The 144179-nt window shown below is 41.8% G+C and overlaps 1 long non-coding RNA gene and 1 pseudogene across 2 annotated transcripts; both read left to right on the forward strand.

Annotated features, from left to right (window-relative positions):
* The first annotated feature begins 28121 nt into the window (after nucleotides 1–28121).
* Nucleotides 28122–109127, forward strand: LOC136794617 (uncharacterized). 2 transcript variants are annotated; one of them, XR_010841647.1, is made up of 4 exons: nucleotides 28122–28198; nucleotides 87575–87722; nucleotides 95072–95219; nucleotides 108408–109127. It is a non-coding gene; the product is annotated as an uncharacterized lncRNA (long non-coding RNA). The 2 variants fall into 2 exon arrangements; XR_010841648.1 differs by having other exon boundaries at nucleotides 108415–109127.
* A 26577-nt stretch (nucleotides 109128–135704) lies between these two features.
* Nucleotides 135705–138433, forward strand: LOC131760870 (mediator of RNA polymerase II transcription subunit 25-like; annotated as a pseudogene).
* Nucleotides 138434–144179: the final 5746 nt, after the last annotated feature.

Here is a 144179-nt window from a genome sequence, read left to right on the forward strand (position 1 = left end):
CCTTTGAACTGGCCACCTGTTCCCCTGAAGGGATTGGAGGACTTTCTAGGGGGTTCACAGGCGTAAATAGTGCTAAGGGAATCTATTTCCAGATCCGCAATTGCCATATGTAGTCTTTTGTAAAATCTATCTGCTTGCCAACTTGTGCTGATTCTGCTTTCCCACCTTCGCTATAAATTGAATGAGCTAAATCTGCATCAACGAGGTTTTGACAAAAATGCATTTAAATCACACAGAAAATAAGATAATCTCATTTCTAACATTGTCTTGATAAAGATGTATTGAAATTAAAATTATACATATTCCAACCCTTTCTAAGTTACATAAGGTGCCTCTATGTGAAAAATAAGCAGGTATAATTAATAGTTATTTGATAAGACTTGGTAAAGCCTCTTTTGGTATTCTTCCCAGAAATAGAGTGAGTAAATTACTTTAACCATGAAGAGATAAATCCCTATGCAAGCTAGGTGCTTCTTTGCTTTCAACAAAATTAAAGGAATAGTCAATCAATTAATTAGCTGATAGATTAAAATATTTATTTTATTTTTTATTGAAGTATAATTGATTTACAATGTTGTGTGAGTTTCAGGTGTACAGCAAAGTGATTCAGTTATATATATATATTCTTTTTCAGATTCTTTTTCATATAAGTTATTAAAAAATATTGAGTATAGTTCCCTGGGCTATACAGTAGGTCCTTGTTGCTTATCTATTTTATACATGGTAATGTATATATTTTAATCCCAAACTCCTAATTTATCCCTCCACAATATTTTTATAATAGGTCAATATGTGCTTTCTGGCTTCAAATTTGGAAAGATTTCAAATATTGAGTGATATTGCTAAAGCAATATAAAACAACACAAAATTTTCTATTCCTTATGTATTATTACTTATATATTTATTACTTAATATTTATATGTATACTTTTATACTTATTTAGGTAAGTTTTATATATGTGTCTGTATATAATTTTTAAAAAGAAGGGATAAACATGGCGGGGAGGGGAAGCTGGGACAAAGTGAGAGACTGGCATGGACACATATACACTACTAAATGTAAAATAGACAGCTAGTGGGAAGCAGCCGCATAGCACAGGGAGATCAGCTCGGTGCTTTGTGACCACCTAGAGGGGTGGGATAGGGAGGGTCGGAGGGAGATGCAAGAGGGAGGGGATATGGGGATATATGTATACATATAGCTGATTCACTTTGTTGTACGGCAAAAACTAACACAACATTAAAAAACAATTATACTCCAGTAAAGATGTTAAATAAATAAATAAATAAACAGTAGAAAGAAAAAGAAGGGATAAAATTGTTCTATTATTCATTCTAGTAATCAGTACAATTCACTCATGAATGCATGATTAAGAGATGCATTCCAGGGCTGGGCTTCCTTGGTGGCGCAGTGGTTGGGAATCCTCCTGCCCTGCCTGCCAATGCAGGAGACAGCGGGTTCAAGTTCAAGCCCTGGTCCGCGAAGATCCCACATGCAGTGGAGCAACTGTGCCTGCCAGTGAAGCCCGAGCGCCTAGAGCCCGTGCTCCACAACAAGAGAAGTGTGCTCTGCAACAAGAGAAGCCACCGCAATGAGAAGCTCGTGCACCGCAACAAAGAGTAGCTCCGATCTCTGCAGCTAGAGAAAGCCCACGCGCAGCAGCGAAAAACCCAACGCAGCCAAAAATAAATAAATAAATAAATTATTTTTTTTTAAAAAGAGAAAAGAATCAAAATAAAATAAAATTTAAATTTAAAAAGATGCATTCCAAAGTTCATTCTTTACTTCAATGATTACTTATTAAAATTTATAAGGTAGCCATGTTTTAAGTAATTGTGTACTAATAGTACTTGTAATCATAATTCAATCCAGAAAACTTTGTAATACTTAAATGCTTGTCATTACATAAAATAAATATTTAATTTATAATTCTTACACTTATCTTTTATTGCAGAGAAGAACAATAGAATTATAACACAAGATTTATAAGCATAAGATATATTTTATTAGGGATAAAATAATGTGAGACAGAGTAATGGAAATAAGAGTTCAAGGAGAAAAATGAAATATAAAATCGGTGAAGGGTAAAGAGGAGCTTGTTCATGCATTTTTATATAAATGATGATGGACAACATGTGGGTATTGTATTTAGAGTCCATTTGATATATTTTAAAAGTAACTTAATTTTGTTTTTAAATGTTTATACTTAGAATACTCTGGAAATTACATCTTTTGCAACTAGCAACTACTTAAACTTAAATTGATAATGTTTAGATATCAATTTAAAATCAAAAGAAGGATTACATAGATTTCCGAAATTCTTCTAGGGACTGTGTGAGCAGAAAATGTTTGAAGAACTCTCACTTGGGTAAAAGATTTTAATAGATATTTCCCCAAAGAAGATACATGAGTAGTTGATGAGCACATGAAAAGACGTTTGACATCATAGTTCATTAGCAAGATGCAAATCAAATCCAGAGCGAGACATATGATCCAGCAATCCCACTCCTGAGCATATATCCAGACAAAACTATAAGGCAAAAAGATACATACACCTCTATGTTCGTAGCAGCACTATTCACAATAACAAGACGTGGAAACAACCTAAATGTCCATCAACAGATGAACGGATAAAGAAGACGTGGTACATACATACAATGGAATACTACTCAGCCATAAAAAATAACAAAATAATGCCATTTGCAGCAACATGGATGGACCTAGAGATTATCATACTAAGTGAAGTAAATCAGAAAGAGAAAGACAAATACCGTATGATATCACTTATATGTGGAATCTAAAATATGACACACAAGAACCCATCTATGAAACAGAAACAGACTCACAGATCTAGAGAACAGATTTGAGGTTGCCAAGGGGGAGCTGGTGTGGGGAAGGATGGACTGAGAGTTTGGGGTTAGTAGATGTAAACTATTACATATGAAATAGATAAACAACAAGATCTTAACTGTATAGCACAGGGAACTATATTCATTATCCTAAGATAAACCATAATGGAAAAGAATATTAAAAAAAGTATATATATGTATAACTGAGTCACTTTGCTGTACAGCAGAAATTAACACATTGTAAATCAACTATACTTCAATAAAAAAATAATTTAAAAAAACCACAGTGAGATATCAACTCATATCCATTAGAATGAACAGAATAAAGAAGACAGACAATAAGAAGTGTTGGCAAGGATGTGGAGAAATTGGAGCCTCAAACATTGCTGGTGGTAAAGTTAAATAGTGTAGCTACCTTGGAAAAGTTTGGCAGTTTCTCAAAATATTAAAAACAGTTGCCATATGATCCAGCGATTCTACTCTTAGGAATCTACCCAGAAGAAATGAAAACCTATGTCCACACAAAGATTTGCACATAATATTCATAGCAGCATTATTCATAATGGCCAAAACAACCCAAATGTCCATCAGCTGGATAAATAAAATATGATTTAGTGATGGAATATTATTTGGCATTAAAAAGGAAGTACCAATACATGCTGCAGTATGAATGAACCTTGAAAACATTATGAAACATGTGAAAGAAGCCAGTCACAAAAAAACACAGTCTATGATCCGTTTATATGATTTTTGTATGAGAGGATGAGATTTGACCTTTGTAAGCAGCCTTGTACCACTACCACCAAATGGTTACGTGTGGAAGACTTTATTCTGAGGCACTAATACCTCACTTCCATAGTTCTCCCTACACAATTTGGTCAATTTCTTCAGAAAACTCTGTCCCTTTCCCATAGTACTGTACTTATGTGGTGCTATGGGACTGGGGGAGCAGAAGTGGTCCAAGTGACTGAATGCAGTCCTGCTTGGGACTGGTAATGGGGAGTAGGGAGAAGAGATTGGGTGATCTCCATTCCATAAGACCACCCATCAATATCTGTGCCCCTCTCCACCCTACTCCTCTGTTAGTCTGCAGTTTCTGCACTGCAGCCTCTCCAGGGCTGTTCCTGAGCAGGTCAGCACCCTCCTTATTGCAGGGCCCTCCATGCAAACTGAGGGCTTTGCCTTCTTCACTTCGCTTCAAAGATCATCACTTCGCTTCACAGATCAAAACCTTTTTATCTGCAACTGACTTTCAGAAATGGGTTGAACTCTTTTTGTCCCCTGTCCCGTAAGCTGTTGTGAGATTATATCTTTTTTAATTTCTCAATTATCATTTAATGGTGTCTCAGCAGAGAGGATGAATACATTCAGTTCAACATCTTGAATTAGTTTTATTATTCTATTATTGCATCTCATATATTAAAAAATTTTTTACAAAGCTTTTTGTTTTTGTTTTGGGGGATTTTGGGGGGTTTTGTTTGTTTATTTGTTTGTTTTTATTTTCGGGGGGGTTTTTTGGCCATGTTGTGTGGCTTGTGGGATCTTAGTTCCCCAGCCAGGGATTGAACCCAGGCCCTCAGCAGTGAGAGCACAGAGTCCTAACCCCTGGACTGCCAGGGAATTCCCTACAAAGTGTTTAAATCAACTCTACCCACATTTTCACTGGCCCAATCCAATGACTAGTGTCAAATAAGCTGATAATCAAAATAGGTAAGAAAGGATAAAGAAGATGTGGCACGTATATACAATGGAATATTACTCAGCCATGAAAAGAAATGAAATTAAGTTATTTGTAGTGAGGTGGATGGACCTAGAGTCTGTCTTACAGAGTGAAGTAAGTCAGAAAGAGAAAAACAAATACCGTATGCTAACATATATATATGGAATATTTTAAAAATGGTTATGAAGAACCTAGGGGCAGGATGGGAATAAAGACGCAGACCTACTAGAGAATGGACTTGAGGACACGGGGAGGGGGAAGGGTAAGCTGGGACGAAGTGAGAGAGTGGCATGGACATATATACACTGTCAAATGTAAAATCTATAGCTAGTGGGAAGCAGCCGCATAGCACAGGGAGATCAGCTCGGTGTTTTGTGTTCACCTAGAGGGGTGGGATAGGGAGGGTGGGAGGGAGACGCAAGAAGGAGGACATATGGGGATGTATGTATATGTATAGCTGATTCACTTTGTTATACAGCAGAAACTAACACACCATTGTAAAGCAATTATACTCCAATAAAGATGTTAAAAAAATAATTGGTAAGAAAGAAAAAAAAATAGTAAGCACCAAAGGAACTAAATATATATATATTTCATGGGTCATATTTCAATCTGTTTCCTTTCAGGATTAAACGACGGTAATGAACCTTTTAAAATATGAATGACAGTTTTTTATTGAAAAACTTCTAGGTAGGCATGACCAGCCCCAGAAGGATCTTTTTTTATTACATTTCATAGAAAAATGTAAAGAACATTATAATAAACACCATATATCTCTTGCTCATCTTTAAAATCTGAACATTTTATCAGATTTACTTAAAATCTTAAAACAAAAATTATGGGTACCAAGACTCCTACATAGCTTTCTTTCCTCTATCTCTTTCCCATCTTTCTTTCCCAGAGAGAAGCAGCAGACTGAGTTTAGTATTACTCATTCCCTTGCATGCTTTTGAAATTCGTATCTATAAATAATATGGATATATCTATAATAACATAGACATATCAGCCACTAATAAACACAATCATATGTCCTTTTCCTTTATTCTGTAAATGTGATCAATTAGATTAATAGGTTTCTAATGTTAATTCATCTTTACATTCTTGTGATTAGATAGATAAACATAGATATACATATTCATGTACACATATATACATGCATTCTTAGGTTCCATTTGTCTATATGTATTTTAAATTTTTGCATATATATTCATAAAGTGAGGTTAACCTCTACTTTCTTCCATATTATTTGCCTGATCTTGGCTAACCTAATTAACTGACTTTAGTAGTTTCCTCATGTTTTATTTTTTGGAAAGATTTACATAACTTTGGGCTTTCTGTTTCTTGGATGTTTAATAAAATTTGCTTATAAAATCATCCATGTATGGTGTTTTATTTTGTATAAATTTTAACTACTGAAAAAAATCAACATCTTAATGGTTACAGAATCATCAAGGTTCTCTATTTCTTCTTGAGTAAATATTAGGACTTAATATTTTTACAGTAAATTGTACATTCTAAGTTTTCAGTTATGTTAACATAAAGCTATTGGTATTGGTGATATTCCTTTATGATTTTCATGTCTTGGGGTTTTTTGAAGTTATAAAATTCTATAAACCCACTTTCTTGTTTGTTTTCTTTCTTGTAAAGAGAAAGAAACAAATCTATACTTTTCTCTTTTCCTCGCTTTCTAAACATACACCCTTAGCATGCTCTGTTCCCTCTGCCTGAAATGTTTCTCTCCCAACTCCTTTCACAGATGCTTATTTCTGTTCTTAGGGTCTTATTTTTTCTTATTTTATTATTTTTAATGAGGTATATAGTTGACACATAAAATCATATTAGTATCAGGTGTACAACATAATGCTTCAATATCTGTGTATATTACAAAATGATCACCTCAATATGATGTCTTTGTTTTATCCATAGTTATGTCTCCTTTTTCATTTCTCATATTATTTGTTTGCATCTTTTCTTTTTTTGTTGAAGTATAGTTGATTTACAATATTGTGTTAGTTTCAAGTGTACAGCAAAGTGATTTGGTTATAAATATATATGCATATATCTATATTCTTTTTTTGATTCTTTTCCACTATAGTTTATTATGACATAGTTCCCTGTGCTATACAGTAAATTCTTGTTGTTTATCTATTTTATGTATAGTAGCGTGTATCTGTTAATCCCATACTCCTGATTTATCCTTCCCCCTTGATAGCCATAAGTTTGTTTTCTATGTCTGTGAGTCTATTTCTGTTTTGTAAATAAGTTTGTCTGTACTTCTTTAGATTCCACACATAAGTGATATCATATAATATTTGTCTTTCTCTGTCTGACTTACTTCACCTAGTATGATAATCTCCAGATCCATCTATGTTGCTGCAAATGGCATTATTTCGTTCTTCTTTATGGCTGAGTCCATTATATGTACACCACATCTTCTTTATCCATTCAACTGTTGGTGGACATTAGGTGGCTTCCATGTCTTGACTATTATAAATAGTGCTGCTATGAATATCGGGGTGCATGTATCTTTCTGAATTAAAATTTTCAGCTTTTCTGGATATATGCCCAGGAGTGAAATTGCTGGGTCATATGGTAGCTCTATTTTTAGTTTTTTAAGGAAACTCCAGGCTGTTTTCCGCAGTGGCTGCACCAATTTACATTCCCACCAACAGCGTAAGAGGGTTCCTTTTCTCTACACCATCTCCAGCATTTATTATTTGTAGACTTTTTTGCATATTCTTTTTTTAAAATTTAATTACAGTAAAAAAATACATAACAAAATTTATGATAACAACTTTTAGTGTACAGTTAAGTATTTCACATTGTTTTACAACAGATCTCTAAAACTTTTTTCATCTTGCAAAACTGAAACTCTATAGCCATTAAACAACAGCTCCCCATTTCCCCCTCCCCCTATGCCTTGGAAGCCACCATTCTACTTTCTGCTTCTATGACTTTGACAACTTTAGAGACCTTATATAAGTGGAATCATACAGTATTTTCTTTTCCTGACTGGCTATTTCATTTAGCATAGTGTCCTCTAGGTTCATCCATGTTATAGCATATGATGGGATTTTCTTCTTTTTTAAGGCTAAATAATATTCCATTGTATGTATTATATTATGTAATATTCCTACTCAGACAGCTGCAAGTGGGTATGTGTGCCCAATAACATCATTTCCTCAATGAAAATTCCCATGTGAGTAGCTGCAGTGTGGAGAAGGGACCCTGGATTTCAAGTCCAAAGACTTGCATTCACATCTCAGTTTCACAACTTACTAACTGGAGGGTCTCGAAGAAATAACTCTTCTGAGTTTTAATTTTTTTTTTTCTGTACACAGAGTCAAGTATGCCTATCGATATGTTGGAAGGGTTTAATAAGATAATGTATGTAAACTATCTATTATGTTACTTGGGTAATAATTGGTGGACAATAAATATTTGGTAGCTTCTCTGTTGATTTATTGTCAACGTCTTGACCTTGAGTCCTGAAAGACTCATTAACTATACATGATTTTATGTTTTGATTCCTTTGTAGGTAAAGGTATATTGTTGTTTTTTTGTGTGTACTATCATTTTATGTTGTTGTTTTGATTATAAGATTTCAGCTAGTTTCCAAGCTGTAAACTTGTCTATCATCTTCTACACAAAGATGACTCATTGATGCTCTTTTCTAAACTGGACTGCTAAATTTCCCCAGCTTTCCTTCAGCTTGCTAAGTTTTTCTGGAGCTATATACATGTAATTGCACAAGCATTTTCCTGATGGACTAAACATTCAGGTCAATAAAGGAGCAAGAGACAGATCCATTTTACATTTCACTTATTTTTGTTGTTGTTCAACTTGGTTGCTGAAAGAAAGCAAGAAAAAAAAAATCAAAAGGCAGTCTTATTAAATGAACTGAGAATAATTTAATTCAAATAACTTAAGTGCCAATTAGCTCATTGCAAACCCCATGCTCCTAAGTCAGATGATCTTAGCTTCTGGGCAAACCTGCAAGGCTCAGTTTTGAAATCAGAGGCTTAGATTCTGTTAAACCCACAGTAGGTCATCCAAGAAACTCATGCACACAACTCTAAATGAAGATACAAGTGCAGCCTTAGGAAGCACTAGACAGAAAAGTCTTGGGTTGAATCTGTTGGATAACTTTTTATACAGTTGTCTATGCTATTTATTAAGAACTAGACAGATTAGTTGGATCTTTTTAAGACGTTTTCTGTACCTTAAAAAGCACGCTTAACATTTTTCCTGAAGGGCAAAACAACCTTTCAACATTATCAAAGCAGCAAGACCAACATCTAGTGGTGAAATAAGTATACTGCAGTATGAATTTAGACCTTTAAATGTTAGCAGTACTTCCAACTCTTCCAGAAAGAGGTTATGCTTTCAAAAACCAGGATACCTAGAGAGTCACCCCCAAAAGACTGTTAAAAAATGTTTAAGAAGACAATATAAGTGATTCAAACTTTATTTAACACATCATGAAGCAGACATTCTCCGATCAGAGAATGCAAAATGGGATGGAGACAGGAAACTTTTATAGGATAAAGAATAAAGAACTGGGCTTCCCCGGTGGCTCAGTGGTTGAGAATCTGCCTGCCAATGCAGGGGACACGGGTTCGAGCCCTGGTCTGGGAGGATCCCACATGCCGCGGAGCAACTAGGCCCGTGAGCCACAACTACTGAGCCTGCGCGTCTGGAGCCCGTGCTCCACAACAAGAGAGGCCGCGATAGTGAGAGGCCCCCGCACCGCCATGAAGAGTGGCCCCTGCTTGCCACAACTAGAGAAAGCCCTCGCACAGAAACGAAGACCCAACACAGCAAGAATTTAAAAAAAAAAAAAAAAAAAAAAAAAAAGAATAAAGAACAAGGAAGAGAAAAATAGAAAGCATAGAAAACATGTTGGCTAAGTTGATTAGGCTAAGAAGGAACAGGAGGTAAGTATAGAGCCCATAGTTGGCTTGGTGTTTGGAGATTGGCTGACTGGATATACTGCATTTCTGGTCAAGTGGAGGAGTATTTACAGGGATGCAAAAGATACCTAAGTTTTGGTTTGCTGATGTAGCACTCTGAGCAGGAGTGACTCCATCTTGGGTCTAGAAATCTATTTCAACAAGACTAAATCGTTAGTGATAGAATTCCAGGTAACTGACTGTTAAACAGGGGAGATCTTTGGGGTGGTCTTTTAGTGCTACTTTGTATTATAAAGGCAAATGATTATCCACCTTACTTTTAAGAGCTCTCCAAGCTGAAAGTTGCTGTACCAAATTTTAGAGGAATTGTATATCCAGTGTCGATGATGTAGTTTGAATATCATTTATAATTATTACTGACGTTCCTAGCATACAGTAGAATCATTACTACTTTAAATAAATTTCTAAAGTAAAAGTTAGCTTCTTATCAAGTAGTTAATTACTTTATACATTATTTTTACAACTAGGCTGCCTTAGCAAATAAATGTTTCTCCTGAATCCGTAAAGCTCATTAGGAGCACTTATGCAGTGTACTCTTTATAATTTGCATCTCAGGATCAGTATTATTCTGATGCATGAAATTTTCCCATGGGGGCCATGGAAGATAAAGCCTAAGACAATCACTCTGAGACCATCAGAAGAGCCCTAGTCATGCCAACACGTTCTCAGTGATCCCTGCCTACCTACTCACTCCTCTTTCACCCTGGATCTTTTAGAATGCTTCTCCTTGCTGAGCTACTTGAGGGCCCATTCTCTGTTGGCCATAAATACAGACAAAAGCCATCAGAGCCAAACTAGCCATGATCCCAAGCCAGCTTAAATAGCTGTGGGATGTTACAACAACTCTTCTTGGCTTCAAAACACAAATGCAAACCTCATCTTCCAGCTAGCCAGCTCTGACTGGTTTCCTGTGAAGAAAGCATCCCTTTTGTTTCTTCTAAATATTTATTTATTTGGTTGTACCGGGTCTTAGTTGTGGCAGGCAGGTTCCTTACCTGCAGCTCATGGGCTCCTTAGTTGTGGCTTATGGGCTCCTTAGTTGTGGCACGCAAACTCTTAGTTGTGACATGCACGTGGGGTCTAGTTCCCTGACCAGGGAGCAAACCTGGGCCCCCTGCATTGGGAGTGCGGAGCCTTAACCACTGTGCCACCAGGAAAGTCCCAAGAAAGCATCCCTTCATCCAGATGTCTATCTTTGCCCATCCTTCCCATGAACAGATTGAGAGGGCCACTAAGTAGATTCAGTGGGGTTCTAGGCACTGGTCCTGATGTTGCTTCTGACCTGAGCAGGGTGTGAAGGCTGGCTCACCTCCATTACCCCATCTTTTTTTTTTCATTACCCCATCTTTTTTTTTTTTAACATCTTTATTGGAGTATAATTGCTTTACAATGGTGTGTTAGTTTCTGCTTTTACAACAAAGTGAATCAGCTATACATAGACATATGTTCCCATATCTCTTCCCTCTTGCGTCTCCCTCCCTCCCACCCTCCCTATCTTGAATTGCCCTTCTCAACCTCACAGGAGTGAAACTGTGACAGTGCTTCATAAACGTTGCTGGGTAATGCTTAAGGGTTGCTGTTTAACAAATCCTCTTCAGCTTCATTACGTGTGCTTTGTTTAACCTCCACATCAAGAAAGAAACGGGTAGGGGGTATTGTAAACAAATGGCTCTTTTCATCAGGTTAATGTTATTTACTGGCTTGGTGTCTCTTGCTTCGATGACTCACTCAGACTGAGCTTTGTGCTCTGACTTCAGCCATCGTATGACTTTTCATCCCTTCTTTAATAAGTTTCTGTATCTGGATTTTGATGCTAAAATTAGCACCAGGGTTCAGGACAATTCAACAGAAGAACCGATGCCTCCATAACTGAGTACGAAATACTTAAGAGAGAAGAGGCACCCAGGGTCCTTGATTCTTGAAGCAACACACTTATCCCAAGTTCCCTCCGCCTCAGCCTCCCCCCAGCCTCAGTCCACGCGCCCACCGTTGCCGAAGGTCCCCCTGGAGGGCAGATCTGATATTGTCATCAGCCCCTGATCAGCCTCGTCGTTGGCTCTTCATTGCCTGCTCTCACCCCTTCCATGAGCTGCCCCAAACCTCCCTTTGCCGTCACTTATACTGTGCCCTTTCACGGCAGTGCTTTTTCCCCAGCCTTCAAGGCTGAATTCAAATGTCTGCTCCTTTCTCTCCTCTGAACTGCAGTAACTCAGCTCCCACAGACTTCTATTTTGTCTTCGAATATTTCCTTATTCACCTCATTTTCCTCTTATATAGCTATTTGCTTGGGAGGCTGTACAGTTTATCTTTCTCACTTCTGAACTCCCCAAGTCTGGTGCTTACTAGGAGTTAAACAAATGTTGACCCAATGAGCAAAACATCTTTTAAAAAGTGCAGAGGTCCAGTGACTAATTTTGGGAGCCTCTTACTCAGCGTATGTACACTTTGAATCCCTGGATGCAGTATGAAAGCAAACAAAACAGAGGGCTTCATCCTCTTTCTTGCAGAAAGTTGGATGTCTTATTCTCCCATATCCTTGACAAATGATTCCCACTTTCCGCTCCCTCTCCGAGTGAAATGTAGCAATAAGAGCTGAGCTGGAGATATATTGGAGAAACTGTCAATGACTGGAATAAATTAAATTGTTGGGACGTGAAAGATACCGCTGTGCACCAAGACAGCACGCTTGTACCACTGAACTAAGCAGTATACAAATGAGAGTGGGAAGAAGGTGGAGAGCGACATAGACTGTCCTTTTCTTTTTTTTTTTTTTTAACATCTTTATGGAGTATAATTGCTTTACGATGGTGTGTTAGCTTCTGCTTTATAACAAAGTGAATCAGCTATACATATGCATATATCCCCATATCTCCTCCCTCTTGCCTCTCCCTTCCTCCCACCCTCCCTATCCCACCCCTCTAGGTGGTCACAAAGCACAGAGCTGATCTCCCCGTGCTATGCGGACGGGACCAGCACCCACTCACATGCTCGTCTGGCTCTCTGAGATTGGCTGCTTGGGGGTTACAATGCATTCTGTGGGATTCGGCATCTGTATGGTAATGAGGGACTTCAATTTCATTCTCATAATAATGGCCACCATGGACTGCGCTCTCACAATGCACTGGGACTGGGCTGTGCTCTGAAAAAGCACTGCGGCTACCAGCATTTAAGGACTAGGAAACGGTTGATTGGGACATAAAAAAATAAACTGTCCCAGGTCACAGCCGGTGAGTAGGAGAGGCAGATTTTGCGATCAGGTCTGGCTACTTCCAAAGCCCATGTGTGCTCCACAGCCTTCCCTGAAGGAGCACCAGACAAAGAGTCAGGGCGCCTGCAATTCAGCCCAAACTCTGTCGCTCATTTGCTGTTGAACCTAGAAAGCTCATTTCATTTGCTCCTCTGCTATAAAATATGGTTTTCTGCTATGCCTATCTCATGTGATGCCCAAAGGAGATCATGGTAAGTAAAAGGTAATACATAAAGGAATAAATGAACCATATGAGGTCAATCATCCCTTTACTTATTAAATGCCTATTAGCTACGGTACCAGGCATTTGAAACGAAGAATTTAAGGTCAAGGTCCCTGTCCTGGAAGAGTTTCCAGTCTAAAAAAGGAGAAACACAATCTGACAACGAACAGTACAGTAACTGCTATGCCGGAGCTGGCACACAGGCAACTGGATCATAAATAAGAGGCAGCTTCTTTAGGCTGAGGGTGGGAAAGGAAGTGGCACAGAGGACATACCAGCCAACAACAGTCGAAGAAGCCAACGTTGGCCAAGTGTTTAGCTGTGTGCTCCTAATTATGGTAAAGGTTCTCATGCATTATTTTATCTCAGCAGCTGCCCTATGTTGAAGGTTCTCCTCTTGTACCCATTTACCAGATGGGAACATGGATGCTTCTTGAGGTTAGGGTGCTTGTTCAAAGTCACAGAGGCAGGAACACTGAGTGAGGTCTGTCTGATATGGAAGTCAGCGTGCTCAGCTGCCTCACTAGTGCAGCTCCGCCTTCCTCCGGAAACCAGGAACAACCTGAGCCGCGACAGACTCATATCCAATGGCCAGACCAATAACCAAAGGTATTTTGAATAGAAGGAACGGCATGTAGATGACAGCAGGGAGAGTTTGAGGCTCAGTTTGCTGGAGCTTAGGATGCATTTGGGGGAAGCAGCCAGGGTGGGGGAGTGGAGATTAAGCAGATGCCTGGTTGTGAAAGACCTCATATATTCCTCTTTAAAGCTATCAACCTTGGCCTTTCTGATGGCCCATTGAGAGTGTCCCAGTTTCTCAGAAAGAAATGAGATTAATTAGATGACTCTAGTACTGTTGATAGATAAGTCAAAAGACTTTGCTCAAAAAAAAAAAAAAAAAAAAGACACTGTGTTCCCAGAACAGAAGAGAATTAGCAAGACTCCTGGTGTCTCTCTCTCCTAGAGTGCCTAACAACATAAAAGCAGTCACTAGAACTAATTAAGGTGTGAAGAAAGATCCACTGGAGCCAAACATACCATTTGCAAAAATTGCATGTAGAGTCATAAAATAAAATATTGGATCCCTGAAGCATTCGTTTTGCGAGCAGAACTTTTGACACATTTCTCTGTTAATGCACTTTTCCACTCCTTGGCCAGCCCGGGAGACGCCAGTGGCCCAACCCTCAGTCTAGGGCTTTATGAGAGCTGGGGTGCAGCATGCTGATGGGTAGGGAGCCTGGGCTTGGAGGCAGCCAGGCTGGTTCACAGTCAGCCTTTCCCACTTGCCCTTGCTGTGACCCAGACCAACTCACTTAACTGCTGTAAGCCTTTGTTTCCAGGTCCGTAGTTGGAGCTAACACTCCTGCTTCCCCCCGAGGGTGGTCGGGGGAGCTAGCAGTGCACAGATGCCCAGAGCAGTACCTAGCACGCTGTTAGGCCTCCATTAATGGCAAACATTATGATAATGAACCATGAGGCCTCAGTTACAATGCAGATTCCCAAACCCCACCGAACACATCATGAGCATCAAGTCATGCCCCATAGAGAAGGAGTCCAAACACTGGTCCCATCCCCAAACCTGCATCACAGGGCACTTCTCCTTGAAGAAGGGCAGGGACTGCACTACGGTCATTCCCCCACGCCTAGCTGTAATCAGACTCATATATGCTGAGTTCAGTAGCTGAAAAGTGTGCTGTCAATCTGCACTGCAGCTACTTTCCATTGCACCAATCATTCTATTTTTCCTAGTCATGGACATAATTGTTCCAATGTATCTCAAGTTCAGCTCTTACTGCTCTCATTTTAAGCCAACAGTGGTTGTATTTGGGGGAGGGTAGGGGCAGGAATCAGTCCTCAAGGCCATGGGAGAATGCCAACAAAGTAAAATTATGAAGCATTCTGGTTTTTTTTTAATATACATGCAGCTAAGGATTTAAATTGAACATATATCTTACAAGTGACTCCAGAAATGAGTCACTGGATATGACATATTCTGTTCAACATTCCCTCAGCATCCATCAGCATCTACCATATGCCTGGGTCTCTGAAAAACAGATATTAATAAGATACTGACATAGCCAGTTTGGGCTGCTATAATGGAATATCAAAGACTGAGTGGCTTAAACAACATACATTTATTTCACCATGCATTTTGCACTTCAGGAGGCTGAGAAGTCTCAGATCAAGGTGCCAACATATTTGGTGTCTAGCAAGAGACCACTTCCTGGTCTTCTTGCTGTGTCCTTACATGACAGAGAGAGAGAGAAATGGCTTATCTCTCTCACATCTCTTCTTATTAGGGCACTAATCCCATTCAAGGGGACTCCACCCTCATGACCTAATTACCTCTCAAAGGTCCACCTCCAAATATCATCACAATAGGAATTAGAGTTTCAACGTAAGAATTAGGAGAGGACACAAGCAGTCAGTCTAAAGCAGATATCCACACCATCCACCAGCAACTTCATCTATAGAGGACTTATGGCATGTAAATAAATTAAGTCAAATAGAAAACAGTGAATACTGTAGGAGAGATAGAACCATATTAAAGGAGTTCACAGGATTGAGAAAGAGATTGTTTCTTGTTGGGGACTCTGAAAAGGTATCCCAAAAGAACAAACATTTGTGTTAGGCTTTGAAGGAAGGAAGGAGGACTGTCTGGGAAAAGGGAACACTGCGTGGAAGCACAGAACCGGAAAACCCAGGAGCAACAGTTTGGTTGAGGCACAGGGAAGGTTTGGAGCAGCTCATGGAAGCTTCCTCAAGAGCCAAGGACTACTTTTGAGTAGGTGTCCAAGCTGTGCTCCAGGAAGAGATTTTCGGCACCAAAGGATGGGTTGAACTGGAATTGGTTGGAGAGGAAACTGAGGCAGAGAGACCATTGGGAGAGTGTGCTGCCTCAAGAATTGAAAGACCACAGATTACCCAAGCTTTCAAAAGTGTTTTGTACTCATTTGTGGAATCAGGTTCCTGTCTTCTATCATTGGTTCTTGTGATGCATCATCTAGAACTCTTGTGTTAATAAGAACACCATCATCCAAATAATAAATCAGTGGGAGGAGAAATGGAGAGCCAATCTGAGAACTCTCCAAAGTCACAGTCCTCTACCCTTGAGTGATTAAAAAAGAGATATGGGGCTTCCCTGGTGGCGCAGTGGTTGAGAGTCCGCCTGCCGATGCAGGAGACACGGGTTCGTGCCCCGGTCCGGGAGGATCCCACGTGCCGCGGAGCAGCTGGGCCCGTGAGCCATGGCCGCTGAGCCTGTGCGTCCGGAGCCTGTGCTCCGCAGCGGGAGAGGCCACAACAGTGAGAGGCCCGCATACCGCAAAAAAAAAAAAAAAAAAAAAAAAAAAAAAGAGATATGAACCAGTTAAATGGCATACAACAAAATGAAAGGAGCCATTTGTTTAAAATGTCCCCTATTTCATTCTTGAAGAAAGGGCTTGATATAACAGTATGTCTCAAAGACTGAAATGACATTACTAAACAGCAACCTTCAATATTGCTCAGCATTGCCCTTTTAAGGGACTTGAAACACATCATATATTGGCTACAGAGGTGATGGCAGACTATAAAATAACATGGAGCAACTACTGTGCTGAGAATGATGTGGGAACTTCTTGGAAACTAATTTAACTTGATTTTTTTATGTCTCTTAAGTCGTTCTCTTTTAAATTTGGTAAAGCGAACATTTAAAATTTACCATTTTAATCATTTTTAAATGTACAGTAGCATTAAGTATATTCACATGGAGGTACCACCATCACCACTATGATGGTTCCATCTCCAGAACTTTTTCATCTTCCGAAACTGAAACACCATACCCATGAAACAATAATTCTCCACTTACCACCCACCCCACCCCCAGTCCCTGCTAACACTATTCTACTTTCTGTCTCTATGAACTTGCCTATTCTAAATACTCATAGAAGTGGAGTTATACAGTATTTGTCCTCTTGTGACTGACTTATTTCACACAGCATAATGCCCTCAAGGTTCATCCTTGTTGTAGCACATACCAGAATTTCCTTCCTTTTTAAGATTGAATAACCCTTTTTATGTACATACCACTTTTGTTTATCCATTCATCTGTTGATGGGCTTTTGGGTTATTTCTACCTTTTGGCTATTGTGAATAATGATGCAATGAAAATTGGTGTACAAATACCTGTGTGAGTCCCTGCTTTCAGTTCTTTGGGGTATATACCCAGAAGTAGAAGTTCTGGATCATCTGGTGATTCTGTATTTAATTTTTTGAGGAACCACCATATTATTTTCCACAGCAGCTGCACCATTTTACATCCCCACCAACAGGTCACAAGGGTTCTAAATTTTTCACATCCTCATCAACACTTGTTATTTCATGGTTTGTTTGTTGTTGTTGTTGTTTAGGGTTTTTTTAATAATAACCATCCTGATTGGTATGAAGTGAAAACTTGATTTTAAAGTGGGGTGCAAGTGCCAGTTCTTCATGAGGAAGTGATCCGATCTGAGAAGTAGATTCAACCTTATAAATGCTTTCTAAAATCCACTTCCCTTGCCATTTGGCCCTTCAAGACATGTTTGCTGATATACAAATGCCTTGGAGCAGTTTCCTACAAGGTATGTTGTGTGGGGTGAGAAAGATCCTGCCTTCTTTTGTCTCAGGATGTGGCACTTAGGATAGTCAGTGTTGGGGGATGAGTGGGCTGGGAGAGCACCACACAGGAAACAGGGGTGCCACTCACTTGCTGCATAACCCTGGGGAAGTCACTGCTACTCTCTGCACCTACAGAGACCACATTTGAATATGAGGGAGATGGCCTTCATGTATAATAATCTCCTCTGGGGCTAAGGATCTTTAATCCAACTTGAGTTGGTTTTTGTGTGTGGTGTAAGATAGGGATGCAGTTTTATTCTTTTGCATGTGGCTCTCCAGTTTTCCCAGCACAATGTATTGAAGAGACTATCCTTTCCCCATTGTATATTCTTGGCTCTTTTGTCATAAATTAATTGACCATATATGCATGAATTTATTTCTGGGCTCTCTGAATCATTGTCTGTTTTTGTGCCACTACCATACTGTTTGGATTACTATAGCTTTGCAATACAGTTTGAAATCAGAACATGCGATGCCTTCAGCTGTTTTCTTCAGTTTGTTGTTTGCCTTTCAATTTTACTTAAGAGGGTTTTTTACTATAGCAGTTTAAAATATTTTCTCTATTCAAACACTTAATTCTCTTCCTTCTAATCTTCGTCTTTTTAAAATTAATTTATTTTATTTTTGGCTGCATTGGGTCTTCGTTGCTGTGCGTGGGTTTTTTCCTCTAGTTGCGGCAAGCAGGGGCTGCTCTTCTTCACGGTGTGCAGGCTTCTCATTGTGGTGGCTTCTCTTGTTGTGGAGCATGGGCTCTAGGCACATGGGCTTCAGTAGTTGTGGCTTGCGGGCTCTAGAGCACAGGCTCAGTAGTTGTGACACACAGGCTTAGTTGTTCTGCAGCATGTGGGATCTTCCTGGACCAGGGCTCAAACCTGTGTCCCCTGCGTTGGCAGGTGTATTCCTAACCACTGCGCCACCAGGGAAGTCCTCAACATCATTTATTAAATAAACCATTTTATCCTGAACTGACGCAAACTACCATTGTTTTTTATCTTATGCTGAAACACTGTATACACTAGAGTCCATATATGTACTTTTATTCTCTTTCATCTCTCTGCTATGGTATCTGGTATGGTAAGTCCCCATCATTATTTTCCTTTTCCGAAAGATTTTTAGTCATTCTCAAGTGTTTATTCTTCTAGATGAACTTTAGATGCATTTTGTCAAGTTAAAAATGTTTTGATTGGTATATGATAGGAGTGGACTACATTTACAGTTTATTCCTGGTAGAATAAACACATTTCAATACTAATAACACCATCAAGGAGTGCTATACACAGTGTGTCACAGTGAAAGGGCAAGACAGACATGCGTACTTGACCCCTCTGAGCTTCCGTTCCCTCAGCCTTCCAGATCCTGGCATTAGGCTGAGCATCTGTGCTAGTTTGGGAGGTGGTACATTTTCACCTATTAAGTGAATGAATATTTTTAGTGAAAAGGTGGGAAAGATTGTACTAGAGGTGGCTGGCTAGATACCATTTTTAGGAAAAAGTGCCAGAAAGAAAGCTTTTAAGGCTAAAAGGAGAGAGATCATTATTAGGGGGTTGCTGCTAACACAGTTATGATTCAAACTGAGAGCAGATGCTGAAGTCCTGAGCATCAGAGATCAAGGCTACGTGGGAGTCCAGTTCTAGACATGCTTTCTAACACAAAGAGGATTTCCTACGAGCTTAAGGATGGAGCTTTGGGAGGGTAAAGTAAAATGTGTTGGGAATGCAGAGCCTTACTGGAATTCCGTTAGTTAAAGTGACAAGAAAGAACGGGGCTATCTTTTCAACTGGGGACAAAGAAGTGCTCCTTGAGCATCAGCACCCAGAGAAGCGGGTAGAGTGAGGAGAGGTACGAAGAAACTCCAGGCATCCTCCAGACCAGGTGCTTAGCGCCTAGCTCCTGGTGCAAAGGGCTTCTGACATTCAAGTGCTCAAGGGCTCGTGTTCACACCATGAATGCCCGAGAACCATCTAAGATTCTCAGGCATTGGGCTAAGGGATGGATGACATTTTAATCTAAACCAAGTTACTATTCTGTGGCTGCAAACCATGTTAGTGGACGGTGGAGGGCTACTTCTAGGGCTTCTGCTTTTGAATTGATGGGCAATATGGAAGCTGAACTTGGTATTTTTCAGCATCGGGATTTACTATCTAGAGAGGAAATACTAAAGATACTTCTGAGAAAAACTGGAAGCCCCTGCTATCTGTTTAGATTTTGCATCTTCTGGCTGGATTTATGTCATGTGGGTTCTTGCTCACGGTGGAACGACTCTTACAATGTGTGTCTGGGATCAGGATATTAGGTGCCCTCTAATTACCTAAGTATCAGTTTCCCTGCTGTGAACCACAGAGGCCAGAATAGAAGTAATAAAGCTCCCAGGATTGCATTTTCAGTCAATTATTTTTAATGATATGCTAGGAGCCAGGTCATCAAATTGAAATCCCTCTGTGTATGGTTGAAATGTCTCCTAATGCATTCTGTGAGATCAGGGCAAAGCCTTCAAAAAGACACACATTCTGTTTCAACCAACTCTTTTTTTCTGGTTGCAGAAATGATAGATGCCTACTTTAGAAGCTCAAAAAATGTATACAGAAGAAAATATTTTATGATTTTCATAAATCTTCACACAGAAATAATCACAGTTAATTTTGGTAGGTTTTCTTTAAATATATGTATATTATAGTCAGCTAGAGCTATTTACATAGCCTATTTACATAGTGAGCAAGTCTATACTAACTATCTATGTGTGGTACATTCACTTACCTTCATACTGAAAGTATTAAAAAGGAGTTTATTTAGTACTTGAACTCTAAAAAAAAGAGTTCAAGAGAAGATAGCATTGAATTGAATCGCATAGGCTCTCCCATGGATGCTTGAATAATACAGTACTAAACTCATCTTAACCCTACTGCCACCGGAAAGTAATAAGTCCAGATACATCACTGGCAGGCCAAGAAAGTGGCCCCAGAAAGAGTGATAGATCACCACTGTCTCAGTACAGCTGGAAATATCTTCCGAGCCTAAAAATAATGGGCTGCATTAGCTAATGCAGAACAGTTATTTGGCTAAATTAAACTTCAGCTATCAAGAGACATTCCAAAATGGGATTTTTTTAAAGTAATAATAGTAGTACCTTATTCATTATTTATAAAGTAATTATAGTTGAGCCCCTACAGTTTCCATCCGTCCAAATGATACCAAAACTGAGGGTGAGGGGAGAAGAAGGAGATAGATACTATATGCCTTTTTTTTCATCAAAGATAGTAGTTTTCGAGGCTGAGAGTGGTTCTCAGTAAAGCATATAACCTGACATTTTTATAATGTTTATATAGGTTTCTTTTATAGAGATGGTGTTTCATCATATGTCTGACATTCTATGATCCCACAAGCTTTTCTTGAAATTCACAAAGTATACTTAGAGCAAATGAGGCTGAAGGCAGAAAAATCCCAACACATGTAATCACAGGATGCTATTAGTTATGACTCCAGTGACAGCAGACAGCCAATTGTGTGTGCTGTAGCTGAAAGTACCATTTACTTTCTCTCAGCAGAGACTCAGGACAAAGGAAATACACAACCTCCTCCAGACAAGCCCTCTAAATGAAGACTTCATCAGGTCTCTTGTCTAGAAAGCTCAAGAGTAAAAATCTGGAAAAACAAATGCCCCACTAAGGCACAAAACCAACAACAGCAAGAAAAAAAACAAAAACAAACAGGCAGCCAGCTCTCTGACCCAGAAATAAGGCCCAGGTCAGAAGATGGTGTAGGTGTCACACACATACACATGCCTAATAAAAACTAAGTGAATGGTCATGAAGATCCTTCCAGACTCTTTCAAAGTTACAAAGGATGGTGAGGGGTGAATGAGGAGGTGGGTGGGGGTGGCTTCAGGGTCAAACATGCCTAGTGTAGAAAAGCCAAAACAATTTTACACTAGTAAAATCCGTAGAAAATCGCCGAAGAAATTTGCTGTTTAATATCTTAGCATATTCTGTTCCAGACTTTTCAACACATGCATACATGTTCATGGGACATTTTACCTAAATTGGGATCATGTTTATGTAATATTACATCCTGTTTTTAATTGAATAGTATATATTTTAAAAGCATACTTCCAAGTCATTAAATATTCCACGACTCATTTGAAAAACTTTTTTTAAACATCTTTATTGGAGTATAATTGCTTTACAATGGTGTGTTAGTTTCTGCTTTATAACAAAGTGAATCAGTTGTACATATACATATGTTCCCATATCTCTTCCCTCTTGCGTCTCCCTCCCACCCTCCCTATCCCCACCCCAGGTGGTCACAAAGCACCGAGCTGATCTCCCTGTGCTCTTAATATTCTTTCACATGTATGAATTATAATGTGTTTATCTCATCTTGTTGGACATGTGAAAAGATTTCCGGTTTCTTGTTAGTATTAATAATACGGCAATAAATATTCCTATACATAAATTTTTGTCCCTTACTGTAATATTTCCTTAAAATATGTCCCTGGGACTTCCCTGGTGGTTCCAGTGGTTAAGACTCTGCGCTTCCAATGGAGGGGGTGTGGGTTCCATCCCTGATCCGGGAACTAAGATCCCACATGCCATGCAGTGTGGCCAAAAAAAGAAAATATGTCCCTATACCTTATTTTGTTCCGTGTATATGAACAACTTTTAAGACCACACTCCCTCCATCATTGTGACAACACCCAGTTCTCCAGATCTTCATTAATATTGAACATAATCATTATTTAAATCTTTGTTATTTGATAGGCCAAATACATATTGTCACTACTTTGACTTGTAGTTGTCTGATTAACAGGAAGCTAAACAGTGGTTTTTTGTTTTGTTTTAATTTTTTGGCCATTGTGCTTTTTTTCTGGAAATAGTGCATTTGTGTCCTCGCCCTTCTCTTTTGGATTGCTAGACGTCTCATCAAGTTCTAAAGCTCCTCTTATATTTGTGGCAAATAATCAACTTATAAATGGACAAGTATTTTCCCTTTGCAATTCATTTTATGGCTTTTACATTCAGGATGTCCTGCCTCACTCTGAGATAAGATACATCTCTGTGATTACCTATTAAAAGAAGTATACGTGCGCGCGTGCACACACGCACACACACACACACACACACACACACACACTGCCTGAACTCAACGAATCCAATCCTTTTGTATTAACTCCTGCTTGCTTTGGAAATTGTTTTCAGATGAGCAAAGACTCAGTTTCCCCACCCTCAAGAAGCCGAGATAAACGTGTACCTTTCCCTCCCCTTTGAGGCTTAGGCAAGACCTCAGCATGCGCACTCGAGCGCGCACCTAGATCTCCATCCGCGGGTAACTGCGTGCATCCAGGGGCGTTTGCATTCTATTAAGGCATCTGGAGCCAACTTAATGCGGTACCACACTCTGCCATGTATTCCCTCCTGTGTCTGGATATGATGCAATGAGAGATCGTTTTTATTCTTTTGAGAACTAAAAGATTGGGGAAAACTGAATTATTCGAAACTGGGAACTGGTGTTCCAAGAGGACCTTAAAATAATCAATGACTAGATTTCCATCTAAAGAAAACAATGCCTAAATTCTCGGTCTTAACCAAATACTACTGGGTGATTTAGACCAGGACCTCCGCTCTTATTAAGCTTGGTTTCCTCATTTTAAAAGTCCAGACAATAATAAATAAATAGTATTTATTTATTTTTGGCTGCCTTGGGTCTTACATTACGGTGTGATGGTTAAGCAAAGTAATGTTCCTAGCCTAGGGCCTCAGTAAACAGGCACTTAATAATGTGTGCTGCATTTGAAATTAAGGGAGGGTGAATAAAAGTATTGGCAGCTAACAAGACTTTAAATTCCAGCCTGGCAAGATTAAGGCCCTCTGTTCTTTCCCTAACCTTAAGGTCCTTCCCTAGAGTGTAATTTACTGCAGTTAGAGGCACAAGCACTGGGGACACTGTAATGATATTTTCCAAATGACTTGAAACTTTTTTTTAAAAAAACTTTTTTTTTTTTTTTTTTTTTTGCTGCTGTGCAGCTTGTGGAATCTTAATTTTCTAACCAGGGATCGAGCCCGGGCCTCCTCAGTGAAAGTGCAGAGTAAGATTGGACTGCCAGGGAAAATTCTTTAAAAAAAAAAAAAAAAAAATTTATTTATTTATTTATTTTTGGCTGTGTTGGGTCTTTGTTGCTACCCATGGGCTTTCTCTAGTTGAGGCAAGCGGGGGCTACTCTTCATTGCGGTGCGCAGGCTTCTCATTGCAGTGGCTTCTCCTGTTGCGGAGCACGGCTCTTGGCGCACAGGCTTCAGTAGTTGTGGCACGTGGGCTCAGTAGTTGTGGCCCACGGGCTTAGTTGCTCTGTGGCATGTGGGATCTTCCCGGACCAGGGCTCGAAACCGTGTCCCCTGCATTGGCAGGCAGATTCTTAACCACTGCACCACCAGGGAAATCCCCTACCAGGGAAAATTCTTCAAGAAATAAAAACCAGGCAAAATAAGTATATAAACAGGAAGCCTATTCTCCTAAAGCCTAGGTTTGTGTTCACTTGTCACAAGAAAAATAATCATGGTTAATATGTACTGAGGGCTGACCATGCCCTATACACTGTGCAAAGCATGCAGGATATTTTCTCATCCTCCCACCATCGGCACCATTATGAGTAACTTATTACAAATAAGAAGACAGAGTCTTGCCCAAATTCATACAATGAGTACAGGATAGAATGGGGACTCTGCAGCCCTGACACCAGCACCCAGGCTCCTAACAGCTACACAGATATAGCCATGCATTCATAATAACTTGTCCTCAGATGAGACCACACCTCCATCACTTGCCCAGCCTGGATTATTTCGAAGGTGTTCTGGAAGGAATTTCTGCTTCCCAAATACCTTCTCTATTTCCTCTTATGATTCAGAATATTTTGTATTTTGAAATCCAAGCCTTTTTATTTCAAACTCAGATATGTCTTAAAATGTCACTGCCCCTGGTGGAGTTTCTATCTTGACGTATGTTCCCATGAAGGTGTAAGTGACTGTTATCAGATTCTTTCCAGAGAAAAGTTTTGGCTGGCGAGGGGAAGAGTGTGAGGGAATAAAGGGCAGAAGAAGGACAGACTGGAAGAGCCAGGGAACTCCAAAAATTAAAAAAAAAATCTTGACAATTCCACAAACTTGCTTTGAACTGCCCTGAATCGGATATACCATTTTTTAGGATGTATTAGAACCAAATTGACAATTTGCTGTATGAATTAACAGGGAAGAGAAAATCTATTTCTACCTTATTTGGCTTTTTTTTTTCCTCTTAATTTAATAGGACATCAAACACTTTAATTTTTTTTTTTTTTTTTTGTGGTATGCGGGCCTCTCACTGCTGTGGCCTCTCCCGTTGTGGAGCACAGGCTCCGGACGCACAGGCTCAGTGGCCATGGCTCACGGGCCCAGCCACTCCGCGGCATGTGGGATCTTCCTGGACCGGGGCACGAACCCGTGTCCCCTGCATCGGCAGGCGGACTCTCAACCACTGCGCCACCAGGGAAGCCCTAAAAATTTTTTAATTAAAAAAAATTTTTATTATAGTTAAATTACAATGTTAGTTTCAGGTGTACAGCATAGTGAGTCAATATTTTTATGGATTATACTTCCAAACTCTTGAATTAGATTTCTTAATTAAAATCTTTCACTTCTTAAAAGTGGCATTTCTACTAAAATAAAAATATATAGAAAAACGATTTGATTTGAATATTCCCTCTTCTTTGTGGTACTCCTGACGTGCATAATCTTCATTTCTTAATGTTCTTTCTGGAGACAGTCCTAATTAAGTATATTGAGTCTCTGGTTCTATGTTTGAAAACACAAAATCATCAAAGGGTTTTTATGTTTAATATTTCTAGCCCGAACCAAATCTGAACAAACTTAATGGCCATATTATACATTCAACTTGGTTTATTTGCTTCCCTTCTCCTCCCATAATACAACCTATGCATTACAAAGCATGGAATTATGGTAAAATTTAAGACATCATTCAGGGGCAAATGTGTTCTTTTAGCCAGAGGGGTGACATTACAAAGACCCAAGGGGACTGCAGAAGCCGTGACTATGGGATAAACATCTTTGATCTATTGGTGTACTGTCTTTATGCTTAGTATTTAAAAAGAAAGAAAATGTAAGTGGTCAGGGTGCCATTATTTCTTAAATCATGAGAGACTCTCCTAGTCTCTCTTTGATTCCATAAAGTCGCGTGGCTGACAGAGCATTATTGCCCAGAAAACTCTAATTCGTCAAAACAATGTAAAAGTACACAAAGGACTGGGGAAAAGTCAGCATGGAGATTTAGAGCTTGAAGCCCAACTGCCATTTTCCTCGTTGGCCTTACCGCAGCTGCTCTGCGTAGCTCCCACTTTGCAAACCTAGACACAACTGCCTTTATTCCGGCAGCACCTTTTAGCTCAGCTCACCCCCTTAAAGCTGACAAGTGACCGCCAGCAGCCGGCTCATTTCTGAAGAAAGCTTTTAGATGGATTAAAATGCCAGACACTCAGACAGTTTAAATTGAGAGCTAGGGCTGTTTACCTAAGTGTGTAGCTCCCTGCCGCATAATGACGGCCCCCTCCACCACTTCACTCCTCAGCAGCCAGAAGAGAGACAAAGTGGGTGAAGGATCATAAGCAGTTCATCTCAGCGTGTCTAAAGCAATTGTCCGAGCAGTTCACAGACTGGAACGGGGACTGCTATGTGTCTGCTTTCCAGACAGACTGCACGTTAGACAGGACGGTCTTCCTGACTCTTGACCTACCAGCTGCCCCCAGTTGCCCTGAGATGTCAGCTGGATACCCAAGAGGCTCCACTGCCGCGATTTGTTCACCACCCCTCCCGCTCCCACCCCCATGCAACTCTTTCCTTCCTTCAAGACATTTCCTGATGACGAACTTACTGACTTGTAATATAGTAAAAGAATTCACATTCCTTAACTGTTAAAAGTATTAAAAGATAGGGTTAAAAAATATTAGAGCATCAATCTTCCCAAAGATACGTGTGCATGTGTGTGAGAGAGAGACAGAGAGACAGCAAGAGAGACAGAGAGAGAGAGATAAAAGAGCATCCTGGGCCATAACTGGGAAAGAAAAAACTGAGTAGTAGAAAAGACACAGCACAGAGAACAGAGAGTCTTAGGTTCTAGAGCTAGAACTAAATAAATTTAGCAAGCCCCTTAACTTTCCTGGCTCTTGTTTCCTATTCAGAAAAGGAGATAACTGGACCAGCTCTCCAAAGTCTTCGGGCATATTTCAGGCTAAAGGGAGGCATATTAGAAGCCCGGAGTCCTTTCTGCAGTACTTTGTCTTTACTGTGTAGCATTGACAAAGGACTTACATGTCTGCCTGTGACCCAGGTGCTTGGTCTCTCTTGAACTGTATACGTTCTGATGGGTCAAATTTGCAACCTGACTGCACTCACATGGCACATCTTTTGATCAGACCCGCACCAGGAGAAAGCAGACACCAATGTATCTCAGAGTTGTGCCAGAGAGAGTCCACAAAGAGATCTGAGGTTGGTCCGGCCATTAACAGGTTATAGCCCAAGTTCATCTTTTCCGCCAGAGACATTATCTCATTGGCAGGTCTCGCCAGAGGCCCAAGTTCTGTCTCATTAAGATTCTCCCGAGCACTGAGAATCTGCTTTGTCACTGACACCCATTTAGTTTACAGTTCTGCTATGTCCTTAGGCAAACTTTCCATAGAGACACAGGAAAGAAGAGTCTTTGATTAACCAATTCAAGGCAGAAAGGAATGAAAACAATCATAGCTCCACAGAATACCCAAGGTAGTGACAGAAAAAAAAAAAAACAACAACCCACATTTCTATATTTAAAAAGGACTTGTGGGTATGGATTGCAAAGGGAATGCCCAATGCATGTAAAAATGAGTGAATAAATCACCCTTTCCCTGCTAGGCATAGGGCGAAGGAAACAATACAAAGCATTAGAAGGCAACTCGGAGGAGTGGTGGAGGGGTGTCATGAGGCCTGAGACCGCACCCTAAAAGAAACGGAGAACAAGTCACAGGAATGGGGGAGGGGGACACACATGGATCTGGATAGGAAAGGAGTTAACGGGTTTTTTCTATAGATTATTGGCTTCACCAAGAATTTGGGATAAATATTTAAATAGGTTGGGATACAAAGTGTCATAATTTAGAAGGAAAGACGTGGCCCTTACTTACATATGATATTTTCTATTAACTGGGCTAATTAAACTTTCAGCCTGACAACCAATGAAAATCAAAAAGAGAGACTTAACTACTTGTCTCCAGGGCCTTTCTTTTGGGAAAGCTTTTCAGGTTCCCTGTTCCCTGAAGCCGTGCAATTGTACAAAGAACGCTCTGTGCCACGCTGGCCGCCGCCCTTCTTTAGAAGAACTCGTGGCCGCAGCAATGTCGGCGGCCCACTCCTGGGGCTGCGCTTTGCCCGCTGCGATAGCGCCTCTGCTGGTGAGACGGAGCAGCGCGCCGAAGCGGGGACAGCAGATGCCCAAGGCGAGGACCGGCCTCCTAGGGAGTCGCCTTCCGTTTGTGCAGTGAGTTGGGGTCCCCATCATTGCGCTGTTCCGTGCAAAATATGTGTGAGAAATCTTTGTTTCACCCTACCTCCCCCTTCCAGCCGGGTGGGAGGCCTGCGTGGGTACCCAAGCCTTCTCCCCTGCGCGGGCCCCCGGCAAGCTGCCGTTGCAGCATCATTTCGGGCACAAGTTCAATACTGCTGCAACTTTTCTGGAAAAAAAGAGCTGAGAGCAGGCAGGTGGGAGGGAGAACGAGCCAGAGGGCGCCGCAGAGGGGTGAAGGGCAATCCCTCGAACAAGAGGGGCATTCGTACTGTATTTTAACTCCCCTTTAGTGACCGGGGGTGCAGACTGCAGCAGGGCGGGGCCAGCCAGTTTGCATCGGACCCAGGGGCGCAGCGTGGATGAGCCGGGAGGCTGCATCCGGAGCCCGCGGCGTGCAGGGCCAGAGGGAGAAGAGACGTTCCTTGGTCAGGAGACATCGAAGTTAGGGGTGGCACCCCAAAATGCCAAGCGCAGGGGAGCTCGTCTTCAGGGCGGTGCCTGCCCCCCTCCCACGTTCCCGGCCACGGGAGGACGCTGAGTCATTCCTCCTACTCCGCAGCGCGAGCGCGCCCCCTCTTCTTCCCGTTAGGAGAGGGAAAGGCGTCCCAGCTAACGTCCAGGGCCCCGCCTCTGCATCGTAGGCCAGCTGGGGGGCTGTGCAGGAACCCCTGAGAATGCGCCCCACCTGATGTGTGTTCGTGCACTGGGGCGTTTCTCGGGAGAAAATACCGAACTTTCATTGCCTTCTAAAGGCGTTCTTGACTCCAAAAGGGCCTCAGATTTGGCTGCTTGGAGCAATCCATTTGTTTCACAGTTTGGCAAACGGTGCGCAGAAGGGGAAAAGGGCTTCCCCAAGCCCCGGGTCTCCCGTGCGCTTTTACACTGATACTAAAGCTTTTGCATTTTGACATCGAGAAACTCCCTGGACTCTGTCCCTCTCCCCATCTAATTACTTCCCTCCATGGTTTGCCAGAAGCATCTTCCCTGACCATTTTAAAAGTTATTTCTGCAATTTCCCTATAGAGAATTCCTCCGCCGTTCCCAGACCCTCTGTTTCCCCTTCAGAGTGCCCCACCCTTTCGCTACACGGGTTACTGCCGCAGGCGCCGGAAATAACCTGGAAAACGTGTGCTGTTTTGTGCAACACACACACACACACACACACACACACACACACACACACACACACACACACACACACACACACACACCCCTCTTCTGGAACCTCTTAGTGGTTTGGCTTTTAAGGAACTTTGTGGAATGGCAGCTTCCCGAGGCGGAACAGCGAGATGTGGACTGTGGGTGGCATGAAAAAGCCGCTCCTAAAAGAACTTGTATTGCATATATTACAGGCCCTTGTTAATACGGACGCCGCAGCCCAAGCGCCAGGCCTGAGGACCAGGGTGACCCTACACTTTTTGAGCAGGGTGTGGGTAGACTCTCTTTTTGGGTATCCACGGGCGACGCGTACTGTCCTCACTGTATCCTAAACTGCCCAGCCCTTCCAGATTAGCCGGATCCTTTTAAACCAAGGGGCAGTGCCCACAGCAGAGGGCGCGAGCTGCTGGAGCGGTGGCGGGCGCTAGGGGGCAAGGGGGTGGGGCATGCAGCCCCAGCATTTCCAGGCTGGCGATCCCATTTCTCCACTATTCCACTTCTATCCTGTTGGTCTGGTCTTCCAGGCTCTGGAGCCTTTGCTTCACTTTTTGCTGGTCGATTGAACAGGGCTCGATATTAATCGCTCATCCTCGAAGCTCTTTGGAATAAGATCCATACTCTTGCGGTTTAAAGCTCTTCTCTGTGTTCCAGGAGTCAGTTTTTCTGCTTTTCTTATCAGACTTACACAATTGACTTTACATTTTCCCCATGGGCTTTTTGCACAGCCCCCAAGGCAGGCTGTATTATTTACTTTGTATTATTTACTTTGGCATTGTGGAGGGCACGGCTACTCTTTAGCTGTGGGTGCTTGGTTGCCTTATCTTTGTTCTTGAGCGATTAGGCGGCCTTATTCCATAAAACATGAAGGTCTTTTATCTGAGAGCAGAGTCACTCCCGCATATCAGCCGGGGGTAGATAAAATAAAATAGACGGTCATAGCTGTATCTTCAGGACGTTTGCTTATTACTGTAATCATACAAGTAATGAACATTTGACCACCGTCTCTGTGCTCACAAGTTTTTAACCCTCACAGCCCTGGCAAAAGAGGAATGATTTTCTTCAGGGTCTTTGTTTGTTTGTTTGCTGCACCTCAGCTTGACGGAGAGTTCCCGGACCCGAGACCCCCTGCTGTGGAAGTGCAGAGTCCTAACCACTGGACCCCCAGTGAATTCCCCATTTTCCTCAATTTTATAGAGGGTACCAAGGTCTGGATTTGAACCCAAACCTATTTCAGAGCCTTTGCCATTGTCTAGGAAGAGAGTTTGGGGCATGGAGGCTAAGAGGTCAAGACTATTAGGAATTATTTCTAATTCCAGGAATTCTGGGATTATGGAATCAAATTGTTTAGGACAGAGGCAGTTGGAAATGAGTACAGCATAGGGGTTGGAAGTACAGACTGAAGTTTTATAATCTGGGTTAGACTGTGAGTCTGCTAATTACCGTCTGCTAGAAACTGCTTATCTCCTTAGACTTTATTATTGTAATGTGAAGATGAGGCAAAACAGTAATACACACCTCACAGTTTCGCTGAGGGAATTTAATTAGATGTGTTTCCAATACTTAGGACAGGGGCAAACAGAAGGTGCTTAATTGATGTTAGTGCTTAGAAATATTAAGATCAAAGAAGGGTGAGTGAACCAGAAACTAACGCAACATTGTAAATCAACTACACTTCACAACAATAAATTTTTAAAAATAAATACAAAGAAGGGTGGGTGAAAATTTGGCTTCCTAAACTAACACTTCTACTCTTTCCATTCTTAGCTTCTCCTCTTCGATGCAGACAGGCTAATTTCAGTCTAAGGAAAATCATACTGTGTACTGTTTCCCCTTCCCTCAACCTTTGTATGCAAGTAAAATCAGTTTAAACCAAGGACAGATTTAAAAGAGTAAGTCACAAACGGTTACCCCTGTAAACTGTGCACCTATAAGAAGGCAGAGGCCAGGTCTCCTCTTTGGTGTGGTTCTCTGTTCTCTGGAAAAGAATTCCAAAGTCATACAGACATCCCTGGCTTCGGGGCTTCACTAGGGACTGATGTGAACTGGCTCAAATTATTTAATCTCTCAAAGCTTACCGTTTTCTGTTTCTTCAACATGGGGATAATAATACCATCTCTTCAAGGTTGCAGTAAGAATTCAATGACATGATACATGTGAAAGTGCTTAGCAGAGTGCCTGACCCATCACTGTTTCTCCATAAATGAGAAATCTCCTTTGTCATGATGAGAACTGACTGGGTTATCTATTGATTATTTGGTATGTGAGCCTGTGGCCAATTCCTCTTCTTCCGTACATGGAAATGTGCATTCAGATTAATGTTAATATAATTTTCTGTTGTAAAGGATCATTCTAAAAGCCCATAACCATGAAGGGTGAGTGATCATTGTCCTGAATCATCCTAGGGAACAAAAGGTAGTGGGTGGAGCTAGTTACCAGAGTTTACAAGGGCTCTATCCCTCACTGCATGCAGGGGGTGTTGGTTGGTTTATTTTGCAAACGGGCTGTGAACTGCAGATGTCCCTGAGAGAGAAAATAGAAAAGTATTAGCAGATCCCTAAGAGAACCTGGCTTCTTTTCGAAGAAGAGAAATGCATTAAGCTGAGAGTTGGAAGAGCAATGAGAAATGGAGCCACAGACTCTGAAAGTTATCATCTGCCAAGAGGGTGATAAGATTTTCAAAAGAACTAGAGGGATTTATACTCTGGCCATGATGGAGTAACTGGTACCAGGCTAGTCCTCCAGCCGTAAACAACTATGAAACTGGGTGAAAATATTTGAGGCAGCCGTTCATAGGCAATGGACCACAGGCAGCCCAAGACTGTTTATCCCTGACAGACAAAAACTTAAAGGTAAATCCCCAAATCATCCAGCTCTCTACTGGGGGACAAGTGTCTAACTACAGCACTGAAGTCCAAGCGGTTCTTAGACATAGAGATGAAGAGACAGAGAACAGAATGTAGCAGAGCTGAAACAACTGGAATCTGCATGATAGGACATCAGCAAAGAGGGAGCTCTGCAGAGAGGGCTTCCCAACAGTCTGTATGGGGTAGGGGTCAGGGAGGAGGGGGTCCCTCATGAGACCACGACTGAGAACTGGGCTGTGTAAATGAACAGGAAGAGACCATCAAGGGCTCATCAGATAGCAGCTACTACGGGGTTGAAAATGAACAGTTACTAGTAATGCTGGTGGAAAAGCAGTTCCCAAAGACTTTGGACGTTTGAACCCAAAGTCTCAGTAACACTTTGTTAACACCCCTGGAATCCGGCTAAGACACCAGAAAGAACTTTGCATAGGAGTAAAGACTATACTGTAAAGCAGGATTCAGTAAACTTTTTCTGTAAAAGGCAATAGAGTAAGTCCCCTACATACAAACGAGTTCCATTCCAAGCGTTTCATAAGTCCAATTTGTTCGTTAAGTCTAACAAAATTAACCTAGGTACCCAACAAACACAACTGGCTATATAGTATTGTACTGTAATAGGTTTATAATACTTTTCACACAAATAATACATGAAAAACAAACACAAAAAATAAAGAAAACACTTTTAATCTTACAGTAGAGTACCTTGGAAAGTACAGTAGTACAGTACAACAGTTGGCATACAGGGTCTGGCACCGAGTGAACGGGCAGGAAATAAAGATACTGTATTACTGTACTCTATACAGTACTGTGCAGTAAAGTATACAAAACCACAACCAGTTGTAGAGGTGGTTGTCCCATATACGTGTGACATGTATGCCAGACACGTGAACTAAATTACATGACTGGACATGTGAACGTACATTCGCATCTTTTGAAAGTTCGCAACTTGAAGGTTCGTATGTAGGGGACTTACTGTATGGTAAATATTTTTGCCTGTGCAGGCCACACAGTTTCTATTGCAGTTACTCAATTCTGCCATGGTAGCACAAAACCAGTCCTAGACAATATGAAAATGAATAGCATGACTGTGTTCCAATAAAACTTTATTTTCAAAAACAGGTAGGTAGGATTGGCCCAAGGATCCACACATGCACTATAGTAAGACCTATTCCAGATCTGCATTAACAAAGCCTAAAACTAAACCCTGACAAAATCTCAGGGGAGACAGAATTTGAAGATTGCAGCCTATCAGGGTAGAGGAGCTTGGGAAATACCTTGTGCTTTCCACAGATTCTATAACAAAGTACCAGACTAAGCTTATTCAAGTTAAAGGTGATCAGCCAGTAACTGAGCTGCCTTCTAAAATAAGAATTAACACTCTTCAGAGGAAGATAACAGAACTCTGAATGTTTACAACATACTATTCAAAATATCCAGTATTCAATCAAAAATTACTAGACAAACTAAAAAGTGGGAAAATGTGATCCAGAACCAAAAAAAATAGCAGTCAGTACCAACCAGTCTGAAGTGGCTTAGATGTTGGATTGAGTAGACAAAGGTTTTCAATCAGCTATGATAAATAGGTTTAAAGAACTGAATGAAAATACATGCGAAGAAGGAAAGAAGAAACGTGGTCTAACAAATGAAAAGATAGGAAATCCCAGCAGAGAAATAAAAACTTTTAAAAAAGAAGGAAATCAAATTTTAGAACTAAAAAAATACAGCTGAAATGAAAAATTCACTGATGGGTTTAATCGCTTATTGGAGATGGCAAGAAAAGAGAATCAGTAAACTTGAAAATGGATTAACTGAAAGTGTTCAATATGAAGAAATAACAGAAAAAAGATTGAAGAAAACTGAACAGAAACTCAAAGGACCTGTGGGACAATATCAAACAGTCTAACATGCATATAATTGGAACTTCAGGAAGAGAAGAGATTAATGTTGAGCAGAAAAAGATATTTTGAGGAAATAATGGCAAAACTTCTCAAAAGTGATGGAAAATATTACAGATCCAAGAGGCTTGGCAAATTCCAAAAGGAATAAATATTTTTAAAAACCACACACAAGCATATCAAGTAAAATTGCTGAAAATCAAAGATGAAGAGGTCTTGAAGCAGGCAGAGAAAAAGACACATTACTTACACACAAAGATAAGGATGACCACTGATTTCTTGTCAGAAACAGAGGCCAGAAGACAATGAAAAGACAACTTTTCAATGTTGAAAACAAAGTCAAGTTATTCATAATTCTATATCCAATAAAAAGTTCCTTTAAGAGAGGGGGTAAAATAAAGACATGTCTGACAAATGAAAGTTAAGAGAATTTGTTGCCAGCAGACTTGCATTATAAGAATTATAAAGAACCAACGGGGGACTTCCCTGGTGGTGCAGTGGTTAAGAATCCGCCTGCCAATGCAGGGGACATGGGTTCGAGCCCTGGTCCAGGAAGATCCCACATGCCGCGAAGCAAGTAAGCCCATGCGCCACAACTACTGAGCCTGCGCTCTAGAGCTCGTGCGCCACAACTACTGAGCCCACGTGCCACAACTACTGAAGCCCACGTGCCTAGAGCCCATGCTCCTCAACAAGAGAAGCCACCGCAATGAGAAGCCCGCACAGCCACAACAAAGAGTAGCCCCCCACTCGCCAAAACTAGCAAAAGCCCGTGCACGGCAACGAAGACCCAACGCGGCCAAAAATAAATAAATAAATAAATTTATTTTAAAAATAAAAATGTGTTTTAAAACTAACACAACATTGTAAAGCAATTATACTCCAATTTAAAAAAAGGGGGCCAAGAGTGAATGATATGACACAGAAGAGGTCTAGGAAGGAATGAAGACTCTGAAAATGGTAAATAAATAGATGGATATAAAAGGGAGCTAACTATTTACAATAGCCAAGACATGGAAGCAACCTCAAAGTCCATCGACAGATAAATGGATAAAGATATGGTATATATATATATATATATATATATATATACACACACACACATACACACACACAATGGACCATTACTCAGCCATAAAAAAGAATGAAATAATACCATTTGAAGCAACATGCATGGACCTAGAGATTATCATACTAAGTGAAGTAAGTCAGACAAAGAAAGACAGATATCATATGATATCACTTATATGTGGAATCTAAAAAATTTATACAAATGAAATTTACTTACAAAACAGAAATAGACTCACAGACACAGAAAACAAACTTATGGTTACCAAAAGGGAAAGGGGGGGAGGGATAAATTAGGGATTTGAGATTAGCAGATACACACTACTACATATAAAATAGATAAACAACAAGGTCCTGTATAGCACAGGGAACTATATTAAATATCTTGTAATAAGCTATAGTGGAAAAGAATCTGAAAAGAATTTATACATGCATATGTATAACTGAATCACTTTGCTGTACACCTGAAATGTAAATCAACTATTCTTCAATTAAGAATATTAATTACAAATAAACATAAAAGCTAGGAATATAACCTAGCATTTTAAAATGAGTATAAAACTCCTACAAATCACTTAAGTGCAAAAGGGACCATTTTAATGTAATTTGGAAAAGAATGAACAAAAATTAAAGTATTTTTTGGACTGTGAAAAAAAAAAAATAATAGAAACGGAGCTAAAGTTCTTTGCATTCTCACAGAAGCCTCCTTAGAGGTAGTTGCTATCCTTAGTGCCTGGCTGGTCACAGTACTGCAGTGGGAGGGCACTAGCTTTTATAGAGTGCCTCCTATGTACTAGGCAGCAGGCTAGATGCTTTCTATCTAAAATCCGATTTAATTTACACATCAACACTCTGGTAGAAATTACTACTCTTAACAGATGTGGTCCACAGTTGAGATTCAGAAACAGGTCCTAGCAGGTTACTGCGTGAGTCCTCTGGTTCCAATCCAAGTCTGCTTCAGATCTACATAAGACTAAGCAACTTCAGCATGACCTCATAGCTTCTGAAATCATCCAGCTATCATCTAGCAAAGAATTTAGGATTACTTATCCACTGAGTACTTACTATGTGGTAGACATTGTGGCATACATGATTTCGTCTCAATCCTTACTACAAATCTATGAAGTTGGCATAATTATTCCCATTTTACAGATGAGGAGACTGAGGTTTTGAGAAGTCAAGTAACTTCCTCATACTGCTGGTGGTATTAAAATCCATGTCGGTCTGATACCAAAGTGCATAACAACTAAATTACAAAATCATCCTAGGAAAAAATAAATGAAAAGTGTTCATATTTCTGAAAGTCATTTATATTATTTTTGCTATTTATCCCAACATACATTGTCTTTTAATATTAGCAATAGAATTATACTGCTATTGGTGGAAGAGGAGGCAAGTCACAGAGGATATCACCTCACTGTAGATCCACGCTTGGGAAGGCGACCCTGTAAATGTTTGGCAGCAGCCCTAACTTGGCAAGAAATTTAAATGAAATCCACACGGGCCTGTGTGAAGAAGGGAGAAGACCTATCACGCTGAAATTGCCCCAGTTAGAAGAGTCAACGGGGGCTTAACCTGGAAGAGTTTCCAGAACTTCTGGTCATTTTTAACACCAGCTGTTTGAATCATGAGACGAGCCCTCAGGATGGCAGTGAAGTTAGCAATGCGAACTTTCCAAGGACACATCACTTACTGATTGTTTATTTGGAAAGAGTCAGCTTCCATCTGCTGAATGTCCCCCAGCACACTTCATGCTCCCCTGGGTTTGGCAGTCTCTGTCCAGAGGAGGGGAAAACGTGTCATTTGCTGCTTTCTAATGTTAAGGGAAAATGTTGCATCTATCAGAAATTGATCATAGCAGGGAAAAATTGTGTATTGGGTAAGAGGCATAACAGAGTCCTTCTTTCCTACCCAATGCTCTCTGGAGATACAAAATTGAAGAACACAACCTACCTGCTTTCAAGGAGCATATGATCCTTCAGGAAGACAAGACCCTTGTGAATGAAAAGAAAACACACCTTCTAAGAGAGCACAAACAAGCTGTGCAGGTGGTGAGAGCTAGAGGTGTTTAGGTGGGGAAACCCTGGAAGACTTCATGGAGGAGGTGAGATTGAGCATAAGTAGAGAATGAGTACAGGGGAGGGCAGTCAAATCTGAGAAACAGAGAGAGGGGTTGGCTTCATAGGTGGACTTCGAGAGATTTGTGAACCATCTGAACTTACATACAAACTTCCCTGCATCTGTGCATTTTTCTAGAAATAGGAACCATATGTTGCATATGATTTTCAACAGTCTTTAGCAACCTCAACAGTCAGAACCCGTACTATAGGGGCTAGAGAATTATCAACAGCTATATCATTGGTCTCACAGTGAGGCACCAGCTGCCTTGAGTTTTTTTTTTTTTTTAATTACCTATAAGTAATTCAGATGCAGATAATTTCAGCACTATAGGGAGGGTGCCAAGGGAAGCAGTGGGGGAGACATTGAGGACAGAAAGCTCTTTTGGCACTTCTAGCACTTGGGGTGGTGGCTGCCTTTTTGTGAACCAGCTGTGCTCATTCATTCTGGAATCAGGACATCTGGGGTCTCCAATAGGGAACCACGTCTCTCGATTTGGGAACTGTCAGCTATGGTAGTTTCCTGGTGTGTTTACATGAATAATACTTGACCTACGTGTGGAAATGTAAAGGTTTTCATCTTGCTTCCTCCTTCTGCTGGGGGCGCCCCCTGGAGGACTGCAGTGGTCCGTAGCTCCTGGACCTTCCAAGAAGCTTATTTAATATTCTTGCCCTTCCTCCACCTGCCCATAGCAAAACCATCTTCTATTCCAATTCCAAATTTCTCCTGTTTCGAGGAGTATTATGGGATATTGCATCTCCTTTTCAGCTTTCAAGAATACTATTTATCATCTAAAACCTGAAAGCTTTTTTTCTTTAAATTTAGATCAAAGCAGAGAGAAACTGATTTGCAAATATCTTTACCAAACAACATGTTATTTTAAGCTGGGAACTGATTGATTAGAATTGACTTTTGTAGTCAAAATGAGGCTGGAGGATTTTCTGGTTACACTTAGGCATGAGTCATGACGCCCAATTACAATGACTCATCACTTCAGAGAAAAAGAGTAATTTCGATTCTATGAGAGTTTTGCTTCACTAGGAGTTTTATAGGAAAGTTCTTTTCTGTTCTAGTTTAGACGCCAACAACAGGCAACCTGGGCTTTGCACAGGTATCACGTTTTCTTAAGTAAAAACATAGCAAGCGAGTCTATTTTGATTTTCAGTGTAGGGTTTTTTTCCCCTCTCCTTTACCTCTTTTTGAGAGAAGGAATCTTCGGACAGGAAGGAAGCCTTGAGCTACTCATAAATTCTCTCTACCACTGCAATAATATATTTCATTCTAAAACAGTGTGGAGAACAATAAGAGCCTCTTGGTTGAGGGGCAGAGCAGAGACATCTTGAATGGTTTAGGAGTTTAATCTTGCACCCTGATAACAATCCCAAGAATATTGTGATCCTGGGGCTTTTTTTATTGCCACCTACTGTTTAATGCCAGGACAAAAGGAATAATTTGGTGATGAGCAAAGGGTAGCACAGTCTGCTGTTCCTGCTGCTTTTAAGCTTCTTTCTGTTTTTCTTTTGTTTTTAAATGAAAAAAAGAGAGAGAGAGAGAGAGAGAGAGAACTCAAAATGTATCTAGTGCAAAATGGAAGCTATTTACTGCCTCGGGCCATATAGCAGACCCTGTGATATTTAAGGCAGCTTGGATGAAAGGAGCTCCCTGCTTCTTATGTAGTTAACAAAATGATAAAAGGATCCTGCCTGGGATACTTGATTCATTCTCCCTTGGGAAAGGAACATACTTTATTCTTAATTGCTGAGTTATGGGTGTGCTATAATTAGTTTGTTACTAGGGGATAAATGACATCAAGGGAATAAGGAATGATCAACCTGCCTAGAAGGGAAAATGTCTTGGTCTAACTCGAGCCAGGTTGTGAAGTAACACAACTTTTGCTTTCTTCATCCAACTTTCTCCTCGGCCTAGTGAAATCTCATCGGCTCCACTCTTGCCAAAAGCTTGCACCTATCTCTAAACTTTGCTACCTGTGTCTGGGTCACTTTCTATCCGTGGGGAGAGAGACTAAGTCTCTTCCCTTTTGGATGGAATCTGAACTCTGAGAAGGGTAGAAAATTCCCAAAATATACCAAGAGCAGGTTGGCTTCATTTTCAAGCCACTAAACTCTCAAAAGAAAGAAAAAATGGTGGAGGAGTTACGTGGCCCTCTTAGGTTTGTGGCTGGACCAATGGAGGAGTTTGTTTGGGTAGCTGGAAAAAACGTTTAGAGACCCTGGCGTCAGCTGACCCAACTGGTTGACCAAGTCTCTGGAGAAAGGCAACCCTCCAGGTACCGATGTTCACATCCAGCAGGTCTCAGGGTTCCTGTGTTTGGAAAGGAGCTGTGGAGACCATTCCTGTGCTTTCCAGGCATTTATGTATTCTCAGGCAGCTAAGAACCACTCCACCTTTATGAAGGCTTCCGGAAAGAGAGGTTCTGCGGAAATCTTATCTCCCCAACTAAAGTGTAGGTGCCTCCAGGGAGGAAACCACATATTGGATATTTTTAAAATACCAACAGTGTGTAGTAAAGTTCTGTGCACAGAGATTTTTGTTGTTGCTGTTTTTAAATGTGTGTGTGTGTGTGTGTGTGTCACACTGCGAGGCATGTGGGATCTTAGTTCCCCGAACCAGGGATGGAACCTGCACCTCCCTGCAATGGAAGCATGGAGTCCTAACCACTGGACCACCAGGGAAGTCCCCAGAGGAAATGCTTAACGCACGCTTAATGACTAATTGAACATATTCTTTTGACTTTCCTTCTGGTACCCATCGTCCCTTCACCCGCAAGCTTGCAAGGCAATCGGGAAATGGAGGATGGTCCAGGCTTCCCACGTCCCTCTCATTTTGCAGCCATAGTAAAGCTGTGGCTTCAGGAATATGTATCTGTAACCCTCCAGCCTCCTCGTCTTTGTTTTTTTTTTTTTTTTTTTTGAACGCTTTATTTATTTATTTTTAGCTGCGTTGGATCTTCGTTGCCACACACGGGCTCTCTCTAGTTGCGGCGAGCGGGGGCTGCTCTTTGTTGCGGCGCGCGGGCTTCTCAGTGCGGTGGCTTCTCTTGTTGCGGAGCACGGGCTCTAGGTGCGCGGGCTTCAGTAGTTGCGCTAGAGTAATGAGATCTGCATTTTCTGTCCATCTCGGGGAGCTCTAGCAAACACGGGTGAAGAACGGAACAGGGATTCGTCCTAACACAAAGGCCGCTATGTGCTTCTTCCTGGAGAGAGAGCTGTACCATTGATAGACTCTTCTCTAAATAGGCCAAAAAAGAGAACATCAGTGTGGCCCAGTAGAGTCCAAGGGCAAGTAGCATGAAAAACCAAACAAATGAAACTTCCTGTGTGACCTGAAGTCAGTCACCTCATCTCCCAGGGCCTCAATTTCTGTATCTGCCAGAAGATGGTCTCTAAGAGCCATTCCACACCTCTAATCTTATAAATCCCCATTCGTGGAATTTTGATTCATAAAACTATAATGAAATATTCTAGAAGCATATGTCCTATAGAGGATGGGAAAGCCCTGAAGCTATGAATCCTGAAAATGAATTAGTATGAATAACCATAGTCAGCCGTTGTATTGGTCCATTAGGGCTGTCATGACAAAAGACCACAAACTAAGTGGCTTAAACAACTAAAACTTTTTTTCTTTTTTTAAAATTTTTATTGGAGTCTAGTTGATTTGCAATGTTGTGTTAGTTTCAGGTGTACAGCAAAGTGAATCAGTTATACATATATATATGTATCCACTCTTTTTTAGATTCTTTTCCCATATAGGCCATTACAGAGAATTGAGAAGAGTTCTCTGTGCTATACAGTAGGGCCTTAATCTATTTTTTATAGAGTAGTGTGTATATGTCAATCCCACTCTCCCAACAGAAACTTTTTATCTGACAGGTCTGGAGGCTAAAAGTCTGAAATGGAGGTGTCAGGAGGGCTGGTTCGTTCTGAGGAGTGTGAGGGAGAATCTGTTCCCTGCCTCTCCCCTCGCTTCTGGTGCTTTGCTGATGATCTTTGGTATTCTTTGACCTGTAGAAAAAGTGTCACCTAATCTCTACCTCCATCTTTACATGGCATTCTCCCTGTGTGTGTGTCTGTGTACAAATTTGTCCAAATTTCCCCTTTTTATAAGGACACCAGTCATGTTAAATTAAGGGAAGAGTGTTCAGTGTACCAGACACTCGCTATTGGATTAGGAAAGGGGAACGGCCAGAGTAAGGCAGGACCCATCCAAGGAGAGGCATGCGGTGCTTAACAGGCTGCCCAGATGGGAACAGAGGGGCAGAATTGACGGTAGAAGTCATTTCCCTCGAGTGGGGTCCAAGGTTAGGACTCGCCAGAGGCTGAGTCTCAAAAATGGGCGCTGCTTAAATACCCTGTGCTTTAGGTTAGGTCCAGATTTGTTCCAGAAACTGAGGGTGGGAGAAAAAATCATACGTGGTGAGCGAGCAGGGAGAGAGAAGGCGTGTGAAGCCCCTGCAGCAGGCAGATAGAGAATTTAGGAGGTCAAATCCCCCTTTGCATTTCACTTGGTTGTGGCCAGAAACAAAGAGGAGACTGTCTTGTTCCTCCACCCCACCCGGCCAACTACTCCCCTCCTTCCTACCCTCTCTACCCACACCCCATTCTCATACTTGCCCAGAAGAGACCAAGTCATTATGAACAGGGAGAAGCAAGTCACAAAACAGTGAGTACTGGAGGATGGATGGCTACGCCCACCTCCCTTACCTGAGATGAAGGAGGTTCCCTGACAGATGGCGCCTGTACGTGTGTGTGTTTGCTGTGTTTCTGCTGCAGCAGGTAGATCCTAGGTTGTCTTATCCATGATCTATCAGAGTCATTACCCAGCTATTGGAAGACTAACCAAACTACGGACCCTAAAGCAATGCCCCAGCGTGTTAAACCCCAGGAACAACCACTGGGATGGTACCACCAAGAGCTTGACCAAAAGGCAATGCTGGACCCCAGATGGTGACCCCACGGTCACTAGCTCAGAGGCCCACTTTGCTGTTCTCACACCCAGAACCATGAACTGGAGACTTGAGGGGGAAAAGTGGATAAATACTTCTTCGGTAAGGAAAAGAGAAACACAGAACAGGCAAAGGTCAACGTCTTGGTTCTCTTTTTCAAGCTGTTATAGAAGATCTTTTCTAATTAAAAGGCTCTTCACGGGCAACTCGAAAATGAAAAGGCACTTCATGCTGTAAATGCAGGGGACCCACTCACCTGATAACCCGTGACTGATTTTTGCATTTAATATCCCTCATAAGCACTCAGCTATTGTGTAACAGACTCCAATGGGTTATTCCATATCCCTTGTCTTTTTATTCAGAACCATCTAGCGAGGGAGAAAAACAGAATGCAAAATTCTTCCATTGCTCCTTTGGGCAATGACTGTGCATTTAAATCAGTGCTTTATGATGGAGACAAGGGTCCTTTAATTATTCCTGATCTCTCGTTGAAAGAATCTTAAAAACAAATATGTATTTACCAGAATTTGGGTGAAAATTCCAGATGAAAAACCTAATCATGTTTCTGAGGAAAGCAGAATTATGCATTAATAATCAGCCCAGGGCTTCCCTGCTGGCGCAGTGGTTGAGAGTCCGCCTGCCGACGCAGAGGACACGGGTTCGTGCCCAGGTCCGGGAAGATCCCACATGCCGCGGAGCGGCTGGGCCCGTGAGCCACGGCCGCTGAGCCTGCACGTCCGGAGCCTGTGCTCCGCAACGGGAGAGGCCACAGCAGTGAGAGGCCCGCGTACCGCAAAAATAATAATCAGCCCATATTCTGAGACAGCAATTACATTAAAGGCAGGCCTTCTTGATATAACTAATAGTCTCTTGTTTCTAAACGAGGGAGGACTGTAATAGTGCTTAGGGCTGAAAAAACGCCTCAGAGCTCCATCATCCATTTTGGTTTGCAAATTGATTAAAAGAGAATTTAGAGAAGAGTCCAAATATCTTTTTTTTCTTGGACTATACAGGAAGTACAGCGTGGCTGTTCATGTCCTATTTTTCTTTTCATTGATCATAAAGATTCACTATTGCTTCATAGAGAACTCTTAAAACTTTAGTTTCTAAGCAAAAAAAAAAAAAAAAAAAAAAATTTCCCGAAGTCTTGGTTATTATCTCTGATTTTTCTCTTCCTACTCCCACCCCCTCACTACAAGTTACTTGTTTTCAGTGGTTGGGGGGTGGGTGGCAACGGTGGGTTACATTGGGGACTGGGTAAAGAATAGCCAGTGAGTAAACGCTGTCCACTGGTGTTTTGCAAAGAACGCATTAGGCTGGCTTCTAGTCTCGGCTATAGGACTCTGCACTCTTGCCCTCAGCCTTCCCATGTTTATGTGAGGGAGTTAGTAGAAAATGGCTTTCAATCCATAAGTCTGTGATTCCGTAAGCGTTGAACTTTCTCTCCCATGGAAGCTGCTAGTAGGGTCCCCCGCTCCAGCACACACATGTTCCCTGACTTTCCATGAATAGGAGAAAGAGGGTGTGGTTGATTTGGGGATTAGAAGCACAGGAGGAGTTGGAGTCTCTGTGCTATCAGAGTCTGGAGGCTGCTTTGTCTCTTCTGGGCCTCTTTGATGCTTGACCCCCGACAAGTGTGACTCAGGCGTTTCTGCATCCACAGTTCTCGTTTCAGTATCTCTGCCGCAGTCCTGGAAGCCATCAAGTCCCGGTTCGTACCCGGTTGCAGGGTACATGGGCCATCAAGCAAACATCAGCTCCGCAGGAATGGACCACCTCCTTCATAATCCCAATGGACTCACTGTTAGGATAATTTACTCTCCTAGGGACCAAAATAAACCTGTCATTTCCTAGTCGCTGAGTGTTAGAGCTGGTTGAAAATCTTGGAAAACAAACCGATTTACTCATTTTGTTGTTGAGAAAACAGAGACTCAGAGACAGGGTGTGACTTACTTGTCCCCCATCCTACTCCTAGCTGGGAGCAGAGCCTGGGCAGGAGTCGAGGTGCCTGACTTTGAACTTCCTAATTGCTCCTTCCTTTGTACTGTGATGCCTGCACAATGAAAGCACCCTCTGCTCGGGAGCACAGCCAGAGTATAGGACAGAAGGGTGCAAGAGAAAGAAATTGCAGAAACTGTGACAGGGCGACAGTCTGCACAGCAGCGTACCTTTTCGGTGCATTGCTGTCAGAATGCAGTAGATACCAGTGCTGTGGAAGGTACCCTGGCGTCACAGCCAAGCTAAGCTCTGTCCTTTTACCTGCTTTGTCACTTTGGCCAATTTCCTTTGTGAGTCTCCATTTCCACACTGCTAGAATCTCCTCACAGCACAGGATTAGTGAAACGATTAAATAAAATAATTTGTATAAATAATATCTGACACATGGATGGTTGATAATTGGTTCTCTTCCTCCTTTCTTTGTGACTTCCTTTTCTCTATTTTTGTTTTCTATTTTGAAAGGAAAGAGTGATATGGTGCTAGTTATATGTTTTCTCTATTGTGGAAAAGTAGCAAAAATTGCATGGAGGGCTTCCCTGGTGGCGCAGTGGTTGAGAGTCCGCCTGCCGATGCAAGGGACACGGGTTCGTGCCCCGGTCCGGGAAGATCCCACATGCAGCAAAGCGGCTGGGCCCGTGAGCCATGGCCGCTGAGCCTGCGTGTCCGGAGCCTGTGCTCCGTAACGGGAGAGGCCACAACAGTGAGAGGCCCGCGTAACACACACACACACACACACACACACACACACACACACACACACACACAAAATTGCATGGAGAAGTAGCAAAAATATATGCTATATCTGATTTCAGTTTCCCCCAAACCAGTCCTAACATTTAGGATAGACGCTCTATGTGAAAATACAGCACTGCTCTCTATCAATAGGATGCTTGTATGAAAATTATTGTTTGCCATGATCATGAAGTACTTATCAGACACCACGTAAAGTACTGTGTGATGTCCGTTACGTGGAATTACCATCAACATTATCAGTGTAATTATTGGAGGAGGATATAAACAGAAAACCACACAGATAAAGATTAGAAACTTTTGCCCGAAATATCCCAAACAGTTATGGCCCCTGGCCTCTGTTACTGAGAAATCACAGCATAGGGCTTAGGAACCCTTTCAGGGCATTTACATAGTGCAGAGATCAGGCATTTTAAAGTGCATTGTATGAATATGAATGTCCTTCCCGTTACTGATATTTCATTGACTGGAACTATAACGACACCTATGATATAGTAACACACCTACATTTATTTTTCATAGAATAAAATGGTTCATTATCCAAAAAGAAGGATGCTCAGTATTCATTGAAGTTCAGGTCCCTGCTATGTGAAAGTGGACAAGAGTGTTTTATTAAGATGATCTGGGACTTCCCTGGTGGCGCAGTGGTTAAGAATCCGCCTGCCAATGTAGGGGACACGGGTTCAATCCCTGGTCCGGGAAGATCCCACATGCCATGGAACAACTAAGCCCGTGCGCCACAACTACTGAGCCTGCGCTCTAGAGCCCTCGAGCCGCAACTACTCAAGCCCGCATGCTCTAGGGCCCACGTGCCACAACTACTGAGCCCGAGAGCTGCAACTCCTGAAGCCCACGTGCCTAGAGCCCGTGTTCCGCAACAAGAAAAGCCACCACAATGAGAAGCCCGCACACCGCAACAAAGAGTAGCCCCTACTAGCCGTAACTAGAGAAAGCCTGCACGCAACGAGGACCCAACGCAGCCAAAAAATAAAAAATAAAAAATTGACTCGAGGGTCATTAGTGAGAAGGACATTCTGGGTGCGGACAATGATATTACACAACATGCAAATAACACCAAGCGTGGAAAGTTGGTGGGGCTGCCAGACCGCCAGACCACCAGAAAAATCAGGTGATGTGAGTTGAGGAAGAGTGGGAGATAACATTGGAAACGTTGGCAGATGGCCTTAAACATCAGATAAGCTTCGACATGAAGTAATGATATACACAGATCTCTTGACTGTGCCTTTCCAGTGAAGTGACATGATGAAACGTGTCCAGGTAAGATAAGAGAAAAAGCGGTAGGAATGTGACAGGGCAGCACGAGGAAGTTACAGCCATCTGGGCAAGTGCAAGGACATGAGATGTGGTGAAGACAAAAATAGAAATATGCCACAGGAAGTTTTAGATCACTCAATGTGAGTACCTGGCAACACGGTGATACAACTGACAGAGTGAAGACAAAGAGACCGGATCTGCTTGGCAGAGGAGGGCAATGATTATAGTCCGATGAGATTGGGGTGCCAGTGAATATAATCCAAGTGTCATGACCCATAGGCTCTTGGAGATAAAGAACTGGAGTTTGGGTAAGAAAACTGACTTGGAGGTACAAGCATTTCACATAGAACTTTCTGCAGCTAGGTGTTCTGTACGTTACCTTTGGATGCAATAGAATATAGATACACACGTGAAACACAATTTATGTGTTTAGGATCGATGGAATAGCAATGTCAACTAAAGTGTGGAGAATGGAATGAGCTGAGCAAAGAATCGCTTCTGGAGACTGAGGGACACTCAGAAGAGTAGTGGGAGAGCCAGAAGAGTGAAATGTAGTGAGAGCCAAAGGAAGATGGAGATTCACAGAGACAGGGAGTGGCCAGAGATGCGGGAGGGTATGTGGGAAGGAGGACCATCAATACTGTCAACTTCAGCAGAGACTCCAAGATAATGAAGAGCTAAGAACAGACCATTTGATTTATAAAGCACCACTGAGCATCCAAAAGAGTTGCTTTAACTGAGTAACAGAAATGAAACCCAGGGGCTGAGAATTAAAGGTTAAGAATGAGACCGGGAGAGAGATGCACGTCCTGTCGCAGAAGACTTGACCATCAAGTAGGTCGAGAACGCGAGTGCAGAGGCCTGTCATATTTGGGGTTTTGTGGGGAGTAGAACACACCCCGACTATAACCCCCGAGAGGAGATACCCCTGAGGATGTGTAATAGTCTAGGTTGGTGGTACCAAGAGCCTGAACCAAAAAGGATTTGGTCTCTGGAGGACAAGTGAAGACAATAACCCAGACTATGAAAACTGAACAAATACTGCTTAGCTGCTGACAGAGCAGTTTGAGGACTCCAAGAAATAAGAATCATTGTCTCTATAAAACAAGCTCAATAGAAGCACAAGCAGTCGGAACAATTAGCAAATCATAATATGGGTCCATGCTTATCCGGTGCAATCGATTGTGTTCTGTGCTGCCACTACCTTGATTAAAACACCCAGGGATGCCCCCTGAGTGGTTTAAAAGCTGACAGTTGAAATCAACCCATGCAGTTTCACCAAAATTACTAAATTAAGGTTAACAAAATTGGCTTCATCTCATGTGCCAACTATGGTAAGTTGGTTGTGGCTGTTAAGTGTGCAGTGTTAAGAAAGATTCTGAGGCTTGTCAGGAAAGGGTACATTTTGATTAGCAACTTTGGACCTGGCCCTTACAAGGGGATCTCGTAGCACTGATGTTTCCCATCTTCTACCTTCCTACGAAATGATTATCTCTTACGATGGAAGATGCCTGAAAACAATGACACTAGAAAATTTGCTCTTTATCCATTCTACACAGTAAGTTTAGTTGAGGCAAAAGTCTGTGTTACAAATGCAAAACAGTCTCATGATAGAAAACAGCAAATGAATAAGAAAGAGTCTGGAAATGAAACTGGAAAAGCATAGGGAGTACGATGAGGGTGGAGTAGAGAGAGATACGAGAGAGAAGGATAAACAGATAAAGGAAAGGGGCAGAAATAGAAAGGGAGACAGAGGAAGATGGGTCTCTATCCTCTTTGCATTTTTTTTCTTCCTCAAGTTTTCTCTTATTTTCTCCTCTCCTGCTTTGAATCTGGATTTGGCAACCTGGGGTCCACAAGGCATGTTCCAGACCGTCTTGCAGCTATCTGTAGAACTCCCTATGTCTCAGAGGACATCAAAGTCACGTGACAACTGCATTAAAAAAAAATTCCTCCTGGCAGTCCAGTGGTTAGGACTCCAAGCTTAGCTTCCACTCACTGCAGGCGGCGCAGGTTCCATCCCTAGTTGGGGAACTAAGATCCCACGTGCCGTGCAGTATGGCCAAAAAAGAAAAAGAAGAATTCCTCCCGTCACTGACTGAATTGAATCTTAACTGTCTAAGACATGTACCTTTCACAGATAACAGATAAGCCAGCAATTTAACCATATGTGTGGTCCCTTACGCTGACCTGGGCTTTTTATTCAAAACCGGTCCAGAATCTGCATTTAAATTCCAGTCTTGGTCCTTGAAAATGTCTACGCTCACACATCCAACTATGTGTGAGGCATAGAGGCACTATGAAATATTTATTTAACCTTCAAGCCTAGGACTTTGCAGCAAATGGACTTGTTTTGACTGTACTAAAAGCTTACAGCAGTCATCTGTGGCCTTTTGAGTTTAATTCAGTGTCACAAAAACAATGCAGGCCAGGAACGGAAAAAAATTCAAAACCACTGCTTGTCTTGATATCTGAATGTAAATTATTTACACTCTCTCATCCTGGAGACAGTGAGAAGAATGGAAAGACTCGGCAATTTTCTTTGTAAAGCTGGGAGGAGAATAAAAAGAATTAGCACGGACCAGGTGAGACAAAAAGGTATATATTCTTTACTGTAGTACTTAATTTAAAACCACAAATTGGCCTAACCTCCTGGTATTTCCTTTTAAAAAGACCAGACCACAGTCCAGGAATAGGCTTCCTAAATAGCTTACAGCTTAACTCTTCTATGATAGAAACAAAATGATGTGCTGGGTGGCCTCGAGACAAGGTGCTCCCGGTATACGGCTCCTTCCCAAAGGGGACCTCCTGCATTTGCCTTGTGTGCAATTCCGCACCATCTCTAGGATCCAGTCCCCTCATTTATATGTCATTCGCCAAATGAGTTGTCAGGCCAAATGAAAGTAAAAGAAGCCAGTGGGACTAAAAATATACAGCAGGTTTCAGGAGACATGAAATATTTATTATGGATAACTTGGGTCTGGCTTATTTGTATATGAGAACCTTATTCTGGGGCTGTAAGAAAAAAGTATTCTAAGATCCTGAAGCTGGATTCACGTAGGGTCTTCTAAGGGATGACCGGGGTGCTCTGAAGAATATCCCCAGCTAAAGGCAGGGTGAGACAAAGGGTCCGCCTCAGCCTAATAGGAGTCCAGGGGTATGTATCCCTTCCAAGAATGAGAGAACAAGTGATATTAGCTCCCAGAGAGAGAGGCTCTTCTCATGCAATTTAGAGCATCCTTTTTGAGGAGTCTGACCTTTATGCCACATAAAGGCAATTATGGACACAAAGCCTCCTTCTGGCCGGGGTAGGAGCTCTGATAATGAAGGGAAGAGCCTTGAGGGCAACGGTGAACGTGACAAGTGAGGACATTCATTCTTTTGTCTGATGACATTTATTCATGAGTTCTTTCACTGACTCATTTAACAAACCTCCTTCACAGGCAAACTCCTATCACAGAGGAGGATGTAAGAAGCTTAGGGAGACATGGCCGCTGCCCTCTGGGAGCCTCTGGCCTAATGAGACAGACAGACACTTAGGGGATTCTTAGAATCAGTCTCGATTTTAATGTGATTTATTGTTTTCTTTCGAGTTCCCACAATACCTTCATTAGCAAAAACTTGGATACAGAATAGCACAATCCAAGGTTAAAAGTCACTTCCATCTAAAGACGGCACCTCACCGGGTGCAAATCCCTTTATTCCTATATATGTCTGCACACGTATCACATGCTACCTGCTGGCTTAAGTCTTTTCTATTAATTGAAGTATAGTTGATTTACATTGTTGTGTTAATTTCTGCTGTACAGCAAAGTGATTCAGTTATACATATATATACATTCTTTTTCATATTCTTTTCCATCATGGTTTATCACAGGATATTGAATATAGTTCCCTGTGCTATACGGTAGGACCTGTTGTTTATCCATCCTACATATACTAGTTTGCACCTGCTGATCCCAAATCCCAACCTATCCCTCCCCACCCCTTGGCAACCACAAGTCTGTTCTCTATGTCTGTGAGTCTGTTTCTGTCTCATCTATAAGTTCTTTTGTGTCGTATTCTAGATTCCACACATAAGTGACATCATATGGTACTTATCTTTCTCTGAGTTACTTCACTTAGTGGGATAATCTCTATGTCCACCCATGTTTCAGTCTTAAAGCTAGAGACTGGGTGATGTCTACTTTCATTCTAGGTGGGGTCCTGCACAAAGATCCGGGAGACCAGACACTGGGGACAGTCTGCTGTGTAATTTAGTCAATCAGTCACTTAACCAGTCTGGCCTCACTTCCCTCCTCTCTACACTTCAAGTGCGTGGACTCTCTCTCTGAGGTCCCTGCCAGGTTTAGATCACTAGAGTCGACTGGTCTGTTTAAATGTCACATTGTCCAGGTAAAATGGACTTATAATTCAATATCCGTATGTGATATACTTAAAACACACAGGCATTGTATATAAAAAGATAACTGAGACTCTGCTGTATTTAAATTTCTCTTAGACTTAAGAATCCTCTGTAAATGGCATCCCAGGGAAAGTGCCATTTAATACAGAGATGAACCACTTTTACCAACAGAGGATTTAACCTCTAAGGCAGGGCTCCTCTGAATTGTGTTCTGAACAAAAGCCACAGTCTCTCCCAGCTGTTCCTTTACAACCTCCGCCCTGCAGCAGTGTTTTGCCACATCTATTAGCATTCAGTAGCAGATCTCCTGCAGATTGGGTCCCACACGCAGCAGAGGCCATGCTGAAATTTCAATTTGTTAAGAGGAATTGACTTTGGCTTGAAGAAGGTGATGGATCACGGGAGCTATTAGCTAATAGCCTGTATCACCCAAAGTCTTGTTCTTGGCAGATAATAAGTAGTGAAAACAAGGGTGAATGTTCATGGCCACATTTCTGTTTGCCTTTTGCTTCAAACCTTATGAGTATGAGGATGGATAGAAGGATACAAGTTCATAAGAGCTGGGAGGGCAGTCTGGTCCTCCATCTGGCCTTTTGCTTTGGGTCCCTACCAGCTTAAGCTTTATGAAGAATAAACTCCTTTCTATTTTCAGTACCTAACAGAATTGATAAAAGAGCCTTTGATGTTAATAAGCCTGGGTCTAAACAGCATGAAGTCAAGTGAATCTAGGTAATTTGATTAGTATTGATGAATCAGCCTGAAAAATGCAGTACACAAGTCTCCTGAATTCTTGGGAAACTGAAGATTCACATATGGCTGCCTATGGTTTATTTTTCTGTTCCAGTGATGCTGCAGAAAAGCCTTTTAAAATATTCACCACTTACAAATGTACTCAGCTGAATCTGGAAATCCTAGCAAAGGACTCTAATCTCCAGCAAATATGCCATTCTTGACAATTAATTCCACCAAAGAATTCTTTTTCTTAGATCTAATGGGGTTTACCATCTTTTACAGACATCATTTTTAAGGAGGATGGCCCTCTTTGAAAATAGGCAGCTATAGGTCTAATTTGTTATTCTGGTATCAATTTGATCATCTCACTAACAATTTTTTTAAAAATACCCAGATGCTTCTTAGAGCCTTCTGAATATGTATGATTTAAAGATGAATTATGCTAATCTAGGCCAACTGGTCTCCTTCCCACATATGATTAACCATTATGTGGGCCTAACAGGAGATTGGTTATTAGATTATTTCTTAATAAAGGAAAAAGGAAAGGAGACAGAGCCTGATGGATTCGTAGGGCTCTCTAGAGAAGACACGCTGTGGCCTGAAAGCATTTAGAGGCCATAAAGATAGGGAGCCTTCTGGAAAACTCCATCAAGCCTTTTTGTTCTGACTGTGGTAAATGACAGTCCTAAGGGGATGAAACAATGCCTGTCTTGCTCTAACCAACTAAATTTTAAACACAAGTCACCATCTGTGCCCAAAGCCTCTGATCCAGATGAGTTTCATTTCTGTGGAGCTAATATTTTTCCTCCATATTTCTGACCATCTCCAGTGAAGGTAATTAAACCTCCGAAGTAATAGGGTGCCATCCTCAGGCCATCAATATCTCCAGGCAGAATTAAGCTAATTGCCTTGAAAAAATCAATTAACTCCATTATTCTGAAGTATGACATCCCCCAGCTTACTTAGAGCATTCTCCTCCTGGAAACTTTGTCTGCAGGCAGAATTGCACGCCCTCTCGGGTTGAGTCACTTGGCTTCATCAGTGGCCCTGAGGACATTCTGTGAGGAAAACAGGGACTTCCATGACGCCTAATGACTTGCAGGAGTGAACTCACATTCATCTTGCTGCTTGTTGGTAGTACCTTGAATGCCTGCTTCTAGATGGCAGATGAAACGCTCAAACTCATGAAAAGCGTGCTCATGATAGCATATGCACAGGAGGCAGTGGCAGAAATTCCTAGCATTTTTCAGACAGTGAGGTAACTCTGCATTGCCTAGAAGCCTTGAGTACAAAGGGCTTAGGGGGGATGTCCTAGCAATATAGTCCTTTACTGGAGTAGAGAATCTTATTAAGCCTCAGAGAGGGAGGTAGGGTAGGACATGGAGCTGGGGCAGAGATGAGGAGCCAGCAGCTTAGAATCCCAGTTGGCTGGGCTTTAGGTCGACCAGTGAAACAAGTACTAGTAGCAGAATCAAGGACTAGAACCAGTTTTTTTCTAGTAGACTTCATTTTTTAGAGCCGTTGTGGGTTCACAGCAAAACTGAGAAGGTACAGAGATTTCCCATAACATACATGTATAGCATCACTTACCAGAGTGGTACCTTTGTTACAACTGATGAACCTACATTGATACATCATGATCACCCATAGTCCATAATTTACATTAGGGTTCATTCTTTGTGTTTACATTCCACAGATTTGGACAAATGTATTGACCATGGATTTCAGCACCATACAGAATATTTCCACGGCCTCCCGAAATCCTCTGTGGTCTTCCTCTTTTCCCCAACCCCTGGCAACCACTGGTCTTTTTACTGTTTGTATAGTTTTGTCTTTTCAAGAATGTTGTCTTTTCAAATAGATTTGAAATCACACAGTATGTAGCATTTTCAGATGGGCTTATTTCACTTGGTTATATGCATTAATTTTCTGCCATGTCCTTTCATAACTTTTCTTTTAGCACTGAATACTATTCCATTATCTGGATGTATCACTATTCTTCATCCATTCACCTATTGAAGGACATCTTCGTTGCTTCCAAGTTTTGGCAATCATGAATAAAGCTGCTATAAACATCTGTGTGCAGTTTTTCCAGTGTGGAGACAGGTTTTCAACTCCTGTGAGAATTCCCATTTTTTTCTGCTCACAATGGAGTTCTCTTTTCATAATGCCTTGGATTTATCTCCTCTTTTATCACTTCTCTGTGGAATCCCATGACTTATAATTTCTGGGTCTATGACATCTTTGAATCAATAGATGTCAAGGGTTAAAAGAAAAGTTTTGATCATTGCCTCTGGCTCCTTTATTTTTCAGAAATGACAAACAGCCCAGAGAGGTTAAGTCGTTTGCCCCAGGGAACATCATGGAAACTGGCCTCTGACTCCAGGGCTGATGCTGTTCCCCCAACCTTTGTAAAAGGGGTTGCAGAGCCTTCTTTCATCTTAGAGGTTTTTTTAATTAACTAAAGTTATCTGTATGGGATGGTGTAAATGTGATCTTGTACAAAGCTAAGAGGAAGGACCAAGTCTAGAAGATCTCACCTGCTAGAGGCAATGTCTGTTGTTACCTTCTTCTTGAATGCATAGTGTCTCAGTTTATCCTTCTGGAGGTAGACAGAACAAACACTTTGTTCCTATTTTATGAATGAGAAAGTGACATAGCAGGTCCAGCGCCAGAGTCTTCTGCCCCCTGGTGCAATGAATGGGGCAACCCTTGCTCCTTCTTAAAGGGTAGAAGGGAGAACCTTGCCACCCATGCATGTATAAGAAGTGTCCTCTCTGTATGTTTGCTGGGAGGGAACAGTTTCCATGGAGGAATCACAGCTCTGCAAACCCCCTACCTTCCGCCACCTGCCGGCTAACTGGATAAACATATTGAGTGTGTTGACATCTAAGTACCTAACCCACGATATTGAAATTGTTTATAGCTTCTCTTAATCAGACTATAAGATCATTAAGGACAAAGCCACAAAACAGCCTATCAGTAAATATGCACTGAATGGCATTTATGTATAATCTAGAAAACCTTTTATGAAGAGTGCTGACGACGAAAGAATTGAAATAAGAATGGGATTCTTTTATAACTTGGCATCCACAGCTTTGGCTCTTTAGCATGTGGGTTATGACACCTATCTCATCTGGAATGTCTAACCTACTTTAATAAGTGGTTTGAAAAGTGGCTTTTCATCACAGGAAGCAGTTTTATAGATCAGATGATAAACAGGGGCGAAGTCACTTTTAAAAGCACCAGTCATTTCCTTGAAGAAGAGATTTAGTGCGGATACTTAGGGAAAAGAATATTATTATGCTGAGTGTCTCAGCTGTCAGGTTGTGGAAAGAAAAAAAAGTATTGGAGACGGTGTTACTGAAATGCTACTCCTAGACACCTCCAATAATAGCATCTTAATTAGGATGAAAGGGAAATGATGGAGGTTGACAGAGTACCATGTATGAGAGGGCAATATAGCAAGAGAACCGATAAGTGAGGAAGAAAAGAAAAAGATGATAGAGTTATAATGATTTCTTGAATGAGTCAGCCGTTTGCCTGAACATTTTCATTGATGCTGCTGCAGTATAATCCTGCATCTCCAATATCCCTGATCTTCAGTACAGCTGACCTCAGTACAGATGCACTGTTAGGCAGCTTGTGTGTGTGTGTGTGTGTGTGTGTGTGTGTGTGTGTGTGTGTGTGTGTGTATGCACATGTGTTCAGAGGTATCAGGAGAATCCTAAGAGCAAATCAATGAGCTTTACGTCTTAAAAGTTCAGTCCTCAGAAATGACTCATTTCTTCCAAAGAATCTTCTCTTCATGATGGATAGGTAGTCAATTCCTGTCAGCTAATGCATACATCCCCCTCATGGTCTGGGAAGATAAAGAGGTTCTCTCCAAGGGAGGACATAACAATAGCTCTTTCATGATTATATGCAGAGAGAAGACAGAAATAGGATCTCGGCTCTGTGAAAGACGGTAAAGGGAAAACACAATCACAAAGCACTGAATTCTTTGGAAGACTTCGTTAGTCCACGCTCTGCTGTTAGCTGCCTGTGTGACCTTGGACACTATGGGATCTTTAAGAGCCCTCGTAGATACATTAGCTTAGAGCTATAATGCATTTCCTCGCATACATTTCACTCTGCAATTCTGTAATAGAAATTCTTCTATACAGTCAGCTATACCATTCATTCATCATGTGCTATTTGATCCAGCTAATACTATCGAACACTGTTATACGCCGAACACCATATTGGAATCCCCCTGAAGGCAGTTTCATTTTCATATTTTCTACCGTCTAATCCACTGTCATTGGGGGCTCAGTAATTATTTGTTGGATTGAGTTGAATGGTATCCTTCGGTCAAAGTCAAAGCCTAGACATGCTGTTTTAGTGCTATAATACTTCATTGTGTTAGAAATGGTAAAAAAGTCTTGAAGCCAGAGAGGCCAGAATTCAAACTGCAACTCAGCCACTGCTTGGAAACCTTGGGCGAGTTACTTAACTTCAAGGGGCCTCGGTTTTTTCCGTTGTAAAATGGGAATGACAATTCCAATTTCAGAGGGTAGTTGTTAGGATTAAATATAAATGCCCATGTAAAACAGTCCTCAGAGGTTTCATCTAGGTTTCTGGGGTTCTACTTTATAATTACTGCATTTACCTTGCAATTTTCCTCTGAACTAACGCTGTTCTGGTGCTCTGAGGGTTAGCCCGGGTCTTAGAAGCTCATTCAATGGGAAAAATATACCTCAGAAGTTTCATCATAAGGTAACATGAAAATGCATCATGGTGCAATGGAAGCGGACCAAGCAGGGTCAGGTGGCCGGGTGGAATTCCGGGTACGCCATCACTAGCAAGTTACTATTGGCAAGTAGCTTACACTATTAGCGAGTTCCTTAAGCCTCTCTGAAACTCTGTTTTGTTGTCTGTAACTACTGGGATAAAAACCAACTTCCAACATTCATTATGCACTTTTAATCAACAAGTATTTGTTAAGAGTCACTGAGTGGCAGGCATTCAGAATGCAGACAAGACTGAGGTGTTTCCTGTCCCTTTTGAGTTCATCACCTAGGAATATTGTAATTCACATGAGAGGGAAATTCCATGGAAACCCAGGAAAGCCATATGAAGTTAAGTAAGGTTAGGAAATGCAGCAAACCCGGGCTGGAGGAGGAACAGGAGCTGCAGAGCTGGGGCTTTGAATCTTTCCCCCTTGCTGGGCCAGAGGGCACAGTGCCTTTCAGGCAGAGAGGGGCCTGGGGACCGGACACTGCACATGAGGAGTCCAGACATGGCGGAACACCCTAGAACACCAAGCTGTTTTAGCTGGGGAGTGAGGGATGGGTACAGTGTTGATGTTTTAAAATATAACGGTCATATTAGTTGATCATACTAAGGGATATTGTGTAGGCCTCCTTGGTAATTTCCAACTGCCTTAATGAAAATCAAATCTCAATTCCTCAGTATCGCAAATGCACAAGAACTCTATGTGGAGTGCAGGTAGGACCTAGACCTCAGAGTCCCCAGCCCTGTCACCTGAGATTTACTTGCCCCTTGGGGCTTTCTGGCTAACTGCCGATCTTGGAAGATTGGCGCGAGCCTCATGCATTCCGTACAAATCTGACGTACTTACGGGAGACTCAATAAGCATTTATCTGTTCAACCAATAAAATTTCAGGTATAAAGCAGACGAAGAGAATCCAAAAACCTCTGGTAATCCCGGTTTTTAGTGACTTAAGGGCACACTGTAAATTCATACCTCAGCTTTCAGATCAACTGACCATATCCATCACTTTCACTTGACACAAAATCCTTTATCTCTGAAGAGATGGGACAACATTTCAATTGCCCGGCCAGCATCAATCTTTCTAGTTTGAGTGCGTTGAGCCTGAAATAAGAATTAGTGTGAGCACATTTAAATTCAGAAGAAACACGATTTAAATTATATTTTGTATCATAGAAGTAAGTACAAACCCATAGGTCCACAATTGGAGGCTTTACATGGTAAATAAGTATTTACGTTTAAATTTTTTTCTAAGCAAAAACTAGTCAATATACAGTTTTCTTCACCACCGCTTCTTATAGCATCTCATTTCCACCCATGAAATCTTTTTATTAGAAACATTTTTCTAGAGTGCACTCTAAATGTCTTAAAAATGTTTAAACTTCCATTCTTATGATACTAGCATTCAAACATTAGATTTATTTCTTATTTGCCTTTTTTTTTCTTTGAACATCCAATTCCAATGGGTTACCCCCAAAGAGTCTAATTCTTTCTCAAATGTTTATCTTCAGGTCATCTTTTCATGGTGCTCCAAAGTGAAAAATCTTCTTCCCATGCAGCTTCCAAGTCTTTGTATTTGATTAAAAATACCTCTTAAGCCCACTTTCTTTCCTAGATTCTACAGTGGAAATGCTTGCCTCTCCCAGATCAATATGGGTATTGAGTTCCTGATACCCTCTTCTGATCCTTAAAATGAATTACATACTTTTCTCTGAGTCCCTCCCTCACCTGCGAAAGAACTTCTAATAGAAAAGTCAACTCCCGTATAACATGGAAAATACTGGGTCAGGAATTAGAAGACCCAACATCCAATCTCCCATCTGCTATTTGTAAACTGTAAGAACTTTCACAAGTTACATAAGCTCTTGGAGCCTGAATTTCTTCATCTGTGAAAGACGGATAAAGACTCATCCTCGCAGGTTGTTAAATTTTAAAAGATCACTGTGTAAATGCACCTAATATAGTTCTGGGGACGTAGCAGGTGGTCAGAAAGTAGACCGACGTTGAACATACCATATTTTTGGACTCACATATCTCCTGTCTAGGCTGCTGCAATAATTTCTTAACTGACTGGGTTTCTTTTCCTCTTGAATCCATCCTGCATTACAGTGCCAGATTAATTGTCTAAAAGCATCGCTTTTATTATGTCACCCTCTTGGCTTAAGGATATACATCAATAAAGAATAAATATCCTCATTCTGACATTCAGAGTCCTCCGTGACCTGTGACACCATGACAATACAGAATCTCACCTCCAACCCGGCCAGTATTTGCAACACCCCTGCCTCTCCCTACCCTGCTCAGCCTTTACCCTCATCTGTGGGTTCCAATCCTTTCCTCCCTGAGCTTTCCTCACTCCCTCATCTAGTTCATAAGCCTTTGCAACTAGGTCTATCCAAACTTTGTCTCTTTAATCTCTTATCGTCCAAGAGTCCCTACATACATAACTCACCCATATTTTCTGTAGTATATATTTTGTACACACATATTTCTGTAATATATATTCAACGTATGAGTAAAAACACAATATGGCGTGTATAGCACTTTCTTTGTCCCATATGAGGAAATTTCATCACCCCTAACAAGGTTATGAGCTACCTGAAGGCAAGAGCCGTGCTACCTTCTAGCTCAGGTCTGGGTAGAAAGTTGGCTGTCAGTGAATACACACCTCTAAAATGTACACAACTTACTGTGCTTTTGTGAATTAAATTTCTTCTTTTTTTAGTCAACATTCACAACACTGGTTTTGTACCCCTGCAACATACACCCCCTGTCCTCTGAGCATTCACAGCCTGAGAGAGGCAGATAATTATATTACATAGAGGTATATTGGTACAAAACGCATAGCAGTACAGACAACAACCATTTCTACTAGTGGCCCCACTATTGAGAGCCTACTATGTGCCACACACTGTAGCATCTGTCACAGAAACTTGAGCAGACATTGTTTCGCTTCATCCTCTCCAAAATCTCCGAACTGGAGAGCTGGGTGTGGACCTCCTTTTCTCCATGCTCAAAGCAGTCAAGGGGATTCTCTGAAGTCATGGAGCCAGTAGGAGCCTGGACTGGAATGTGGTTCTGGGCCTGTCTGAGCCTAATAGGGTTTCACTAGCAGGCACATCGTTCTCTTCATCACCAGGCCCACTTTTCTTCCCCTTCAGCCGGTGTAGGAGCTGTCACTCTACCTGCTGAATGCATGTCACCTTTCTGGGTGGTTCTTTCTCTTTTTCTCCTAAAACTCTTCCCATCCTAACAGCAGGGGCCTGGGACCTCCTCTCCTGACCCCATCACAGGCCAGGTTCCTGCCCTGGCTGCTCACTCTTGGCCGAACAGCGCCGCCTCTGTCCTCTGCGGATGGTCCCCACGCAAGAACGTGCAGTGATAAAGTGATTTTCTGGGTTCCCGCAGCTGCCTCCTTCCCTCCCCAAAACCATTCTCCCTACACAGAGAGTATTTGAAACTTCCACTGCTCATCCTGCGTGCCACGGGGCTGAGCCTACATTTGGAACTTCCCAGGGCTGCTGCTGGAACCACGCCCACTCCTGGGAAGAAGATTCTGGGCTAGTGACTGCTTCCAGCTTCCTTAGGCCCCTCTTCTGGCCTGGGGTCAGGAAGGAAGAGGACTGCGATGCATCGATTTCTTTTGGGGGTCCCTGGCCTAGTGCTAGAAACTCTAAGATGTGTTGCTTCATTTAACCCTCAAAATAATTCTGCGAGGGGAATATTATCATCCCTGGTTTTGCATGGAAGGGAATTGGGGTGCAGAGAAATTAGCTGTCTGGCTAAAATCTCGCAGCAGGGCAGGGGTTCAGAAGCCCAGGGCACTTGCCCAGTCTCAGAGCTTCTCTGCACTGGAGCGCACGGTGGTTTTATGTGGAGCCCGACCCCCAACAGGATGCAGTGGGTGAAGAGAAAATTGAACTCAGCATCCTTCAGCTCTCCCTTTAGTAAGGCCCTCCTCTTGCCTCTCTTCTATCAGATCACATATATCGAGGGACCCACACGTGCCAGGCACCATGCAAAGCACTTCACAGGTATTACTTCGTTTGGCTCTCCAAGCAGTTCTATGAGCATGCGCGTTATTATTAACCCCATTTTACCGATGAGGCAACTGAGGCATGCGGGGGCTTGGTGTTTGCCAGGGAATAAAGGCAGAGCCATACACTCATTCCAGATAACTGCATTTAAAAAACAAAATCAACTTTCCTCTCCCAATGCTTCCACGATGAGGGTTCCCTGAGGGGATCTGACCCTGTCTTCCCACCTCTTGACACCTCACGGGAATTAACTCAGTCAAACCAGGGATGATTTTTGGCCTTCCTATTTTTTCTCCTAAATTCAAGTTTTCTCCTTTCTCCTCCGCCTTGAAGTCCTCCTTACTAAGTCTAGGAGGTAAGAAGTTAGATTAATGCTCATTACGTTGGATGGGAGCATTTGAGTATTTATCTTTGTTCACAGAGAAAAATGAAGGAAAAGGCTATGCTCGTATTTGGAATGTCCTGTCCAGAAAAATGCTTGGCATATAGTAAGTGCTCAAAAACATTGTATGAATGAATGAATGAATGGGATAAAACTGGCATAGAAAAAAATTGGCACTCTCCTAACAAACAAGATTTGTATGGTAACATCTGAGGATAGCATTGAGGATGAATTTGCATACTTTTTTTTCTCTGTCTGGAATATTTTCCCTCCAACCTGCCTAGAGAAAAGCCTCCCATCCTTCAGGGACCACCTCAAATGCTAGTTTTTTTTGTTTTAATCTCTTTCCACTAGATATAATTTCTCTCCTCCTTGACATCTCTCTCATAGTTAGTACTTCACTCTTTCCTGGCATAGACTCTCTTTCACCTCAAAGTCTAGTTATTTGTGTGGAAACAGAATTGCATAGCAGCTAAGTAGACTCTGACTCCAGTCTGGCACCGGGCTGCCTGAGTTGGAATCCCAGTTTGGCACTCACTAACTGAGCGACCTTGAGCAAGTTACTTAACCTCTCTGTGTTTCATTTATCTCATCTGCAAGATGGAAATACTACTAGTACCTATTTTACAAGGTTATGGTGTGGATTTGACGAGTTAATATGTAATGAATTAATATCATCCTTAAAGCAGGTTCTGCCATACTGTCAGTGCTACATAAGTGTTAGCTCTCTCTTATCATGGCCTCGTGGGCTGGAAAGGCAGGAGTGGTATCTTCCTCAATTTAATGTAGAGCTGTTTCGTTCTTTTCAATGGTTATACATAGCACGTTTTATAAATTACCATCATTTATTTACCTAATCCCCTACTGAGGGATGGAAACGTGTTTCCAGTCTTTTTTCTTTTAAAATCGAAAGGCCTTTGCAAGAATAGCAGCTAAATGCCTGGGAGTTGGCAATGAACAGATTTATCGGGTGTTCCTAAGGCAGCAGGTGCACTGCAAGTACAAGAGCCCAAACGGCTTCCTGGGTGGATGGAGTGCACTCCCCGGGCCCCTCCTCCATCAGGGGATACGTTATCAAAGAATGCAGGGATCTTATCCTCTGGGACCTGCTGGTCACCGGCACTGCGTATCCAGCCCAAAGTTCCTGGAAAGGTTACAATGAGCTTGATATACACAGGGGGAAATGCAGGAAGCCTTTCCCCTTGTAAATGAAACTGGGTTTTGATTAGAGCAATCAGGGCATATCTAAGAAATCTAAGAAGAAATGTAACCTAAAACCGTGACCTTCCTGTCCCACATAGACTGTGGCCCTGGAGGCTGCGCCCCACTGGAACCCCTGTCTGATGGTGCTGGATTCTTCCAGACGCAGCGAACAATAGAGCCTGGCTGGTGGGAAATGGGGGCTGTGCCTTTAACAGGGCATGCAGCCCTCTTGCTGCAGTCTCCACTGCAGTGAGCTACGGATGTTTGGTGGGGGAGGGGAATGTGTGTGTTGGGCGGATGCTGTCCCAATGCCAAGGCTGAGCCCCAGCCCAGAGGTGGCAGCCCTTACAGCCAACAACAGCAGGGCCACCCGTGAGCTGCTCAGCCTTGGCTACGACGCCCTGAGCTCCTAATGTCTACAGATTACGATATGCATAAGGAACGGCATAAACTCTGGCTTCCTTAGACAAGGCTCCAGACTTTAAACAATTAATTACAGGCAAAGTCTTAATTGGGGAACAAGTAATTTCTACAGCTTAGATCAGAGCTGCTTTCAGATATCCACAGCATTGTGCTTTGACAGAATTTTCAGGCTTAAGCCCTGAATGCAAATGGGTTGCCTTATTGATTTTTTTCACACTTTAGGAAGATTTTCTTCTCCTCCATTGCTGTTTTGTGCGGGTTTGTTTAACCTTTTTATAGCAAAATTTTGCTTGTTTAAAGAATGTGAAGATTATGTCAAGATTATAAGAACAACGAGGATTTACTGTGGAGCACAGGGAACTGTATTCAATATCTTGTAATAACCTATAATGGAAGAGAATAAAAAAATAATATAGATATATACATGTATATGTATAACCAACTCACTTTTCTGTACATCTGAAACTAACACAATTTTATAAGTCAGCTATACTTCAATTAAAAGAAGGAACTTTATGTAAAAAGATTTTTTTAAAAGATTGTAGGGCTTCCCTGGTGGCGCAGTGGTTGAGAGTCCGCCTGCCGATGCAGGGGACGTGGTGGGTTCATGCCCCGGTCCGGGAAGATCCCACATGCCGCGGAGCGGCTGGGCCCGTGAGCCATGGCCGCTGAGCCTGCGCGTCCGGAGCCTGTGCTCCGCAACGGGAAAGGCCACAGCAGCGAGAGGCCCGCGTACCGCAAATAAATAAATTAATTAATTAAATAAAATAGCACGTCTCTACGAGAGCCCCACGTAGGTTGCTGTATATGACTTTACTGCATATTACACCCTGAGAGATACCCTCAGAAAAGGAAACAAAGATATTAATATGTCCCTGTTCCAGTTGGCTCCTAAGTTAGCTTGTGTAACAATCATCACAGAAGAGCTGAAAGTTCCAGCCCATTGCAGGAGGCTCTCACATACATTCCTCTCCCACTTACTCCTTTATGGTGGAAGTAAAACTTAGGTAGAAAGGGAAAAGATGAGGGTCCCACAAACTTTTACTTTATTGGAGCATTTGTCTTCAGGGGATTCAGTCTATAAGTGGCTGGAGTATCCTTAAAATAAGAGGCAGAAGAATGAGAGGGCTTAGTATGTTTGCACGTATGTATGATACTCAAAGAAACGCTGTCAATGCCTCCTTTTCAACCTAGATTTACTATGTGGAGGATCCTGCCCCCTTATGGTCAAAATCACACCACGGCAAAGCCCAAAGCAGGGGGCTTGCTATTCTTAAATAACCTGATAGACGTCTCTCTTGGACCGAAACTATTCAAAGGATATTGATGGCCTCCTCCACCGAGTTCACATACCAAAGTGGTATTAAGAATACAGTATGTTTCAGCATGTTTTTCCAAGTCTGTTGAGGAAAGATTATTGATTCCCTCTGTAAATTGTAATTAAAGAAATAGCTCAGCTCATCAGGAAATACTAGATTCGGGTTTTGTCTTTGTCATTAATCAGATGTTGAGAAGTTTAATCACTCAGTTTATGATCTTAATGGAGAGACTGAACAAATCAAGACAATGTCTGTTCTACTTCTAAACTGGGTTGAAAAGAAACTATAGGTGGGGGACTTCCCTGGTGGTCCAGTGGGTAAGAATCCTTGCTCCCCATGCAGAGGGCCTGGGTTCAATCCCCGGTCAGGGAACTAGATCCCTCATGCATGCCAAAACTAAGAGTAAGCACGCCACAACTAAAAAAAGATCCCACGTGCCGCAACTAAGACCAGCGCAGCCTAAATAAATAAATAAGAAGAAAAGATAGGTGGATTCATGTCAGCTGCTGTGTATTAGGTTACTACCAATTACATCTTGAGAGAAATGTACCAAAAAGGAGGCAAAGATATTGAGATCCTGCTGGGTACAATGTTACACAGACACACAAGTTGAACAGCTTGCCAAAGGCATGATCTATTTTAACTTGGAGACAATTTAGACTGCCATACATCTGATTATCTACAAGTTCACAGGAGCAATAATGGTCATTATAACACATATCGTAAAACTTTATTCACACTAAATATAATTAAATTGTGACAGTAAAAGTAACAGACACCAAAAGTCAAATCTCTCCAGTTTATTGTCTTTGGAACTAAGGTGTTTGCGTGTTTGTTTGTTTGTTTGTTTTATAGTGTCTCCTGAATCAGGAATGTGGTCTGGTGCAATAATTTTCTTTTCCATCTCTCCCAAATTATCATGGATTTATGACGTGGCTTTAGACTGGAAGGTACGAAAAGGACTAACATCTGAGTGCCTTCCAGATACTGGATGCTGGCGGGTGTCTTCAGATACATCTTTCCCTTTCACATCCCAAAACCCTGATAAGAGAGGGACTGTGGTCCTCATTTTTACATAGAGAAAATGAAGATTCAGAGCAGTTAAGTGATGTAACAAGTTAACCAGCGAACGAGTGAAAGTGCTCGGATCTGAACTAAAGATTAGGAGGCAAGTGGGCAAAGGCATAAGTATGAGATTTTAGCTTTTGTACAATGGTCAGACTCAACATGTAGGACTCATTCAACAAGAGAAGTTTAAAAGCAGCTGGCAAGGCTTTCCTGGTGCCGCAGTGGTTGAGAGTCTGCCTGCTAATGCAGGGGACACGGGTTCGAGCCCTGGTCCAGGAGGATCCCACATGTCACGGAGCAACTGGGGCCGTGAGCCGCAACTACTGAGCCTGTGCGTCCGGAGCCTGTGCTTCGCAACAAGAGAGGCCGCGACAGTGAGAGGCCCGCGCACCGCGATGAAGAGTGGCCCCCGCTTGCCACAACTGGAGAAAGCCCTCGCGCAGAAACGAAGACCCAACACAGCAAAAATAAATAAATAAATAAACTCCTACCCCCAACATATTAAAAAAAAAAGCAGCTCGCACATTAAAGCTCAAAAAAAGGCAACGCACCTCTCCAAGGTACATGAATATGAATCCCCCACACAGACCAGATGTACTTACTTAAGCTGGGGGAAGAAAGTGGTTACCACGGTTTGGCTAATATCTCCCTCTGAACGTGGGTGGAGTTGACCCCAGCTCTGACTTTGGGATGTTGAACCCTTTAGATGTGAGTTAGAAGGGGACTTGGGCTTCACCAGCCCTCAAGACACAGTGATACTCCGGACTGTCACAGCCTGTGGGAACAATGTTTTTGAATATTGTGAGACATCTCAGGGGTTAAATGTGCTTGACGGTTAGTAGCCAGAGCAGCCCACGTACTGCCTCTCCCCTCAGCCTTCAGATATCCTCGTCCCAAACACCACTTGCTTTATCCTGGCCAAAACAGACACCTCTGCCCATGGATAGGAGCACAATCGCTGAGCTAAAGATGCCAAACTACCCGGGAAGGGAGACACAAATGCAGAACACCCAGCATTCACCGCAGCCTCTCTCTGGGAAGATAGGAGGGGCTTCTTCCTACAGTCCCTAGAATTTCATTTTAAAATGCAGCTCAGGTAAATGACAATTGAAATCGATTTGTCACTGGACAAGACGGCACTATTGTAGGGCACAAACCAGGTTGTCTGAAGGTTGTGATGGAAAAGAAAATGCATTCTCCTGCTGACAGGAGGAAGTCTGCTACCAATTCTGCAGTGATTAGAGACAGCTAGAGCTTTCTTTTTTTCTTTCTTTTTTTTTTTTTTTTCCTGAGCATGGAGGAGGACACAGGGGCAGAAGTGGGAGGCCGGCCTTCAAACTCAGGAATCCTTGGCTGCTGCCAGAATCACTTTCCCATTCTTTCCTTTCCTGTTTCCTCCCTGCAGGGAGAGTAGAGAGTGGTCTCCAGTCTCAGCTGCTACCTCTGAGCAACTGTTTCATCTCACTCAGCCTGGGAGGGTACAGCTCAAGCTGCTGCTGCTGCAATGGCAGTACATCCTTCACAGCAGCTTTGCACTCAAAGCCGAAAGGGGCTAAGATTGAATCAATTGCATTCAGGTTCGGGAGGAGGAAGAGGGGAGCAGTGTTGCCCACTAAATGTTGTTATTTCTGGAAGGAAGCTCTGCTATGTTTCGGTCTCAGCCTAGTAGACCCAGGGAAGCTGACTTCAATATCTTTAGGTTCTAGATTCGAAAGGAGGGGGTGGTGAGCATTCCCCAAAAGACCAACCCACCTGACCCCATATTAGAATGAACACTTAAGTCATGACCCAATACTAACCTTTGTTTTTTTTCTCTCTCTTTTCCTTGGGCAGGGGTGGGGGACAGTCTGGTGAAGCCTATGAACCCCATCTCATAATAATGCTCTCAATTCCATAAAATACTAGGAAGCCAATTATATTGAAAGTCAGTTCTAAGATTCTTTGGTTTAGAATATAACTGTGGTCTAATTAGTTCCGAAATAAATTCTGTCTCCCCAGTAAGATTATAAGTCAGTTTAGGTCAACGACCACTATTTTTAGTTTTCCTAAAACACTCCTTTCTGAGTCCCTCCACAAGTCTCCCCCAAGTGTGTGGTATAGCACTTATCACAGTTTTGGGGTTTATTAAAGCTGTGTTTCTCTTTCATGAGTTACAAACTCATAGGTAAAAAAATGTAAATTAAAATACATAATTTTCTCATTACTCATGATTCATCCTCCACTGATGGGGAAAACACAACTCCACCCCCTTCATTAAATCAGCAAGTATGAATAAATACATCAACATGCTTTTATCACTGAGAAATCTGCACTAAGTAATGAGGCTACTCCCGGTTACATGTTAAGATTTTCAGCCAGTCCTTTCTGAGCTCATAGGCTTTGCCCTGAGCCCTTCTGTCAAATGATCCAAGGTTACTCTGTGCTCAAACTTGGAAGAGGTCACTGGTTGAAAGTGTGGGAAGCTCATTCGTGGGTCCACTGCTCACCCCTCACCCTGGCAGATGGCTCAATAATGGGTTCACTGATAATCTCATAGATATTAACTGATCTTTTAGTCATTCAGCGATTTCTGATTTGTGCAGGCCAATTGTGAGAGAAGAATCCTCTACTGAGAGGTTCACCTGGTGGAAAACTGCAGCAATTATTTGTTAGATCAGGAAGCATTCAGATTATATCAATATATTGAGCTTGGAAAAAAAGCTAGGGCATGTAGAGTAGCTCCTAGATGCCAGGCTATCTTCTAGGCACTTTGGGTTGTCCTATGGAATTTTCGTCTCAAGCCTGTGAATAGTTACCATTATCTCCCTTTTCTAGAGAAAAAGTGAGACTCAAAGATCAGATTGATAGAATACAGATTGGTGTTTCTGTAGGAGAGAAAAAAATAATTGTCTCTCTACTCTTCTAAGTTCCTTGGCGGAGACCCTTATAATAAAAGAGAGATTAACAAGAGAAAAACAAACAGAAGTTTATTAATATGTATACATCAGGTATACATGAGAGATACCCAGGGTAAATGAGTAACTCAAAGAGGTGGCTTAGAACTCTGGCTTAAATACCATCTTCAACTAAAGACAAAAGAAAAAGAGTGTGTGTGGTGTGTGTGTGTGGTGTGTGTGTGTGTGTGTGTGTGTGTGTGTGTGTGTTTTGGGAGGGCAGAGGGGCCGGCTATGGGAGCTTAGCAGAAAAAGATGGTAAACAAGGGTAAGGTTTGTTATGCTGATTTAAGTCTGCCATCTCCATTGTAAGATTGTCTTGTGATCTAGCCATCCTTCTCTTCCTGGTACAGAGAGGGAAATTCCCTTGCAAATGGAGATTCTGTTTATAAATGTAAATTTCCCTTACAAAAGAGTAACTTCTATTCTGTTTTCAGAGCTTCTCTTATGTCTGATGTTTCTCAGAATAATCAGCTCAAAATCATCCTTATGCCAAATAGACATATTTTGGGGTGTTATATTCTGTTACTCTTCATTCCAAACCCAAGTCTGCCTAATTTCATAGCCCACACAGTTCCTTTGTGTCCTGTACACAACCGTGAGACAGATGTGCCAGAGCAAGGGTGGGGGGCTTAAGTGAGAAAGTTGCTGATAGCAGTGTACCCAGTACAGAGTTCCCTTGTATATAAATAAGTGCTCAATTAATATGTGTCCATTAATTTTGTTTGGTTTATTTTACTTCTGTATTTAAGAGTGTAAAACTGAAAGGATAGTTTGAGTCCCATTGACAGGATTGAGAAAGACATTTGGAATGTCCACCTGAGCCTCAGATTTTATTCTGAATTTATAAGAAACCATTACCAGTGTTAAAAAAGAGACAACAGGTCCAAAATGGAGTCACTTGACTAAACCCACATCACCAAACCAAAACTTAATCCCTAATCTAGTTGCACTTTCAATTTCCCCTGGAAATACAGTCTTAACCAGTCAGTGGAATTTTCTCATCAGCACCAATGAGGTCATCTGTCACATTCCCCAAAGTAAGGTGAGGTAATCCACTCTCTGCCTATGAAACCTTCCATTTTGTATAGCTACTGGGAGCTCCCTGCCACTTGCTAGATGCTGCATGACTCATGAATAATTTAATAAGGCCAACTAGACCTTTAAAATTTACTCGATTGAATTTTTGTCATTTAACAACAGTCATTTATATGGAGTGACATTATTTAAAGGTTAATGTGACAACAGAATACACTTTCTTCTCAAGTGCTCATGGAACATTCTTCAGGATAGATCGTATCTTGGGTCACAAATCAAGCCTTGGTAATTTTAAGAATATTGAAATCATATCAAGTATCTTTTCCAACCATAACGCTATGAGACTAGATATCAATTACAGGAAAAAATCTGAAAAAATACAAATAGATGGAGGCTAAGCAATACATTACTAACTAACCAAGAGATCACTAAGAAATCAAAGAGGAAATCAAAACGTACCTAGAAACAAATGACAATGAAAACACGATGACACAAAACCTATGGATGCAGCAAAAGCAGTTCTAAGAGGGAAGTTTATAGCAATACAATCCTACCTCAAGAAATAAGAAACATCTCAAATAAACAACCTAACCTTACACCTAAAGCAATTAGAGAAAGAAGAACAAAAAAACACCCAAAGTTAGCAGAAGGAAAGAAATCATAAAGATCAGATCAGAAATAAATGAAAAAGAAATGAAGGAAACAATAGCAAAGATCAATAAAACTAAAAGCTGGTTCTTTGAGAAGATAAACAAAATTGATAAACCATTAGCCAGACTCATCAAGAAAAAAAGGGAGAAGACTCAAATCAATAGAATTAGAAATGAAAAAGGAGAAGTAACAACTGACACTGTAGAAATACAAGGGATCATGAGAGATTACTACAAGCAACTATATGTCAATAAAATGGACAACTTGGAAGAAATGGACAAATTCTTAGAAAAGCAGAACCTTCCGAGACTGAACCAGGAAGAAATAGAAAATATAAACAGACAAATCACAAGCACTGAAATTGAAACTGTGATTTAAAATCTTCCAACAAACAAAAGCCAAGGACCAGATGGCTTCACAGATGAATTCTATCAAACATTTAGAGAAGAGCTAACACCTATCCTCCTCAAACTCTTCCAAAATATAGCAGAGGGAGGAACACTCCCAAACTCATTCTACGATGCCACCAACACCCTGATACCAAAACCAGACAAAGATGTCACAAAGAAAGAAAACTACAGGCCAATATCACTGATGAACATAGATGCAAAAATCCTCAACAAAATACTAGCAAACAGAATCCAACGGCACATTAAAAGGATCATACACCATGATCAAGTGGAGTTTATCCCAGGAATGCAAGGATTCTTCAATATACCCAAATCACTCAATGCGATAAACTGTATTAACAAATTGAAGGAGAAAAACCATATGATCATCTTAATAGACGCAGAAAAAGCTTTCGACAAAATTCAACACCCATTTATGATAAAAACCCTCCAGAAAGTAGGCATAGACGGAACTTACCTCAACATAATAAAGGCCATATATGACAAACCCATAGCCAACATCATTCTCAATGGTGAAAAACTGAAACAATTTCCTTTAAGATCAGGAACAAGACAGGTTGCCCACTCTCACCACTATTATTCAATATAGTTTTTGAAGTTTTAGTCACAGCAATCAGAGAAGAAAAAGAAATAAAAGGAATCCAAATAGGAAAAGAAGAAGTTAAGCTGTCACTGTTTGCAGATGACATGATACTATACATAGAGTCCTAAAGATGCTACCAGAAAACTACTAGAGCTAATCAATGAATTTGGTAAAGTAGAAGGATACAAATTAATGCACAGAAATCTCCTGCATTCCTATATACTAATGATGATAAATTTGAAAGAGAAATTAAGGAAACACTCCCATTTACCATTGCAACAAAAAGAATAAAATACCTAGGAATAAACCTCCCTAAGGAGACAAAAGACCTGTATGCAGAAAACTATAAGACACTGATGAAAGAAATTAAAGATCATACAAATAGGTGGAGAAATATACCATGTTCTTGGATTGGAAGAATCAACATTGTGAAAATGACTCTACTACCCAAAGCAATCTACAGATTCAATGCAATCCCTATCAAACTACCAATGGGCATTTTTCACAGAACTGGAACCAAAAATTTCACAATTTGTATGGAAACACAAAAGACCCTGAATAGCCAAAGCAATCTAGAGAAAGAAAAATGGAGCTGGAGGAATCAGGCTCCTGGACTTTAGACTATACTACAAAGTTACAATAATCAAGACCGTATGGTATGGGTACAAAAACAGAAATATAGATCAATGGAACAGGATAGAAAGCCCAGAGATAAGCCCACATACATATGGTCACCTTATTTTTGATCAAGGAGGCAAGAATATACAATGGAAAAAAGACAGCCTCTGCAATAAGTGGTGATGGGAAAACTAGACAGCTACATGTAAAAGAATGAAATTAGAACACTCCCTAACCCCATACACAAAAATACACTCAAAATGGATTAAAGACCTAAATGAAGGCCAGACACTATCAAACTCTTAGAAGAAAACATAGGCAGAACACTCCCTGAAATAAATCACAGCAAGAGCCTTTTTGACCCACCTCCTAGAGAAATGGAAATGAAAACAAAAATAAATAAAGATTAATTAAATAAAGATTTAATTTTATTTATTTTTGGCTGCATTGGGTCTTCACTGCTGTGCACAGGCTTTCTCTAGTTGCGGCGAACGGGAGTTACTCTTCGTTGTGGTGTGCGGGTTTCTCATTGCGGTGGCTTCTCTTGTTGTGGAGCACGGGCTCTAGGCACACTTGCTTCAGTAGTTGTGGCGCACGGGCTTACTTGCTCCGCGGCATGTGGGATCTTCCCGGACCAGGGCTCAAACCCGTGTCCCCTGCACTGGCAGGCGGATTCTTATCCACTGCGCCACCAGGGAAGTGGGGAAGAAGGCAGGGGAGTTGGTAACCTGTTGAATTTATGATGACAAAGAAATATTTGGGAGGAAACCTTTTGCTGTAGGGAGAAAGTAGAAACACATCTTGCTGAAAGGATAATTTCATAGTCCTCCGTGTAGAGATGTTCATGGGGAGTCTTGAAAACAAGATGCCTTCTAGGTAGGAATAATCCAAGAGAGTGTGGGAACCCAAGAACCAAGAGAGTTTGGGATGAAAGAAATGATCAGTAAGCAGATGCATTTGAGAGATCAAGGTCATTACTGGCATCAAGAAAACACCACCAAAACACTCTGTTGTTGAGTCAAAGCTGAGTTCACTTGTGAGCAAGAACACTGCTTAATTTCAGTGGGGGTGGAAGCATGTTAGAATCTCTAAGATATTTGGCATTTGATTTAAGGTGGGTCTTTCCATGCTGGGTCTTGTTAGGACTAGGTAAGAATCATGCTACAATAGTTTAGGATTGGTGGACACTGAAAGGTGAGGGTTTTTTTTTTTTGCGGTACGCGGGCCTCTCACTGTTGGGGCCTCTCCCGTTGCGGAGCGCAGGCTCCGGACGCGCAGGCTCAGCGGCCACGGCTCACGGGCCCAGCCGCTCCGCGGCATGTGGGATCTTCCAGGACCAGGGCACGAACCCGTGTCTCCTGCATCGGCAGGCGGATTCTCAACCACTGCGCCACCAGGGAAGCCCCAAGGTGAGGGTTTTGAAGAGACCTGTAGAATTAATGCTGATTTGATATGCTATCTATTGAAAAATCCAACAGTCTGCTGTTTGTTTAAATGGTTTTTTCACGAAATTCCTACAGTAAAGTTATTTGCAACTTTCATCTTACGGGGCGAGAGTTTCCAGAATAGAGGTTCCATTAAGGAAGACAGGAGACAAGGAGAGTTGTGGTAGTGAAGACAGATGAATAACATAGTTACGTTCACGTAAACGAGTTGTGTGGTATAGATGATTTCAAGTCTCAGAAGTAAGACTTTCCAGCAAATCTAGTTAGTAGGAAGTTGTTAGTGATCTTTGAAGCTGTAGGGGTTTGAATTGCTCCAGAATTCACAGAAATTCCTTGTCTTCCTTGACAGCTCCCCATTCCCCTAGGTCCACCCCAGTGTTGTCCAGTCTGGTCCTATAGCCACTAGTGTGCTCTATACTCTAAGCTAAATCCCAGGCAGAATGGTGCTACCAGACTGTTTTCAGCTATTCCATCATCGAGGTCCTAATTTGCAAACTGTTTGAACACATTCACAATGCTAACTTCAAAACATCCCATTTGTGAATCAAAAGAACAAAATTTTTTGCAGTCTGCTGCAGTTCTTCCCAAACCAAACATTCAGCGCAAAAAAAAAAAATGTAGAAGAGAGGATTTGAAACGACCCTAGCGCACAGCGAATAAGGAAGAGGCACCCTTTGCCTGCCATGTTGAGAATACTTACACGCTGTAAAGAATAGAGGGAAGGAGGGAGCCGAGCAGCCCCCTCTCCCTCCCACACTTGGCCTTCGGTGCTCTCGCCAACTGTCTGCTTTTGGCTACCGTGGCAGGAAGGAACCTTTGCCGAGGCAAGTGCCTGAAAATAGAACCGGAGGCAAAGAACTGATGCCCTGAAACCAGGAATCTCAGGAATCTTTATTCATCTCCATCATTATCATGTATCTGCATTTCCACCGGGATAAAACGGAATGAACCTACCATGAAGTTAAGCAAATATATCACACCATCGGTGATAACTGCAGGAATTTTTTTTCTCAGAGGAATTTGTTTCTTAGAGAATTTTTGTCTGCAGGACAAAAGCCCTGCGCTGTTAAAGCTTGTTGCAGGTCATAAAGCCCTAACTGTTTCGTGTTCTGCTGACCTTCCCTGGTGGGAGTCAGGGCAATAGTTCAGATACGTGAGTCTCCATGAAAACTCTCAACTTCCTGATCTTACTCTTAGGGGTGTCTGGAACGGCTGTGTTAACAGGTATTTTCCTCTGCATCAGTTCCTGCCTCAAATAGCTGTGATTGAAACAGAAATGCACCGTGAGTCAGCTAAAAAGAATGCAGAGAAGCCAGGGCCTCTGCAGTGTTTTGGATGCATATAACTCACGATCTTAGAGTGACATCTAGAGTTGACAAGGTGAAGCTCAGCTATTCCCTGATAGCGCCGACATCGTGTTAATACTCATAATGACTACAGTTGGGTCACTTTGCACGTGTGATACACGAATTATAATCTACAACATCAGTGTGCAATAAATGTCACCTTTCCCCCCGCTAAATCCAAAATAATTTGATGTGATCCACCATCCCTTCAGATTGTCAGAAAAATTCTATTTCAGTCATTATATGAGTTCTCTCTGTACAGCTCTCAAACCTATAGTTTGAGAAGGTCTCAAGAGATCTTAAATAATACAGGACATTAAGAAAAGTGCCCCCCCTCATTTTTCCAGCCCAAATAGTCCATCTCTGATTTTCTCATTGTCCAGGATACAGATAGACAAGGGTTTGAACCCCACCTCTGTCAGCTGGGCAAGGTACTTAATCTCCCTAAATCTCAATTTCCTTTTCCACTGTGGAAGGAAACTCAAAATGGAATCAGTATTGCTAAGAGAGCTCTCTGAAATGGAGCCAAGAGGCCATCAAGGAAGGTGACTTATGCACTTAGCCTGGGTGGAATCTGACTTTTGGACCACTTATTGTCCTAATGAAGGTATCCAGAACATCTGCCAGAAACTCAGACCCTTACCCTAAAATAACCCGTGAGAGCCTATCTACTTATTGGACCCCTACCCTAAAACAACTCGTGATTCCTTAAGGACAAATATTTCCTCACTCACCTCAGAGTCAACCACAGTTCTCGCAAGAAACTTTTAACAGCCTCGTGGCTTTTTGTCTTTAAAAGCCCCTGACTCTTTCTCTCCCCCGGAACACTCTTTCCTTGCCCCCCAAATTGCAATTCTTAAGACCTCAAATAAGGTATTTTCTTATTTGTCACTTTCTGCATCATTCTTCGGTTGACACCATAAAAGTCACTCGATCTGGGATTTCCCTGGTGGTGCAGTGCTTAAGAATCCACCTGCCAATGCAGGGGACACGGGTTCGAGCCCTGGGCCGGGAAGATCCCACATGCCGCGGAGCAACTAAGCCAGTGCGCCACAACTACTGAGCCCACGTGCCACAACTACTGAAAGCCGCGCACCTAGAGTCCGTGCTCCACAACAAGAGAAGCCACCGCAGTGAGAAGCCCGCACACCACAACGAAGAGTAGCCCCTGCTCGCCGCAACTAGAGAAAGCCCACGTGCAGCAACGAAGACCCAACGCAGCCAAAAATAAATAAATAAATGTATTTTTTTTAAAAAAAATCACTCGATCTACTTCGTGTGAGGATTAAATGAGGTAAATGGGAGAGAAGTCTATGCCTGACATAGAGTGGATGTTCAGAGGCCTTTTCTTTCCACAATTCCTTTCACAAAACCTCTGACTCCAGTCACGCTACGCTTATGTGTTCTTACTTGGTCCCCAGCATTCTACTGCTTGATCAAACTCCAGACAGGCCCCATCCTTGAGCGTTGTCCTCAGAAGCCCAGTTTTAGCCAGAATCCTCCTAACTCCGTTCAGCCAGAATCCCCCCCCACCCTCACTGTCCAATCACCTCAATATCTGATCAGCTTCCTCACCCTCTACCATCTGGCCTGCCTTCAGTAAGAATTCTGTTAGGTCAGTTTAGCAAAGAATTACTCTACCCCTCAGCAATTTTCCATCCACCGGCCCCTTCCCTTACTCCCACCTACAGTTCCTGTCTCTAAACCCCCACTTTTCCTTGTTATATTTGGAGTTGAGCCCAATCTCTCTCCCCGACTGCAAAACCCCGTTGCGAATAGTCCCTGCACCAATGGCGACAGTCCTAAATAAAGTCTGCCTTACTGTTTTCACAAGAATTAAAATAATTTTTTCTTTAACAGCAGCCAAGAGAGAAAAGTCACGGTGCACATTCTTGACATACAAAAGAGTCAACTTCAACCTCAAAAAAAATCGCAATTCTGTATCTAAAATTCTGCTGCATCATTTCTTTCCTGGAATCCTGGAACTCCACACATCTGTAGCGATCTTGTGAAAAATGAGAATCCAGGGAAAACTGCCTTCAATCTGCGGGATGCCTGGTGACTAGAGATGACTGGGAGATATAAATGACTACGAAGCAGGAATCTGTGATTATTTTTGCCTCCAGGTGATGCAGTCAATATTAAATGAGCTTCCCTCATCTAGAAAATGTGGGTCCTGCACTGGAGCAGACATCTCAGTAAATCACAAAGACACCACCAGCAGGCACAGGCAAGTTGTTTATTAAAAGGGCTCATCTATCTCCATCAAAGCCGGTTGCCTTCTCTTTTCTGACGATCCAATCCGAACAAGTTCTGACACCACAAGTCCTTTTACAAACGCGGGAGACAATGAAAATGGTGAATGGGTTGTAACAAAACCGGAGCTGTGGCAGGTAAAGAGTAGGGGAAACACTTTCCATCTCACATCACAATCTTCTCTCACACCTAACTCTTCCTGACTCTTTCCTCTATAAGGAAATTAATTCTTTGACAGAGAACTATAGAAATTTTAGCCAGGGAGATTATTAGAAATCTGTCATACGCTGGGCTGACACGGCCCACAGCCATCATATCAGGACCAATTAATTATATACTGTATTATATTGTTTGCTAATTGTTACATGCGATCTTTTCATTAGGCTTAAAGGATCATGTTTTCTGTATCTCATAACATCCATAATACCTACACAACACTAGGTACACAATAGGTGTCCAGTACTTGTTGACTGATTAAGTCCCATGTTGGAAACATTGTGCATGGAAGGGGAGCCATATATAGCACATCTGTGTAAAAAAAAAAAACAAAAGCCCCAGGAAGGCAGGGCAGGAACACCAGTCTGTAGTCTGATCGTGGGGCCTTTGTCTTCCACAGCTTCTAGCATAAAGCTGGGTATATAATAGCTTTTTGATAGATGCTGGCTTAATTGAACTTCTGCCACAGGTGATATGAAAATGGGAATGACAATTCAGGTTTTTCACACTTCTTAACTGTTCTTTATTTCTTCTGAAAATTGGTCTGAGAAAAGTATTCATTTGCTGCCCCAAAAAACCCCAGAAAGCAGTATGTCAAATTATCCACCTTGAAATCTGAAGAAAGGAGCTGTAAAAGAAATTTAAGTGAATGTAAGTGAATTCTTTCAATAAATTTAACAACAGCCTCAGGAGAAAGAAAAGTCACAGCTAATATGCATACTGTTTACGGGGACGTTTTGGCAATAAGACAGAAGCATGCATAATCAGAAAAGAAAAGCATCCCATACAGCTCCTTAACCAGCAGACTAGAACTGTTCCAAGTGTGTTCAGCACCCAGGGTTGTCACACTCCGCATGTTCCTTTTTCCTCCTGATCCATTTACTCAGTGGTTAGTTAGGATATAAATTTAGTTGCTATAACAAAGACTCCCACAATAAAAAATGGCCTGAACCAGATTAAAGTTTCTCTTTCATGTAAAACACTAGGCAGGGCAGATACAGTGTCTCTATAATCATAAGAGTCCCAGGCTGTTTCTATTATATTTTTCTGCCATCCTCAACTTGAGGTGTTCATCTCCTATCCCAATATAGCTGCTCTGACTCCTGCCATCACAACTGTACTCCAGCCAGTGGAAACAGGGGAGGAGGAAGTTGAAAATATGCCCCTTTCTTTTGAGGGCATGACGTAGCAATTTCTCATATCAGTTCCTCCAGAATGCAGTCAACATTCTCACCTAGCACACAGAGGGCTTGAAAGGCAGACTGTATTCTGGGCAGCTCTGTTCACAGTTAAAATTCACAAGTTCTATTTTCAAAGGGAGAGGGTGAGAATGGATACTGGGGGAAAATCAGCAGTCTTTGCCATATTACGTCAATTGTTTAGTAATCTCTCGGCTTTTTCTGGGTGACACAGAACAGTGATTCTCAAACTTGTTTGAGGAAGTAAAGCACCTGGGAATCATGACCCAAATGTGAACAAGAGATGCTCAATATCAATGTTTCAAAAGATGTCTCCCATGCAACATTAGTTCCACAGGACAGAGTGGAGAAAAAGTGGAGGTCAAATAATTTTGAGAAATGTTGTAACTCCATTCTTTCCTGGAGATATGTGGATGCATTCTCATTTCACAGACTCTGAGAAAACAGTTTAACTTTGTTTAATGCAGTATTCTCCAGACTTATTTGACTGTGAGACAAAAATCCCACAGAATTAGTGTGCTGCAAAATAGACATTGAAGGATAGATTTAATTTTGTCCTCTAAACTGGGAGCAACTTTATTAGCAGGAAACATGACTGTTAATTATAACAATTAAAAATCACAACTATAGGGCTTCCCTGGTGGTGCAGTAGTTGGGAGTCCGCCTGCCGACGCAGGGGACGCGAGTTCGTGACCCGGTCTGGGAGGATCCCACATGCCACGGAGCGGCTGGGCCCGTGAGCCATGGCCACTGAGCCTGCGCGTCCGGAGCCCGTGCCCCACAGGGCGAGAGGCCACAGCAGTGAGAGGCCCGTGTACCGCAAAACAAACAAACAAACAAACAAAAAAATCACAACTGTAAACTCCTATTCCCAAAACAAAACAAGCCCTCGGACAAAGAATAATAAGGTGTTTCTGAGTCTTTTGCTTTGTGTGTGTTACTTTTTTACTCATTTTATCCCACAAAGGTAGCAGGTACAAAAGTTTTAGTAAAAATATAAGAGAAAAACTTGCAAAAACTCTATTGATTGGTTAAATTCTTCCAAAGATTGGGAAACTTCCCCAGTAATAAGTGAATGAAACATCTGAGCCCATGTCACAAAATAGTCTATAGGAGAACAGCTTGAAAATCCATAGGCTTTTTTTTTTTTTTGGCTGCTAGGAGTCTTAGTTGTGGCACTCAGGATATTCGTTGAGGCATGCAGTCTCTTCATTGTGGTGATTGGGCTCCTCTCTAGTTGTGGCACGAGGGCTTAGTTGCCCTGCAGTACGTGGGATCTTAGTTCCCCAACCAGGGATTGAACCCGCGTCCTCTGCATTGGAAGTGGATTCTTTACCACTGGGCCACCAGGGAAGTCCCTAAAATCCATAGGCTTTTAAGACACAATTTCTGCTTTCAAACATGTGTAACCTATTTGAGGAGCAATGACTTACCCACAAAATATAGCAGGTTTGAAGATGTTTTCCCCCTACGTGCTGGTACTTCACATTTGTACCTATTTCCAATTGGCTCTTGCTTCTCAAAAAAAAAGTTTTAAATAATAACAGCCCACTTTGCTAAAGCATTAGATAGAGACAATAATTTCACATAGTGATACAGAGGCTGACCCATATGACACCCATTTTCCTTTTTTTTTTTTGTGGTACGCGGGCCTCTCACTGCTGTGGCCTCTCCCGTTGCGGAGCACAGGCTCCGGACGCACAGGCTCAGCGGCCATGGCTCACGGGCCCATCCGCTCCGTGGCATGTGGGATCTTCCCGGACCGGGGCACGATCCCGTGTCCCCTGCATCGGCAGGCAGATTCTCAACCACTGCGCCACCAGGGAAGCCCCTGACACCCATTTTCAAAAGTCAGATCACATGGGCCTTGGCCCATCCCTAGTTTTTGAGATCTGTTGGTAACTGTTCCCATTAAATGGCTGCATCATTATAAAATGGTTAATCTGAGTGAATATTTTCCTTTTGTATAAAACAACTTTGGAGGTAACCTAGGTGAAGTGGATGCCTCAAGTTCCAATACCATTAGTGGTTTGTTGTGTTATTTTCGAGAGAGCGCATTCATGCTCATACAGCTTCAACATTTATCTATACTAATGTCAAGTCTGTTGTTTCCAGCTCAAATCTCCCCCCTGAGCTCCAGATTGTTTTCAGTTCAGATAGCAAACAAGAATGGTGTATATCACTTAGATGTGAAATGTAAAAGAACACTCAAACTCATAGATACAGAGATCAGATTGACTGTTGTCAGAGGTGGAGGATGGTAGGTGAGTAAAATGGATGGAGGGCATCAAGAGGTAAAAAACTTCCAGTTCCAAGATAAGTAAGTCCTGGGGATGTAATGCACAGCATGGTGATGATAGTTAACAATAGTGTATTGCATTTTTGAAAGATGTTAAAAGAGTAGATCTTAAGTGCTCATCACAAGAAAAAAGATTTGTAATTGTGGACGGTGATGTATGTTAACTAAACTTATTGTGGTGATCACTTTGTAATATACACATAGAGAAAATCATTATGTTGTACACCTAGACCTAATATGATATTGTAAGTCAATTATATCTCAATTTTTAAAATAAAAAACATTTAATTTAATTTCTCAGAAAAGTCATCTCCCATGTAAAACTTTGTTTCCATAAATAACATGAGTAAATTCATCTCTTGATACTGTTTTCTAAAAAAAAGAAGAATGATACTACAATCCACTCAGTTACCTTAGCCATAAACTTGAATGTCACCCAAGACCCCCTCCTATACCTTAATAAGCATTGTTGATTCTTCCTATAAACCTCTCAAATATACCCCTTAACCTACAACTCTTCTTGGCACTGCTCAAGTTCAGGTACTCATCATGTCTTGCTTGAACTGTTACAATAACTTTGCTTTTAATCTCTCTGCCTATAATCTTCACCTTGTCTGATTTATCCTCCAATCCAGATTACTCTTTCTCACACTTAAATCTTAAATCCCTTCTCTACATTTTAATAGCTTCCATCTCTTACAAGCAGCGATTCTCAAGTTTAGTAAGGGTATATCTGCTTGTAAGTTAAAAAAGAAAAAATTCCCATGTATTAATTTCCTAATGCTGCAAATTACCACAGTTACAATTACAAACTACCACAAACTTGATGGCTTAAAACAACACTAATGTATTATCTTACGGTTCTGTAGGACAGAAGTCTGAAATTGGGTTTCTCTGGGCTAAAATCAAGGTGTCAGCAGAGCTGCCTTCCTGCCGGAGAGTCTAGGGAAGAATCCATTTCCTTGCCTTTTCCAGCTTCCAGAGCTGCCGCATTCCTTGGCTTTTGGCCCCTCTGTTTTCAAAGCCAGCAACGGCCGTATTCCTCATGCTGCCTCACTCTGACCCACTGCTGTCATCACATTTCCTTCTCTGACTCTGACCCTCTTGCTTCTCTCTTTCATTTGTAAGCATCTTGTGATTACATTGGACTCACCGGATAATTCAAGATAATCTCTCCATCTCAAGATCTTTAATATAATCACGTCTGCAAAGTTCCTTTTGCCACATGTATTCGTTTGCTAGGGCTGCCATAACAAAAATGGCACAAACTGGATGGCTTAAAACCATGCCACCTCAAGTGCTTGCTTATTCTAAAGACTAAACAAGGGCTTCCCTGGTGGCACAGTGGTTAAGAATCCGCCTGCCAGTGCAGGTCACATGGGTTCAATCCCTGGTCTGGGAAGATCCCACATGCTGCAGAGCCACAACTACCGAGCCTGTGCTGTAGAGCTCTCAAGCCACAACTACTGAAGCACACGTGCCACAACTACTGAAGCCCACACGCTTAGAGCCTGTGCTCCGTAACAAGAGAAGCCACAATGAGAAGCCCCCGCTCACTGCAACTAGAGAAAGCCCACACACAGCAATGAAGCAGCCAAAAAATTTAAAAGACTAAACAAGATAATTCATGACTTAGTAGTGCCAAACACACAGGATATACTCAATAAATGACAGATTAAAATATTTAAATGAAAATTTAAAACTAGAGTAATATGCTCCGATTCCCTACTTTATATTTGATTTAAGCTGTTCTTTGGGAGTGCTTTAGTACAAGCATTGGGTTGGCATAGAAGAGAAAGAGGACAAATCTGAACCTTAAAAAAAAAAAAAAAAAAAAAAAAAAAAAAAAATCCTAAAAAGAAAGTATAGGTTTTCTTTCATCAGTTTTGGCCTAAAAACGGATTGAGACCTTCAAGATGGCGGAAGAGTAAGACGCGGAGATCACCTTCCTCCCCACAGATACATCAGAAATACATCTACATGTGGAACAACTCCTACAGAACACCTACTGAACTCTGGCAGAAGACCTCAGACCTCCCAAAAGGCAAGAAACTCCCCACGTACCTGGGTAGGGAAAAAAAAAAGAGAGACAAAAGAATAGGGACGGGACCCGCACCAGTGGGAGGGAGCCGTGAAGGACGAAAGGTTCCCACACACTAGAAGCTCCTTCACAGGCGGAGACCGCGGGTGGCGGAGGGGGGAAGCTTCGGGGCCGCGGAGGAGAGCGCAGCAACAGGGTGCGGAGGGCAAAGCGGAGAGATTTCCACACGGAGGATGGGTGCCGAGCGGCACTCACCAGCCCGAGAGGCTTGTCTCCTCACCCGCCGGGGCGGGCGGGGGCCGGGAGTTGAGGCTCCGGCTTCGGTCGGAAGCCGGGAGAGGACTGGGGTTGGCGGCATGAATACGGCCTGAAGGGGTTAGTGCGCCACGGCTAGCCGGGAGGGAGTCCGGGAAAAAGTCTGGAGCTGCCGAAGAGGCAAGAGATTTTTTTCTTACCTCTTTGTTTCCTGGTGCGCGAGGAGAGGGGCTTAAACGCGCCGCTTAAAGGAGCTCCAGAAACGGGCGCAGAGCTGTCGAAGAGACAAGAGACTTTTTCTTGCCTCTTTGTTTCCTGGTGCGCGAGGAGAGGGGCTTAAACGCGCCGCTTAAAGGAGCTCCAGAAATGGGCGCGAGCCGCGGCTATCAGCGCGGACCTCAGAGACGGGCATGAGACGCTAAGGCCGCTGCTGCCGCCACCAGGAAGCCTGTGTGCGAGCACAGGTCACTGTCCACACCTCCCCTCCCGGAGCCTGTGCAGCCCGCCACTGCCAGGGTTCCGTGATCCAGGGAATAACCCGGGAGAACGCACGGCACGCCTCAGGCTGGTGCAACGTCACGGCGGCCTGTGCCGCCACAGGCTCGCCCCGCACTCCGTGCCCCTCCCTCCCTCCCTCCCTCCGGCCTGAGTAAGCCAGAGCCCCCGAATCAGCGGCTTCTTTAACCCCGTCCTGTCTGAGCGAAGAACAGGCGCCCTCAGGCGACCTACACGCAGGTACCGGCATCTGTGGAATCCCTGAATAGACAACGAATCATCCCAAAATTGAGGCGGTGGACTTTGGGAGCAACTGTAGACTTGGGGTTTGCTGTATGGGACAGACCAGTTTCTGGTTTTATGTTTATCTTAGTTTAGTATTTAGAGTTTATTATCATTGCTGGATTTGTTTATAGATCTGGTTGCTTTCTTCCTCCGTTTTTTTTTGTGTGTGTGTGTGGTTCGCGGGCCTCTCACTGTTGTGGCCTCTCCCGTTGCGGAGCGCAGGCTCAGCGGCCATGGCTCACGGGCCTAGCGGCTCCACGGCATGTGGGATCTTCCCAGACCGGGGCACGAACCCGCGTCCCCTGCATCGGCAGGCGGACTCTCAACCACTGCGCCACCAGGAAAGCCCCCTCCGTTTTTTTTAATATACAGATATGTTTTTTTCCTTTTTCTCTTTATGTGGGTGCGTATGTGTATGCCTCTTTGTGTGATTTTGTCTGTATAGCTTTGCTTTTACCCTTTGTCCTAGGATTCTGTCTTTCCATTTTGTTTGTTTGTTTTTTAGTATTGTTTTTAGCACTTGTTATCATTGGTGGATTTGTTTTTTGGTCTGGTTACTCTCTTCTTTCTTCTATTTTTAAATTACTTTACAATTTTTTTATTTTTAATATTTTTTATTTTAATAACTTTATTACTTTTTCTTTCTTTCTTTCTTTCTTTCTTTCTTTCTTTCTTTCTTTCTTTCTTTCTTTCTTTCTTTCTTTCTTTCTCTCTTTCTCTCTTTCTCTCTTTCTCTCTTTCTTCCTTCTCCCTTTTCTTCTGAGCCGTGTGGCTGACAGAGTCTTTGTGCTCCAGCCGGGTGTCAGGCCTGTGCCTCTGAGGTGGGAGAGCCGAGTTCAGGACATTGGTCCACCAGAGACCTCCCAGCTCCATGTAATATCAAACAGCAAAAGCTCTCCCAGAGACCTCCATCTCAATGCTAAGACCTAACTCCACAGAACAACCTGCAATTGCCAGACTCATCAAGAAAAAAAGGGAGAAAACTCAAATCGATAAGAATTAGAAATGAAAAAGGAGAAGTAACAACTGACACTGCAGAAATACAAAGGATCATGAGAGATTACTACAAGCAACTATATGCCAATAAAATGGACAACCTGGAAGAAATGGACACATTCTTAGAAAAACGCAACCTTCCAAGCCTGAACCAGGAAGAAATAGAAAATATAAACAGACCAATCAGAAGTACTGAAATTACTTGTGTGTAATTTAAATTACACTTGTGTGTAATTTAATTTACTGTGCTTAAAAATCTTCCAACAAACAAAAGCCCAGGACCAGATGGCTTCACAGACGAATTCTATCAAACATTTAGAGAAGAGCTAACACCTATCCTCCTCAAACTCTTCCAAAACATAGCAGAGGGAGGAACACTCCCAAACTCAGTCTATGATGCCACCATCACCCTGATACCAAAACCAGACAAAGATATCACAAAGAAAGAAAACTACAGGCCAATATCACTGATGAACATAGATGCAAAAATCCTCACAAAATACTAGCAAACAGAATCCAATGGCACATTAAAAGGATCATACACCATGATCAAGTGGGGTTTATCCAAGGAATGCAAGGATTCTTCAATATATGCAAATCATTCAATGTGATACAGCATATTAACAAATTGAAGAATAAAAACCATATGATCATCTCAATAGATGCAGAAAAAGCTTTCGACAAAATTCAACACCCATTTATGATAAAAACCCTCCAGAAAGTAGGCATAGACAGAACTTACCTCAACAAAATAAAGGCCATATATAACAGACCCACAGCCAACATCGTTCTCAATGGTGAAAAACTAAAACCATTTCCCCTAAGATCAGGAACAAGGCAAGGTGGTCCACTCTCACCACTATAATGTAACATAGTTTTGGAAGTTTTCGCCACAGGAATCAGAGAAGAAGAAGAAATAAAAGGAATCCAAATTGGAAAAGAAGAAGTAAGCTGTCACTGCTTGCAGATGACATGATACTATACATAGAGAATCCTAAAGATGCTACCAGAAAACTACTAGAGTTAATCAATGAATTTGATAAAGTAGCAGGCTACAAAATTAATGCACAGAAGTCTCTTGCATTCATATACACTAATGATGACAAATCTGAAAGAGAAATTAAGGAAACACTCCCATTTACCAGTGCAACAAAAAGAATAAAATACCTAGGAATAAACCTCCCTAAGGAGACAAAAGACCTGTTTGCAGAAAACTGTAAGACACTGATGAAAGAAATTAAAGATGATACAAACAGATGGAGAGATATACCATGTTCTTGGATTGGAAGAATCAGCAATGTGAAAATGACTATACTACCCAAAGCAATCTACAGATTCAATGCAATCCCTATCAAACTACCACTGGCATTTTTTACAGAACTAGAACAAAAAAATTCACAATTTGTATGGAAATACAAAAGACCCCAAATAGCCAAAGCAATCTTGAGAATGAAAAATGGAGCTGGAGGAATCAGGCTCCCTGATTTCAGACTCTACTACAAAGCTACAGTAATCAAGACAGTATGGTACAGGCACAAAAACAGAAATATAGATAAATGGAACAGGATAGAAAGCCCAGAGATAAACCCATGCACATATGGTTACCTTATCTTTGATAAAGGAGGCAAGAATATACGAAGAAAAGACAGTCTCTTCAGTAAGTGGTGCTGGGAAAACTGGACAGCTACATGTAAAAGAATGAAATTAGAACACTCCCTAACCCCATACACAAAAATAAACTCAAAATGGATTAAAGACCTAAATGAAAGGCCAGACACTATAAAACTCTTAGAGGAAAATATAGGCAGAACAGTCCATGACATAAATCACAGCAAGATCATTTTGACCCACCTCCTAGAGAATGGAAATAAAAACAAAAAGAAACAAATGGGACCCTAATGAAACTTAAAAGCTTTTGCACAGCAAAGGACAACATAAACAAGACGAAAGACAACCCTCAGAATGGGAGAAAATATTTGCTAATGAAGCAACTGACAAAGGATTAATCTCCAAAATTTACCTGCAGCTCATGCAGCTCAGTATCAAAAAAACAAACAACACAATCCAAAAATGGGCAGAAGACCTAAATACACATTTCTCCAAAGGAGACATACAGATGACCAACAAATACATGAAAGGATGCTCAACATCACTAATCATTAGAGAAATGCAAATCAAAACTACAATGAGGTATCACCTCACACCAGTCAGAATGGCCATCATCAAAAAATCTACAAACAGGGACTTCCCTGGTGGTGCAGTGGTTAAGAATCCTCTTGCCAATGCAGGGGACACGGGTTCGAGCCCTGATCCGGGAAGATCCTACATGCCGCGGAGGAGCTAAGCCCCTGCACCACAACTACTGAGCCTGTGCTCTGGAGCCTGTGAGCCACAACTACTGAAGCGCACATGCCTAGAGCCCGTGCTCTGCAACAAGAGAAGCCACTGAAATGAGAAGCCCATGCACCACAACAAAGAGTAGCCCCCACTCACCGCAACTAGAGAAAAGCCCACACGCAGCAATGAAGACCCAATGCAGCCAAAAATAAATATAAAATAATAAATGATTTTTTTAAAAAATTTGCAAACAATAAATGCTGGAGAGGGTATGGAGAAGAGGAAACCCTCTTGCACTGTAGGAGGGAGTGTAAATTGATACAGCCACTATGGAGAACAGTATGGAGGTTCCTCAAAAAATTAAAAATAGAACTACCATACCACCCAGCAATCCCACTACTGGGCATATACCCTGAGAAAACCATAATTCAAAAAGAGTCATGTACCACAATGTTCATTGCAGCTCTATTTACAATAGCCAGGACATGGAAGCAACCTAATTGTCCGTCAACAGATGAATGGATAAAGAAGATGTGGCACGTATATACAATGGAATATTACTCAGCCATAAAAAGAAACGAAATTGAGTTATTTGTCGTGAGGTAGATGGACCTAGAGACTGTCATACAGAGGAGAAAAACAAATACCGTATGCTAACACATATGGATAGAATCTAAAAAAAAAAAAAAAAATGGTTCTGAAAAACCCAGCGGCAGAACAGGAGTAAAGACACAGATGTAGAGAATGGACTTGAGGACACAGGGCAGGGGAAGGATAACCTGGGATGAAGTGAGAGAGTGGCATGGACGTATATACACTACCAAATGTAAAATAGATAGCTAGTGGGAAGCAACTGCATAGCACAGGGAGATCACCTCTGTGTCTGTGACCACCTAGAGTGGTGGGATAGGGAGGGTGGGAGGGAGAAGCAAGAGGGAGGGGATATGGGAATATATGTATAGCTGATTCACTTTGTTATAAAGCAGAAACTAACACACCATTGTAAAGCAATTATACTCCAATAAAGATGTTAAAGAAAAAAAAAGTGAAAAGCAACATAAAGTATATGAAAAAATAAGAATCACTTTTGGTGTGATGGAGCAGTTCTGTATCTTGATTGTGGTGGTGGCTTCATGGGTATGTGATATCTATCAAAATTCATCAAGTTGTGTACTTTAACTGGGTCCCATTTATTGTTTGTGAATTATTCCTCAACAAAAGGTGTTAACATCTACATATTTGTATCAAGGATTTAAATTATTTAGATGCTTAAAGACAATTATTTTCAGCCTAGTCAAAATTAATAAAAATAATTCTGCACAAAAAACAAAAAATGGAATGCTACTGTGTCCATTAGGACTCTTTCCATTGCAAGTGACTGAAATCCCAAGTCAAGCTGACTTGAGACAAAGGGATTTTATTGATTCAGGTAAATGAACCATGATTTCAGGCATAGCTGATTACAGGCTCAGCTGACATAACCAGGATCTGGTTTCTCTCTGTTCTCTCTTTAGTCTTAACTGGATGTGGACCAAGTCACCAAAAGTCAATACCATTACACAATGCATTCGGGAGCCAGGAAGCACACTGTTGAACTTTCTTTATGGTGCTAGTTGGAACACAAAATCAAACAAGTAAACTGAAACTAAACCACTGAAAGAAGTAAGTAAATGTTGGAAAATGGTTATTTCATGTTATGGGCTGAATTGTGTCCCCTCAAAATTCATATGTTGTATTTCTCACCGCCTGTACCTCAGAATGTGACTATTTAGAAACAAGGCCTTTAATGAGGTAACTAAGGTAAAATGAGGTTATATAGGGCTTCCCTGGTGGCGCAGTGGTTGAGAGTCTGCCTGCCGATGCAGGGGACACGGGTTCGTGCCCGGGTCCGGGAGGATCCTACATGCCGCAGAGCTGCTGGTCCCGTGAGCCATGGCCGCTGAGCCTGCGCGTCCGGAGCCTGTGCTCCGCGACAGGAGAGGCCGCAACAGTGAGAGGCCCGCATACCGGAAAAAAAAAATTTTTTAATTTTAAAAAAAATAAGATGCATTCCGATAGTTGGATAACAAGGCCAGAAAGGGTCAGTTTTATAAGGATTAACAGGAATTCATACAAAGAAATGGAGTTAGCTATTTGTGTAAATATTTCTAGTGTGTCAACCCCATTAAATGATATTTTGCAAATATGACTAGGGAAATTAGTATGTCTCCCACAGACCTTCAAAATACCAAGGATGTCTGCCCCAAGTCTTGTCAAGAAGAAACAGATAAGATACATCATGGGTAGTGACTGGGAAAAGATACGAGGCCAGCTTGTGCAGTGCTGGTAATGGATTTTTGGATCTGGGTGTTAGTTATCAGATGTGTTCCATTTATGAAAAGTCATTGAGCCGTACATTACGATTGTGTCCTTTTCAGTATCTCAAAATAAATTTTAGAAAGAACTAGAGAGAGATAACGATCCAATGTCTAAATATTTTGAAGAAGTCCCTCAAAGTTAGAAACCTTTGGTCATTGGTAGGGAATATGGACACATAATGATTTCATAGTAGGAAAGTTTTAGGGTTTATCCACGTCTTTGTATGGGAAAAACAGACTGACAGATTGAGTGGTCTGATTATAGAGTAGTCTCTGCTCCTACAAGCAAGGACGGTTCTCCTGGATTCCTCACAAGCTAGGTGCTCGTACAGCTTTGTCTGGTCAGGTGCTACAGTCCCCTACTGGCCTTGGGCAGGGTCTGTTTCCCAGGCACTTTGATACCAGTGCAGCATTGCCCCAGGGGTTGGGTATAAGGCCTCTATGCCCTGGCAGCACAAAGCCACAGTCCTTCACCCAAAACCCTCGGGGCCAGATATGCTTCAGAACACAGATATTTTAGAAAGGAAACAGTGCACATACTGTATATTCTGTCTGTAAACCCACCTTCTAGCAAAGTCTGGGGCTACACCATGCAACTAAACACACATTCTGCAGTGTAATTCATGAATATTTACATGAAGGACGATCAAAGGAGACTTTAAATAGCCTCACCTCAGTTCATGGAAGTTCTGCTGCCTAATAAGTACAGAAACTGGTTTTGAAAGGGGAGTAGAGGTTGCAGATAAAGTAGTCTGGACCCATATATACTCACCATTTTTAATCAGTAAGTTAATATTCTGGATTTATAAATTTCTTATAGCTGTGATTAGTGTGGATACATTTCTCAGAGTCAGATACTCTTCCACGCACCCCCCAGGTAAATTGATAAAAATACAATAGCTAGAATCAGCAAACCCAAGAAAAATGATGGACAATGTGCCCTCTCCAATGAGTGGCCATCCTGGAAGGAATGGGTGACAATGGCCTGCCAGAACTTTCTCTGCAGCTTACCACAAGGCAACATTCATTTTTGGATAACATGCCCTGATCTAAGACTTTCCCTTTTACCTCTTTCCCAAAAGCCGCCTAAGAGACCTCAATGGTCAAGTAAATATTTGTCTAATGGAAAAGTCATTCAATTCAATAAATTTAACAAGAGTGTATATTAGGACTGTGTTATTTTATTTTATTTTGCAGTACGCGGGCTTCTCACTGTTGTGGCCTCTCCCGCCTAGGAGCACAGGCTCCGGATGTGCAGGCTCAGCGGCCATGGCTCACGGGCCCAGCCGCTCCGCAGCACGTGGGATCCTCCCGGACCGGGGCCCGAACCCGTGTCCCCTGCATCGGCAGGCGGACTCTCAACCACTGCGCCACCAGGGAAGCCCAGGACTGTGTTATTTTAACCTACACAATTTTGATGCTCAAGGTGTGATCAAGTATGCTAAGAAAGAATCAATCTCAAATTTTCTGAAACCTGCAAATCTAAAACTGGGAGAGGGACTTCCCTGGCGGTCCAGTGGTTAAGGCTCTCTCTGTGCTTCCAGTGCAGTGGACATGGGTTCAATCCCTGGCCAGGGAATTAAGATCCCACATGCCACGTGGTCAAAAAAAAGGAAGCTAAATAAATAAATAAAACCGGGAGAAGTTTTCTGCTCTTTTGTTCGAGGAGGATTTGGGAACTCAATTTGGAGGACCTTTTGGTTAAGAAGTAAAGCCCCCCCCCCACAAAAAAAGAAGTAAAGCCCATTGCCTGCTCAGAAATGGAAAGTTTGGGAATAGATGTAGCCCTATTGCTGTGTTTTCATGTGTGCAGAATTGCATTTCTGCAGATTTTTATTAGGCTGGGTGGGAGGAGGCCCTGAAATGGAGAGAAGTTTTTTCCCTCTCTTTAGGCCATAGAGAAAAACAACCCTGATGAGGTGGGCATGGTCAAGGCAACCCCACTGGGGAGGGTGGAGTGGCCACAGTACCTGGTGCCAGGTCAAGGGCTAAGGTTAGAGCTGATCAGGAGAAGCCCCCAAGGAGAGGCATGACCTGAGAACTCTGTCAGCAATGATGTCCATTTAAGGTTGTTCTTTGGGCTTTGTTTTGTTTGGTTTTTTTTAAACATCTTTATTGGAGTATAATTGCTTTACAATGGTGTGTTAGTTTCTGCTGTATAACAAAGTGAATCAGCTATACATATACATACATCCCCATATGTCCTCCCTCTTGCATCTCCCTCCCACCCTCCCTATCCCACCCCTCTAGGTGGTCACAAAGCACTGAGTTGATCTCCTTGTGCTATGCAGCTACTTCCCACTAGCTATCCGTTTTACATTTGGTAGTGTATATATGTCCATGCCACTCTCTCACTTTGTCCCAGCTTACGCTTCCCCCTCCCCGTGTCCTCAAGTCCATTCTCTAGTAGGTCTGTGTCTTTATTCCTATCCTGCCCCTAGGTTCTTCATGACCTTTTTTTTTTTTTTTTAGATTCCATATATATGTGTTAGCATACGATATTTCTTTTTCTCTTTCTGACTTACTTCACTCTGTATGACAGTCTCTAGGTCCATCCACCTCACTACAAATAACTCAATTTTGTTTCTTTTTATGGCTGAGTAATATTCCATTGTATATATGTGCCACATCTTCTTTATCCATTTATCTGTCAATGGACACATAGGTTGCTTCCATGTCCTGGCTATTGTAAATAGAGCTGCAGTGAGCATTGTGGTTCATGATTCTTTTTGGGTTTGGTTTTGTTTTTAATTTGGCTTTGGTCTTTTCAGATTAGTACTTCCCTTTAACTTGTTTTTGTTTGTTTGTTTGTTTTTTATTTTTTTTGCAAAGTTTGGTTAGACATTTTGGAGAACACTGAATCTGCAAAGAGAATAAATACAACCAGAAAAGAAAGTACTAAAAGAATCTAGGGGCTTCCCTGGTGGCGCAGTGGTTGAGAGTCCGCCTGCCGATGCAGAGGATGCGGGTTCGTGCCCCAGTCCGGGAGGATCCCACATGCCGCGGAGCGGCTGGGCCCGTGAGCCATGGCTCTGAGCCTGCGCGTCCGCAGCCTGTGCTCCGCAATGGGAGAGACCACAACAGTGAGAGGCCCACATACTGCAAAAAAAAAAGAATCTAAAAAGAGTGGATATGTGTATATTTATAATTGATTCACTTTGCTGTATTCATGAAACTAACACAACATTTTAAATCAAGTATACTCCAATAAAAATTTTTTTTTAAAAAAAGAAAGTGCTGAGATTGAGGTGAGAGAGGGTCAGATCACTGCAGTACGGCCCATCCTGTTTATTGACTGGAGCAGGCAGCCAACAGTTTGCAGGGATACTAAAGAGAAGGACTGAATCCTATTTTAAAAATAATCGATAGATAATGACTTGGCACTTATAACAATGTAGGTGACAGCACATTAGCTCAGTCGTGAGGACCACAGAACAAGAGGTTTAACTTCTGCCTGGGAGACACAAGACAAGGGCAACGTGACACCCACAGAGAGGATCAGACTGCATGACCCCCAAGACTGATTTCACATCTTGCCTCTACCACCTAGTGGATCTGTAATTTAGGAGAGTCCTTGAAAACTCTCTGAGCCTGTTTCCCCACCTAATATATAAATTTAATTATTCCTGCTTCATGGGGCTCCTAAGTAAGATTGCTTACATAAGGTTTTTATGCAATCCCCAATAAGTTATTATTATTGTTAGTATAGCACAATATTTAATAGTATATGCTAATACAAATGTAATATGATATCAGTTACTTATTAATAAATCATTATTATTATCATTTACAAGTTAATTAAGGCTTATGAACATTTCCTTAGTAAGGGAAGATTTTTTTTTTTTGCTGTACGCGGGCCTCTCACTGTTGTCGCCTCTCCCGTTGCGGGGCACAGGCTCCGGACGCGCAGGCTCAGCGGCCATGGCTCACGGGCCCAGCCGCTCCGCGGCACGTGGGATCTTCCCAGACCAGGGCACGAACCCGTGTCCCCTGCATCCGCAGGCGGACTCTCAACCACTGCGCCACCAGGGAAGCCCAGTAAGGGAAGATTTTGAATTGCTATATCCTTTAGAGTTTATTACATATAAATCTGTTTGTGAATGATATCATTGCATGCAGAGCATGGAGTCAGTATTTTAAAATAATCCTGTGTTGTCCTCATGAAGCCTCAGGAAAAAGAATATTTCAAAAACCCATCAGAGTACCAAAAATGTGCCAATGTTGGTGGCTGTGTACTTGTGCGGAGACTCCCTGACATTGGCTTTGGCAGTGAAACGAGGAACAACCACATAGAGAAGCTATTCAGCAGCATGACCCAGCCTTTCCACCCTGAAATGTATATTTTCTCGAATCACTCATTCAGGCAGCACGGAGACATGTATGAGGATCCTACTGAAGCAGTTTCTACTAGAAAAACAAGAACCCTGAAAATAACCAAATGGAAGAATGAATAAATAAATTGAGCTGTAGATAAACAACAGAATATTATTTAGAAACCAAAATGAATAAGCCACAGGAAAAGCAAGTTTCAGGAGGATATGTACAGTAAAATGCTGTTTATAAAGCATTTATAAACATTCAAGGCAATAATGCATTGTTTAAGGAAAATTAAATATTTTGTTAAAGCATAAAAACATATGTGGTCATTGTAGCTACCCAAGTCAGGATGGTTGTCACTCCTGGGAAGTGGGGAGACTCGGTGGTGAGAGCTACACAGGCAGCTTCAAGTGTATCTGTAATGTTCTCTTCCTGTTAAAAGAAAAACAACCTGAAGCAAATACAGCAAAAAGAAATTAAGATTTGACAAAGCTTTGTATTAGGCATATTGTTCATGATATCATTCTCTCCAGTTTTCTGAATTTTTGAAGTTGCTCACATTTTTTTAAAACAGAAAAAAATCAGGACTTCTAGGGAATTCCCCAGTGGTCTAGTGGTTAGGAATCGGGGCTTTCACTACTGTGGCCCAGGTTCAATCCCTGGTTGGGGAACTGAGATCCCACAAGCCAAAAAAAAGAAAAATCAGGACTTCTAGGTTCCTGTAGGAAAATGGGAGCCAATTGATTCTAAATCTTTTCACACATTCTCTAAAAAAGATGGGAATGCACAGAAAGTGTGATAAAGCCACCCATTATCAATGCCTACAGCAAAACTAAGAGACAAAGAATATTAAAAATCCTCCTGTGGGGAATTAGGTACCCAAAACCAACAGAGACAGCTGCAAAGCCCATATCAAGATAAAATGAAGATCAAGAGTGCGGAAAAAAGGAGAGGATGCAGATAATACGAGGTCCATCTGGGAGAGTCAAGAAAATCAATGACAAGACTCATATAGACAATAAGAGAATTCAGTAAGGTAGTATGATATTAAATAAACTTTAGAAAATCAGTAACTATCATACATACAATATATAACCAATTAGAAGTTGCAATGGAAAAGAAAACATAATTTTTAGTAACAAAATTAAAACTAAATTCTTAGGGGCTTCCCTGGTGGTGCAGTGGTTGAGAGTCCGCCTGCCGATGCAGGGGACGCGGGTTCGTGCCCCGGTCCGGGAGGATCCCACATGCCGCGGAGCCGCTGGGCCCGTGAGCCATGGCCGCTGAGCCTGCGCGTCCGGAGCCTGTGCTCCGCAACGGGAGAAGCCACAGCAGTGAGAGGCCCGCGTACAGAAAAAAAAAAAAAAAAAAAAAAAAAAGATAAAATTGGACCATACTTCATTCATTGAACCAGAATAAACTCTGAATAAGTCAGAGACCTAAATGGCTTTTTTAAAATAAGTACAGGAACTATGATAAATATGGATGAGTGTTTTTATAACCTGGATATAGAGAAAGTCTTTCTATGAATGACTCAAAATCTAGTAGCAATTAGGAAAAGACTGATAAAGTTGACCATATAATACTAAACCCAAGTTTTTTTACATGGGAAAATCCCATAAACAAAGGGAAAAATGAATGACAAGCTGATAAACTTAAGCTTCTTAATATATAAAGACCTCTCAAAAAAAAAAAAAAAAGGAGGGAAAACTGTAGAGAAAGATGCATAAAAGACAAAAACAGACACTTCACAGAAAAAGACAAATGATACTTAAGCATATGAATACAGACTCAACTTCTCTCACACTCAGAGAAACAAAAATTAAAACTACACCAAGCTACAATTTCACCCCCATTAGACTGACAAAATTTCAGAAGCTTGACAACACACTTGGTGAGAATATGGGAAAAGAGACATTCTCATACATTGCTGGTAGGAGTACACAAAGATATGCCCTTGGTATGCACAGTGGTATGGAAGGGAATTAAGAAGATATAATAAAGCTACACATTCACTTATGCTTTGACTCAGCAATCCAATATCCAGCAGTTTACCCTGAAAGTACACGACCACAAATGATAAACAACATTTGTACTAGTTTTTCACTCTGCATTATTTATAATGGCAAAATATTGGAAACCATTCAAATGCCCATCCCGGAGATGAACTGAATAAACCATCATACAATGATATCATCTACAGCCATAAAAAAGGGGGGGGGGAAATCAATGAATCTTTATGAGCTGATAAGAAGTCACTTGAATCAAAATCCCTAAAATGAGAAATTAAGCCCCACCCCCACCCCACCCTGACTTATTTCCTATTATTTCTCTCAGGCTTATTCCTCTGGAGTTGCTGGTTGTAATGCCAAGTCAATGCGGGTGCATTCCTACCTTCAGTCATTTGCATTTGATATCCGATCCCAGAGGTCCACATGGCTTCTCCATTATTTCCTTCAGGACTTACTCAACTGTCATCTTCTCGGTGAGACATTCACTGGTTGTTCTGTCCAAAACTGCAACCTCTCCTGACCCTTCCTTTCTTGCTTACATGCTAGATATTTTCCTCTGGCATTTATCACTAATACACTCTATATTTTATCTATTTATTTAATTTTATTAACTATCTCTCACACTAGAATGTAAATTCCACAAGGGCAGAGATTTTTCATCTATGTTGTTTACACCTGTATCCTCTGTACTTAAGAGAATGTCTGGCGCTCAACAAGTATTCGATGGATAAATTGATGAGTGGATGGGTGGATGCATGGATGGATGGACAGATGAATTCTTCTGTTCTGGTAATTTTGTTGTTGTTGTTGTTGTTGTTTTTTGTTTTGCGGTACGTGGGCCTCTCACTGTTGTGGCCTCTCCCGTTGCGGAGCACGGGCTCCGGACGCGCAGGCGCAGCGGCCATGGCTCACGGGCCCAGCCGCTCCGCGGCACGTGGGATCTTCCCGGACCGGGGCACGAACCCGCGTCCCCCGCATTGGCAGGTGGACTCTCAACCACTGCGCCACCAGGGAAGCCCTGGTAATTTTTTTTGATAATTTCTTCCCCACATATTCTGTTTCTCTTCCTGAAATTCCAATTAGTTGTACATTAGATCTCCTGGATAGATCCTCTAAATCCATGCACAGAGGCAAGAAAATAGAGACCACATGGCGTGCAAGGAGCAGAGAACAAAAAGGGGAGCCGGAGCTTCAAGAGGCCGGGCTGATATTCAGCTGGAAGGATATGCAAATTGCTAAAGCAAGGAAATACTTCCGAACCAGCTGTAAAGGGCCACCAGTGCCGGCCCCCCAGTGTTCACCCTGCCATCCCAGCTGCCCCCTGGGTCCCCTGGACCGCCCACCCCCCCCAGTGACCAGAGTTGCCCCTGACATAGCACGGTTGCTGCATGACCCTGCCTCGCTGCTGTGGTCCCACCGGTTTGGGCTGATTGGCACCCAGACGTTACTGACTGTTACGCAGTTTGAACATCATCTCAGAGCGTAGGATTCTGAGGGTGATTCACAGCAGGATTTGGAAAGGTGGGCTGGAGCCCTTGGACGCCACACCGTGAGGGGTGGATTTTATTCATTAAGAGGGAGGAGGGTGTCTTGAGTAGGCAAGTAATCGTCTTGAGTAGGCAAGTAATATGATCAGAGCTCTGACAGCAGCTAATTTAGGATGATATGAAGGAGAGAAACTAGAAGCGGGGATTAAGTGATCTTTGTAAGGAACGACGCCACTTTATTAAAGCAGCAGGGACATCTCATCTAATTAGTTATTACAGTTATTAAGGTAAGGGAAATATTGCCAACAAACTAGATCCGACCCGACCTCCTTACTTTGTTCTAATTATGAATGTTTATAATTGTATCACGATACTGTTGTATCTGTGTGAGTGGCAATGTGATTCTGACGTGTGTCTGAGGGCTCTAATGCCAGGATTTACAGAGTATCATTTGATAACCGTCTTCCATACTCTGCCTCCATCATCTCTGTGAAGACAGGAACCTGCTCTGTTCTGCCTGTTATTTGAGGGCTGTATCTGTGATTTCCCCATCCCCCATTTCTCCTCACATGCCCACACCCACGCACGTACACACCTAAGCGAGCGTGCACACGTACACATACTCACACAGACGCGCGCGCACACACACACACCAGGACACTGGCATCTAAGAGGGGATCCTATACGTGCTCTCGCATGTTAACTGGTTCCTACTTTGCTCCATCTTTGCCAGCCCCGCATCCCAGAGAGTGGACATGATTTCCACCCTCCTCTTTCTAGTTTTCAGACTGCTTGCCTTTGACTTAAGAATCAGAGCCAGATCATTCTTACTGTGAAACTCTGAGTCCAAGGGCCATGCTGGTCACCCAGACCAGACCCTTCCCCTCCACCCCAGGCTCTGGAAATGAACCCTGGTTTCCATGTCCCTGCCCGGGTTTTATCTCAGAGGGTTGGCCCATCCTGGGGACTCCGTATTTGTCCCAAGTCCCTGCTAACGTTCCCTGCCCAAGATTGGAACTGACCCTTCATTCCCGGCGTGTCTGTGTCACCCACGCCACGTAGTGGGGTTTTGGTTTGTTGTCTCCTTTTCGTCTTCAGTTGACCGAAACCATCTGTGGACAGCATCCTCCAGAATGCCTTGCTCAGTGCTCAGTACCTAGATTCACACTAAAAACGCTATTTGGTTGGAGGGAATGATGCCCGGGAAGAACACTGGACAAAAAAACATAGGCTCCGTGGCCCTGGTCCCACTCTCCCTACTTCACAGCGCTAATTCCTCTGGCTTCAGTTTCCTTTTCTGTCACACCAGTGCTTCCTCAAACTCTAGCTTCTGGAACATGGTTCTGCGGGGAAATAACAGGTTGGGGAAGGGGAGGCAAAGCGTGCTGGGAGCATGGGGGTTAAATATACAGATTGAGGAAACAAGTTAAAAACAGGCTTCTTTCCTGAGGAATTCTCAGAGCCTGTAATATGTGAAGAAGCCTTGTAATCATCTAAAGAAAGATACGATCCATAGTACTAACCCAAATCATTTGACCATGAAGCCCTTTTGTCTTAGAGCATTTTGACACACTAACATTCCAAAGAACCCCAATTTTCCTTAGATTAACCTCGGGTGCCCCTCCATCCTTCAAGGGCCTCCTCAGACGACATGACCTCCAGGAAACCTGATGTGTGTCCTTTCCGACTGAGTATCGTGTTATCTCTAGCGTCTATGGCACTTCCTGGCATCCATCTTGAACTTGTGTTTGCACCTGAATCTTCGGCCCAAGTATAATTCCTTGTAGGCGCGCGCAGGTCTGAAGCATCTGTGCCCCTGCAGCTCTAAACCCACCGCTTTACATAGAGTCAGCAGCAAAGCTCCACTCATCCACCTTAGGCCCCAGCACGTGGCTCTCTGGCCCTTCCATCCTCGCAGCCTGCCAGCTCTCACTACGCCTCACATGTGTCCCTGGCACCGCTCCCACCTCCCTGTATCCTCCACATTACCACAAAGCGATCCTATTAAATACAGTGATTGTCATGACACTTGCCAGCTTCAATCCCTTCTACAACTCCCTGTTATCTACAAGATAAAGTTTGGACCTGTCTGGGGACAGAGACTTCCATTTTCTGGTCCCTACCTACCCCTTTCGCCTCATCCCGCAGCAACACTAAAGTAGATCACGCATACACACACACATGCGCGCGCACACACACACACACACGCGCGCACACACACACTCACTCATAATACTGCTTCTTGCCTGTGAGGATCACTCCTTTGCCTGGAATGTCATCTCTCCTTTTCTCCTGGATGGACCCTCCTATTCATCCTTTAATTCAGGACATGTATTCTTGCTGCTCTTCCAAGAAGTCTCCTCCGTAGCCCTCTTCAACGCAGTGTGGGTTGTTCCGTAGCGCTCCACGCATCATTGTATTACCACTTTAGATTGCAATTGTTTGTTTGCATTTCTATCTTCCTACGTAGACTATAATGAGCTCCTTCGGAGCCTCGACTATGCCTGTATCCAAAGTACTAGCACAGAGACTTCCCTGGTGGTCCAGTGTTTGGGACATTGCCTTCCAGTGCTGGGTTGCAGGTTCAATCCCTGGTTGGGGAGCTAGGATCCCACATGCCTCACGGCCGAAAAACCGTAACATAAAAGAGAAGTGAGACTTCCTTGGTGGCGCAGTGGTTAAGAATCTGCCTGCCAATGCAGGGGACACAGGTTTGATCCCTGGTCCGCAAAGATCTCATATGCTGCAGAGTAACGAAGTCCGTGCGCCACAACTACTGAAGCCCACAGGCCTAGAACCCATGCTCCGCAACAAAGAGAAGCCACCGCAATGAAAAGCCTGTGGACCGCCAGGAAGAGTAGCCCCTGCTGAACGCAGCTAGGGAAAGCCCGAGCACAGCAATGAAGACCCAATGCAGCCAAAAATAAAAATAAATAAATAAATTTATTTTTTTTTAAAAAGGCAGAAGCAATATTGTAATAAATTCAATAAAGACTTCTTAAAAATGGTCCACATCAAAAAATCTTAAAAAAAAAAAAAGTACTAGCACAGTGGCTGGCACATGGGAAAGCTCTTTTTAAAAAGTTTTTTGAATGAACTCATAGATGATGGTTTTAACTCTAATTAAAAGAATCAATGGAGCCTAATGTCTAATTGTTCTCATATCCTATGTAACCCTTGATCTCTTCAATGGTGACTGTTTCTCCAGTCTCATCTGCTACCCCTTGCTCAGCTGCAACCACACTGGCCTCTTGGCTGCTCCTCTAGCACTCTGACCTTGCTTCACCCCAGGACCTTTGCATGTCCTGCCTGGAATGCTCTTCCCCCAGGTCTCTGATCAAAGTCACTGAACTGACATTATAGTATGTACTTATTTGTTTATTGTTATAGATCTGTGATCTGCCTTCCACCCCCACCATTAGAATGTAAACTGTTGGGAGCAGAGATCTGGGTTGATTCACTGTAGTATCCCAGCACCTAGAAAGGTATCTAGCACTTGATAAACGCTTGTTGAATAAAAGGATTTCCTCCTCTATAACATGGTCTGTCCCAGACTGCTCCCTGTGGTCCCATTACCCCTTCCCTTATACTTTTGCTTAGAGAATCCCAGACTTTTAGCCAGATACCTGACTACCGGATTAAAATCCACATAGAGCTTCCCGCGCAGTTGAGTAGGAGCACTTCACTCAATTCTGGCAAACGAGATGTAAGGGGAAATGATGTGCCCAGATTCTAGGATGTGTCTCTAAAGGGAGCTGCTTTAGGTTAAAAAAAAAATTATAGTACTAAAACTGAAAACTAAGTCTGGGACACCTAATTGTAAATACTACAATGTGGGTTGGACATTTTCCTTTGGGGCTCTTCCCTTCCCATATTTACAATAATTACAGTTCCAAACTGTCCCCTTGAGTTGAGCCTTGAGGGGTGTGATGACTCCATTGGCCAGAGATTCCCTCTCCTTTATTGTTTGTAAATGTGTACTGAAGTCAGAACTGTGCTAATTTTAAGAAAACCTATGCTTGGATATAATAATACAATATTAGTGAGAGTCCAATCAGAAAATCAGAAACCATACTAGGCTTTTCAAATAGAGGGAACTTAATACAAGGAAGTGGGTACCCAGGTGCTGAAAGATTGAGGCAACTCAGATATTAATAATTGCAGGAAGCAGCTATGACTCCTAGAGTTGAGGGGACAAAAGTGAAGAGGGGTGATACCAAAATGTTGCTAAGATTTCTGGTTAGATTGGCTGTTGCTTAGATTTCTAAGGGGGGTGGGCACTGCACCACTGCTACAAAGACCTCAGAAGGCTGGGCACGACACAGCAGGTTCTGGAAGTACTGAAAGGAGCAGGGGGGCTAGCTTGTGATGCTGGAGGGATGCTAACAGGAGCTAGAAACAGGAAGGAAATCTCCCCTCCTCCCACTTGCCCACCTTCCCCTCGAGCTCCACATGGCGACATGTCTTCAGGCAACAGGATGACAGAACATAAAGGAGTCTAAGGCTTCTAGATTGCTCAGTCCCAGTCCTGCCATCAAAGAGTGGAGCATCACAGGGCGGGCTTGGGGCCAAGAAACCATAAGTGAAGAACCAACAGAAACACCTCCTGCCTCATGATTGCCCAATGGAGTATCACATCCCTCAAGGTTCAACTCACAGTGACAGTTTGGAATTGTAATTATTGTAAATATGGGAAGGAAAGAGCTCCAAAGGAAAATGTCCAACCCACATTGTAATATTTAGAATTAGGTCTTCCAGCCATAGTTTTCAGTTTTAGTATTATAATTTTTTTTTAACCTAAAGTCAAAGCCAATTTATATATAAATCTTTGTTTGGACTCACATTTTCTTATGTACCTATTAGCGATGATAAAGTAAAATTATTTCAGGCTATGAAATCAAATATGCCATTTTTGTAACACCGAATATATGCAGGGAAAATATGTCATTTCTGTTACTATATTAGAATATCAGACATAATGCTATTTCGGGTCCTACCATTTGTTTTACAAATGTGCAAACCTTTCTATAACAATCCTTTGTTTCAAAGATCATTCTGATGCAAAGGTCTCGAGCACGTAAAAACCCATAATAAATCCACATTGATTCTTTCAAAAGAACTCATTTCTGTGACTAAAAAATGAAAAACAGACCGTAAATATTTGCCCAAATTGGAAAAAAAAAAAAAAAAGCTTGAGTGCAAGAGCTCTAAATCCAGTTCCTTTTGCATTGATTCACCAAATGGTGCCTCTCAAAACTGTTCTTATTTTAATGCCTCAATTCCATGGAAAGAAAGTGACTTCACTCTTTAAATTTCAGCTCTTATGGCTCCAGGATTCTTTGGATTTGATGAGAAATGAGATGTCTCTGGGCTTGGATCCACCCAGCTGCTCTTTGTACTTCACTTCTACAGCAGTGTAATGCGTCTAAATACGTTAGTTCAAGGATTTACAGTTAGTTCCTAGACACTGAGAAGTCAGGGTAGAGAGAAAAGTTCATAAATTTTGCTCAGCATAAAAGCCTTATATAAATCATGGCATCTTTTTTTGGAAACCAGTATTAACAGCCATCCTGACAGGTATATATTTTAAAAGCCTTTTTGTCTGCTGTTACTAACTCAGGGAAATATGTATATTTCCAAATGGTTGGGAGACAGATCAGAAGGAGTGACAGTAAAATGACAATGCAGATGCATGTTGTCCTTCAAAATAGTCACCATGGAGGAGAATACACATATTCCAGTGACGCCGCCATTTGCAAGGGTTTAGGGGACCGGTCTGAATCTTTTCGGAGCCACTTTAAGAGACTCATAAGAAGATCAGTTTAGGGCTTCCCTGGTGGCGCAGTGGTTGAGAGTCCGCCTGCCGATGCAGGAGACGCGGGTTCGTGCCCTGGTCCGGGAGGATCCCACGTGCCGCGGAGCGACTCAGCCCGTGAGCCGTGGCCGCTGGGCCTGCGTGTCCGGAGCCTGTGCTCCGCAACGGGAGAGGCCACAACAGTGAGAGGCCCGCATACCGCAAAAAAAAAAAAAAAAAAAAAAGAAGATCAGTTTAATAGGCACTTTGACATCGGTCTTAGCAATATCTTATGAGATATATGTCTTCTCAGGCAAAAGAAACAAAAGCAAAAATAAACAAGTGGGACTGTATCAAACTAAGAAGCTTCTGCCCAGCAAAGGAAACTATCGACAAAAAGAAAGGACACCCTACTGAATGGGAGAAGATATTTGCAAATCACATATCCAATAAAGGGTTGATATACAAAAATATGTGAAGAATTCATACAACTCAACAACAGCAAACCGATTAAAAAATGGGCAGAGGATCTGAACAGACATTTTTCCGAAGAAGACATGCAGATGGCCAGCAGACACGTGAAAAGATGTTCAACATCACTAATTATTAGAGAAATGCAAATAAAAACCACAATGAGATATCACCTCACATCTGTTAGAACGGTTATCAAAAAGGCAAGAAATAACAAGTGCTGGAGGGGATGTGGAAAAAAGGGAACCTTCATACACTGTTGGAGGGAAGGTAAACTGGTGCAGCCACTATGGAAAACAGCATGGAGATTCCTGACAAATTTAAGAACAGAACAAGCATATGATCCAGCTGCTCCACTTCTGAGTATTTACCTGAAGAAAACTAAAACAGTAATTTGAAAAGATATAGGTACCCCTCTGTTCATCAGAGCATTATTTGCAATAGCCAAGATATGGAAATGACCTAAGTGCCCACTGATGGCTGCTGAACAGATAAAGAAAATGTGATGTCGATTTTTTTTATTACTCAGCCATAAAAAGGAATCAAATCGTGCCATTTGCAACAACATGGATGGATCTTGACCGTATCATGCTAAGTGAAATAAATCAGATGGAGAAAGATAAATACCATATGATTTCATTCATATGAGGAATATAAAAAATAAACAAACAACAGAGTAGTGGTAATGAGGGAAAGGGGGCAGGAGGAGGGTGAGATGGTTAAAGGGGGTCACTTGTATGATGACAGATGAAAAGTAGACTTTTTTTTTTTTTTTTTTTTTTTTGCGGTATGCGGGCCTCTCACTGCTGTGGCCTCTCCCGTTGCGGAGCACAGGCTCCGGACGCACAGGCTCAGCGGCCATGGCTCACGGGCCCAGCCGCTCCGCGGCACGTGGGATCTTCCCGGACCAGGGCACGAACCCGCGTCCCCTGCATCAGCAGGCGGACTCTCAACCACTGCGCCACCAGGGAAGCCCGAAAAGTAGACTTTTGATGGTGTATACAAAAGCCAAAAGATAATGTGGTACACATGAAACTTACATAATGTTATAAACCAATGTTACGTCAATTTCAAAAATCAGTTTAGTCACTTTCTTCTCAATGCTTGTTTTTTGTGACCAAAGGGTATTTACATAGCTCAGTGTGTTACCAGATTTGATTCCAAGTGAGTTTTGGATGCGTCCCATTTTTAACAGCTATCTTAAAAGTCAAACATTATGTATCTATTGAGAATGCTCCTAAAAATGGGTTTCTTTATTAAATATTTCCAAAATAGAAGTTCCAAGGTATTTTTCGTATTGGGTATAATTCAAGTGTTGGCTCCCAATGTTCCTACCCTGAAAGAAAAAGTCAATGTTCAGAAAAGTGAAGGTTTAGATTCTGATATTTTATTAAAAATTGGTCACAGCATTTTATAGACCACATACTTTAGCTGTGCCTTTAAGGGTGGAAAAAACTTCAACAATCTTCCCCAGTATTTTGCTCTCCTTAGTTAATTACAATCTTCATTTAAATGAGATGCTTTTCCAGGATGAGTTTCCCAATGATAGTGTCACATTCAGTTACACTCCAGAAGATTCATGATGAATAAAGGCTCACAAACTCAGAAAGACTTTTGTTATTACATGGACACTAGGATGTAATGAAAGATAGCAGGAGAAAAATGTCTCAACAAATCAAGTAACCAAAATGAAACCAACAGCCCAGCAGAGGGAAAATGCTTCCTGAAAGTAAGTATTTGTTGGTGATGGCATATGTTCTATCCCTTTGTATTAGTCTGTTCAGGCTATCGTAACAAAGTACAATTGACCATGTGCCTTAAACAACAGAAATTCATTTCCTCACAGTTCTGGAGGCTGGAAAGCCCAAGATCAAGGTTTCTGGTGAGAACTCTCTTCCTGGCTTGCAGAGGGCCACTTTGTCTTCACATGGCCGTTCCTCTAAGTGAAGGTGGAGAGAGTGGACCCTTGTGTCTCCTTCTCTTCTTATAAGGGCACCAGCCCTATCAGTTTAGGGCCCCACCCCATTATCTCATTTGACCTTTATCACATCCTCATAGGCCCTCTCTCCAAATATAGTCATGTGGCAGGTTAGGTTTTCAACATATGAATCTGGGATGGGGGTGGGGAGGACACAGATAATTAGTCTGTAACACCCTTCCTTCTGCACACTGAAGTCATTTCCACGGGGTTCAAGACAGAGATTAAAATAAAGAATAGTGAGGCCAAACTGTCAAGCAAAGGGATCTACTAAAAGTGATGTACAAGTTAGTGGATGAAGATCAGAACAAAACTCAGAATCTGAGAAAGGATCAGAAGACACACACAGGTGTTGAGCAGGAAAAATGATGAGCAACTAACTTTAAGCTCATTACTTGGAAAAAAGATAAAGAGAAAAAAATCTATCAGGAGTGAGAGGAGTGAGGTTTAAATATCCACCAGTGTCCTTTGTGTGAGCACTGATACTCTGTCAGTGAATTCCATTTCTGTTTAGACTAACCAGAGGTGATCTCTTCTTGCAACTAGGAAGCCTGACTAGCACACCCCCTCTGGTCCCAATAGATGGAATGGAAGTGGAATTCTAACCCAGAAGAATTATTGAAAATTGAGCATAACAGCATCAGGTACATAAACTGGACATGAACTTGATGTGGAACCAATTAAAATAGAAAAGCAAAAACTCCCCAAGCAGTTTTTTTTTTCTTTTGTCCCTGAGGCTTTGTGAAGGTCATGCAGACTTTTCAGCAGTTTTTTGACAGCAGACTTAAAACACTCCCTGAATCTGAATCTCCTTGGTTAAGAAAGGCATACTTTTTTTATTTGCTTGGCTAGTTCTCAAAGCCAATTCTCTGCAGTGTCTCATAAAGGCCAAGCAACTTTAAAACGATTACAGATTGCTTCTAGAGTACAAACCTTAGCCAAGCTTTGAGAAGTAATTTATTCACAACCTGATGTATTCCATCAAGTAGAAGCCCAGGGGTCTCTTTCATATCTCGTGTGTCAGGAACAAATGGGTTTCAGTGAATTCCAGAAAACAAAGACATTTTGGGAACAGTTTTCAGGGAACATTCAGAACTTTCTAACACCACAGGGCCTAATTTGCTAGTATATCGAATTTCAGCGATCTTAATTTTAGAGTTTTACAACACCTGCTGGTAAAGCCACCCAAGTTTCTCTTACTGAACTGATGAAGTAAGTAAGAGATAATTTTTTATTGAGAGTTGGGTAATCAGGAAACGGAGAAAAAAAAATAGATATTGCTCTCTCTCTCAGAGGTGAGTCCACACACCACAGCATGAAAAAGCCTACATTTTCATACAAACTAATTAAAACTACTTGAGCCTTACCTCATTAGACTGATTTCATCTAAGCTAAACATAGGCAGAGTCTCCTATGTCAACAGATTAAAATCATACAGGATATGAGACTTGTGGAGTTGCCAGCTTAGTAGATGGGCCTCTCCTTATCCAGCAAAGATGTGTGTTTCCTGCCCAAATTGACCACTGATTAGATTCAGGGCTTAGAGGCAAAGGTAAATATAAAAAGAATTGCATTGCAGGCAGTGGGTGGATCCCAGTGGGTAACCTGAGGATGATCACCTTGATAATAAACATAAATAACTACGGCAGCGTTCTGTTTCCACTTCCCTTTAGTCATGATTTTCCTTTCCATTTATTTTGTATAATAACAATTAAAAATTAGCAAGTACCTCACAAGGATTTCTGGATGCCAGTAATAGATTGGGTATTTGATGTTGGCGCTTGACATTTAGCATCATATATATGAGATTTTGATTTGAGATTTCTTCTCTCTCTCTCTCTGCCTTTGTCTCCACTTTCTTCATCCCTTTTTTCTAACGCCTGAAACAAAATTTGTCACGCGCGCTCATTCTCGGTAATCTGAGGACAATCACGGTTGTCAGTCTCTGCTCTTGGTTTTGACTTTGTTCTGTGTTCTGTTCCCAGGGTAGGCGTTTGCTCCGACCTTTCCTGTCAGAAAGCCCAACAGTGGGGTAGGGGGTGCACGACTGGGTAGCAGCATGGCTGGGAACATCCGGGAGGAGAACGGTCATGGGACATGAATGAGGGGAGAGGAACAGGATCAGAAGTAGGAGTGCCTTGAGGAGGGACTGAGAGCCCGAGGCAGCACCAAGGGGACAGCTGACCAGCCAGGGGCCTGGAGAGGTGGGGAGAGGGTCAGGAAGCAGAAATTATGAGAAGCCCAGGCAGGGTCCAGGTCGTTGCAAGAATTCTTGTAAGTCTAGGGAGAAAAGAAGCAACGCTAAGCCCTGGCAGGGACCCTAGAAGAGACTGAGAGGATCGCCACCCCCGTTCTTGGGTACAGGGCAGGGCACGACCCTTCTCTCAAGCCAGTGCAGCCCAGGGCCTTGGAGAAGACCCACCAACTCTGGACATCCAGCCCTATGGGGCTTAATGGTGGTTTGCCCTCAACTGAGTTTACACTGGGAGGGAAAGGAGGGTCTGAAACATGACAGTGTTGTAGAGACTGTTGCCTTATAGCTTAAAGAAGCAGGAAAAAAATATATTTTCAACAGGCAAGAGCTATTGTTATATACTGACACTCCTGGTACTGGGTTTTCGGATTTCTTTGTTTGCTTTTTGTCTGTTTGCTCTCTAGAACATAACTATGCCTTAAGTAGGATTATTGGTGGTAAGCAAAAGAAATCACCCCTGGCTGAGTTAGGCAGAAAGAGTAATTTATGAAAAGGATATTACGAAGATCATGGGATCACTAAGAGATCTGGAGGGCCAGGCCAGGAATCCCAAAATCCCACAGCAGGATTCTTTCCCAGCTCCAAGTTAGCAGCTCCCCCAAGCTGTGGATACTGCAGATTGCGCTGCCACCACCGCTGCCGTGGAATCTTACTCTTGCTGCATTCAGCAGTGCCTCCAGACACCCCTGTGCTGGGGACACGATTGTGCTGCAGCTGCCCTCACCACCAACTCTCTGCAGTCCCTGCTTCTGGGTGTCCACAGCTTCTGGTTCAAACCCAAGGGCAGCGTGTGAGGTTGGCAGAGCCTACATCATGTGCTCATGGCCTCACAGCAAGGGAGACTGGGAACACAAGTACCTGGCAATTTTAGTTCCCATAATTGTAAGTGGGCTCTAACTTCCACAGAGACTCATACAGCAGAGAACTCATCGCACTGGAGACATGGGCATGGGACTCAAGTGATGAGCAACGAAAAAGAATGCCCAGGGGAAGGGGGAGGCATAAATAGGAAGATTGGGATTGACACATACACACTACTAGATATAAAATAGATAACTAATAAGGACCTACTGTAGAGCACAGGGAACTCTACTCAATACTCTGTCATGGCCTATATAAGAAAATAATCTAAAAAAGAGTGGATGTATGTATTTGTATAACAGATTCACTTTGCTGTACCCCTGAAACGAGCACAACATTGTAAATGAGTTATACCCCAATAAAAATTGTTTAAAAAAGAATGGCAGGGCTTCCCTGGTGGCGCAGTGGTTGGGAGTCCGCCTGCCGATGCAGGGGACACGGTTCGTGCCCCGGTCCGGGAAGATCTCACATGCTGCGGAGCGGCTAGGCCCGTGAGCCATGGCCGCTGGGCCTGCGCGTCCGGAGCCTGTGCTCCGCAACGGGAGAGGCCACAACAGGGAGAGGCCCGCGTACCGCAAAAAAAAAAAAAAAAAGAATGGCAGACATTGATTATAGGCATCTAATACAGCTATAATAGAGTGTTATGGACTGAATGTTTGTGTGCCCCCCCAAATTCATCTGTTGAAGCCCCAACTCCAATGTGATGGTATTTGGAGGTGGGACCTTTAAGAGGTGATGAGGTCATGAGGGTGGAGCCATCCTGATGGGATTAGTGTCCTGGTAAGTGGATCTTTCTTTCTCTTTGTGCCATTTGAGGACACAGCAAGAAGGCGGCTGTTTATAAGCCAGGAAGAGAGTCCTCAACAGACACCAAATCTGCTGGCACCTTGATCTTGGACTTCTCAGCCTCCAGAATGGTGAGAACTAAATGTCTGTCATTTAAACCACCTGATCTATGGTGTTTCGTTACGGAAACCAAAGCAGACTAAAACAAGTTGGAATGGAACTAGACCCTATTAAGTGATGACAATGCTGGACCTTTCCTCTCTGACTCGCTTTGCCTCACTAGCCTGGTTTCGTGGTTATCCCCCTGCCCGACTGCCTACTGGGGCTTCTCACAGTTCATGTCCTCTGTTCTCATCTGCCAACTCCCTAGTTCCTGACCTATTGCTCCCCTCTAACCTCTGGAATCTGGCTTTGACTTGCTTTCCTGTTTGCTCAGGGCATTTCTCATTCTCACATTCTGGCCTCTCCTGCTGTCTGTTGGTCCTGCCGCTGCAAATGATTCTGACACCACTTCTGAATGATGACTGTGCGGTCCTTTGTGATAAAGTATTCTACTATATCTTAAGATAGTAGCTCTGTAAAGTCATATTATAATAAGGCCCTACAGGTAATTGAATCCCCGTGGAGGAGGCTGGAGTGTATGTGATTCACGCCAAAGCCTGTGTCTCCATGGACCGCGTTAAGCTAGCTGTACTGTATCATTTACGAGATATTTTTGCTGACTTGTTATAATAGGCTCCCCAAGCAATCATCCCCCAGAGCATATCTGAATTTTCAATAACTGAGTTAAAATATTACTTTAAAAATACTTGTCTCTTGAGTGCTCTTTTACAATAATTGCCATAAATCTGACAAGAAGTTTAGGAGAAGAGAAAGTGGCCACATCAGCAGCTCTGCACTAAAGCCCTCGTCTCCCTCCTATGGCTCCTTACTGCCAGGTCTGTAGACATAGCCTTAGCTGCCCTGTGGCTAAGTTCTTCAGCTGTGAGGTCCTCTAAAAATGCCAGTGACACACCTTATAATGCTGTTGAAAGAAATCACTCAAGAATGTTTAAAAAGCATTTTTGCAAAATAAAATGCCGAGCAGTGACCTGGAAAGCATGATACCATTCAGAAGAAAAAGAGATGAAGGAGCAATAATTATGTTAGGACAAATCGTGTTCTTCTTTCCACTAAGGATCAAATATGATATCTGATATACAATGCAGTAGCGTTCCATTCCCAGAGTTGAGCAAGGAGTAAGATTCCTGGGAAGCAAAAACATGGAATGAACCCAACACTGGGGAGGTATTCGGCCTCAGGTTCAAACTAGTTGATAAACCATCTCTAGGGGAATTTTTTGTGGCCTGCTTCACCCTCCTGCCACAAAAACTGTTCACTGTGAACTTGGACTTCTGAGCCCCCTCATGTGTCAAGCTTTGTATGTTGCTGTCCAATGCTCTTGGTGTGGTTCTCTACTTTCACAAGTGCTTTGCAGTCTGCAAAACACTCTCACATCCATTTATTACCTCTGAATCTCAGGCAGCTCAGCAGGTAAACAGAAGAGATAAAGTCACAGGACCTCAAGGCACAAGCACAGGGTCCCCCACTTTCATGGGAGGTCACGGGGAGTCAGCAATGGTGGATCTGGGTCCCCTCATTCCTACTCCACTACTGTTTCTCCCATGCCTCTCTCATGTCACATTAAGCATGTTCTCTCTTCCAAGAGGTCCAGAAAAGAAACTTTCTTCCCTTGGTTTTCAAGGAGACATGGGCTATTTTTACTCACTCAGCATCCCTTCTTTTCTTTGGGGAGCTATCCCTTCTCAATTTTTTGCTAGTCCCGATGTCATCAAGAGATGGGCTCAGAGCCTCCACAGCTGGACCAGAGCCTCTCTTGCCACACGGCGTATCTTGAATTGGTAACGTATATATGAAAACTAAGAGATTACAGGTTTTCCACTATTCACACAAAAGGGAGAGTTGACTTGTTTCTGTTATTGAGATCTCCAAACATCCCTGGTGCTGTCCTTCTTTAGGCTAGGAATTCATATTTTGCTGAGGTTAGCCGGTCTACACTGACGTAGCCAATCCAACTCCATTAATGCCCTTAGTAAGCTGCCCTAAGGGAGGAAAAAGCGTTGATTTTAAGTCCTCGAAAACAAACAAATTTTAGCCTCTGGGAAACATGTCCAAAGTCATTTTTCTTGCAGGCAGGAAGATACTTTTTAAGATTTGTCTGTGTGTGCAAGCTCAGCCTGGCATTGACAGTCAAAGTTTATGCAGGTCCTACAGCATCAACACAAAAAGCCCTCACAAATCTTTCAGGGAGTGGTAACACTTTTCAGACAGTCACTCGTGGAAGTGAAAATAGTCATTAAATATCTTCATCGTGTTGACTAGACAGATCAAACAGGCTTCTGAGCCTAGATTGACTAGCATCCCAGGAGATCTTAAATAACTACCTTGCCAAGCATTTTCAAAAACACATCCTGCTCCCCGAATTCCATTTGGCTCAAAGGGTTGGCATAGAGCCAGCTTCTCTTCCTTTGCTCTTGGAAATTGTCCCCTACTTCCCAGTGATTGTCCAATGCAAAAAGGAGAACCCAAGAACACATACGTTTCCCGGCCCTCCCTTACATCACAGCTTACTTGTAGCAAAGGAAACAGTATTCATTATTTATTCTACTGCACACATTTATATTAAAGTTACCTATTCTAGAACATTCGGAGACTCACTTTCAGCTACCAGTCAGCATTCCTCACCACGAGGGATGAAACAGTTGACAGTCCTGTTCCATTTCCGTGACTAGTACCCATGACCTTAGCCAGGTTACTTATCTTCTCTGGACTTTAGTTCTGCATTCCCAAGTTGAAGAGATAGGAAAGGATGAATGCTAAGATCCCTTCAACCACTAACATTCTGCACTGCTTGTCTACATTCTCCAGAGAGCTGCCACTCTTCTTTGTGATGGCCATGCCTAGCTAGCTTGTGAAAAACCAGGCAAAACAAAGCAAGGAAAACCTCCTTATCTTGAACTGTAAATTATATGCAATTATTTTGCACAATAACAGAAAAAAACAAACATTTTTTATATTAATGGTGCTGAGAAATATTAAGGCATGGGTCAACTGAAAAAAGATGCACAACCGGGCTTCCCTGGTGGCGCAGTGGTTGAGAGTCCGCCTGCCGATGCAGGGGACACGGGTTCGTGCCCCGGTCCGGGAGGATCCCGCGTGCCGCGGAGAGGCTGGGCCCGTGAGCCGTGGCCACTGAGCCTGCGCGTCCGGAGCCTGTGCTCCGCAACGGGAGAGGCCACAACAGTGAGAGGCCCGCGTACCGCAAAAAAAAAAAAAAAATGCACAACCTAAAAGTTGAGGTTATGCTTTATTCCTCAGACTTGTTAAGGACTTAATCCCTGAAAACAGCCTCACAGAAAGAGGTAAGGTAGGAGCCAGGATATATAGGAGTTTTCGCAACAAAGACCAGGTATTTGGAACTTCAAAAGATTACTGTTAATTAAAGAAAAAAACAGACATCTCAAGTTAATGAATTTATAATTTTTCTTTGTATGGGAAGATGCAAGAGTCTGGGCTCACTGAAATCGTTCTTTGATGTGCACCTTTTCTATCTAGGGCCAGTATCCTCATTTTTTTTATTCTGAATCCTCTCAGGGTATACAGTGGAGAGGGGTAGGAAGGGGGGTGGCTGCAGCAGCTGATGGCTTAAAGGCCGCAACATCCTTTGTTTACTGATATGGCAGGAAACATTTTTCATCCACATATGCACTGTGTATCTCTGGTAGTTTTATTCATTAGGACTAAGACAAATATTAAAGATAATAATCCAGGAACTTCCCTGGTGGCACAGTGGTTGAGAATCCGCCTGCCAATGCAGGGGACACCGGGTTCGAGCCCTGGTCTGGGAAGATCCCACGTGCTGCGGAGCAACTGGGCCTGTGAGTCACAATTACTGAGCCTGCGCGTCTGGAGCCTGTGCTCCGCAACAAGAGAGGCCGCGATAGTGAGAGGCCAACGCACCGCGATGAAGAGTGGCCCCCGCTTGCCGTAACTAGAGAAAGCCCTCGCACAGAAACAAAGACCCAACACAGCCATAAATATAAATAAAATTTTTTTTTAAAAAAGATAATAATCCACTGCCATGAGCAAAAGTTGGGAAGGGACAGGAGTAGTATGTGCATATGTGTGTGGGGGGGGGCGGGGGAATAGGAACTACCTCTTTCTCACCAAATCACCTCTAAAATATATATATATAAATAATCTGAAGAGAGTAGGTAACTTGGCTATTTTCATCCCTAATTTGAAGTTTTTAAAAATTAATCTGAGTTACTTTGATGCACAGTACCTTCAATTAAGCTAGCAACGTGTCAGGTAGCATAGTGGGATCAATGGTGACCCTCAGAAAGATATGCCCACATCCTAATCTCCAGAGCCTGTGAATGTTACCTTATATGGCAAAGAGTGAAGGTTACCTTATATGGCAAAAGATATGATTAAAGATATTGAAAAGGAAAAAAAAAAGGATATTGAAAAGGGTAAGTATAAATCCTAAGGAAGTAGGAGGAAAAAAATAAAGATAAGGCAAGAAGATAATTAAAGAAGCAAAAAGAATATAAGAAAAACTGGTTCTTTGGAAAGATGAAATAGAAAAAATTATAAGACTGGCTTAGAAAAAATAGAGACTGTAAAATAAGTAATCAGAAATGAAAGGGTGGAAGTACAGGTAGAATAGAGATCTTTCTTAAGTATAAAACAATAATAATATGAAATGTTATGCTAATAAATTTGAACTCAGAAAAATATTTATAATTTCTTAGAAATTTTAATAAAATCCAAAAATATATAGAAAAAACTATATGTAGGTAGATAGATAGATAGATAGACAGATAGATAGATCACTCAGTATGAGAAAGGATTTTATAATCATGATACTAGGGACAAATGTGTAATGAAAGAGATTAATCAAGTTGAAAAATATAAAACTAAATTTACCCTGTAAGTTAAATAATTATCCAAAAATGTTTTAAATTTTTTAAAAAACTAGAAAATATTTTCAACAAATATGACAGACAAATGTTAATATAGTAAATGTTCAAAAAATTCTTCTTAACACATAAAAAAGTAAACGTCCCAGTGAAAAAATAGAAAAGATACAGGTATGCATAATTTACAAAAGCAGAAACCAAATGGCCTTTGATTTTTTTTTTAAAATCCACCCTTGGCTCACTAGTAAACAAACAAACAAACCAAACCTAACCAAACCAAACAAAAATACCTGAGAAAAGTTTTGCTCCCAGTCTAACCATAAATTAACAGATAATTTAAGAAATATATAGACATTGGCATTAAGGTGCACTCTGGTCTAATGCTGGCTGGAGCTTAATTTGACATATTTCTGGATAGCACTTTAAAAATACATAGGAAGCACTTACAAATTTGTACATTCCTTAGATTCAACAATTCTAGTTCTATAATTTACTCTAGGAAAAAGTCATGCATTTTCATAAAAGCTTATATCTAGGGACATTCATGTTTTTACCAGAGAAAGTTTGGTAACAAACTAAATATCTAACAATGGGAAAAACAAAACTTTGCAACCATTAAAAGTGGTGCCATAATGGCACAAAGGTAGACAAGTAGACCAACAGAACAAACAATAGAGTCCACAAACAGACTCATGCAGACACAGCCACATTATTTACAACAGAGGCATCTGTTCAGTGGGAGAAAGGATCACCTTGTCAATGAATGTTGTTAGAGCAGTTGAATATTTGTATGGAAAAATGAACTTTGGGGGGCTTCCCTGGTGGCGCAGTGGTTGAGAATCCGCCTGCCGATGCAGGAGACACGGGTTCGTGCCCTGGTCCGGGAAGATCCCACATGCCGCGGAGCAACTAAGCCCGTGAGCCATGGTCGCTGAGCCTGTGCGTCCGGAGCCTGTGCTCCGCAACGGGAGAGGCCACAACAGTGAGAGGCCCGCATACCGCAAAAAAAAAAAAAGAAAAATGAACTTTGACCTCTAGCTCACACCATAGACAAAAATTAGTTTCTAGGGGATCTTCGCTCTAAATGTAAAGGTAAAACTATCAAGCTTTCAAAAGAAAACGTAAACAAATGGCTTCATGAGCTTGTGGCAGGTAAAACTTTCTTAAGCAGGATACCAAAAGCTTTAACCACGAAAGAAAAAGAGTTGATAAATTGAACTTTATTATAGTTAAAAACTTCAATTCATCAAAAGGCATCACTGCATGAAAATAGCATTTCACAAAAGAGGATACCCAACAGTTGGTAAGCATATGAACGATGCTCAATATCGTTACTCATCAGGTACATACACGTTAAAACCATAGTGATACAAGCAATTACCCACTAGAATGGCCAAATTGAAAAGACCAAGAATGCCCACTGTCAGTGAGCATATGGAAGAAATGGACTCTCATACATCCCCGGTGGGAGCATCAATTGCTTCAAGCTTGGAAAAATAATTTGGCTACCAAAACTAAACATACACCTACCCCATGATGTATGCCTGGGTACTCAAGAGAAATGAAAACATATGGCCACAAAGAGACTTATACAAGAGTATTCACAGCCGCTTTATTAATAATAGCTACCCAATGGAAGTAATCCAAGTGTCTGTCAACAGGAGAATGGATAATTATGGTGTATTTATATAGCAAAATACCATGTAGCAACAACAAAAAGAACAAACCGTTGATAAGTGGATGAATCTTTTAATAAAATTATGTTGAATGAAAAGAAGCAGATCCAAAATAGTACTTTTTACAAAATTATTCCATTTATGCAAAGTTCAAGAAGGGGCAAAAATAATCTACAGTGATAAAAGTCAGAATAGAGGTACCTGAGATGAAATATTGAAAAGGAAGGGGCCCATGGAAACCTGTGTGCTGATGGAACATTCTACATACTGATCACTATGTAGAGGCTAATAGATGACAAATATGTAAACGTTTATTGAAATGTACATTTAAAATACATACAGTTTTCTGTAAGTAAATTGTATCTTAAAAACTTTTTTTTTTTGCGGTATGCGGGTTTCTCACTGCTGTGGTCTCTCCCGCTGCGGAGCGCAGGCTCCGGACATGCAGGCCCAGCAGCCATGGCCCACGGGCCCAGACGCTCCGCGGCATGTGGCATCCTCCCGGACCGGGGCACGAACCCGTGTCCCCTGCGTCGGCAGGAGGGCTCCCAACCACTGCGCCACCAGGGAAGCCCTCTTAAAAACTTTTTAAGAGAAGTTGTAAAAGAAGAATTAATGGTATGGGGACTGTGAACATTATATTAAGTAAAAACAAGTTTTATTCATTAATTTATCCATTCAACAAACATTTATTGGGTATCTACTAAATGCCAATCATTGACTAAGAACACAGAGAATTATAGTGAATAAAATAGAAAATGTCTCTGTTTCAGGCAGCTTGCATTCTAGTGTGGAGTTTGTTGAACAATAAATATATGTATGATCTCACTCACATGTGGAACCTTAAAAAGAAAATTGAACTTACAGCTACAGAAAACGATTGACGGTTGCTAGAGATAGGGGAGGGGGAGCAAATTGGGTGAAGGTGGTCAAAAGGTGCAAATTTCCAGTTGTAAGCTAAATAAGTCCTGGGGATTATAATGAACAGCATAGTGACTAGAGTTAACAAAACTATATTGTATATTTGAAAGATGCTGAGAGAGTAGATCTTAAAAGTTCTCATCACACACACACAGACAAATGTAACTATGTGTGGTAATGGATGTTAACTAAACACAGTAATCATTTTGCAATGTATACATGTATCCAATCATTATGGTGTATGCCCAAAACTAATACAATGTTATACATCAATTATATCTCAATAGAAAGATCAAAGTTTGCATAACAAACACGTTGAGTTCAAGTGTGTTACATATCAATAAAAATAGAAAAGAAAGATCTTTGGTACTGAGTGTTAGAATAGTTAACTGAATCTGAAGGAAATTTCAATCTGTTCCATTCTCACCTTGTCTTGTACACACCTCATGTGCAGTTAACATTTTTTGAATGAGTGAAAGCATGCTTATCACTGTATAAAGTCTATACTTTTGCAGATAATTAAGATAAATCTGTTTTCTGTCAAAACCCCAAAGTTATACAATATATTGTCTACATTACAAAGAAATGTTTTTTAAAATTGGTAAGTTATTATAATTATTCAATTATTTGAAATGCTCACTGCATAGCTATTTAAATTTATTTTTAAAAATGAATAGTCCACAGCAAAAAAAAAAAAAAGAGTCCATAGAGTTCAGTGCATTATTGTAGTGTGTGTGCACGTGTGTGTGTTTTGCCAATGAATGTTTCAAATAAGTATAGAATAAAAGACTGGAAAATTTTAACAGTGGTATCTGTTTTGGAGATTACAAGTAATTTTTATTACCTTATCATTGCTTTTATCATTTTCTACAATGACCGTATATTCCTTTCATAATCAGAACAAAAATGTCATTGATAAAACTCTGAATGTAAGCGCCTTGGGTCTAGCTGTTTCTCAGCAGAGAGCAAGCCACAGTATGTTCCCTGAGAACTTGTAGCTTCTAAGTTTTGACAGCTGTGTAACACTTGGAGCAGCTACATAAGAACCTGAATGAACCTCTTTAAGGCAATAGGTGTGGAAGTTATATTAAGAAAAGAAGGAGGACAAAAAGGCGGCCAGGAAAAACTTTTTAATTGGCATCGTGAAATGGTTTCTGCAGGGTTATTTGCTAAGCCAGGATTTTTCATTGAACATGAGGTCAAAGTCATTAAATCAGAGCCTGGAAAGAATATGAATTGCAGTGGAGTGTTTGTCCAACCTGCTAAATTATATCCTTGCTTCTGTCATTGACTTGTAGAATAGCCTTAGGAAAATTTATACAACTTGATTTCTCATTTATGAAACAGGAAGAATAATCTCTAGATTAGAGGTCCACTGCAGTTTCCCACTTGGCTGTCACAAACCTAAACTGTACTTCTACCCCCAAAAGATCTAGAGTGAGGCATGCACCCAGAACCCCAATTGACCACTTTATTTCTTGCTTAAATCCTTCCATGTGCCATATTATAGATCACAGAACTCTATGCTAAGGAAAAGTTATTGTGTGCAAATATGTTTGAAATGGAATTTAGGTTATTTAGAAATCTGTAATCTATGGTTAATCTGATCATTTAATATAGAACAATTAAGTGAGAAATTTATCCCAATTAATAAAGGCATTCACCTATGTGAATCCACTTCACATTGCAAGCCCTTTCTGTTAGAGCAAGTCATGTATTCTAGAAAAGTATAACAGATAACACTTACATTAATTGTAAAAAATGTATAGACACACACACACATATATATATATATATACTGTAATAGTTAATTTTATGTGTCAACTTGAGTAGGTCACAGGAGGCCCAGATATTTGGTCAAACATGATTCTGAGTGTGTCTATGGTGGTGTTTCTGGATAAGATTAACATTTGAATCCATACACTGAGTAAAGCAGATTGCCTTCCCTAATATGGGTGGGTCTCATCCAGTCAGTTGAAGGCCTTAATAGACCAAAAAGGCTGACTGTCCCCCAAGTAAGAAAGAATTCTTCCTGCATCCTTCAAACTGAGAGATTGGCTTTTTTTTCCTTCCTCCAGACTCGAAATAAAACATCTGCTATTCCTAAGTCTCAAGCTTACCATTTTTGGACTGGACTACACCATCCTCAATCCTGGTTCTTAGACTTTTGGACTTAAGCAAGAACTAAGCCACTGGCTCTCCTGAGTGTCCAGCTTGCTAACTCACTCTGCAGACCTTGGGACTTGCCAGCCTCCATAAATGTGTGGGCCAATTTCTCTATCTATCTATCTATCTATCTATCTATCTATCTATCTATCTCTATAGAGAGAGGGAGGAAGGGAGAATCCTGAATAATACAAGGTGAAAGACTTGTGTACTGAAACTACAAAATGTTGCTGAAAAAATTAAAGAAGACACCAGTAAATGCAAAGACATCCCATGTTCATGGATTGGAAGACTTAATAATATTGTCAATACTACCAAATGTGATCTACATTCAATGTAAGCATTATCAAAATCTTAATGGTGTTTTTTGCAGAAATAGAAAAATCCATCCTAAAATTCATATGAAATTTCAACTGACACTGAATAGCCAAAACAACCATGAAAAAAAAAAACCAAAGTTGGAGAGCTCACATTTTCTGATTTCAAAACTTATTATAAAGCTACAGTAACCAAAACAGTGTGTTTCTCTCATAAAGACAAACTATAAACCAAAGGAATAGAACAAAGAGTCCAGAAACAAACCCTCATATATGAGATCAAGTAATTTGACACCCTGATAAGGGTGTCAAAATTATTAAATGGGGAAAGGACCATCTTTTCAACAAATGGTGTTGGGGAAATGGTATATATATATATATATATATATATATATATATATATATATATATATATAAACAGAAGTTGAATCCTTACCTTACACCATATAAAAAAACAACCCAGAATGGGTTAAAGATCTAAATGTAAAACCTAAAACTATACAACGATTTGAAGAAAATATATAGAGGGAGAGATTCATGGTATTGGTTTTGGCAATGATTTCACAAACATGACACCAAAAGCATAGACAAGAAAAAATAAATGAATTTGACTTCATCAAAATAAAAACCTTTTGTTCATCAAGACACTGTCAACAGAATGAAAAGGAAACCAACCCATGGAAAGGAAGAAGATACTTGCAAATCATATATCTGATAAGGGATTAATACCCAGAATATGTAAAGAACTCCTACAGTACAACAACAACAAAAAAAAGTCCTATCAAAAAATGGGCAAAAGAGAGATCAGCTAGGTGGTTTGTGACCACCTAGAGGGGTGGGATAGGGAGGATGGGAGGGAGGGAGATGCAAGAAGGAAGAGATATGGGAACATATGTATATGTATAACTGATTCACTTTGTTATAAGGCCCTGGTCACACTATCGAAAATTTCAACACCCCTTCACCATCCCTCATACACATACACAGACTTTCTGTCTCTCCTCTCTGCTTTTTTTCTTAACATTTGTCACTATAAAACAGAATATATGGGCTTCTCTGGTGGCACAGTGGTTGAGAGTCCACCTGCCAATGCAGGAGACGCGGGTTCGTGCCCCACTCTGGGCAGATCCCACATGCCGGGGAGCAGCTGGGCCCGTGAACCATAGCCGCTGAGCCTGCGCGTCCGGAGCCTGTGCTCCATAACGGGAGAGGCCGCAGCAGTGAGAGGCCTGCGTAACGCCAAAAAAAAAAAAAAAAAAAAAAAAAAAAAATATATATATATATATATATATATATATATACACTCATTTATTTATATTGTTTGTTTCCTATCTTTCCTACTAGAATGTAAATTTCACATCAACAGGAGCAGTGACTTGATTGGTTATTGTTGTTTATTCAGCAAGTAGAATAGTGCATAGAATATATTAAGCATTCAATAAGTATAATACAACACTGAAAACACAGAAGAAAAAAGATTGAAAATATTAATACATTTATTGCTGATGTGCAAATGAGTCACTACAGAAAATCCAGAGGGACATCTTCTTGGCAACATTTTGTTTGCAGTTAGTCCAAACTTCCATGTGTACTTGGAAGGAAGAGACTTCATGAAAAATCTATAATTCAAACATTTCTCAAGTTCAGAAAGGTTTTTCATGACAAAAACCAAGGAAGCTTTTAAAGATAACAATGATAAGACAAAAGGGTCATGGTCAAGGGGCCCCCAGACCAGCATGAGTGACTCCTTTTGGTTAAGAATGGGATAATTTGTGCCTCAAAAAAGTTACTGAAAGCAATTGATTTAAACACATTGAACTTATTTTTTAAATACTCACAGTTCTTAATGATAAAAAGCAGAAAAAGAGAAAGTTAAACAGGGCAACATCAAAAACAAAAACCTGACACTTGAGACACAAGTAGGAAAACTAGGGCATAGACTTCTTATTGCAAAGATCGGCAAATAAAATACATGGATTCATCACTTATCCTAATTTCAGGATAATCAAATTCCTTTAGTTGATAAGGAAACATCTTTCTTTTCAAAAATCACCAAGCTAATGTATGAGGAAATATAGTAATTTTTTAAATCATCATTTTGCAACCCCTAGTGAAATATTTGATTCAGTCAAACATCGTCAGTGGGTGAAACAGATTAGAGGAGAATACTTCAAGAGAAGAGGAAAATAGATTAAGCCAATGGGACAAAAATCACAATAATTATTTAATATACATAATGGATGTATGTGGCTTATTATTCTCTGCATTTTTCATGTGTTTGAAAAATTTCATAAAATCATTAAAGAGAATGGTTTACCCTAATTAATTCTAATGAATGAGAGTTTACTGTAAGTTACAATTAAATCTTCCACTTAAACAACTTATGCTGCAATATCCCAAAATATTAATTCAAGTAGAGGAAAAAACATAGCATTATATTATTTAACCTTAAAATATATATTTGGAAGGTATGATATCCATTAATTCAACCTAAATTTTATTGGAACCTTATTATTAATCAATTATAGTTCTAGATGCTAGGAATGTAGTGATGAACAAGTCCCTTTTCTCTTGGAGTCTATGTACTAGTAAGACTGAGAGAGACAAATAAATGAAAATACTAATCACATAGTAATAAGTACCTTGAAGAAGGTAAAGGAAAGAAGATAGAGGGACAGAAGGACAGCAGAAGTGGAGGATATTTGAGATAAGGTGGACAGGAAAGAAATTTGTAAAGAGGTGATACTTGAGCTTAAATCAAAATGGTGGTAGGAGCATACCTTATGTAGATCTAGGCAGTGAAGCTGTTTGGGATGGGGGAAGAGTAAGTTTAAAATCCCTGACCTGTAAAAGAACTAGATGTATAAGAAGGACACTACAATTAAAGAGAAGGAGGAGTGGGGAAGAGGGGTAGGGAACAACGCATGTGGAGCCTTGTGAGCCATGGTAAGGAATTTAGATATTATTCTAAATATGATGAAAAACTATTGAAGAATATGAAGCAGAAGAATGATGTAGTTTGATTTAATATTTTAAAATATATACCTTGATAGATTTAGAATGTGTACATCTGAGTTCATAGCAAGATTTGCCTAAAACTTTCTTTTCTCCTTTTCTCCTTGAATGGTTTTGGGGTCAAAGTTGTATTCGTGTAATAAAATAAACAAGAGAACATTCCTTCAGTTTTTATTCTCCAGAACATTTTATATTAGACTAGAATTATCTGCTCCATGAATAATTTATAAATATTGCCTATAAAACTATCTGATCCTGATATTACTTTATGCACAGACTTACGTTCAATTTATTTAGTAGCTATATAATCTCCTTATGTTTCCCAGTTGCTTAGTTGAATTTGGTAAGTTATATTGTTCTAAGAATGTACATTTTTTCAGTTTTAAAATATATTTACATAGCCTTACATTTCTAAGATGGAGTAAAAGGGACTAGATTTACCTCCCGACTGAAACAACTGTTAATTGTTGGGAAAATATATAAAACAAGGTTTTGAACACATTTGGACATCAGGCAACAAAGAACAGTGACCCCTGAGAGATGAGAGACAAATAAGATGAGCACAGTAACTGACTAGTTTATGCCCTTGGAAGAATGTCCAGACTGCAGCACAGGGTGGGGAATCCCGGACAGACCTTGGAAAACTCCCAGAAGTTAGAAGGTAGAAGACAGAGTCCAAGGTGGCTAGAGTTCATGGGCAGAGTACCAGAGAGGAGGGAACAGTCACAGGGGAACCCCAGCAGAGTAAAAATCAGCATAAACATGTGAGAAAATTACCCAAGGCTGAGGACAGAATGGCCTGAAAGGATTAAAGGGAACAGTACACAGAGCTCACTTCAGGCTCAAGATAGTGCTTGTTCCTAAGATCCAGTCAGGAAAACCTCATAATTCATGGGGCTTTAAGTAGAGCACTCGGAAGAATCTTGCTTCCATAGTGGAAGATAACTAGCTCCAGATTAAACACCGCTCTGGTCCTACCTAATAAATCTTAAAAGCAAGAACCAAGGAATCAAACTGTGTCCTTGTAACTTAACTGTGTACCAGAATAAAGCTCAAAAATTTTTATAGGAATACAAATATATCCATCATGAAATGAGGTAAAATCACAATGTTTGGTTTCCCATCAAAATTTACTAAGGAGGCAAAGAAACAGGAAAATATGGACCCATGTTGAGGAGGAAAATCAATCAACTAAACCAACACAGAATTGATACAAAGGTTAGAATTAGCAGACAAGGACAGGAGAACAGCCATTATAATAGTTTTCCATATGTTCACAACATTAGAGGAAAGAATGCACACGTTAAGTAGAGATGCAGAAGACAAAAAAAAAAAACCATCTAAATCAATGGAGCCATAAAATGATATTTCGTGAAGATCAATAAAAGTAATAAACCTCAAAGGCAGTGATTTTCATCTGGGGGTGATCTAGCCCTCTGAGGGGTACTTGGCAATGTCTGGAGATATTACCCAACAAAAACTCTGGGAAAACAGTGTCTGAATTTGAAGTATTAAGATTCTGATGGTGGGTTATTTCAGGTATTCAGGAGAACTGGGGTGGAGGACTGAAGTTCATTTCTAGAAGCTTCTGCTCTGCCTTTGAGCCCCATCCCCACAATATACCATATAGGCTAGTGGTCTTCAGAAATTTTTTAAATGGACTCCATGAAAGAATTTTAAAGAACTATGTACCCCCTTGTTCATTTCTAAGTTGATATCTACATTTTCCATCATAAATTTAAACACTTGTAGAGTATATAATTCCTGACTTACTGTAAATTTTGACATTTTAAACTAAAACCATTACATCGTTTTTTTATTACATCATTCTTAAATGTATCTGGTGGGCTCCAAATACCCTAAATATTTGATGCCCACCAACATCCATTTAAAAATATGTGAACAAGCTCTTCTTTCACAGGAAATAAAGAAGGGATAATATAATAGAGCTATGCAGCTGCCGGCATGCGTTATCCTACAAGAGAAGGGAAGAACACTCCCTAAGGCAAGGTTATCTCCGCCTCAGTTCCAGAGAGCAGATCACTTCCTCTATTTCAGCAGGCCAGGCTGTCCCTGCCTGTGGCCCTGTGCATGGGACTGTTGCCCAAAGCCTCTAGGGCAATGTTGCCACCCTCAGTGAGCTGGGAATGTGGAACCAAGAGGGCAGAGCATGAAGCCAAAGAGTATTATTCTTGAGCTTTAAAGTCTTATGGAATTTGCTCTGCTAGGTTTTGGACTTTTTTGAGACGTGTGGCTCCCTTTTCCTTGCTGAGTTTTCCCTTTGGGAAGGGGAATGTTTATCCTATGCCTGTCCCACTATTGCATTCCGGAAGCAGATAACTTGTCTGGTTTCACAGATTCATAGGTGGAATTTTGTTTCAGTGTGAATCTTATGTTGAATCTCCCTGACACTGATTTAGATGATATTTGCATGAGAATTGTGACTAAAGAGTTGACGCTGGAATGAGTTGAGACTTTCTCTCGGGATGTGAGTATAGGAGGGAATGTATTTCGCATGTGAGAAGGACATAAATTTGGGCGGCCAGAGGGCAGAATGTTAGAGGCTGAATTGTGTCTCTCTCAAAATTCATATGTTGAAACTCTAACTCCCAGTACCTAAGAGTGTGACAGTATTTGGAGACAGGGCCTTTAAAGAGGTGACTAAGTTACAATAAGGCCGATAGAGTGGGTCCTGATCCAATCTGACTGGTGTCCTTGTAAGAATAGAAATTTGTACACAGAGAGACACAAGAGGGGGTGGTGTGTATACAGACGAAAGACTATGTGAAGACACAGTAAAAGGAGGACAGTCTGCAACTCAAGGAGAGAGGTCTCAGAAGAAACCAACCTGCTAACACTCTATATAAAAATATGTTAATTCTCCCCAAAATTGATCCATGAGCTTAATGCAATTCCAACTTTGGGGAAAGTTGAAAACCTGATTCTAAAATAGAATTTAACTCTAAACAGTTAAGAAAATCCAAGAACTCTTGAAGAACAACAACATTTGATAACATACTGTTGGACTTATGATAAAGCCACATAAAATAAGCCTGTGGTATTGGTAAAAGAAAGACATATAGACTGATGGAACAGAAGAGAGAACCCAGAAACAGACCAACATATACATGGATCCTTGGTTTATGTCAGAGATGGCACTTCAGAGCAGTGGGGGAAAGATGGTGTTTCTAACAGATGGTGCTGTGTCAGCTTGACATCCATAGACCTGGCTTTTACTAAATCTATCTCTACTTGTTATAGGTCTATTCATATTTTCTATTTCCTCTTGGGTTAGTTTCAGTAGTTTGTGTCTTTCTAGGAATTTTCCTTTCATTTAGGCTAATTTGTCATGATACTTTTGTTCACAGAATTCCTTTATATTCTTTTTTATTCCTGTAAGGAACAACACTTCTTTTATTTCTGCAATTAGTAATTTGAGTCTTTTCTCTTTTTTTCTTGCTCAGGACAGCTAAAAGATTGTCAACTTTGTTGTTCTTTTAAAAAAAAAAAAACAGCTTTTGTTTCATTGACTTTATTGCTTTTCTATTCTCTATTTCATTTATTTCCATTCTAATTTATGTTATTTCCTTTCATGTACCTATTCTGAATTTCATTTTCAAAATTTAACAAATTTTAGCAATGTTTTTTAGTTTTCAGTGCACAAGTCTTTTACATCCTTTGTTAAGTTTATTCCAGTATTTTGCCTTTTTTGATGCTATAGTAAATGGCATTGGTTTTTTAAATTTCCTTAAGTTGGTCTTGTTAGTTTATAGAAATGCAACTGACTTTGTGTGTTGATTTTTTTATCCTGCAACTTTGTAGAAAATGTTTATTAATTGTAACAGGTTTTTTTGTGAAATCTTCAGAGTTTTCTACACAATATGATCATGTCACCTGCAAACAGAAATAATTTTGCTTCTTTTCCAATTTGAATGCTTTTTATTACTTGTTCTTGTCTAATTACTCTTGCTAGAGCTTTCAGTACTGTGTTTAATCGTAGTGGTGAGTGAGAATTTTTCCCTTGTTCTTGATATTAGAGGAAAGCTTTTAGTCTTTCACTGTTGAGTATCATGTTATCTGTGGGCTTTGTATTATGTTGAGGTAGTTTCCTTCCATTCCTAGTTTGTTGAGCATTTTTATCATGTGTTAAATTTTGTCAGATTCTCTTTCTGCAGCAATTGAGATGATCATGTGGTTTTTGTCTTTCATTCTGTTTTATCAGTCAATGTAGTGTGTTACATTGATTGCTTTTTGTGTGTTGAACCATCCTTGAATTTCAGGTGTAAATCCTACTTGATCATGGTGCGTGATCTTTTTAATGCACTGTTGAATTCAGTTTGCTAATGTTTTGTTGATAATTTTTCCATCTATATTTATTATAGATATTAGCCTCTAGTTTTCTTTTCTTGTAGTATCTTTGCCTGGCTTTGGTATCAGAATAGTTCTGGCTTCATAAATTGAGTTTGGAAATGTTCCCCCTCTTTAATTCTTTGGAAGAGTTTGAGAAGAATTGGTATTAATTCTCTAAGTATTTGGTAGAATACTTCTCCAGTGAAATCAGTATGTCCTGGGCTTTTCTTTGTTGAGAGGTTTTTGACTATTACTTCAAAAACAACCAGTTAAACAAGGAGGCTGTTAAACTGAGGTATCTAATACCTTAGGAGCCTGAATAAGCAAACCAAAATCTAAGTCTGTATATGCCTCAAGATTAAGAAATTGAAACCTAAGGACAACCAAATCACAAACAGCCAACCACGCTTTTCCAAATAAGCCAAACACTGAAGCTATAGCCAGTCAAATAATTTCCTTGCTTTGCTTCTGCCTTTTCTCTATAAAAGTCTTTCCTTAGCTCCTATTGGTGGAATATTTCTAAGCACTTCCAGTTTGGTGCTGCCTGGTTCACTGATTTTTGCTCAAACAAACTCTTAAAAATGCTAAAGGACTTCCCTGGTGGCCCAGAGGCTAAGATTCTGTGCTCCCAATGCAGGGGGCCCGGGTTTGATACCTGGTTTGGGACTAAACCCCACATGCCACAATTAGGAGTCCGCAGGCTGCAACTGAAGATCCTAATACCACAACTAAAGATCCCACATGCCACAACTAAGACCCTGAGCAGCCAAATAATTTTTTTTTAATTTTAATATGCTTCAGTTTATCTTTTAACATAGTGTTTAACCGATTTACATGTAGTGTGTGACTGATAAAGGAGGATTTGTGTCTACCATTTTGCTATTTGTTTTCTACATGCCTTATGTCTTTTTTTGTTTGTTTCTTTGTTTTTGTTTTTTATTTTATTTATTTATTTTTCTCAACTTTATTGGAGTATAAATGCTTTACAATGTTGTTTTAGCTTCTGCTGTAAAACAAAGTGAATCAGCTATATGTATACATATATCCCCATATCCCCTCCCTCTTGAGCCTCCCTCCCACTCTCCCTATCCCATCTCTCTAGGTCGTCACAAAGCACTGAGCTGATCTCCCTGTGCTAGCAGCCACTTCACACTAGCCATCCATTTTACATTTGGTAGTGTATATATGTCAATGCTAATCTCTCACTTCATCCCAGTTTCCCTTCCCCCACATGCCCTCAAGTCCGTTCTCTACATCTGCATCTTTATTCCTGCCCTGCCACTAGGTGCATCAGAACCGCTTTTAAAAATTATGTATATAGGGCCTCCCTGATGGCGCAGTGGTTGAGAGTCAGCCTGCCGATACAGGGGATGCGGGTTCGTGCCCCGGTTCGGGAAGATCCCACATGCCGCGGAGCGGCTGGGCCCGTGAGCCATGGCCGCTGAGCCTGCGCGTCCGGAGCCTGTGCTCCTCAACGGGAGAGGCCACAACAGTGAGAGGCCCACGTACCGCAAAAAAAAAAAAAAAAAAAAAAAAAATTGCCTTATAATAATTCTGTATTATGGACAATTGTTTGATATGGTTTATGTATCTGTACTATATTTTAAAATAAAAATTTTAAAAAGAAGTCAGGATAGTGATTAACTTTGGAGAGAAGGGTTTAAAGAGGGCATGAAAGTTTTGAGGACGTGGTGACATTCTCGTTATGTGTCTAAGTGGTGGTTATTTGGGTTTGTGTGAAAATGTGTCAAAATAAACATCCATGATTTCTTCACTCTTCTGTATGTATATTTTACTTAAGTAGATATTTTTTTAAAGATATTTTCAAAACTAAAATGAAAAAAATCTCAAGAAAGTCTCCCTTAGACACTGCTTAGTTTACCCTTCATTTTTTATTTTAGGAAATGTTGTCTTTTAGAGTCATCTGTGTCATGGGAGAAATACATAATTTCATACTTGATTTAGAAGGAGTCCAGATGTTATTACATTGTTTAGTTGGCGCTGTGTGGAAGTGTTGCTTAAAGACAGACTTTCAGTGCCAGAAATTTCTTTGCAATATATCATATTAAACACCAATGATTTGTGTTTTAAATTTTGGCTAATGCTTTTCGTACCATTTGATTTCTTACCGTAAACTGTGAGAGCTATCTGCAGGGAATCTAGGCCTTTCCTGTTTCTCATTTCCTTCATTTTGGGAGATAACATCACGGTATAGAAAGAGAGGACCCAGTTACTTCCAAATCCATAGATTCATCGGGGCTGGGAAATGTCAAGTCAGCACCTGAATAAATAAAACACGAGCCCATTAGTGCGAACTTACGTGACCTGTCAGCCATCATTAGGCTTTGCTGTGCACAGGGAGCCAGATGGTATAAGGCCTTCAATAACGATGGCATCTCTCGAGAGAGCCCAGCAAATCCAGGCTTTGCTTTTTGAATAAGCATTCCGATGTTTACTTTCCAGGCAGGGACCTCACTTAGCTTTCAGGCTGCTGTAATTCAAACCCTGACCTCCTAGGAGTCTTTCCGCCCTGCTGTGAATGGATGCACCCAACTAGATTCCGTAGTGGAACTCAAATCCACCGACCTAACACACATCATGACCCCACAGTCAGAGAACCTTCACCAGGCCTTATCCCTGATATTGGTACTCTCAGAGGTAATCTCTGCCAGGACCCCTTTGTTTGAGAGGATCAACTCATTAAGTTTACCGTGTAAGCTTGGGCTGTGAACATTAATGTTTAAAAACATAAAGTTTCAAAAAAAACTTTTCTTAAACAAAAAAAAACAGAAAAAAAAATTTTTTTTTAAGAAATAAAAGAATGTAAATTTTACAGGCATGGACCTAGACCCAGATTCATATCCCAGCCTTGCCACTTACTTACTAGCTGTGTCACCTTGAGCAACTTACTGAACTGTTCCAGGCCTCAGTTTATTCATCTGTAAATGGGGAACATGTCATCATCTATCACACAGATGGGAATTAAATGGTATTGTTACGTATAAAACACTCAGAACCGTGATTACAGTAAGCACTCTGTTTGTTATTATTATCAGTAGCTGTGTGAGTTTTGCACAACTAACTTACCCTCTCTGTGCTTTAGTTTCCTTATCTAGAAAATGGAAATAATAAAAATAAGACCTACCTTATAAGGTTATTATAATAGTATAGTCCCTTTCAGTCTCTTCTGTGCAATACACAAATTCTGAGCAGGATGAAAGAAAATCATAATTTTAATAGCCCTTGAATTCATTTTTTTCAGTTGTCATGTTTTTTTGTTTTGTTTTTTGTGGTACGCGGGCCTCTCACTGTTGTGGCCTCTCCCGTTGCGGAGCACAGGCTCCGGACGCGCAGGCTCAGCGGCCATGGCTCACGGGCCCAGCCGCTCCGCGGCATGTGGGATCCTCCCGGACCGGGGCACGAACCCGTGTCCCCTGCATCGGCAGGCGGATTCTCAACCACTGCGCCACCAGGGAAGCCCCCATGTTTTAACTTATCTTTTTTCTTCCAGTTTTATTGTGATATAATTGACATACAGCACTGTAGAAGTTTAAGGTGTACAGTATAACAATTGACTTACATACATCTTGAAATGATTATGGCAATAAATTTAGTGAACATCCATCATACCATATCGATAAAAAATTAAAGAAATAGAAAGAAATTTTTTTCTTGTGATGAGAGCTCTTAAGATTTGCTCTCTTTATACCTTTCCTATATAACATACAGCAGAGTTCATTATATTTCTTATGTTCTACATTACAGTCCTAGTACATCCCTTGAATTCCTTTTAAAGGAGATCTGTCTTCCTTTAGCAAAATTCTTTAATAATATCACTTGGGTGGAAAATGAGACTGTCAGGGCGTTAGTAATAGTCAAGGGGGGCACAAGAAAAGCTAAACCACTTGGGAATAGGAATGAATAGAAATGCTGAAGTGCAGACAGAGCCAAGTAAAGAGAAAAGCAGAAGGGAGGTTGAGAAATGCAATTACATGGCTGAGGGTCTTTAGAGAACCAGAAGGTCTACTATTATCATTTTATTTTTGTTACATAAATGCCACCCATCTTCCGAAAGCAAGCAGTCTGTTACCACCAACAAAAGCCTTGTGTACGTGTGCATGCATTTATGTGTGTGTGTATTAGTCATGGAAACGGGCTCAGTTCCACGTTTGTGAGTGGTGTAGGAGGGAGACTTCATGCCTGAGTGTGACCGAGACGGACCAGTTACTCACGAGCATCCTTCATTTCTTCAATACATCTTTCCAAACAGAACTTCTGAGTTCTAGCTGAGGATATGGATATACCCAGGTATATATATATATATATATATATATATATATATATATATATATATATATATACACACACCCAGCTGAAGTCTCCATTTCCTGTTCTCTTGCAGCCAGGTGTGTACACATGAAAAGTTCTAGCCAATAAGACTGGAGAGAGATAGTGAGCGCTGCCTCCTGGCCTAGATGATTACACCCCCAGCACACCATGGAAAAGTCTGTGCGTGGACGCCAGGTCCTGGGTTTTGACACAGATGCAATGACTTATTTAGACATCAGGCTGCCTCCCTCGAGGAGGAGCTGAGTGTGTCCTGCACCAGCAGGAAGCAGGTTGTAAACGTGATGCAGACTTTAAGTGGCCTGACTCTCTAGTGTCAATTTCATTACAAAACTAGGTTTCAGAGAGAACAGAGGACAAGAGAGCTATTTCTCAGAGAGTAGAACCAGAGTCTGGCCTAAAAGTTACTCCACTGCCAGGGCAGGGAGCCTTCGCATCTTGTCCTGCAGAAATTGATCAATGCTATGGGCCACTGGGTGCCAGGTTTCCAATTATTTTTCTTTTCCAAATTAGGATTTTTACAGCAGCTGTCCTTGTGCTAGCCTACCATTTCGTACTGCATCTCTGGGAGGGACCACAGACAATGCGGGTTTTGTTTTGTACGTGTTGGGAAAGGCTGTCTCATGCACGCAGTCTTTGGGCCCCAACTCTGCCGCATCAGAATGGGCCTTGGGCCTGAAACACTTCCTACCGAGAGATAAAGGGCCCACACAGCCTGTGCCGGGCTTATCGCCCTGTGTGGGAATATCTCTCCTTGTTTCATGCTCAATGAGTACTCTTTTGTCTCTGGTTAAAAGCATGTGTGTCAAATGGCAGCTGGCCAACCTCACAGCTATGTCTGTCCTCTGCAGGGAAGGGACAAGATTCCTTCAACTGCAGCACCAAAAGAGTACGTATAGGCCAATTGCCCTGTGTCACTGCCAGGAGAGAGCCACTGGCCAGGGAACACTAAGGTACACAATTGAAGCTAATCTTACTCTGTCTCCTTTCTGTGTTAAGTAAAGCTTTATTTCATCCAGTGCTGTCTTCCTTGGCCACTTTGATACGAGATGCAGCGGGAAGAAGTTTGGACTTCTATTTCTGCTGGTTGGTATGAGTGGTGATCTTTGCTATATGCGCCCTTCAGTTGGAGTCCTCCTCTGGGATTGGTAACTGGTGCATGGTACTCTGCTCCACAGTCGGCCATCAGATCATGAGAAGCTATATCTAAACTTGATGGAGGAGGATGCATAACAACTTGATATCCTAGCTATTAAGCTGGATGAGGCGTCTCACTTGAGGAGGTGTGAGTACATTCTCTGCATTGGAAGAGAGGGGAGCATTAACAATTAGGGATCCAGAAGGATCAACAGTGACAGAGGTCTAACCATAGCCATATCCGTGCCCCACTTCTTATTTTAATTTTTATTGAAGTATAGTGGGTATATAATGTTGTGTTAGTTTCAGGAGTATAGCAAAGTGAATCAGTGATACATATACATATATCCACTCTTTTTCAGATTCTGTTCTCATATAGGTCATTACAAAGTATTGAGTAGAGTTCCCTGTGCTATACAGTAGGTCCTTATTAGTTGTTTTATATATAGTAGTGTGTATATGTCAACCCCAAGCTCACAATTTATCCCTGCCCTCCCTTTCTACATAAGTTTGTTTTCTACATGTGACTCTATTTCTGCTTTGTAAACAAGTTCCTGTGTACCATTTTTTTTAGATTCCACATATAAGTGATATCATATTATATTTGTTTTTGTCTGACTTACTTCACTCAGTATGACAATCTCTAGGTCCACCCATGTTGCTGCAAAAGGCATTATTTTGTTCTTTTTATGGCTGAGTAATATTCCAGTGTGTGTGTGTGTGTGTGTGTGTGTGTGTGTGTGTGTGTGTGTGTGTATATACATACCATATCTTCTTTATCCATTCCTCTGTCAATGGACATTTAGGTTGTTTCCATGTCCTGGCTATTGTAAATAGTGCTGCAATGAATATTGGGGTGCATGTACCTTCTTGAATTATGGTTTTCTCCAGATATATGCCCAGGAGTAGGACTGCTGGATCATATGGTAACCCTATTTTTAGTTTTCTAAGGAACCTCCATACTGTTCTCCATAGTGGCTGTACCAATTTACATTCCCATCAACAGTGCAAGAGGGTTCCCTTTTCTCCACACCTCTCCAGCATTTATTGTTTGTAGATTTTTTTGATCATGGCCATTCTGACTGGTGTGAGGTGATACCTCATTATAGTTTTGATTTTCATTTTTCTAATAATGAGTGATGTTGTGCATCTTTTCATGTGCCTATTGGCCATCTGTATGTCTTCTTTGGAGAAATGTCTATTTAGATCTTCTGCCCATTTTTTGATTGGGTTGTTTGTTTTTTTTTGATATTGAGCTTCATGAGCTGTTTATCTATTTTGGAGATTAATCCCTTGTCAGTCACTTCGTTTGCAAATATTTTCTCCCATTCTGTAGGTTGTCTTTTCATTTTGTTTATGGTTTCCTTTGCTGTGCAAAAGCTTTTAAGTTTGATTAGGTCCCATTTGTGTATTTTTGTTTTTATTTACATCCATGCCTCCCTTCTTCCATAATGACATCCATTACTGGACTCATGTCAGCCACCAAAAGCTACACTTCTCAGCCTCCCTTGCAGCAAAGGGGGCCATGAGATGTGAGCAGGATTGATACGTGCCACTTCCAGATCATTTTTCAGAAGAGTTAGGTATGCACTTCCCTGGCTGTTCTTGCCCCCTTCCCAAGAATGCTTGGAAGATGATAAGAACTTCAGACACTGACCAGACCTAGACTCTGTATCTGTAGACAAGTGCTTCTCTATCTGTGGCGGAGGACAATCTCTCATGGAAGAATACTTTTGAAATATACTATAAAATTAAATCTCTAGAAAACATGAAATGAAAAAAAAATGGAGACAATTTCCAAATGTTTTACTATTTGACTCCATAATATTGATAACAAAATTATATTTCAAAAAATATAATAATAAACAACACAGACATGTTATAAAACTAGGCACATTAAACATAACAAAAAACATGCAACACTTCTTCACTGAAAAGAATAGAATATTGCTCTAAGAAATTAAAGAAGACCTAAATAAATGGTGCAATATAATATGTTTTGGGGTTGGAAAACTCAATATTGTTAATTCTCACCATGTTGATTTATAGATTCAATGCAATTCTGATCAAAATTCCTGCAGGCACTCTGGGTGAAATTGACAAGCTAATTGTAAAATTTGTAATGGAAATTCCTATGGACCTAGAACAGCAAAAGTCATTTTTAAAAAGAGTGAAGTTGGAGAAAACTATCTGATTTCATGATTTACTATAAAGCTACAATAATTAAGACAACGTGGTTTTGGTAAAAGAATCCACGTAAAGATGACTGAAACAGGAAAGTGACTCCAGAAGTAGAACCATTTACCTATGGTAGGTTTATTTTCCACAAACATGCCAAGGTAATTCAACAGAGAAGGGAAAGTCTTTTCTACACATATAGTGATGGAATGGCCAGATATCTGAATTTTTTAAAACTGAACATTAATCCTTACCTCACACATCACAAAAATTAGAAGTGTATCATAAATCTAAATGAAAAAACAAAAATTGCAAAACTTTTAGAAGAGAACATAAGTAGACAATCTTTCAAACCTTCAGGTAGGCAATGTTGTTTTAGGACACAAAAAGCATAAACCATAAAAAAAGTTTTTCTTTACGATAGATATCATGAAGACAGTGGAAAGTCAAGCTGAGGAATGGGAGAAAACATTTACAATACATAGCTGACAAAGGAATTGTATCAGAATACACAAAGAACTCTTACAACTCGATAATAAAAAGGCAAATAACCCCATTAAAAAAAAGACTTGAGTGGATATGCAAATGGCTGATAAACACATGAAAATATGCTCAACATCATCAGTCATCAGAGAAATGCAAACTAAAACCACAGTGAAATAGAGCCATATACACATTAGAATGGCTACAAATTAAAAAGATTAACAATACCACTGATACTTGGCAACTAGAACTCTAGCACACTGCTGGTGAGAGAGAATGAAGGAAACGTATCTCATTGACCCAGTCTGGGACAATATGAACATTAAAAAAAAATGATTCAGTAACAGACAATAATGCATTATGTAAAACAGGAATCATGAGACATACATAAGACATACATACATACATATATAAGAAAGGAAAACACCTTACAAGAGAATGTCAACTAATAAATGTAGAAGGATTAATGGAATTAGAAAATCTACATTTAGCAAGCAACCTAATAATAACTGATTAAAGCAAAGAATTGCTAACAGATACTAAAACTAGTGGGAGAAATTTTGATGAAGAACAGGAAATGTATATAAAATACTAAGTACAAAATATTTATTAATGCTACAAGAAAGAAATAAGGAAGACATGATTTTAATCAAGTGAAAAATATTAAAGTTGTGTGCTTCCTACTTATCAAGCACAAAGAACACAGAATCACTTCTGTTATATTCCTGAAAATATTATATCATCTAAATGTAATCATAAGGAAACAGCAGACAAACCAAAATTAAGGGATATTTACAAAGTAACTTGCCTCTACTTTTCAAAATTGTCAAGACCAGAAAAGCCAAAGGAAGACAGAGGAATGGTTCCAGATTGAAAGAGACTAAAAAGATAACACAACTAAAAGCAACATGTGATTTTGGATTAGATCCTGAACGTGTACAGGACATCGTTTTTGTTTTTTTTTTAAACCTATTTATCTGGCTGCGTCCGGTCTTAGTTGCGGCATGTGGGCTTAGTTGCCCCACGGCAAGTGGGATCTTAGCTCCCCGACCAGGAATCAAACCCGCGTCCCCTGCATTGGAAGGTGGATTCTTAACCACTGGACCACCAGAGAAGTCTCCTGTATGTGACATCGCTGGGGCAATCAGTGAGTGACATTTGAATGTGATCTGTGGATGTTAATTTCCTGATTGATGGCTGCCCTGTGGTTATGCAGGAAACTGCCCTTGCTTTTAGGAAACATTAAGAGGTAAAGGTATCATGTCTGTAATTTATTCTCTAATGAATGACTCAGAAAAAAAAGATTATTATTGTTCTGGTTATTATGCTGAGTAGCTAATTACCCCCAAATTTAGTGGCATAGCACAACCAGTAATTATGCTCATGGATTCTATGCGTCAGGAATTCAGCACACAGCATGGGAGGCTTGTCTCTGCTTGGTGATGTCTGGGACCTCAGCTGGAAGGCGTGGAGCCTGGGGGCTAAATCATCACTGTATTGTCTGGGCGTTGATGCTGCTTGTTGGCTAAGCTGATGCTGATACTGCCGACTAGAAAACCTATATGTGGCCTAACCACATAGCCTGGGCTTCCTCACATAATGACATCTGGGTTCTTAGGCTGTCTCAAGACAGATAACCAGGCAGAAGGTATATCCCTTTTATGACCTAATCTGAGAAGTCACATAACCTCACTTGGGCCATACCCTCTTGGTTGCTGCAGACACACACCCATTCAGGTTCAAGAAGAGGGCATGGAGACCACACTTCCTGATGAGGAGTGGCAAGGTTCTAAAAGAGCATACGGAACAGTGACAGATTGCTCTGTCCATTTTTAGAAGGTATTATCTGCCATGTTTGTACATAAAGAGAAAAAGAAAATGATAGTACAAATGTGACAGAATGTTAACCACTGGGAAATCTGCATGAAAAGTACACAGGAATGCTTTGCACTACTCTTATAACTTTCTATAGGTCTGAAATGACTATTTTTTGAAAGATAGAAAATCAGTAATAAAAACGTATTTCATTGGGCTAATAATGTTAAACTATGAACTTAAAACCGGCTCGGCAGCTGGGCCGGGGGCCTCGTAGCTGACGTGGTGTTTGTGATCGAGGGCACAGCCAACCTCGGGCCCTACTTCGGGGGCCTCCGCAAGCACTACCTGCTCCTGGCCATCAAGTATTTTAATGGTGGTCCTGCTGCCGAGACGGACTTCGGGAGGGACTATGGGGAGACCCGGTGCAGCCTCGTGGTGTTCAACACAGTGGACTGCGCTCCCGAGTCCTACATACAATATCACGCTCCCACCAGCAGCGCCTATGGGTTTGTCATCTGGCTCGGCAGCGTGAAGTTCATGGGGGGGGGGGGGGGGCGGGCCGGTGCTGCAGCCTCATCGCTGAAGGCCTCAGCAGGGCCCTGCAGCTGTTCCATGACTTCAAGAAGATGTCAGGGCTTCCCTGGTGGCGCAGGGGTTGAGAGTCCGCCTGCCGATGCAGGGGACATGGGTTCGTGCCCCGGTCCGGGAGGATCCCACGTGCCGCGGAGCGGCTGGGCCCGTGAGCCATGGCCGCTGCGCCTGCGCGTCCGGGGCCTGTGCTCCGCAACGGGAGAGGCCGCAACAGTGAGAAGCCCGCGAACCACACACACACACAAAAAAAAGTTACCTGTGAGGGCTTCCCTGGTGGCTGGTGGCGCAGTGGTTGAGTCCGCCTGCCGATGCAGGGGACGCGGGTTCGTGCCCCGGTCCGGGAAGATCCCACGTGCCGCGGAGCGGCTGGGCCCGCGAGCCGTGGCCGCTGCGCCTGCGCGTCCGGAGCCTGTGCTCCGCAACGGGAGAGACCACAACAGTGAGAGGCCCGCGTACCGCAAAAAAAAAAAAAAAAAAAGAAGATGCCGGAGCAGACTGGCCAGACATTCCTCCGACTCTGCCTCCTTACCTGTAACTCGCCCGCCTACCTGCTGCCTGCTGTCGAGAGCACCACATACTCTGGGTGCACGACCCAGACCCTCGTGCAGAAGGCTGGGGAGTGAGGAATCAACTTCGCCATCGTGTTGCCTTGGAAAGCTGCCTGCCCTGCAGCTTCTGTTCGAGAAGGCGGCTCCTCCCGCCAGGCTGGAGCCACTGCAGCCACTCACAGGTGTGAGCCAGGACGCGAGGCACACGGTGCCCGTGCCGGGGCTTGTGCTGCCTGTTGGGGGTGGCTCGGCCCCAGGCCCCCTCCAGCCAAAACCGCCCGTGCCCCTGCCTCTAGATCCTCCCTCGGACGCCCCGCCCTGGGCAGCCCCCCAGCAGCCTCTGCCCCCTGTCCCCCCGCAGTACCAGGTCCCCTGAGTGCAGCTTAGGCGGCTGCCCAGAGCGCAGTGGAGGCCGCCAAGAACCAGAAGGCTGGGCTGGGCCCTCGCTGAGCCCATCAACCCTCTTCGGCAAGCCGCTCCAGGAGGGGGTCCCCCCGCTACAGCCAGGCCCGGCCCCCCGGTGCCCCCAAGCGGCCTCCCCGCTTCCCAGCCCAGCCTGGTCTCCACTGTGGCCCCTGGACCGGTCCTGCCCCCCACCCCCCGTGCAGCCTGGGGCTACTGTTCAGGGCGGGCACTGTTCTCCCGCCCAGCTCGGGGCCCTGGCCCTCGGCGGGCGGCAGTCAGTCTCCAACACACTCCTGGCCTGGAGCGGGGTCCTCGGGTGGCAGGAGAAGCCCAAACCTGCCTCTGTGGTGCCAACCCCAAGCTGACTCGGTCGCTGCCTTCTCAGGTCTACCTGAATCACGGCGAGAACCTGAAAGAGGACAGTGCTGATCACGCAGCTCATCCCCCAGCGGCTGCTGAGCATCCTGCGCCCTTTGTTCTGGAACTCGGCGATGGTCCGTTTCCTCTTCACCAACAGGGACCTGGACTCGCGCTGAGGTCGCTACCACATCCTGGGCGACGGCTCCGCTGGCTGTGTGCGCTTCCCCACGCGGCCCCTGCGAGGTGTGTGTGCTCATTCAAGAAGGCCTTCGTGGGACGCATCTTCTAAGACCAGAGACGCTTTGTCAACGGCACCCGGCAGGTCATCAGCAACCACAAGCAGCTCCAGCCTCAGGGGACCGTGGGAGCCTCTGCAGCCCCGGGGCAGCGCCAGTCCCCGGGGTGCTGCCCGGGCGCCCCACAAGGTCCTCCTGGAGCGGCCCCCGCCCGCCCCCTCCCGGACCCACCCATCGGCCCCAGAACCCCGGGGCCGACCCCCAACTGCGGAGCCTCCTCTTCAACCCGCCACCGCCCTAGACTGGGGTGCCCCCGCCTCAGACCTCTCTCCACCCCCTCCAGCCACCAGGGGCCCCTGCTCCTGCACCTGCCGCCCGCCCAGTCCCGACCTGCGCAGCTTCCCCCCCCGGGGCTCCACTGCCAGGTCAGAGGCTGCTCAGCAGGGTTCCCTGGGGCCCGGTCCCCCAGCCAGGCCTGCAGGCCAGCATCATGGAGGATGCCATCCTCATGGACCTCATCTGAACCCCCGACACCCAAGAAAGTTCCTTTTAACACACACACACACACACAGGCTTGGTGAAGAAATAAAATAATTATGAATTATTTAAATAGGATTATAACTATCAATAATTACTAATGTTTTGAAAAGTTTTAAAATCATGACATTTTCTCAAACTGAAATTAAAGTATCACACGCTGTAATAGGGTGCTACTGCCCAAGACTTGTACGCCGAAGATGTCACATGACCTTCACCACACCTGTGTTCTCAACATCCACACTGCAATACACTCTGTTGAGTGAGACCATCATGTACTTGCAGGTGACAGCAAGGTCAAATTTCTATGAAAGTTTCTAAATGCTTACACAGTTTCAGGACCTACCTCATCATGGACCACAGTGTGTGGACCACACATGGAGTAGCAACTGTATTTCTAGTGCTTTTGTTGAAATGGCTCAGCCTGTATCCCAATACTACCGTTTTGGAATACTTTATATTTCCTCATCTGATTTGAAATGTCCTCTTATCATAAACCAAGTTCTCATATATAGTTGGTCTTTTTCTAGGTCTCATATTTTATTCCATTAGTCTTCACTAGTGTCACATAGTTTTAATTGCTGTAATAGTTCCTTCTGAAAAGTTTCATAATCTTCTTTTTATAGAGCTATTCATTTCTTATTTAATTCATTGTATTCCTGGATATTTGAGAAGGTGCTAACAAATACTGAAAGCGTGAATGAATATGTCATCAAGGTCCAGCTCAAGCCTGAACTGAGACAATCATAGAATTCGGACTGGAGGATGCAGGGTCCCTGGCAGAAGTGGGTCATGTCAGAGTCCAAGGAGTCTCTTAGGATACACTCATCATAGGGAAAAAAGAGAGGTGTGTAAGTTTGGGTCTGTGATGAAACCTTATCATCAAAGGGAAGGAGTACTTTAAAAGTCCTAAAGAAAGAGAATGTAGTGAGTAAAACTGAAAACATCTGTTTATGTATATTAGACCTCTGGGAGAAGCAGATTCTCAATTGTATATATGTAAATAAGAAAGCAAGAGCCAGGGGAATTAAGTTCCCACATCCTGCAAGCTGCTTGGTGCGGCCAAAAAAAAAAGCAAGAGCCGGGACATTTTTGAAATTAAAAAAAAAAAAAATGAACATTGAATTGTCCTACTAAATAGTGCAACATATTATTGAAATCACAAAAATTAAAATATTTTGGTATTGAGACGTGAATGAATAAACAGAACAGAATAGAAAGTCCAGACATTAACCAAAATATATATGGGAATTTAGTATGTGATAAAGGTAAATCTCATATCAGTAAATGGTATTCAGACAACTAAGAAGGGATTTGGAAAGGGAAAAGTTGTACAAAAAGCTCACACTGTACACCAGATTAAATTCCAAATGGATCAAATATTTACATGTAAAAAAACAAAAATATAAAAGAAAACATGGGTAAATTCTTTTAAAACTTTAGAGCAGGGAAGATTTTTTTCCTAAGGAAAACCCAAAATTCAGAAGCCATAAAGAAAAGATTGATAAATTGACTACATAAATATTTTAAACTCTTCATTTAAAAATATAAAAATCAAAAGAAAAATGGGCATTTGGGGGAAAAAAATAGAAACTTTTTCCACAAGAAAAAAGGTAAAAGAACATAGAATTCAGTAAGTAAAAGCTAATAGCCCAATAGAAAAATGGACATAATTAGATAGTTTATAGAAATATGAGTGGCTCTTAACCCATAAAATATGTTTAATCTCACTTATAATAAAGGAGATATGAATTTAAACTATACTGAATGCCATGTTCAACCTATGACTAACAAAAATCCATGTTTGACAGCACATTCTTTTGGCAAGAATGTGGGAAGCCAGTATGTTCACAAATTGCTGGTGGAAACGCAAACAGATTCAACTCTCATGATCATCAATCAGAAATATCACAATTAGGGGCTTCCCTGGTGGCGCAGTGGTTGAGAATCCGCCTGCCAATGCAGGGGACATGGGTTTGAGCCCTGGTCTGGGAAGATCCCACATGCCACGGAGCAACTGGGCCCGTGAGCCACAATTACTGAGCCTGCGCGTCTGGAGCCCATGCTCTGCAACAAGAGAGGCCGCGATAGTGAGAGGCCCGCGCACAGCGATGAAGAGTGGCCCCCACTTGCCACAACTAGAGAAAAAGCCCTTGCACAGAAACGAAGACCCAACACAGCCATAAATAAATAAATAAGTTAATCCCAGGACATAGATTAATCACTAAGAAACTTTACAAACAAAGTTAAAAAAATGAATTTAAAAAAAAAGAAAAAAAAAGAAATATCACAATTATAAATGTATTCGCCCTTTGCCTCAGCACTTCCACTTCTGGAAATTTACCCTACAGAGATAACTACATTCTTTTTTTTTTTTTTTTGCTACGTGGCTTGCGGGATCTTAGTTTCCCGCCCAGGGATCAAACCTCACCCAGAGTGAAAGCTCCGAATCCTAACCACTGGACTGCCAGTGAATTCCCTACACTCTTATGAAATTACATACGTACAAAATTATTCATTGCAAGATTGTTTGTAATAGCAAAAGACTGAAAATAACTCAAGTGTCCATCAGTAGAGGATGGTAAATAACTTATGGTAACTTATAATGGAATATTGTGTGGCATTTTTCACAAGAGTTGCTATGTACTGCTTCAGAAAATCTCTGATATGTTAAGTGGAAAAAAAAAGCAAGGTGCCTGTATTACTTCACTGGGGTTACCATGCCAAAGTACCACAAACTAGGTAGCTTATAACAACAGAAATGTATTGTCTGACAGTTTTGGAGGCTAGAAGTCCAAAATCAAGATGGCAGGGCCATGGTCCTTCTAAAGCCCCAAGAGGATCCTTCCTTGCCTCTTCTAACTTCTGTTGGTGGCCAGCATCCTTGGCATTCCTTGGCTTGCAGCTGCTTCATTTCAGTCTCTGCCTCTGTTATCACATGACCTTCTCTCTATGTGTCTGTGTTCAAATTTCCCTCTTTCTATAAGGACACCAGTCATATTGGATTAGGGTCCACCCTAATGACCTCATCTTAACTTGATTACATCTTCCAACACCCTATGTCCAAATAAGGTCCCATTCATAGGTCCTGGAGGTTAGGGCTTCAACATATCTTTTGGGGGGACACAATTCACCCTGTAATAGTGCAGAATAGTGTTTGTATGCTGCCTTTTGTGCAAGAAAAGGAGATAAAAATACGTTATTAGTATTGATAGAGAATCTGTAGAAGAATACATAAGAAAATAATATGAGTTTCTATCCTGGGAGGTGAATAGGACAGATGTAGGCAAGAATGGGAGGCAAATTAAAACAGGCACCTGGACTTCCCTGGTGGCGCAGTGGTTGAGAGTCCACCTGCTGATGCAGGGGACACGGGTTCGTGCCCCGGTCTGGGAAGATCCCACATGCCGCGGAGCGGCTAGGCCCGTGAGCCATGGCCGCTGAGCCTGAGCGTCCAGAGCCTGTGCTCTGCAACGGGAGAGGCCACAACAGTGAGAGAGGCCCGCATACCGCCAAAAAAAAAAAAAAAAAGCACCAATTTTGAGTATTCATTAGGGAAAAAAGGATTCCCTTAACCTTGTTGCTTGGAATCCTTTCCTTCAAGAGGTCCAGGTTCAAGGATGTAGGATTGCCTTTCCTTTTCTATAGGTCCAATCACCCTATTTCATTCTTCAGTGATTAATACCTTCATAATCATTATATTGGAATTGCTATTAATATTCAATGTTAGAATTAATCTACAGACAAAGCATAAGGAAGACTTAATTATAATTTCATAAAAATAATCCTTGACAACAAAAACTAATGATATCACTGACAAACCCAGCATAAAGGAGTAGGAGGGAAAATGGAGGAAAGCATAGGTACAGCAACTGTTGCATCTTCTATATGGGCAATAAGTAAACAGTGTTAAAAGTCAAAGTCAGGGGCTTCCCTGGTGGTGCAGTGGTTAAGAATCCGCCTGCCAATGCAGGGGACACGGGTTCGAGCCCTGGTCTGGGAAGATCCCACATGCTGCGGAGCAAGTAAGCCTGTGTACCACAACTACTTAAGCCCGAGTGCCTAGAGCCTGTGCTCCACAATAAGAGAAGCCACCGCAGTGAGAAGCCCACACGCTGTGCAGCAACGAAGACCCAATGCAACCAAAAATAAATAAATTTTTAAAATAAGTCAAAGTCAGTTAATATGTAACTAAATTGGAGGGGTGAGGGAGTGTTGAGAGGCAAGAGAAAGGAGGTGAGAGTGTTAAATTCAGGGAGTCAATAGACATTTTTAAAGTTGATAAATCAAAAAATAGAAATATATAAGCATGTTATTTAGAGTTTGGTAGCAAACAAGCAGATGAAATAATAATAGGAACAGTTAAAATTATCTGGGGGGGTTATTTTACTTTTTATTTTTACTATTTTTTTAAAATTATGTGTCTTAGGTAGAACAATGATCCTCAAAATGTTCATTTCCTAATCCTTGGAACCTGTGAGTGGTGACCTTCATGGCAAAAGTGACTTTGCAGATATGATTAAGTTAAGGTTCTTGAGATGGGGCAATTATCCTCCTTAATCAGGATGAGCACAATATAATCACAAGGGTCCTTATAAGAGGGAGGCAGAGGGTAAGAGGCAGAGAGGAGATATGACCACGGAAGCACAGATTGAAGTGATACCCTTTGAAGATGGGGGAAGAGGCCAGGGGCCAAGGAATGCAGGGGGCTTCTAGAAGCTGGGAAATGCAGGGAAAAGGATTCTCCCCTACAGCTCCAGAAGGAACACAGTTTTCCCAATACCTTGATTTAGCCCTTAAGACTCATTTTGAACTTCTGACCTGCAGAACTGGAAGATAATAGAGATGTGTTGTCTTAAGCCACTAAAATTTGCGGTAATTTGTTGCAGCATCGACAGGAAATGAATACATGATGCATGTACTACTTGTACAGTTAAGTCCCCTGCATACGAACCTTCAAGTTGCGAACTTGCACTCACATGTCCAACCACGTAAGTTAGTTCACGTGTTTGGCGTACATTGTCACGTGTGTGCATGCTCTACGACTGTACTTTCCTGTATAGAGTACAGTATCTTTATTTCAAGCTAGATCTGCAAGAGGACGACTCCACTGAACTCCTTGCTGTGGAACATGAGGAGCTTCCTAATGAAGACCTGATGGAATTGGAGGCCCGGAGAAAGGACAAAGAGAGACAAGAGGAAGAAGAAGTAACCGAAGAACAGAAGAGATTCCCAATGCAGGAAATGGCAGGGGATTTTCTTTATTTGAGGAGGCACTGCTGGTTTTTAAGGCACAGGACTTAGAATGTGTACCACAGACATTGTACGCGAAGGTAGCAGCAGCCATGCAGAATGCAATCCGGTGCTACCATGTCATCTACGATGAGAAGAAAAGAGCTACTACCCAGACATCACTAGATCGTTTTTTCAAGAGGGTGGGTAGAATTGAATCCAGCAAGGAACCAGAGGCTGCACCATCCACGTCCACGTCAGGCGTGAGTGACATGGCAGCCTGCCTTCCGTCTCCTATCGCTGACGATCCTTCAGCTCTACCATCTCCCACCTGCTCTTCCTCCTCCAGTCAGTAACTCTTCTTGTCTGTTGGCTCGATGCCAGCCCCTGTGTGCCAGCTGTTGTGCTGTACTACTGTACTTTCCAAGGGACTGCACTATAAGATTAAATAAGTTTTCTTTATTTTTTCTGTGTGTTTTTCTAAGTATTACTTGTGTGAA

Source organism: Kogia breviceps, chromosome 8 (genome assembly GCF_026419965.1).
Source record: "Kogia breviceps isolate mKogBre1 chromosome 8, mKogBre1 haplotype 1, whole genome shotgun sequence".
NCBI lineage: Eukaryota > Metazoa > Chordata > Mammalia > Artiodactyla > Physeteridae > Kogia > Kogia breviceps.